This window comes from Leucoraja erinacea, chromosome 3 (genome assembly GCF_028641065.1).
Source record: "Leucoraja erinacea ecotype New England chromosome 3, Leri_hhj_1, whole genome shotgun sequence".
NCBI classification, from domain to species: Eukaryota; Metazoa; Chordata; class Chondrichthyes; order Rajiformes; family Rajidae; genus Leucoraja; species Leucoraja erinaceus.
Window position 1 is genome coordinate 92,543,601 of NC_073379.1, and position 121,896 is coordinate 92,665,496.

At 41.4% G+C, this 121,896-nt stretch overlaps 1 protein-coding gene across 8 annotated transcripts; it reads right to left on the reverse strand.

The window, feature by feature from the left end:
- Positions 1 to 31,173: 31,173 nt before the first annotated feature.
- Positions 31,174 to 121,661, reverse strand: ythdc2 (YTH domain containing 2). 8 transcript variants are annotated; one of them, XM_055633191.1, is made up of 33 exons: positions 121,552 to 121,661; positions 119,028 to 119,134; positions 114,272 to 114,435; positions 110,729 to 110,819; positions 110,099 to 110,295; positions 107,311 to 107,513; positions 96,411 to 96,577; positions 96,234 to 96,336; positions 93,581 to 93,737; positions 91,362 to 91,469; positions 90,996 to 91,150; positions 90,421 to 90,556; positions 88,217 to 88,343; positions 87,331 to 87,396; positions 86,745 to 86,923; positions 82,875 to 82,971; positions 77,642 to 77,729; positions 77,332 to 77,412; positions 77,162 to 77,244; positions 75,552 to 75,657; positions 75,122 to 75,241; positions 74,769 to 75,041; positions 73,791 to 73,917; positions 70,902 to 71,107; positions 69,858 to 70,053; positions 66,545 to 66,654; positions 61,411 to 61,709; positions 57,923 to 58,085; positions 50,851 to 51,054; positions 46,685 to 46,867; positions 40,797 to 40,883; positions 40,399 to 40,503; positions 31,174 to 33,593 (listed from the first exon to the last, which is right to left on the reverse strand). In XM_055633191.1, exons 3-33 carry the CDS (start codon positions 114,426 to 114,428, stop codon positions 33,588 to 33,590), a joined length of 4,380 nt encoding a protein of 1,459 aa, XP_055489166.1. In that variant the 5' UTR covers positions 114,429 to 114,435; positions 119,028 to 119,134; positions 121,552 to 121,661; the 3' UTR covers positions 31,174 to 33,587. The 8 variants fall into 8 exon arrangements, with proteins under 8 accessions (XP_055489166.1, XP_055489165.1, XP_055489161.1 ...); XM_055633190.1 differs by having other exon boundaries at positions 66,545 to 66,651; positions 69,846 to 70,053; XM_055633186.1 differs by having other exon boundaries at positions 69,846 to 70,053.
- Between the last annotated feature and the right edge of the window lie 235 nt (positions 121,662 to 121,896).

Consider the following 121,896-nt stretch of genomic DNA (forward strand, 5'->3'; position numbering starts at 1 on the left):
AACATGGTACCAAAAACTGAACACACTTCTCTGAATGACATCTCACCAATGTCTTTACAACTGCAATATGACCGCCCAACCTCTATACTCAATGTTCTGACTGATGTAAACAATGTACCTGCACTCCTAGATCACTCTGCGCTACAACACTCCCCAGAGCCCTACCATTCACTGTGTAGGTTCTGCCCATATTATTGTTCCCAAAATGCAACACCTGTGTATTAAATTCCATCAACTATTCTTCAGCCCACCTATCCAACCAATCAAGATCCCGCTGCTAATTTTGACCACCATCTTCACCATCTACAATACCATCCACTTTCGTATCATCTGAAAACCAGCTAACCATGCCATGTACATTCTCACCCTAATCATACAGCCTTGAGGTGATACCATGCTGATTGTTATCGAGGATGACATATTTCCACCAATACTGACAAACTGTGGTCTGTGGATGAGGAAGTCGAGGATCCAATTGCAGAGGGATGTGCATCACCCTCTGCTTCTTTCCATGAAACCAATTTTCTATCCATTGAGCTATCTCTCTTTGTATCCCATGAGGTCTAACATTCCAGAGTAGCCTACCATGCAGAACCTTGTCATCTGCCTCACTAACATCCATATATACAATGTCCATAGCTCTGCCTTCAACTTTTTGTCACATTCTCAACACAGATTTGTGAGACAGGACCTCCCACATACAAAACAATGTTGACTATCCCTAATCAGCCCTTTTTCATCTAAGTGCATGTATATCCTATCCCTCCAACTACTAGAGTTATTTTCCAACCACAGATGTTAAGCTTACTGGTCTTTTCCCTGCAGCCCTTCTTGAATAGAAGCACAACATTTGCCTCACTCCAGTCATCCGGCATCTCGCATGTAATGAACGTCGACCCATAAATCTCAGTTAGCTCCTGCGATTTCCTCTCTAGCTTCCTACAGCGTCCTCAGGTACATGTGATCAAGCCCAGGGGATGTTTCTATCTTCATACATGTCAGGACCTTCAGAACCTCCTTGACCACAATACTGACTGCTCTCGACACTTCCAATGACAACCTCAAGATCCCCTGTCCGCCTGCCTTTCTCCTCATAAAAACAGAAATACTCATTTTCGGACCTTGCCCATCTCCAGTGGCTCCACACAGAGTTGACCGCTTTGATTCCCGAGGGGGTTCCACTCTCTCTCTCTGGTTGCCTTTTATGTGCTTATAAAATCTCTTGGAAATACCCTTTATGCTTTCTGCCAGAACGATCTCCTGCACCATTTTTGCTCCAGCTTTCTTTTTTATCGTGCTCCTTACTTCCCAAAACTCTTACAAGCTTCCTTACATTTGCCTGCCTTGCCCTTCACGCTAACAGGGACGTGCATATCCTGAGTCAGCACACCACAGCACAGAACATTCAATATAGCCAAATATAACGGCATGAATTACTGAAAGATTCTAATGAAGTTGTACAACTAAAACACAAAATGCTTGAAAGTCTCAGCAGAGACCTTCTGTTGAAAGTTAATATTCAAGGTCAATGCTATTTCCTCAGAATTGAAGTTTAACATTATTTCGCTCTTCACAGATGCTAGTTCACCCACTGAGAATTTTCAAACATTTTCTGGACTTTCTGCATCTGCCGTTTTTATTTTTATTACATCGGAAAGTTTCCAGACTGGAGAAAGGTGAATAGTGGCAGTCTCCAGGGATCAGTGTTGGCACCAATGCCTTTTTTATTCTATATTAATGGGGATGCAAACCACAATTTCTCAATTTGCAGATGACAAAATCTTGGCATTATCATGAACTCTAAAGTGAACAGTGATAAACTACAGCCTGATATAAACAGGCTGGTGGAAATGGCAGACAGAGGGCAGATGACGTCTAAAGTAGAGAAACTGTAAGGTAACGCTTTTTGATATGAAGAATTAGAATACAGAATCATAGATGTGGTTCTGAGAGCCGAAAGAACAAAGAGGCGATGAAACTTGAGTGGCCAATTCACGGGAAGTGGCTGGGCAGACGGAGAAAGTCTTGTGTACAAGACATGCACAATTTTGTTTTTATCAATGGAAGCGTAGAATAGAAATGCAGAAGGTCATGCCGAACATCTCACATACTGGTGCAACTTCATCTGGAGCATTGCATCCCTTCTGGTCAAGATACAAGATACAAGATAAATTTAATTGTCACGTGTGCCAGTTGGCACAGTGAAATGAATTCCCATACAGCCATACAATAAAAATAAACAGGACTCAACACACTATAGAATTTAACACAAAACATCCCCACACAGCAGAACCAAAGTTTCCCACTGTGTGGGAAGGCACCAAAGTCAGTCTCTGCGTTATAGAAAGGATGTGGAGGAATTAGTGAGGATGCAGAAAAAAATGAAGTGATGCCTCCAATGAAGGATTTCACTAACAAGGGTAGATTATAGAGGTTGAGACTATTTCATTCAGAGAAGTTTCAAGGAAACATTTCGTAACAGTTTACAAATTGACTGGATTGGATACAGATTGGATTGTGGGTGTTTCTTTCTGTTAGTGGAGAGGTCAAGGTTGAGGACTAGATATCACAGGTACAAAATAAAGCAAAAGGGGAATAAAGATAACACAAGGAAAAACAATTTTAAGTAATGTACGTATGGACTGGAAAGCATTGTCTGCAGATTAGATCTGTACACGCAACACTAAACACAAACCTATGGGGCAGGAGCTGGGGGGAAGGAACTAATATCTATCTATCATATAACTATTAAAAGTCTGATCTTGGATGTGGATGTTTGATCGCGTGTGTGTTTGTTCATGTGTGTGTGTGTTTGTTTGTGTATAATCACTTCTTCTCAAAAATGTTCAGGCTTTATTTCTCGACATTACTGAAAATGTTTAAAAAATACTTTGAATTTAAAATGTTTTTTACTTTAAAATAATTCCTCACCGCTTCCAACAAACTTTCATACAAAGTGGCAAGACAGGAAACTCTGGCAGGAACACTCTGAACTTTTCAGCTCAATGGCATCTCACAGCAAGTGCACCCGGCATTTGCAACAATGTTGCATTCATAGCTCCGGGCAGGACAGGAGTGGGTGGGTCAATTGGTTTGCAATTGGGGATTGAGATTTTAGTTTCAACTCCAGTGCTAGGGGAACCTCACATGTTATGATCTTTGCTGAGGAGTGCTCGATTCTTACCTTCGGGTTGAGTTGGAGAACAACGCCTCCCATGGGGGCTATGGGTAGTGGACGGGTGCGTTCGGAGAGCATACCCAATGGGTCTGCACTTGGTCTAGTATACTATTAAAAGTCTTGTCTTGTTTCTGTGTGTGTGTGTGATTGAGAAGGTATCTACGCCAAAACGGTACATGGTAGCACTAACGTTTTTGAACTACCTTACTCACCTTGCTCTCGTGGTCATTCCTATGAAGTTTTGTTCAGATTTATCTTATATTTCACAAGTTATTCATCATTTTTTAAGTTTTTAAATTCACGTTTAAGAAGAATTTAACAGCTAGATCCTTGCTGGCCCAGCTTGCAACAAAGTTGCATCCTAAGTTGCAATCTGGGAACACTCAGTCCTTCAACCAAGTTTTTACTAGAACAGGAGGGGGAGGGGGTAATTGCTATTGAGATCCAAATCCTTGCTGGCCCAGCTTGCAACAAAGTTGTAATCGAGCAACAGTCAGTCCTTCCAGAAAGTTTTTAGCTCAACAGGAGAGTGATGGGGCAATTGTTTTTTTTTCAAAGTTCTCGAAGCAAGAGAGGGGGGAAACACTGCTAGGGATATACCCTGCGCAGTTGGGGCCGTTCTACACAGAACGGGTGAGTGGCGGAATATCGTGTTGGGGAATGGGTTGCGTTGGGGAACCAGGCCTTCCATGTGACAGGGGCCCAATTGGTCTGGTTACCATTAAAAATGACCTGGAAATACTCAACAGGTCAGGCTGCATCTGTGGAAAGACAAACAGAATTAGCAGTACAGGTCGAGATTCATTCTCTGATGAGTGGCCTTCAGCCTAAAGCCCCTGTCCCACTGTACAAGGTAATTCACGAGTTCTCCTGAGTTCTCCCCTGATCCGAACTCAGAGAATGTCCATAGTGGGTCTGTAGGAGTTTGTGGATGTCTCGTAGTGGCTCGTACGAGTAAAAAGTAAAACATTTTTCATCACGAGTATTTTTTTACTCGTGGACATTTTTTACATGGATGAAAAAAAGTTTACCGGTTTCCCGAGTACCTACCATATAACCATATAACCATATAACAATTACAGCATGGAAACAGGCCATCTCGACCCTTCTAGTCTGTGCCGAATACATATTCTCCCCTAGTCCCATATACCTGCGCTCAGACCATAACCTTCCATTCCCTTCCCGTCCATATAACTATCTAATTTATTTTTAAATGATAAAAACGAACCTGCCAACACCACCTTCACTGGAAGCTCATTCCACACAGCCACCACTCTCTGAGTAAAGAAGTTCCCCCTCATGTTACCCCTAAACTTCAGTCCCTTAATTCTCAAGTCATGTCCCCTTGCTTGAATCTTCCCTACTCTCAGTGGGAAAAGCTTTTCCACGTCAACTCTGTCTATCCCTCTCATAATTTTTAAAACTTCTGCGCTCCAAAGAATAAAGCCCTAACTGGTTCAACCTTTCTCTGTAACTTTGCTGAAACCCAGGCAACATTCTCTTACATCCCAACTTCTATACTCAATGCTCTGATGTATAAAGGCCAGCACACCAAAAGTTTTCTTTACCACCCTATCTACATCAGTATAGAAGCTGGGATGTAATGTTAAAATTGTACAAGGCATTGGTGAGACCAAATCTGGAGTATGGTGTACAATTTTGGTCGCCCAATTATAGGAAGGATGTCAACAAAATAGAGAGAGTACAGAGGAGATTTACTAGAATGTTGCCTGGGTTTCAACAACTAAGTTACAGAGAAAGGTTGAATAAGTTAGGTCTTTATTCTCTGGAGCACAGAAGGTTAAGGGGGGACTTGATAGAGGTCTTTAAAATGATGAGAGGGATAGACAGAGTTGATGTGGACAAGCTTTTCCCTTTGAGAATAGGGAAGATTCAAACAAGAGGACATGACTTCAGAATTAAGGGACAGATGTTTAGGGGTAATATGAGGGGGAATTTCTTTACGCAGAGAGTGGTAGCGGTGTGGAATGAGCTTCCAGTGGAAGTGGTGTCGGCAGGTTCATTGGTATCATTTAAAAATAAATTGGATAGGCATATGGATGAGAAGCGAATGGAGGGTTATGGTATGAGTGCAGGCAGGTGGGACTAAGGGGAAAAAAAGTTGTTCGGCACGGACTTGTAGGGCCGAGATGGCCTGTTTCCGTGCTGTAATTGTTATATGGTTATATGGTTACATGAGATTCCACTTTCAGGGAACTGTGCAGTTATTCACAGATCCCTCTGTTCACCTACATTCTTCAATTCCCTACCATTTACCATGTACGTCCTATTTTGATTTGTCCTGCCAAGATGTAGCACCTCACACTTATCAGCATTAAACTCCATCTGCCATCTTTCAGCCCACTCTTCCAACTGGCATAAATCTCTCTGTATACTTTGAAACTCTACTTCATTACAACCCCACCTATCTTAGTATCATCTACATACTTACTGATCCAATTTACCACACTATCATCCAGATCATTGATGTACATGACAAACAACAGTGGACCCAACACAGTTCCCTGTGGCACCCCACTCGTCACTGGCCTCCAACCTGACAAACAGCCATCCACCATTACTCTCTGGCATCTCCCATTCAGCCACTGTTGAATCCATCTTGCTACTCCACCATTAATACCCAACAATTGAACCTTCTTAACCAACCTTCCATGAGGTACCATTAGCATTACGAGCTGCTACGAGACATCCACGAACTCCAACAGACCTGCTACGGACATTCTCCAAGTTCGAATCAGGGGAAAACTCGGGAGAACTCATGAATTACCTAGTACAGTGGGACAGGGGCTTAAAGCATTGATTCTGTTTATCTTCCCACAGATGCAGCCGAACCTGCAGAATATTTCCAGCATTTTCTGTTTTTATTTTTGTAGATTGAGTGCATGTGAACCAATCACACACAAGCCAGCACCACTAACTCCACCCCTTCACAACACCCATACTAACGCCCCACCCCGGCACTTGGGTTCGAGCAGCTAGGGTGTACTGATGACCAGTTATCCTAGTGCTGCTAAGTGATTATTAAAGACATGTTTAAACCATGCAATGACTTTGGCTCTTGTTTACATGGTGTCAGAAGTGGTCTGACCCTTATTTTCTGTATAACGGTTTTTATTGTTATCATTGTGGGGAGTTATGTCTTACTTTACGATGGCCTCCTCTTGTCAAAAGCCTGACCCTCTTGTCTTTGATGTGGATATCAGCGAACACTGGGCTACGTTTGAACTCGACTACCAGCACTACATGAACATTGCACACCAAAATGAACCAGGTGCTGTCAAGGCTTCTCTCCTGCTCAACCTTGCGGGTCCAGCTGCCCTTCGTCGGTTAAGAACATTACGCTATGCTCCAGCGGTCCGCGATGCTAACAGTCAGGTAATAACCCCAACAGAATCTCTTGATGCCCCCAATGTCCTGCTACGTAAACTGAGCCAGATCAGTGACCTGCCCTCAAACCACATTTTAGATAGGGCAAGGTTCCTCTCTCATCGTCAGCTCCCTGGCGAAGGGGCAGACTCGTTTATTTCTGATTTGATATGTTTAGCCCAACGTGGTCGGTTTGAACTAATTCCTATTGATCACCTAACTGATCAGCTAACGAGGGACATATTAGTGAATGGCATGAGCGATTTAAAGCTCAGATCAGAGCTTCTGAGACGGGCAGATTTGACGCTTGATGAAGCTGTGCACGCATGCATAACTGCTGAATTCATCAACCCCATAGAAGGCTCGCATGAAACAAAAACCATCAATGAGATGGGCTTCACTTAGCAGCGAACAAACACAGATAACAGGCGATTTACGACCCAAGCTAGTCAGGCGGTTCGCAGCGGTCCGCAGCAGAGATGTCCTAACTGCAATTACTTACACAACAATCAGCCTGCCCCACCCTCGGGAAAACATGCAATTACTGCAAAAAGTTGAACCACTTTGCTTCAGTGTAGGGGGACGAATTCAAGCTCCAAGTCTAATCTCAATTTTTTTGCGACTAGACAGCATCAATGTTACTCCCAACAATTACCAGCTCACAGCTGTTCCAGCCCACAGCCCAATTAATTCTCAAGATGATTCTGTTTACCCAATTTACTCTCTGCAGCAGTTAGCCACGAAGAATCCAGAACTGACCGTGATGTCAACAATGTGGTCTTTGGCGCAAAATTAGATACGGGGTCCAAAGTAAACGCAATGTCAATCAATCTTTTCAACAAGATTAGAACTAACGAGCCTCTTATCAAGGACAGGTCCACTTTACATGCTTTCGGAGGGGAGGTATTGGTTCCTCTGGGCAAAACCAACTTGAGATGCGTATTGAACAGATCCACGAGGGTTTTAACCTTCTATATCCTGAACTTTGACAGCCATCCTGCTTGGTAATCGCGCCTGTCAAGAGCTGGGGCTGATTTCCTTTGACAAAACCGTCCATAAGCGACAAATTTCGTTTGACCCGCTGAGTGAATTCCCTGATCTCTTCGACAACAACCTAGGCAGGTTGCCCGTGACTTACAGGATTACTACTGACCCCGATGTGACGCCCGTCATCCGAGCCCCACACCGATTGTCATTTGCCATGACTGACAGGGTTCACTCTATGCTGAAGGGCATGACCTCCATGGGCGTAATTGAAGCAGTCAGCGACCCCACTGACTGGGTCTCGACCATGATTGTCACATTCAAGAAGGGAAAGAACGAAATCCGTCTGTGCATCAACCCGAACGACCTGAATACTGCCATTAAGCGCCCACACCATCCCATGGAGACCGTGGAGGATGTTGTGGCAAAGGTCGGAATGGCCACCCTATTTTCTGTTCTCGATGTTAACAACTCTTTCTGGCAGATACCGCTGGACAAGAAGTCATCACGCCTCACTACATTTGCCACCCCATTCATAGAAACATAGAAATTAGGTGCAGGAGTAGGCCATTCAGCCCTTCGAGCCTGCACCGCCATTCAATATGATCATGGCGGATCATCCAACTCAGTATCCCGTACCTGCCTTCTCTCCATACCCTCTGATCCCCTTAGCCACAAGGGCCACATCTAACTCCCTCTTAAATATAGCCAATGAACTGGCCTCGACTACCCTCTGCGGCAGAGAGTTCCAGAGACTCACCACTCTCTGTGTGAAAAAAGTTCTTCTCATCTCGGTTTTAAAGGATTTCCCCCTTATCCTTAAGCTGTGACCCCTTGTCCTGGACTTCCCCAACATCGTGAAATCAAAGTCTATCCAGTCTTTCTTCATAAGACAGTCATGACATCCCAGGAATCAGTCTGGTGAACCTTCTCTGCACTCCCTCTATGGCAATAATGTCCTTCCTCAGATTTGGAGACCAAAATTGTACGCAATACTCCAGGTGTGGTCTCACCAAGACCCTGTACAACTGCAGTAGAACCTCCCTGCTCCTATACTCAAATCCTTTTGCCATGAAAGCTAACATACCATTTGCTTTCTTCACTGCCTGCTGCATCTGCATGCCTACTTTCAATGACTGGTGTACCATGACACCCAGGTCTCGCTGCATCTCCCCTTTTCTTATATAAGATATAAAATCCGGAGAATGGCGTTTGGAATCAACTCTGCCAGTGAAGTCTTCCAGAGAGCCATGGAGCATCTATTCGAGGGCCTGCCTTGTGCCATTATTGTCGATGATATCCTCGTATATGGCAAAGATGCAGCGGAACACGATCGCAATCTCAGGCTCATCTTGGAGCGCGCTCGCTCGCAAGATCAACCTCGAGCTCAATCCTGACAAGTGTAAGTTCCGGGTTCCAGCGGTTCCCTACGTTGGCCACATCTTTACTCCTGATGGCCTTAAACCTGATCTGAAGAAAGCTGCTGCCATCACAGAGATGCCTGCCCCCACAGATGTAAAGGGCCTGCAACGTTTTCTGGGCATGGTAAACTATCTCGGAAACTATCCCTGCTGGAGGGAGCTCGCATCTCCAAGTCGGACATCTACTTCGATCTCCTGAATCTTAGAAACATTGCCAGGGACGGTACCCTGGGATCGCCGGCACAGCGCCTGATGTCAAGATTGACGAGGTCTCCGGTCCCCACCGCACAACAGCAGCTGGTTCCTCGTGCGTTGGAGTCTGCCACTATCCAGAAACATCTCCAAGAGAGGCAGAGCATCCAGAAACGATCATACGACAGTTCCAGCAGACCACTCAAGCCTCTACAGCCGGGCCAGGTCATCCGTCTACGAACTTCGACTGGACATTCCCGTCTGGGCACTGTTGTCAGCCCGACTAACGAGCCACGATCCTACATGGTGGACTGTGAGGGAGCGGTTTACCGGAGAAGTTGACAGCACCTGCTTGCTGTGAGGGAGCCCCGCCCACCGCCTGCTGGTCCTTGTGCTCCACCCCCCCTCCTCCCTCGGTCTCCACTAACCACGGGGTCTCACCTACCGCATGTCTTCCTTTTCGGTCCCCGCAAACCTCTCCCGCGCCATTCTCACCTCCTGGATCTCAGTCCCATCTTTCTGGAGAGGGAGGGGAGGGTTGGTTCGTGTTAGCAGACCACCAGACAGATATGGCGGGTATGTTTAACTCCATGGCATGGGTGCCCCTTCCACACTTAATCCCAAGGGGGAAGGATGTAGATTGAGTGCATGTGAACCAATGTGAACCAATCACACACAAGCCAGCACCACTAACTCCACCCCTTCACAACACCCATACTAACACTCTTTCTAACGTCCCACCCCGGCACTTGGGTTCGAGCAGCTAGGGTGTACTGATGCCCAGTTATCCTAGTGCTGCTAAGTGATTATTAAAGACGTGTTTAAACCACACAATGACTTTGGCTCTTGTTTACAATTTTAGTTTTCCAGCACCTGCAATTTATTTTTGATTTTGTACTTGATGACGCAAGTAAGTGGCTCTGTTACAGAGTCGATATGGTCATGAATGGGCATGATCATATTGAATGGCAGTGCTGGCTCAAAGGGCCGAATGGTCTACTCCTGCACCTATTGTCTATGTTTTTATGTTTCCAGTGGCTGGTCCATTGTCCCCAAACATTACAAATGAGGAAGGTTTGGTAGAAGTCCTTTCCAATTCTTAAGGACAGAAGAGGAAAATCCACTTAGCAGATTTTAATTAGGATTTTAATTAGATTTTAATTTGAAGAAGGGTTTCGGCCCGAAACTTTGCCTATTTCCTTCGTTCCATAGATTTTAATTAACGTTTCCTCTTTATCCAGAGATTGGATTTTATATTTTATAACCTTTGATCGATTCAAGTGACAAGGGCATACAGTGGCTAGAAAAAGTATTCATACCCCTTGAACTTTTCCACATTTAGTCACGTTACAACCATAAACGTAAATGTATTTTATTGGGATTTTATGTGATAGACCAACACAAAGTGGTGCATAATTGTGAAGTGGAAGGAAAATGATACATGGTTTTCAAATTTTTTTACAAATAAAAAACTGAAAAGTGTGGCGTGCAAAAGTATTCAGCCCCCCTGAGTCAATACTTTTTATTTTTAATTTTATTTTTATTAGCAGTACAGTAAATCATATTAATACATCGCATATATCTTATTACATTATGTTGTACCACTTCATTTTTTGAGCTTTAAAAAAGATAGAAATAAAAGAAGTAAGGAAAGTAAGCAAGAATCGTGAAGGTGCAGGAAAGTGTCAAAAACTTCAATTTTGTTCTCATCTGAGCAGAGCACCTTCCTCCACATGTTTGCTGTGTCCCCCACATGGCTTGTGGCAAACTGCAAACGGGACTTTTTATGGCTTTTTTTTCAACAATGGCTTTCTTCTTGCCACTCTTCCATAAAGGCCCAATTTGTGGAGTGCATGACTAATAGTTGTCCTGTGGACAGATTCTCCCACCTGAGCTGTGGGTCTCTGCAGCTCCTCCAGAGTTACCATGGGCCTCTTGGCTGCTTCTCTGATCAATGCTCTCCTTGCCCGGCCTGTCAGTTTAGGTGGACGGCCATGTCTTGGTAGGTTTGTAGTTGTGCCATACTCTTTCCATTTTCGGACGATGGATTGAACAGTGCTCCGTGAGATGTTCAAAGCTTGGGATATTTTTTTATAACCTAACCCTGCTTTAAACTTCTCCACAACTTTATCCCTGAACTGTCTGGTGTGCTCCTTGGGCTTCATGATGCTGTTTGTTCACTAATGTTCTCTAACAAACCTCTGAGGCCTTCACAGAACAGCTGTATTTATACTGAGATTAGATTACACACAAGTGGACTCTATTTACTAATTAGGTGACTTCTGAAGGCAATTGGTTGCACTGGATTTTATTTAGGGGTATCAGAGTAAAGGGGGCTGAATACTTTTGCACGCCAAACTTTTCATTTTTTTATGTGTAAAGAAATTTGAAAACCATGTATCATTTTCCTTCCACTTCACAATTATGCGCCACTTTGTGTTGGTCTATCACATAAAATCTCAATAAAATACATTTACGTTTGTGGTTGTAACGTGACAAAATGTGGAAAAGTTCAAGGGGTATGAATAGCTTTGCAAGCCACTGTATATCAAGAATGATATGTTGGATTACAAATTTTAAGAAATAAATGTGTTTTATTTATGTGAGAATTAATTAACATTATGAGCGCACACTATGCCTATGCTGTCACAAATTAGTTGTAAACTTAAATACATATCTACCACCCCCACCCCCCTAAATCATAGAAAAGCAAATATCTAGGTCGCATTGGCATGAAAAATAACTTTCTTTTATTGTCAATGCGGAAAATTGCTGGTTATTGAAAAGACTAAAATTGCATTATTATTACAGACAATTCAAGTCTTACAAATCTGAATGAATACCAAAGACAAGTTAATTTAGACTGCTAAGCCATTCTCAGCATCAAGATCACAAATGTTTGGTTTGGTTGGAATGTTAATACTTCACAAATCACAGACCACAAGACATAGCAGAATTAGGCCATTCAGCCCGTCTCAAATCTTGATGCACCCCTTTTGTGACTCGCCCATTCCCATGTTCAGCACCTGGAAGGAGAGAGCTGTTGCATGCAGAGGTAAGTGTTGTGGACCAGGCTAAGCCACAGTGTGTTCCTGCAAACCTCTCCCCATCCTGCACGTTTACTTCCCTATGAACAGACCCCCCCTTGCCTTACAACAATCACTGCTCAACTCTTCTTCACCATCATCAGCTCCTCCAAAACAGTCACCCCAAAGTGAGTGGAAGTACACGTCCTCCTCCAGATTGTACAGGAACGTGTGCTGCCTGAGAAGGGGCTGAACCGGTTTGTCAAGCCTGCTTCTAGTTTTAAAAAGTGACCGTCTTTGAAGTGAAACTCGTAGCAGAGTAGACCCACACACTGACAACTATCATTTCCCACTTGGATATCCAGTCTCAGGAAATGACTGAAACACTGAACATCATTAGCATTATTTTACCAAGTTGGCATCCAATGTTTTTATTTAAAGAGTTTGTGGTTTAATAAATGGATGAGTGAATCAAAAGCAAAACTGTTTTTTACATCATCGTTCCCGCTTTTGCTGAGTGGCCATTTGCTCCAGTTTGGATTTGATGGATTTGGTTACTCAGGGGATTTAGAGCCCTCTTGAGAAATGCACACTGCATCATTATTTCTTTGAAAAGAAAAAGTAACTCTTAAGTAATGCTTGGCACTGAGCAAGACAGCACAAAGATGGAATTAATACCATTAGAGCCTCTTAGGAAATTAGAATAGTAGCTTGAAAAGACTGATCGGACTTTCACGGGCATATTCCTTATTCATTCATTGGTTTGTTTTGGATGGTAATAATTCAATCTTTGGTTTGTTTGTGTTGATTAATGTTAAGGCTTTATTCTGGCATAATCTTGATGCTGACATTTGTGTTTTCACCATTTTTAATTAAAATATCCATTTGGCTTGAACTCAAATGCAGTCAAGGCTGAAATGTGGTATTTAGATAAATGGACCCAGAAATTACATTCATCATTTAGGTATCATGTTAAAGCTGTTTAAGATAATATTATTAGCACGATAAGCAATAGGGACATCCTTCTGCAGGTAACATTCCTTATTGGCCTCTGGAAATGTCTCTGGTTAGAGACTTATCTTGGCCAAATCAAGGATGGGATTCCCAGCAGATCTCCTCAGCACAGTGATTGGCACTGGTGTCACCTAGCTCTAAGGATTCAAGTTCAATCCTGAATTTGAGTACTATTTGTGCAGAATTTACACTCCCTTCTTGTAATGTGTTCATCAGCAACGGGTTAAAGCCTGACCCACTGAAGACTGTAGCCATCAACATGCTGCCAATCCCAACCGACGTCACCAGTTTACAACGATTTCTAGGCATGGTCAACTACTTGGGCAAATTTATCCCAAGCCTCAGTTAACTTTTCGCTCCCCTAGTTTTCGCATTAGTGACTTTAAAATTACAGCTCACCAGTGCACCAACACTGGCATATTTCAATCTTAATCTGCCTGTCACTACCACCTGCGATGCATCCCAGTATGGGCTAGGTGCAGCATGCCTACAAACTTCCTTCAACGGCAACGTGATGCCCATTTCTTACGCATCGCGTACCCTGACTGATACGGAACAACGCCACGCTCGGATAGAGAAGGAATTACTGGCCGTGGTTTTCGCCTGTTTAAAGACTTCATTTTTGCCAAACACTTCACGGTCGAAACAGATCACCAGCCACTAGTCACCATCCTGAGCAAGCCTGTCCATGCAGCCCCAGCTCAACCAGCGAATGATGATGCAGCTACAACGGTTTGACTTTCGCATTGTCTACAAAAAAGGTAACGACATGTACATCACAGACACACTATCCAGAGCCCCGCGCACCACCAGCGAGCAACACCCATTCGAACAGGACGAATTCTCTGTCCTGAATGTCTCGTTCGTGCCCACTGACCGCCTGCGCCGCCTTGCTGAACACATAAAACCTCTCAGCTACTGACCTCCATCATTAAAGGCAGGTGGCCAAACAAAGTCAAATACCCCATTTGAAATACAACCCTATTTCCTAGAACATGATGAGCTAGTACTACAGGATGGAGTCATTGTCAAGGGTCACAAGACGGTCATTCCTACAACCTTGCAAAACGAGTACTATGAGGAACTCCACGGTGGTCACCCTGGCGTGGAGGCAACATTACAACGAGCAAAGGAAATGATATACTGGCCTGGAATGACCAAGTACATTTGGGAGAAAACAGAATTGTGCACCATCTGTAACAGTCAATCACCGCATCAGCAAAAGCAGCCTCTTCTATCTCAGCCAGCTCCCTCCCTACCATGGTCATCAGCGGCTGCCGATATTTTTGAATGACACGGGAAACACTATCTCGTGTTAGTGGACTCATACTCTAACTGGTTTGAAATTGACTTTCTACCAACAATCACTTCAGAAATTGTAGTCCAAAAGCCCAAGATACACTTTTCTGTGCATGGAATACCAGCTCATCTCCAGACTGATAACTGAACTCAATTCACCAACCAAAAGTTCAAAGACTTTGTAAAGCGGTGGAACTTCCAACATGACACCAGCAGCCCGGAATACCCACAGTCCAATGGACTTGCCGAGCGTACTGTTCGAAGCACAAAACAACTCATGGAGCACTCCCACTATAGCCAAATCTGACGTCTACATAGACCTGCTGAACCTGCGAAACATTGCAAGAGATAACATTCTAGGCTCTCCAGCCCAGCGCCTGATGTCCCGTCAAATGCGACCTCCTCTGTCTGTCTCTCAGAAACATCTACAACCAAAGGTCTGCCCCCCTGCCGTGATACAAAAGCGCATACAGTTTAATCGAGACGCGCAGAAACGATGTTACGACAAGACCAGCAAACCACTTAAGCCACTTATACAAAGCCAAGTGGTCTGACTGCAGACAGACAAAGGACAAACCAAACTGGGACACATTCACGTTCCTACCTGGTCGAAGTCGATGGTATCATCTATAGGTGCAAACGTGAACACCTCCTTACTGTGAAGGAACGGCCACCTGCGTTCCAGGGCCCTGATGCCCCGCTGCTTAGGTTTAAACCGACCACTGGTCCAGCCATCCTAACATCAGCTGCCACCAGTCCCATCCACTCCCCGCGTTGGTCTGTCCCTGTGTCCCCTGTTGTAACCGGCTCCCCGGTGTCCCCGCGACAGTCCACCCCAAGTTCCCCTGCGGTGTCTCCACACAGACCGCTGGACATACTAAACCCAGCCCTCAACATTTTGGAGGAAAGGGTTGATGAGGCAGCTCCATACCGTACGAGGACCAGGCGAGTTAGCAAGTCACCATTAGATTATTGCGATTATGTTTAAACCCGTTATTATTTACTCGTTATAGCTTGAAATGCCTTAATTGCTTTTTCATTTATACAAGAAGAGATGTAGATTGGCTATTGCACAGTATTGGGGGTTCAGTATTGATGTGGATAGAGAACTGGCTGGCAAACTGGAAGCAAAGAGTAGGAGTAAACGGGTCCTTTTCAGAATGGCAGGCAGTGACTACTGGGGTACCGCAAAGCTCAGTGCTGGGACCCCAGCTATTTACAATATATATTAATGATTTGGATGAGGGAATTGAATCCAACATCTCCCAAGTTTGTGGATGACACGAAGCTGGGGGGCAGTGTTAGCTGTGAGGAAGATGCTAGGAGGCGGCAAGGTGACTTGGATAGGCTGGGTGAGTGGGAAAATGCATGGCAGATGCAGTATAATGTGGATAAATGTGAGGTTATCCACTTTTGTGGCAAGAACAGGAAAGTAGACTATTATCTGAATGGTGGCTGATTAGGAAAAGGGGAGATGCAACGAGATCTGGGTGTCATGGTACACCAGTCATTGAAAGTAGGCATGCAGGTGCAGCAGGCAGCGAAGAAAGCGAATGGTATGTTAGCATTTATAGCAAAAGGGTTTGAGTATAGGAGCAGGGAGGTTCTACTGCAGTTGTACAGGGCCTTGGTGAGACCACACCAGGAGTATTGTGTATAGTTTTGGTCTCCTAATCTGAGGAAAGACATTCTTGCCATAGAGGGAGTACAGAGAAGGTTCACCAGACTGATTCCTGGGATGTCAGGACTTTCATATGAAGAAAGACTGGATAGACTCGGCTTGTACTCGCTGGAATTTAGAAAATTGAGGGGGGATCTTTTAGAAACTTACAAAATTCTTAAGGGGTTGGACAGGCTAGATACAGGAAGATTGTCCCCAATGTTGGGGAAGTCCAGAACAAGGGGTTACAGTTTAAGGATAAGGGGGAAGTCTTTTAGGACCGAGATGAGAATAACATTTTTCACACACAGAGAGTGGTGAATCTGTGTAATTCTCTGCCACAGAAGGTAGTTGAGGCCAGTTCATTGGCCATATTTAAGAGGGAGTTAGATGTGGCCCTTGTGGCTAAAGGGATAGAGGGGTATGGAGAGAAGGCAGGTACGGGATACAGAGTTGGATGATCAGCCATGATCATATTGAATGGCGGTGCAGGCTCGAAGGGCCGAATGGCCTACTCCTGCACCTATTTTCTATGTTAGCCAATTAGTAATTATAACTCCACCTAATTATAACATTTATAGTGTAAGAACTCGCCCACTGCCTGCCAGTAGCTGCGGTAGTGAGAACGTGTAATGTACTGTTTAGATAATGATGACCTGAACAATAAAGATGCTTGTGCTTCAACCTGTGTGAGACTAAGCTATTTACAGCCACTGACAGGTTTTTAATAGTGCTGGCTCTTCTGCTGTTGTCCAATTTAAATGGGCTCACCCCACAAAAGATTATGACTTTGACCTCCACTTTCACAAACACAATCCCTCTCCCACTAGTCACATCATCCTCCACAATGACCACACATCCCTCTCCAGGTAATGATCATTCAACACACACCTCCCTCCAATCTAACAACCATCCCCCACCTCAGATTTACTTTTGACCACTGCCCCTTGCACATTGTAACCATTCCACCCACCGACTCAGATAAGTAACTCTTCACCTCAAATAGTGATAGCTGGCCCAATTGCCAATAGCTGACCCTCTCGGCCCATTACCGCTCCTCTAATCCATGTCCGACCCACTCTTACTGCCTGTCCCGGGCCACCTACAGATCCAGACCCAGACCTGGACTTTGCCACAGCCCTAGCCTAGTACCTTCACCTGACAATTCTTGTGCATTCTTCACTTGTGCAAGGACAGTTAATAGAGCCCAAAGCTTCCAATTGTGGACGCCCTTCTGAGCAATAGTACTTTCATTAATAGTGAATGTTCATTAGAGCTACCATCAATGGCGATGTATAATGAATAATGTATATTTGGCAAGTGAATTGCTTTGGTTTACTCTAATTATTTTCAGTGTTGGAAGGACCTCTACTGTATGGGTAGTACTGTAGTTTATATCATCCAAGGACATTGTTTAGTTGTAACCCATAGAACCAAATCACACTTGGATAGACAATAGACAATAGGTGCATGGCTGATCATCCCCAATTGTAAATATGCGCCCCTAGACTTACCCCCCTAGTCTAGTCCAGTAAAAACACTGACTCAAGCACTGGACCAACATCTTTATTTTTAGAATGAACGTATACGATACCTAAACCACCGCGGGTTTGATTCTTGCCTCTGCCTGGCCAAGCCCTTCGGCCTTGTGCAAGCAAACACTGTCCAAAAGGTCACACATCCCAAGCGCCCTTCCAGAAGATCGACACCAATCTAAAATGGGGCTACCTTTTGTAGATCCACAAACCTTGAGGGGCTGAACTACATAGGGGTGGTCCCCTTACAATCTAATCAAACATAGATCAATTACATCAATACATTATTGACAGTTCCCCAATCCAATTACGGAGAGTCAAAAACAATGTTTCTTACAGAAGCTTCTGGAAGGAAGCTAGTCAACTGAATAATTGAAGGCCTTCTGAGCCTCATGGAAAAACCAATGGCCTGATGTTTGGTGTTGGGATCATAGTACTGAGTGAGTATGAGGATGTGGATGAGACTACATGATGTTTGCCCTCTGCAAGAACAAAGACAGTTCTCCAGGTTGCAAAGGCACCCCCTCTGCTGGCAGCTTTGATGATCAGCATGCAGCAAGTTCAGAGTTGGGTGGGTTAGAACGAGCAAGGACTGGGAAAAATTAAAGTGGTCAACAGCTAAACAACCCTTCGGTTGATAGCGATCAATCATTGGAGAGAGAATAAAAGGCTGAGGATGGTCCTGGTGGATCAGCAACTCTGGAGGAAGGAGAACGATCTGGGTCTAGGGTAAAGACTCCTGGTCAAAAATGTGGCTTGGATATAAAGGTGGTAGAAGAAGAGTTCAACATGTCAGGCTTAGAGTTGATTAAGGTTACGTCTGCCCTCTTCCGCATTGAAAATGAACACAAAATAATTTATGTACATCCTAAGGTGCAGATGGAATTTAATTTAACACATCACTAAAAGGCTAACCCTCCGATTTCAGTCCTGCATTGATTATATCATCAAATCTTCAGCATGAGGCATAAATCCACAAGTCTGACTCAGGAACAAAGCAATTACCCCTGATCTAAGTGGAACATGAGTAATTTCATTGCAATAGTTACCTCAGCTAAGATTATTCAGCTCAGTGCATTGCCAGCCAATGAGAAAAATAAGCATTGATCTCACAGTGACATCCTGTGAAAGAAGTGAGCAATTGCAGGAGTCACTGGGGCACAGAGAAGCACTTGATCGGGGGAAAATCAGATCAGAATGTTTTGCATTTCAATTATATTTCTGAAATATATAACTTGCAAAGGGTTGCCTTTTAATGTAATAACTCATTTAAGAAGTTACAGTTAGTTTAGTAGAATCAAAGAACTGCAGATGCTGGTTTATACCAAAGATAGACACAAAATGCTGGAGTTATTCAGCGGGTCAGGCAGCATCTCTGGAGTAAAAGGATGGGTGACGTTTGTGCCAAGACCATTCTTCAATAGAAGGACCCCGACCCCAAATGTCACCCATCCTTTTTAACCATTTTTCTCCAGAGATGCTCCCTGATCTGTGATGTTACTCCAGCACTTTGAGCCTAACTCTTGTAAGAATCTTGGAAAAGTGTTATGTGAAAAACAAACTCAACTAAAACCAAAGAAAATGCATTTTCCAGTGTTTGTACAGTTGCCTCCCCACAAAATATACTTTATTCATAAAATGTAAAGTAATCTGAGTCAAGACTTCCTCTACAATCACCGTATCATCAATTCAATACATTCCGTTAGAATATGTCAACGCCATATTCATTTCCTCTTTAAACATTGCCTCTGTGAGGTGTTTGAGAAGCTATTGCGATTCAGTACAGCCCCTCAGTATTCAGGGGCAGCAGGATCCGAGATTCTGGTGTTTTCCCACAGTCCTTGCAGTGGCTCTGCCTGTTCTATCATGAAGTCACTCTTCCCAAAAGGCTCCTTTACATCTATATATTACTAAAAATCTCACCTTGTTTGTTGTGTCTGTCTGTCTTTCTGTCTGTCTGTCTGTGTGATCCTGAAATTAGGTCAAAACGGTACACGATAGCGCTACAATATTTGGACCACCTTACTCACCATTATCCTGTTGTGTGTTTTCATCATTTTGTTCAGATTAATGGTATATTTTACAAGTTATTCACATTTTAAACTTTACAAAACCCCACTTTGAGAAAATTCACTTGCATTTGCACTGACAGTTAGCTGCTTATGATGTCGCAATGGGATACCGAATCTCATTTATATAAAAGATTGCTCTTTTCAAAAAAAAAGTTACAATGTTAACAAAGACAGGACTCCCAATGCAATGAGAGATTTGTTACATTGTTGTAAGGAGAGGGGAGGAGTGGGGGAGGGGAAGAGGAGAGGGCGAGGATTGTTGTTTAGTGTTATTTAAACTGTGTTTTGTGGGGGAGTGGGATAGCGGGTAGGTGAGGAGTGGGGGAGCAGGGAGATAGAGGGAGAGGAGGGTGGTAGGGAGGGGAGAGGGGTTATGGAGGGAGAGAGGGACTGAGGGTAGGGGAAAGGAGGGAGGAGGAGGTGAGGAAGTGGGGGAGGGGAGGAGAAGAGGGGAAAGACGAGGAAGAGTGAAGAAGAGGGGGAGGGAGTGTTGGGAATGAGGGGAAATGAGCCGTGCGTGCGCAGTTGGGGCTGTGGGTGAGTGATGGAATATTGCTTTGGGGAACGGGTTGCATTGGGGGAACGGGTGAATGGTGGAATATTGCGTTGGGGAACGAGGCCCAACGGGTCCCGCTTGGTCTAGTAGTCTCACTGCACAGAGCAAGATCTGAAATAGCCTTTTTCTCGGGATGCTTCCTCAATGTTTTTTTTAAATCAAAATCTTTTTTATTTAGTTTTCAGGACATAACAAAGTGCAGAGTTGTCCATTTGTTACAGACAGCGTGTACAAAAATAATAAATAAAAACAATTTATGCCAACATATAACAAGACAATAATAAAAGAAAAATGTAATACCAAAAATAATCCCTCCCCAGTTACTGCCAGTGAGCATATGCAAATATCAGCCTGTCACAGTAATAATCCACAATAAATGAATAGGTAGACTGTTAAGCTGTTAAACTGTGCTCGATGATCAAGCATTTATAAAGTCTGGAATGCATTTGAAAAAGGTCCCCACGCTTTCTGAAAGGTCCCCTCGCTTCCTCAATGTATTGATCTGGAAATCCGCCTTGTACAGATTCCATGAATTATTCCTCCATTTTCTTACTGCTGATTTGACTTGCTTGGTCTGAGTGGATATTAAAGACCTCCAGATTTGCAGGACTAACTCCCTTATTTCCTGAGTTGTGCTGTGCCCAATATTGCAACTATTTGGTGGCCTATAAATCATTCCTGCCATGGTTTTCTGCCTTTAGCTATTCCTTAGCTCCATCCAAATTGATTCAAATACTGGCATAATTAAGTGAGAATTGCTTTAAATAAATATCTGCTGCCTCTTTAATTATGAGAATATTTAAGATCTATGACAAAAGAGAAATGGACTACACATGGCCTATTCAGAGTAAAATGACAACACATTGAACTCAGAAAGAGAGGTACTTTGACAGTACAAAACAAAAATGCTGGAGTCAGGCAGCATTTGTGGGGAAAGAATAACCATATATTAACCATATAAACAATTACAGCACGGAAACAGGCCATCTCGACCCTTCTAGTCCGTGCCGAACACATTCCTCCCCTAGTCCCATTATTCGCTCAGACCATAACCCTCCATTCCCTTCCCATCCATTTAACTATCCAATTTATTTTTAAATGATCAAAACGAATCTACCTCCACCACCTACACTGGAAGCTCACTCCACACAGCTTCCACTCTCTGAGTAAAGAAGTTCCCCTTCATGTTACCCCTAAACTTCAGTCCCTTATTTCTCATGTCATGTCCCCTTGTTTGAATCTTCCCTACTCTCAGTGGGAAAAGCTTTTCCACATCAACTCTGTCTATCCCTCTCATCATTTAAAAACCTCTATCAAGTCCCCCTTAACCTTCTCCGCTCCAAACAATAAAGCCCTAACTTGTTCATTTCTCTGTAACTTAGTTGCTGAAACCCAGGCAACATTCTAGTAAATCTCCTCTGTACCTCTCTATTTTGTTGACATCCTTCCTATAATTAGGCGACCAAAATTGTACACCATACTCCAGAATTGGCCTCACCAATGCCTTGTACAATTTTAACATTACATTCCCAACTTCTATACTCAATGCTCTGATTTATAAAGGCCAGCACACCAAAAGCTTTCTTTACCACCCTATCTACATGAGATTCCACTTTCAGGGAACTGTGCACAGTTATTCCCAGATCCCTCTGTTCACCTACATTCTTCAATTCCCTACCATTTACCATGTACGTCCTATTTTGATTTGTCCTGCCAAGATGTAGCACCTCACACTTATCATCATTAAACTCCATCTGCCATCTTTCAGCCCACTCTTCCAACTGGCATAAATCTCTCTGTAGACTTTGAAACTCTACTTCATTACCCGCAACCCCACCTATCTTAGTATCATCTGCATACTTACTAATCCAATTTACCACACCATCATCCAGATCATTGATGTACATGACAAACAACAGTGGACCCAACACAGATCCCTGTGGCACCCCACTCGTCACTGGCCTCCAACCTGACAAACAACCATCCACCATTACTGTTCTGGCATCTCCCATTCAGCCACTGTTGAATCCATCTTGCTACTCCACCATTAATACCCAACCATTGAACCTTCTTAACCGACCTTCCACGAGGAACCTTGTCAAAGGCCTTACTGAAGTCCATATACACAACATCCACTGCTTTACCCTCATCAATTTCCCAAGTAACATCTTCAAAAAATTCAAGAAGATTAGTTAAACATGACCTTCCAGGCACAAATCCATGTTGACTGTTCCTAATCAGACCCTGTTTATCCAGATGCTTATATATATTATCTCTAAGTATTCTTTCCATTAATTTGCCCACCACTGATGTCAAACTAACAGGTCTATAATTGCTAGGTTTACTCTTAGACCCCTTTTTAAACAATGGAACAACATGCGCAGTACGCCAATCCTCCGGCACTATTCCCGTTTCTAAGGACATTTGAAATATTTCTGCCATAGCTCCTGCTATTTCTACACTAACTTCCCTCAATGTCCTAGGGAATATCCTGTCCGGACCTGGAGACTTATCCACTTTTATATTTCTCAAAAGTGTCAGTACTTCCTCTTCTTTGATCCTCATAGTTCCCATAGCTACTCTGTTTCCCTTACCTCACATAATTCAATATCCTTCTCCTTGGTGAATACCGAAGAAAAGAAACTGTTGATGGTTGATGTTTTGGGTTGGGACCCTTCTTTACACCATTATTACAATTCAGACTATTTCTACACTGCTTTGTTTTTGCTGCTTTACACACTTAACCACATTAAAAAACTGCAACCATGTAAAACAAACCTCACTGAACATGGTAACATGAATACACCTCACTAACAGATTTTCTTTTGGTGATGGTCCTGCAGAGGAGTGCAGACTAAGCATGGGATCATGAGAGAATATGCAGCTCACTGTAAGAGCGAGAGAGGGGTCACAATAGTTAATGACTGATATTTCAGCAAAACCATCATCAAGGATTCCTACTGACTAGGCTATGCCCTCTTCTTGCTCCTAGCATTTGACAGGTGATACAGAAGTCCCACACTTCCAGGTTCAGGAACAGCTACTTTCCTACAACGATCAGGCTCTTGAACTGAGCTACAAAATCCTAATCCTACATCAGCAATGGAACACTATGGACCATCTTTTGCACTACTATGGTTTGTTCTTTAATTCTGCACTGTTGCGGCCATCTTGTTGTTTTTGCACTTTTGCTTTTTCTTTGTACTATTATGTACAATTTATGTATAAGATGTTTTTGTGTGCTGTCCATGTGCCTGTGGTGCTGCTGCAAGTATGATTATCTTTGCACTTGTACCTGCTTTTACTTGATTTGACACAAGGATGTTCTGATGCCAGGTCAAGGATGCCACTGGATGGTTACACAATATCCTGAAGGTGATGCGTGACCACAACTTTTGGTGAATATCTTGGAGCTGGCCAGGTTATTTGACAGATAATGGAAAACTTAACTGCAAACTTTATAGCTTCAGGAACATTTGTATTACCTGACATATATGTTGTAGGAAACTGGAAGATAATCAAATTAGTTTGATGGAACGGAAATGAAGCTTGAAAAGATACGCATAGAAAAAAAATAGGTGCAGGAGTAGGGCATTCTGCTCTTTGAGCCAGCACCATGATCAGTACCCTGTTCCTGCTTTCTCCCCATAACCCTTGATTCCTTTAGCCCTAAGAGCTATATCTAACTCTCTCTTGAAAACATCCAGTGAATTGGCCTCCACTGCCTTCTGCGGCAGAGAATTCCACAGATTCACAACTCTCTGGGTGATTTGTTTTCCTCTTCTCAGTCCTAAATGGCCTATCGCTTATTCTCAAACTGTGTTCCCTGGACTCCCCCAACATCCGGAACATTTTTCCCGCATCTAGCCTGTCCAATCCCTTAAGAATTTTAGATGTTTCTATGAGTTCCCCTCTCATCCTTTCTAAAATCCAGTGAATATAAGCCCAGTCGACCCATTCTTCCATATGTCAGTCCCCCGCCATCCTTGGAATTAACCTGGCGAACCTACGCTGCACTCACTCAATAGCAAGAATGTCCTTCCTCAAATTAAGAGACCAAAACTGCACAAAATACTCCAGGTGTGGTCTCACCAGGGCCCTGTTCAACTGCAGTAGGACCTCCTTGCTCCTATACTCAAATCGTCTCGCAATGAAGACCAACATGCCATTTGTCCAAGATCCAATGTTCAGGCAGCAGCACTACCGTTTGCTTGGCTATTAGTGGAAATGCATGATGTTTAGAGTCAATCAGGGAAAATGGGCCTAAACCCTCACAGAGGATCAAGCACTCATTTACAGTAATCCAACATAATTCTGAAGGGCCCAGACCTGAAAGGTCACCTGTCCATGTACTCCAGACTGTGTCTTTTTTTGTAAAACAGCATCTGCAGTTCTTTGTGTCTCCAGACAAGCAAAAATTCAATAAATTAATGACCAAAATACTGGTGCAACAAAATCCCAAATCCTCAGTGCGACCAAGCACAGTCCATGGAAGTTCGTAGTTAAGGTTAGTGTTGTGTCATATTCAAGACTCTGGTGGTTGCTCGGAAGAACTCTTCCTGAACCTGGTGGTCGCGAATTTCAGACTTCTTCTGTATCTTCTTCCTGATGGAATAGTGAAATGAGAGTGTGGCCAGTGTGCCGTAGGTATTTGAAGTCAATCAACTGGGCAGAATGTATGTACAATGACGTACAGGTTTGTAAACTAATTGGCTTGATATAATTGTAAATTGTTCCATGTGTGTGAGTGTGTGTGTGTGTGTGTCTGTGTGAGAGATAGTATTAGCGTGCGGGTATCGTTGGTCGGCACGGACTCAGTGGGCCGAATGGCCTATTTCCGTGCTGTATCTAAATTAAACTAAATATATACAGCAAACACAAGGAAATTTCTGGAATGACAGCAAAGTATCAAGCACATGTGAAATAAATGCTAAGGCCAGAATGTTGTAATTATGGGAGGAGACCAATGTTCCATTGGAGTGAATTTCGTACTGCGTATATAACATGAAAAAAGATTGATCATTTTGTAAACATGTGCTGGAGAAATGAATTATCTGTACATAAGCAGACCAGGTACAACTGCTGTTGAATGATGTATCCGCGCTGTATCCCTAAACTAAACTAAACTAAATGAATGGATTACACTCAGAAATTACATTAAAGTTCAAAGAGCTACTGCAGTCCAAACTGGTACATATGGTGTCAGCCAAACATGTAGATGGGGAACTATTTAAATCAGCGATCATCTTTGATGTTGGAGCCCAGATTCTTGTACAGAAACAAGTTTGATTATTGTACAAATACATGTTGAACTAAAACTCAAGGTTAATAATGGGGTCAAGTCAAGGTAACTGAATGATTGAAGTATTAGTTTTACAGTTTTGACTTGTACTTAGACTATTTAATAAATATATTACATGTGTGTCAGGATACAAAGCAAGGGAAATGTGATATGTTGTGAGGGCACTGAAGCGCTAAAATAACCTTGTGTTGTAATCCTATTGGTATTAACATCCGCAATGGGTGAGTGTACTAACATAAAATTAGACCCCCACAAAGCATATTACAGTATAGAAATGTGAGTTTTTGCTCAGTTCGAATAAATCAAACAGTTCCATTACAATAATTATGAAAAGCAATTACTTCCTTCACTTCCATTGTTTAAAATGGTCATTGCTGACACTGGTGTAACTTGAAGATAATTTATCAACTTTCCATTCAATCCTGGATGTTGTCCAAGTTTAGCTGCATATAGACATAAACTGATTCATTTCCTGAGAAAGTAAAATAAATTGGACAATAAATCTGCACTTCTGGTCAAATTTCAGCCATGATCCTCTCTTCGATCCGCTCCTGAATATCGTTGCACATATGGGAAGAATTCTGAAAATGATATCCTGCAATGTTGGGCCTCCGTCAATTATAACCATTTTCCTTTGTGCAAGATCTGAATCTAACCAGTGGAGAGTTTTATTTTCAATTTCTATTAACTTCACATTTACTTGGTCTCCTTGATGCCAAGAGCAAGTTATCACCTCATTTCTAGAATTCAGCTCCATTGTTGAAGTCTGCATCAATGTATCAGAGGTCCACAGCAGTGATGGAAATGGGTTTTAGGAACTAGGAACTAGGGGTATTCTCAGGTCCGTGAGGCTGAGGTTGGGAAAAAAGGGTGGGATTTTTTTAAGTGCAGTCATACGCATGTAAGAGTACAAGAATGCATAACTTGTTTATTGTGTATTTATAATATAGTTTATTGTGTATTATATGTCATAGCTGTTTTCTTGCATCTCTCTCTCTCTCTCTCTGTGTTGGCTGCAGCCATCGTCTGCTTCGATGAGGGAAGCAGGTCGGTGATTGATCAAAAGGCCCCTTGGAGACTGTCTGATTGACCGCTGAGTGACCAGCGGAATTATGTGATTGGACACAATGCCCTTGGAGACGGCGGCTGTTTGGACCGGAGGAGACCGATTTATTGATTGGACGGGAATTTTAAGGGATGCTGGTCGCAACCCCCTTAGAGACATTGGTTGATTGGCCGCCAAATAAACGGGCACAAAAAATTGAAAATAGGAAAACAATAAAATCGGAATTAAGATTTAAATCGGAAGAAAATTATGCCTGGTCTGCAGGAAAGATACTAGTATCCGCTCTTGTATCTTTGATCTGCAGTTACTTCCTATTGAAGAAGAACCCTGGACCGAAACAACTCCTAATCTATTCCCTCCACAGATGCAGCCTAGACGGTGAGTTCCTCCAGCACTCTGTATTTTTTATTTAACTCTTGAAATTGAAGTTAGACATAAAGCTGGAGTAACTCATCGGGACAGGCAGTGACTCTGGAGAGAAGACCCTTCTTCAGACTGAACTGAACTCTCGTCGGTGAGAGTACTTGTGATTGTCTGCAGAAGGGTCTCGACCACTCCCCAGAGCTGACACCCCCGTCCCCCCTGAGCCCCCCCCCCCCCCCCCCCCCCCCCTCATGTACACCCTTCAACTCCAGAGCCAACCAAAAAAACAAGTGAGGAAGTGGCTTGGGCTACCGAGATGCCTCAGCAGCATAGAGCTCATTGGGAATGGAGCCCTCTCACTGCCAATCTCAAGCCTGGTGGAGGAATACAAATGTGAAAAAAGTGAGGCTGGACATGACACTAACAGAATCCCGGGACACAGTAGTAAGAGGTGTCGCTCCAACCCTAGCAACAGGGAAGAAATGGACTCCAGCAGCAATGGTACTGGACGCAAAATCCGCCCTCCGACACCGGGACATAGTGGGCCATGTCCAACAAGGCCGAGGGGGCTTTGGCCTGGGAGCAATGAAACCTACCTGACAAAAGGCTACTCCAGCTGAATGTCGGCACCCGGTGGTGGAGGAGGTGCGCCACCAGGAAGTAGCAGCCAGGTGTGCCAAAGCCATATCCCAAGCAAACAAGGCCGCTGGATGAGGTGGGATGGCGTTGAGAGGAGGAAGGTCACACGGAGTGAGCTGTGGACTATGGAGTCAAATAAGTTGAGCTTCATTATCAGAGCCACATATGACGTCCTTCCCTCTCCCACAAACCTAAATCTTTGGCTGGGAGAGGATCCAGCCTGCCCCCTATGTGCAGTTCCAGCAAACCTCAAGCACATCCTGGTCGGTTGCAAGACCAGCCTAACACAAGGCAGATACACCTGGCGACACAACCAGGTACTGAGGTGTTTGGCAGCTGAACTCGAGTGCAAGAGTTACCACCAACGCCATGCCTATCAATGCCCAGATAACATTCAATTCAATATTTATTCCATGTCATTTGAACCTCAGTGAGGCTCAAACGAAACTGCCGCAAATATCATCCTTCATCCGGGAAGGAGAGAAACAGAGGACTAACCCCTCGCCTCTCAACTCATACCCACTGAACGCAGCCAGGGACTGGGAAATGCGTGTTGACCTAGGCCAGAGGCTTTCGTTCCCAGTTGAAATCGCAGTTACCAACCTGCGACCAGACCTCGTTCTCTGGTCTAACTCCTGTCGGCGTGTTTTCATCATTGAGCTGACGGTCCCCTGGGAGGAGGCTGTGGACGAGGCTTATGAAAGAAAAAGGCTTCAATATTCAAACCTTGCAGCAGAGGCAGAGGAGAGAGGTTGGAGTGTAAGGATGTGTCCAGTGGAGGTGGGGTGCAGGGGCTTTGTAGCCAGTTCCACTGTAAGGCTCCTGAGGGAAGTAGGAGTCAGAGCACAGGCACAAAGGAGGGCAATAAAAAAACTTGCCAATGCCGCCGAAAGGAGCAGTCACTGGCTGTGGCTGAAGAGAAAATATGCTGTCTGGGCTGCCACGTGACCATCTAGAGGCTAACAATAAGACACACACCCAGGTCTGATCACCCTGCGGTGGGCCTGCCTCGACTGAGGGTGTCTTGTGATAAAAGGCCGAAACACCCTGTGACGTTGAGGTACACAACTGAAGATGTGTCTGATTGGTAGCAAAATCACCTAGTGGTCATCCCCAAATATATCAAATGTCAATTGTAGTGAAAAACCTTAGGGATTGTAACATCCAGTCCTACTAAACAATCTGATCTATAGATCAGAAGACATTCCTTCATCTTAGTCTAAAATGGACACCCTTGTTTGAGAATGTTCCCCATTTCTAGATTTCCTCACCAGAGGAAAGATATGTCAAGAATCTACTCTGCAAGCACCAACAGCATTTTACATACTTCAATATAATTCATCTAAACTCCAGAGAACGTACAGATGGTTTGAGTTGTGGATTCCTTTGGTACTAATCGCTGGACTCCTATGGTTAACCCATGAACAGCAGAGGTTGCTAAATGATATTACATTAATGCTGAAGCTTTCTCAGTGTTGTTCCTCCTGGAGATATTTTCCTTTGCCTGACGGAAGAGCTGAGAAAACACTGAATCACACACTCGGATAGCTATATTTACAGCTTATCAGATAATATAGGTAGTTTCTGTTATAAATATGTACTGACAAAATTGGAGGGAAGTAATATTTCATAGTAAAGGGGTACATGTAAACACAATATTATTTATATAACCAATTAATAAAGTTTATATACAGTGCCCTCCATAATGTTTGGGACAAAGACCCATCATTTATTTATTTGCCTCTGTACTCAACAAGTTTAGATTTGTAAATGAAAAAATCACATGTGGTTAAAGTGCACATTGTTAGATTTTAATAAAGGCCATTTTTATACATTTTCGTTTCACTGTGTAGAAATTACAGCAGTGTTTATACACAGTCCCCCTCCCCCATTTCAGGGCACCATAATGCTTGGGACACAGCAATGTCATGTAAATGAAAGTAGTCATGTTTAGTATTTTGTTGCATATACTTTGCATGCAATGATTGCTTGAAGTCTGCGATTCATGGACATCACCAATTGCTGGGTGTCTTCTCTGGTGATGCTCTCAGGTCTGTATTGCAGCCATCTTTAGCCTATGCTTGTTTTGGGAGCTAATTCTGTTCAGTTTTCTCTTCAGCATATAAAAGGCATGCTCAATTGGGTTCAGATCAGATGATTGACTTGGCCACTCAAGAATTGACCATATTTTACCTTTGTTGCTTTGGCAGTATGTTTAGGATCATTGGCTTGATGTGGAATGACCCGCCGGCCAATGTGTTTTGAGGCATTTGTTTGAACTTGAGCAGATAGGATGTGTATATACACTTCAGAATTCATTATATTACTACCATCAGCAGTTATATCATCAATGAAGATAAATGAGCCAGTACCTTCAGCAGCCATACATGCCCAGGCCATAACACCCCCTCCACTGTGTTTCACAGATGAGGTGGTATGCTTTGGATCTTGGGCAGTTCCTTCTCTCCTCCATACTTTGCTCTTGCCATCACTCTGATATGTCAATCTGCGTCTCATCTATCCACAAGACATTTTTCCAGAACTGTGGTTGCTCTTTTAAGTACTTCTTGGCAAACTGTAACCTGGCCATCCTATTTTTGTGGCTAACCAGTGGTTTGCATCTTGCAGTGTAGCCTCTGTATTTCTGTTCATGAAGTCTTCTGCGAACAGTGGTCATTGACAAATCCACACCTGACTCCCAAAGAGTGTTTCGGACAGGTATTTGGGGATTTTTCTTTATTATAGAGAGAATTCCTCTGTCATCAGCTGTGGAGGCCTTCCTTGGCCTGCCAGTCCCTTTGTGATTAGTAAGTTCACCAGTGCTTCTTAATGATGTTCCAAACAGTTGATTTTGGTAAGCCTAAGGTTTGACATGTCTCAGTTTTATTCTTGTTTCTCAGACTCATAATGGCTTCTTTGATTTTCATTGGCACAACTTTGTTCTCATGTTGATAAACAGCAATAAAAGTTTCCAAATGTGATGGAAAGACAGGAGGAAAGACTAGGTGCTGAGAGCTCTCTGATACCTGCATTAAGGAGGCAATTAAACACACATAAGCAATTACAAACACCTGTAAAGCCATGTGTCCCAAACATTATGGTGCCCTGAAATGGAGGGACTATGTATAAACACTGCTGTAATTTCTACATGGTGAAACCAAAATGCATAAAAATGGCCTTTAATAAAATCTGACAATGTGCACTTTAACCACATGTAATTTTTTCTATTACAAATCTCAAATTGTGGAGTACAGAGGCTAATAAATAAATGATGGGTCTTTGTCCCAAACATTATGGACAGCACTGTACGTGCAAATAGGTGGATGGGATTTAGTTGTAAATAAACAAATGAACATACAAATGTTTCAAAGGAAATCTTTCCAAAAGGAATCCTCCATTTGGAAGTGATTGTTCAAAGAAAGCTGTTTGTACTCCAATGTAAACTCCATTCACCAATGAGACCAGACATTACACAATAACATAGAAACAAATTAGTTTATTTGAATTATATTCCTTCATTTAAAAAATCCATTGTCAAATTTCAGAAATAACTGCACACTGCAGCAATATGTACAATTTTCTGTTCGAACAAGGCCTCTACTTATTTTCCACATCTGCCATCACAAGAGTTATAATGCATACTACACAACTAAGTTTTTGAGCATAAATTGTCTACAATGTTTCAATTAGCACATTCAATGACAAGTGGGAACGGAACGTTGCTTTAATTTTGTTTATATATCATCATTTGACGATTGCAAGATTTTTTTCTGTACTTATCACAAGCTATTTTGTCATACAGACAAGGCTGACAGCTGACTAAATGGAAGAGCATTTTGCTGGATAATGCAACAACAGTATGTTCATTAAATGTAACTGTTACATCAAGAGAGTCTGACTAAGTTTAAGTGTGCTTCATGCTACAATAAACAGTTCCATTTCCCCACACCACTCATAGTTTAGTTGTGAAGTTTTATCTGTTTTTTTAATTAGATTAAAACTGCTTGATCTCAGCATCGCTCTCATTACCTCACAAAAAGAGATGACAGTTGTTCTTTTTGTCATTCAATATATTCATCTGTTTCAATATTATACAATGTCTTCTTATGCTTCTATGGTTTCTGCATAAGCTGAAGATTTAACCATTTGAGGTATCTGAGACCTGAGAATAGATCCATGTTAAAATGTTACCTTTTTCCCCCATGTGAATGGATGCACTTCCATTCAACAGCAGCTAATGAAGAATCTACTGTTACATTTCCTGATGCTAAATTACATTTTACAAACATATGATGAAATATTTCGACAAATCAGTTCATGCTTTCTGCATTACGTAAAAGTTTTAGCACGAAGAGTCAAATGTTCATTTTAATCCTGAATTATGTTTATACAAATGCTGAATAATAAAATACTACAACAAAGTTTACTTTTTTTCCTGAAGGGTTAGCTGTTCAGTCAAGGACACATAGACTTCGGCCTGCAAAAGGGCAATTTTAAGTCGGTCACTTCTGGTGATTATAATGGAATGACACAAGATCATAAAATTAGTCTATTATGAGGAATATTTCAAAGAAATTGACGCATCCACTTGTCACAAAATGCTCATTAATGTCATATGAAAAATCATACCATTCATTTCCCACCAAAAATGTAGACTGCATTGTACGCATCTTAATAAATAGATCACTGGTTTGTATTTAAATTTTGATTTCAAGCCTCAAAGTGCTGAATAGTTCACATCTACCAGACGTATTTGTGAACATGGTTTAAAATTAAGCCAACAACTCAAACTAAATTACATTATGGTCAACGATAAACATCAGACAACATAATAGATTAACATTACAATTTTGACACTTTCTTGCAAGTTTACCAAAGCTTTTAAGACAATCAATACACTGAAGAGCAAGCTACTTTCTGCACAAACAGATTTCAAAGCGTAAAGTTCTATTTAATGGTTTTCAATTTGGCTACCATCTTAACTAACAATCTTCTTATATATCTTAGTAACTAAAACTTTACATCCAATTTTTAACTGGACCCTTGGCTTATGGTAATGCAGAAACGCTAACCTTTAATCCTGGCACAATATTTTGAAATTATATTGTTGGTAATATAACTTTCAATATTTCCGAACAGGAAGAATCCTCCACTGTTTCAATCCCTGTGCATCATGTTTCACCAGATGAAGCAATATTTTTTTATAAATATATTCTCTCTGGTACCAATTATATTTGATAAATTCAGTTGTAATAAAGTTAATGTGTGACTAGGTAGGTGGTGATTGTGTTGCAATGTGGTAAAATGCAACATAAAAGACTATTTAAATTCGACAAAAGGTTTAATTTAAATATAGCTTACATAGGTATATTTTCCAGATAGATTGAACTGAAACTTAAACATGAAGCCAAAAACTTAACTAAGATGAAACCAAATCTCAGCCATTAGCTCCACTGAGTTACTTTCGAAAGGAAACATTACAACCAATTTGAGCCAGCAACACAAATACTTAGGTAAGGAAAGGATCCCAATGAATATTTGCTTAAAGCAGTCTAAGAGTATTTCACATATAATCCTGTGGAAATAATTTCTTCACAGTTTAGAAAGCCACATAACACAGTGGAACAAGATGTAACTGCTTTTCTTAATTTTTACAGATCAGACAAATATTAAACCCAACATTTTCTTTCCATCTCTCTCTCATGCCTCACCAATCCTTTGTCTGTTTTTAAAACATAACCTGTTCTCACAGAACTTCACCATGTTTTCAAAATTTTATTCGGAGGAATAGGAGTTTGTTTCCAGTACATCTTCAGTGATGAAAAGTCAAATGTGTCAGAAAATGCAGTTTCCAGAGTTGCTGTAAAATGAACTGCAGAGAATCGAAGAATCTCTAGCACTGAAATATGAGAAAAGGACATTAGTAATTTCTATTCAAGTCAAGTCAAGTCAAGTCAAGTTTATTTGTCACATACACATACGAGATGTGCAGTGAAATGAAAGTGGCAATGCTCGCGGACTTTTGTGCAAAAGACAAACAACAAAACAACCAAACAAATTATAAACACAATCATAACACACATATTCTTTTACATAATAAATAGCGGAAGGGAAAACGTTCTGTAGAGTTAGTCCCTGGTGAGATAGGCGTTTACAGTCCGAATTGCCTCTGGGAAGAAACTCCTTCTCAACCTCTCTGTTCTCACCGCATGGCAACGGAGGCGTTTGCCTGACCGTAGCAGCTGGAACAGTCCGTTGCAGGGGTGGAAGGGGTCTCCCATGATTTTGTTTGCTCTGGAGTTGCACCTCCTGTTGCCAATTCACATTGCCAAGGATAATCCAATTACATTCTTATGCAACGGTACGAAGGTAAGCTAGCCAACAATATAAAGCAGGATAGTAAAAGCTTCTTTAGGTATGTGAAGAGGAAAAAATTAGTTAAGACCAAAGTTGGACCCTTGAAGACCGAAAACGGTGAATTTATTATGGGGGACAAGGAAATGGCAGATGAGTTGAACAGGTACTTTGTCTTCACTAAGGAGGACACAATCTTCCTGATATAGTAGTGGCCAGAGGATCTGGGGTGACGGAGGAACTGAAGGAAATCCACATTAGGCAGGAAATGGTGTTGGATAGACTGATGGGACTGAAGGCTGATAAATCCCCAGGGCCTGATGGTCTGCATTCCAGGGTACTTAAGGAAGTGGCTCTAGAAATCATGAATGCATTGGTGAGAATTTTCCAATGTTCTATAGATTCAGGATCAGTTCCTGTAGATTGGAGGGTAGCTAATGTTATCCCACTTTTTAAGAAAGGCGGCAGAGAGAAAACAGGGAATTATAGACCAGTTAGCCGAGCATCGGTGGTGGGGAAGATGCTGGAGTCACTTATAAAAGATGAGAACCGAATATTTGGATAGCAGTAACAGGATCAGTCCGAGTCATTTATGAAGGGGAAATCATTCTCGACTAATCTTCTGGAATTTTTTGAAGATGTAACTAGGAAAATAGACAAGGGAGAGCCATTGGATGTAGTGTACCTGGACTTTCAGAAAGCATTTGATAAGGTCCCACATAGGAGATTTTGGGCAAAATTAGGGCACATGGTATTGGGGGTAGAGTGCTGACATGGATAGAAATTTGGTCGGCAGACAGGAAACAAAGAGTAGGGATTAACGGGTCCCTTTCAGAATGGCAGGCAGTGACTAGTGGGGTGCCGCAAGGCTCGATGCTGGGACCACAGCTATTTACAATATACATCAATGATTTGGATGAAGGGATTCAAAGTAACATTAGCAAATTTGCAGATGGCACAAAGCTGGGTGGCAGTGTGAACTGTGAGGAGGATGCTATGAGAATGCAGGGTAAATGTGAGGTTATCCACTTTGGTAGCAAAAACAGGAAGGCAGATAGACTGGGAAACACATTCTGTAAATGGGCTGGATGGTTTAGGAGTTTGTAAAATGTGTGCAGGATAGTTTTTTGCAGCAATACATAGAGGTACCTACTAGAGAAGGGGCGGTGCTGGACCTCCTGTTAGGAAATGAGACAGATCAGGTGGCAGAGGTATGCGTTGGGGAACAGTTCGGGGTCCAGTGATCACAATACCATTAGTTTCAATATAATTATGGAGAGGGTCAGAACTGGACCTAGGGTTGAGATTTTTGATTGGAGAAAGGCTAACTTTGAGGAGATGCGAAAGGATTTAAAAGTGATGAATTGGGACATTTTGTGTTATGGGAAAGATGTGGAAGAGAAATGAAGGACATTTAAAGTTGAAATTTTAAGAGTACAGAATCTTTATGTCCCTGTTCGGTTGAAAGGAAATAGTAAAAATTGGAAAGAGCCATGGTTTTCAAGGGAAATTAGACACGGTTCGGAAAAAGAGAGATCTACAATAATTATAGGCAGCATGGAGAAAATGAGGTGCTTGAGGATTATAAAGAATGTAAAAATAATCTTAAGAAAGAAATTAGAAAAGCTAAAAGAAGATATGAAGTTGCTTTGGCAAGTAAGGTGAAAGTAAATCCAAAGGGTTTCTACAGCTATATTAATAGCAAAAGGATAACAAGGGATAAAATTGGTCCATTAGAGAGTCAGAGTGGACAGCTATCTGCAGAACCAAAAGAGATGGGGGAGATATTGAACAATTTCTTTTCTTCGGTATTCACCAAGGAAAAGGATATTGAATTATGTGAGGTAAGGGAAACAAGTAGAGTAGCTATGGAAACTATGAGATTCAAAGAAGAGGAAGTACTGACACTTTTGAAAAATATACAAGTGGATATGTCTCCAGGTACGGACAGGATATTCCCTAGGACATTGAGGGAAGTTAGTGTAGAAATAGCAGGGGCTATGACAGAAATATTTCAAATGTCATTAGAAACGGGAATAGTGCCGGAGGATTGGCGTACTGCGCATGTTGTTCCATTGTTTAAAAAGGGTTCTAAGAGTAAACCTAGCAATTATAGACCTGTTAGTTTGACGTCAGTGGTGGGCAAATTAATGGAAAGGATACTTAGAGATAATATATATAAGCATCTGGATAAACAGGGTCTGATTCGGAACAGTCAACATGGATTTGTGCCTGGATGGTCATGTTTGACTAATCTTCTTGAATTTTTTGAAGAGGTTACTCAGGAAATTGATGAGGGTAAAGCAGTGGATGTTGTATATATGGACTTCAGTAAGGCCTTTGACAAGGTTCCTCATGGAAGGTTGGTTAAGAAGGTTCAATTGTTGGGTATTAATGGTGGAGTAGCAAAATGGGAGATGCCAGAGAGTAATAGTGGATGGCTGTTTGTCAGGTTGGAGGCCAGTGACTAGTGGGGTGCCACAGGGATCTGTGTTGGGTCCACTGTTGTTTGTCATGTACATCAATGATCTGGATGATGGTGTGGTAAATTGGATTAGTAAGTATGCAGATGATACTAAGATGGGTGGTGTTGTGGATAATGAAGTAGATTTTCAAAGTCTACAGAGAGATTTAGGCCAGTTGGAAGAGTGGGCTGAAAGATGGCAGATGGAGTTTAATGCTGATAAGTGTGAGGTGCTACATCTTGGCAGGACAAATCAAAATAGGACGTACATGTTAAATGGTAGCGAATTGAGGAATGCAGTTGAACAGAGGGATCTAGGAATAACTGTGCACAGTTCCCTGAAGGTGGAATCTCATGTAGATAGGGTGGTAAAGAAAGCTTTTGGTGTGCTGGCCTTTATAAATCAGAGCATTGAGTATAGAAGTTGGGATGTAATGTTAAAATTGTACAAGGCATTGGTGAGGCCAATTCTGGAGTATGGTGAACAATTTTGGTCGCCTAATTATAGGAAGGATGTTAACAAAATAGAGAGAGTACAGAGGAGATTTACTAGAATGTTGCCTGGGTTTCAGCAACTAAGTTACAGAGAAAGGTTGAACAAGTTAGGTCTTTATTCTTTGGAGCGCAGAAGGTTAAGGGGGGACTTGGAGGTCTTTAAAATGATGAGAGGGATAGACAGAGTTGACGTGGATAAGCTTTTCCCACTGAGAGTAGGGAAGATTCAAACACGAGGACATGACTTGAGAATTAAGGGACATAAGTTTAGGGGTAACATGAGGGGAACCTCTTTACTCAGAGAGTGGTAGCTGTGTGGAATGAGCTTCCAGTGAAGGTGGTGGAGGCAGGTTCGATTTTATCATTTAAAAATAAATTGGATAGTTATATGGACGGGAAAGGAATGGAGGGTTATGGTCTGAGTGCAGGTAGATGGGACTAGGGGAGAATACGTGTTCGGCGGGAGAATACGGGAGAATACATATATGGTTATATTATATGGTTATCTAAGTGGCGTCAAGTTGGGAAAAGGGGAAGTACAACAGGATCTGGGGGTTCTGGTACATCAGCCTATGAAAGTAATTTTTTGAGGAAGTGACAAGTAAAATGAATGAAGGGGAGCCAGTGGATGTAGTGTATCTAGTCTTTCAGAAAGACTTTGATAAGGTCCCGCATGGGAGACTGGTGACTAAAATTAGAGGACATGGTATTGGGGGTAGGGTGTTGACATGGATAGAAAAATGGTTGGCAGGAAGCAAAGAGTAGGAGTGAACGGTCTTTTTCCGAATGGCAAGCATTGGCGAGTGGAGTGCCGCAAGGCTCGGCATTGGGGTGGCAACTGTTTACCATATATATTAATGATTTGGAAGAGGGAATTAGGAGCAACGCTAGCAAGTTTGTGGATGACATAAAGTTGGGTGGCAGTGTGAACTGTGAAGAGGATGTTAGGAGGTTGCAGGGTGACCTGGACAGGTTGAGTGAGTGGTCAGATGCGTGGCAGATGCAGTATAATATAGATAAATGTGAGGTTATCCACTTTGATGGCAAAAACAAGGGGGCAGATTATTATCTCAATGGGAGACAAAATTGCTGGAGAAACTCAGCGGGTGCGGCAGCATCTATGGAGCGAAGGAAATAGGCAACGTTTAGGGCCGAAACCCTTCTTCAGGTGGGGTTAGGTTAGGTAAGGGGGAGGTGCAGCGAGATCTGGGTGTCCTTGTACACCAGTCACTGAAAGATGGCGTGCAGGTTTCAGCAGGTACAGCAGGCAGTGAAGAAAGCTAATGGAATGTTGGCCTTCATAACAAGAGGATTTCAGTATAGGAGTAAAGAGGTTCTTCTGCAGTTGGAAAGGGCTCTGGTAATACCACATCTGGAGTATTGTGTACAGTTTTGGTCCTAAATTGAGGAAAGACATCCTTGTGATTGAGACAGTGCAGTGTAGGTTCACGAGATTGATCCCTGGCATGGCGGGACTGTCAATTGAGGAAAGATTGAAAAGACTAGGCTTGTATTCACTGGAGTTTAGAAGGATGAGGGGCGATCTTATAGAAACATATAAAATTATATAAGGACTGGACAAGCTAGATGCAAGAAAAATTTTCCCAATGTCAGGCGAGTCCAGAACCAGGGGCCACAGTCTAGAATAAAGGGGAGGCCATTTAAGACTGAGGTGAGAAAAAACATTTTCACCCAGAGAGTTGTGAATCTGTGGAATTCCCTGGCACAGACTGCAGTGGAGGCCAAATCGCTGGATGGATTTAAGAGAGAGTTAAGAAGTCTATGGGCTAGAGAAATCAAGGGATATGGGGAGAAGGTAGGCACGGGTTATTGATTGGGGCCGATCAGCCATGATCACAATGAATGGCGGTGCTGGCTCGAAGGGCCTAATGACCTACTCCTGCAATTTTCTATGTTTCTATTTGAGATATTTGATTTCCCACACAGTCATGCTGACTATCCCTACTCAGTCCATGCCTTTCTAAATGCTGGCAGTTCCTGTCCCTCAATATCACCTCCAACAACTCTCCCACCACTGAAGTCAGGCACATTGGCCTGCAGTTCCCTGTCCTTGCTACCCTTCTTACATAACGGTACAACATCCGCCACTCTCCAGTCTTCCAGAACTTTACCTGGGGCTAAAGATGATGCAAACATCTCTGCACCAATCTCTGCATAGATTTGTTAAAAAATAGCGTAGTCAGGGGATATGGGGAGAAGGCAGGAATGGGGTACTGATTGGGGATGATCAGCCATGATCACATTGAATGGCGGTGCTGGCTCGAAGGGCCAGAATGGCCTACTCCTGCACCTATTGTCTATTTAAACAAATGCAATGAAACATTGAAAATGTGCATATTCAGTTGAAGACAACAAAACATTTGAAGGATAGACTTAATATTGAAATATAATCTATTTTGAATACCATATTAATAAGTGTCATATTTAGGCCAATTAACAATGATCTAGGACTAAAGAAATAAATTGGTTTAATAGTGTCATAACATGTCTGAAACTAATGTTCACAGTGATAATTCTGGTTTAAAAATCTTAAGGAAAATGTAATTAATCTGAAATTAAGTCAGTAGAATCAAAAATTAGTCCTAGCATCAAGACCAAGGTGCTGATTGTAAAACTATTGATGTTCAACAGCAGTTTTATTCTGGATATCTAGCCAATTGCAATATTTCTAAAACTGGGAAAAAAATGCTTTGACCAGTAAGATAATAAATACCAGAAAATGTTATGAATAAATCACAACAAATCAATCAAACTAGGCAGATTAACAAAGAGTCAGAGCTAGACTTCTTGCACCGATGAAAACTAAAAAAACAGTACCTTTTGGAATGATGGGGGGGGGAAACGTGCTTGATTTACAAATATATTGAAGTATGCTGCATTTTACCAGCAACCATCAGCCACCTAAGTAATACAAAATCTGCTTTATCTAGATACTAATACATGGTAATATAGTACCTGTAGTGTATGTGCTCCAAAATTCTATAATGTTTTAAGACATTGGTACAGTATTATTTTGCTAAATCTTGTCTTCCAAATAAAGCTGGAGAAAATGTGTATGATGTGAATACAATAGAACTATAACCCCATTCACAATGTTTCTATTACTTCACCAGCAAAGTCTGACGTTTTTAATGAATATAATATGATTAGATCACAATATGTAACATTTTACTGACTCCAGGATTATATTTGCATCAACATTTAAATGGGTTGGGAACATATTATATTGCTAAACTGTGTAATGTGTGTAGTAATCTTTGTTAGTGCGTATTAGAACCGTAATGCTATTGATTGAAAAATCAAGCATCGTCATAAAATTCATCATCTATTCCAGGAAATTTAGAAATTAACTTTTAGTCAGCAGAATTACCTCTCCAAAGATGCCAAGTCTGCTATCTGTCTGTGGTAGTTTTCCTCCTACGGGAATGCGTTCCCAAAGCTGCAGCAATTGTTCTCCAACCTGTGGCTCTAACTCCTGCATAGGACAAAAACAAAAAAAAGTCCAGCCTTATGATGTCTTGAAACTAACCACCCATCTTAAATAAACTGATGCATCTAAAAAGAAGCATATTTAGTGAAAGGTACAAACATCACTTGAATGTGACCTACTGACTACTTATCTACCTCACCCATTGTATACCTACCCTGTTCCTACCATCCCAACCTGCTTCCCATTCAAACTTCAGTCATACACTAACAGCGTACAAATGTGGTGAGAAACAGTAAACTGATCATGAGATTGATCTGAGCATTCAAACTTGGCCTCACATGAATGGTTTGGTCATTGATTAAACTGTGGAAATTTCTCTGGAGCGCTCCAAGGCCTTGAAGACAGTTCTGTGCTGACTCCCTCCACTAAGGAAAGAAAGACAAATGACAGAAAAGTAAAAAATCAAGATCTCCACAGTTCACAAAAAATTGGGCTAAATTCTGCGATTAGGTACTGCTCAATTACTTTGAAGATCTAGCAGTATTTGTAGAGCAGACTTCCCTTTCGCCAACATCAGTTGCATCATGATCATAAAGGGCCTGTCCCACTTAGGCGATTTTTAGGCGACTGCCGGTGACAGTCACAGTCGTAGCGGGACGCTAAAAAACCGGCTTCTCTGGATCCACCTTCCGACAATGTCGACGACAAGCTACCACCTAGCCGACGTCAAGCTACGACAAGCTACGTCAACAGGCGACACAATTCCTCTCGACTTGGGACGTCCACCAACGACCACACCTACGACAACCTTTGGCCACACAGGCGACAACTTACGACAACCAAAGTCAACTTGCGTCCACCTGGAACAAGATATGACAAGCTAGGACCCTGTCGGCAACAACTGAAGACAATTCAGTCGCTGGTTCCTGTCGCCGGTTGATGTAGGTAGTCGCCAATGGAATTCACTGAAGTCAGCACCTGGCGAAACCTACATCACCTGGCGACAACCTACGACAGCACCTACGACAGGAGAAGACAGGCAACATCAAGCCCACCGTCGTCAAAAGGTTTTGAACATTTCAAAATCCAGCGGCGACAAGAAAAAAGTTACGACACTTGATGAGACAACTCACGGCAATACAGGCGTCACCCCGCGACCATGTGGCGACAGCCTATTTTCCGGCTGTCGCCGAAAAAATCGCGTAAATGGGACAGGTCCTTAAGTGTCCTATCCAGCAACTATGTTCCAAGTTGGCTGAAGACCAATTACATTGAAATTTTACACCAGGAAGTGAAAGGCAAATTTTAGAAAATATTTACGAGCACAAAATGAAGGCTGCACTGTGCACACACTAAAGCTGAAAAAAACATTAAAAAAATTATTTAAATTAACATATTTTACGGAGGGGAATGGAATCCACATTCTTTTTTTACAAAATGGCCTAAGATTTTGCCCAGTAAAAATTGATTTATCATTAAACTTTCACTAATACATCATGCAAGTATATTAAATATTTTTATACATAATAGCCACTCTGATAAATATTTTGTGCATTTAAATGTCATCTATTTATTATATCGGATAAGGTTGCTATAGTGGCATTGGCAATTTGATTACTAAATCTACTTTTCGCCTTAAGGAAGAGCAGGAACAAACTGGAATAAATATGAAAATATCAATACTGCATTTCATTAGGACTTTGGAATCACAAAGATTGTCTTAACAAAACATTTTGCATAAAATGCATCTCTTTTGAGAATCCTGGAATGGGTGTACAAGGTTATTGATAAGTTTAATAAGCATTAACATTTGCCAATCACAATTAAAACATATCGATTTGAAGAAAACCATCCATGAACCAATTTCAAACACAACTTTTCATGAGTAAGACAGTAAAATAAATGAATAACAAAATCAGTCAAGCACCAAAGGGGGCTCTAAACATTATTGTTAAAGTAGCATCAGTAAAGACATAGCACTCGTAAATTACATAATCAATGACACAAATCAAAGTAACCAAGTTGTAATTGCCAATAGAAGTAGGCCCTTCAGCCCATTTAAAGCTATCCCAACTGACTGTAAAAAACATCTGGAGGAACTCAGCAGGTCAGGCAGCATTTGTGGAGCTATATGAACATTAATATTTCAGACTGAAGGAGGGTCCCAATGGTCAAATAAGTAATTTCCATTTGTTAACACAGAAAGGCAACTGTTGTGTATCCAAAGTTAGGAACTAAGTAGTCCAGCATTAGAAAATGGTTTGGATGGCACAATATTATTAATACAGGAGAAGATCTAGGTATGCAAAAAATGATTGTGCTTTGATAGACCATGATGCAGAATTAGAATCAATTTAGATTGGGCTCAAAGCAGCTCAGGGCAGGAAACAGTGGTAGGGGTTACTTATAAACCACCATATAGTAGTGGTAATATTGGTGTGTCATTTTTTTAACAATGAAGAAGTGTTCAAGAATAATCTTATTGTCAATAATTTTTTCGAGCAGAGCAACCATTTTAGTGAATCTGACAGAGTTTGAAAGTGACATAGATCAATGGAAAATATGGACAAATTTAAATAAAATAAAATAAATTAGAAAAGAATTAAAGGAGAGTTGGCTGTGGTTGATTGGAAGAATACATTGAAAGACATGATAATGGACTTAATGGGCTTAATAATTTAAAGATATCTGAGTAGGTTGCAAAAACAAAATATTTTAACATCGAAACATAGATGCAGGAGTATGCTATTTGGCTCTTGAGGCCACCACCACCATTCAATATGATTATGGCTGATCATCTAAAATCAGTACCCCGTTCCTGCTTTTTCCCCATATCCCTCGATTCTTTAGCCCTAATAGCTAAATCTAACTCTTGAAAACATCCAGTGACTTGGCCTCCACTGCCTTCTGTGGCAGATAATTCCAGATTCACAACTCTCTGGGTGAAGAAGTTTTTCCTCATCTCAGTCCTAAATGGCCTACCCCTTATTCTTAAACTGTGACCCCTGCATTTTGGACTGCATCAACATTGTCCAATTTTCCTGCATCTAGCCTGTCCAATACTTTATATATATATATATATATATGTTTCTATAAGATAACCTCTCATCCTTCTAAATTCCAGTGAATACAAGCCCAGTCGACCCATTCTTTCATGGCAGGACTGTCATATAGGGAAGATTGAAAAGACTAGGCTTGTATTCACTGGAGTTTAGAAGGATGAGGGGCGATCTTATAGAAACATGTAAAATTATAAAAGGGCTGGACAAGCTAGATGCAGGAAAAATGAATATGCCCAGTCGACCCATTCTTTCATAATATGGCAGTTCCGCCATCCCAGTAGTTAAACTGGTGAACCTACGCTGCACTCCCTCAATAACAAGAATGTCCTTCCTCAAATTATGATACCAAAATTGCACACAATACTCCAGGTGCGGTCTCACCAGGCCCTGTACAACTGCAGTAGGACCTCCTTGCTCCTAAACTCAAAGCCTCTCGCAATGAAGGCCAACATATCATTAGCTTTCTTCAGTGCCTGCTGTACCTGCATTCTTACTTTCAATGACTGTTGTACAAGTACACAAGGTCTCGTTGCACCTCCCCAGAGAGTTGTGAATTTGTGGAATTCCCTGCCACAGAGGGCAGTGGAGACCAATCAATGGATGGATTTAAGAGAGAGTTAGATAGAGCTCTAGGGGCTAGTGGGATCAAGGAATATGGGGCGAAGGCAGGCACGGGTTATTAATTGGGGACGATCAGTCATGATCACAATGAATGGCGGTGCTGGCTCGAAGGGCCGAATGGCCTCCTCCTGCACCTATTTTCTATGTTTCCTATGTTCCATAGCATTTGATTTTCCAAAATGCATTGCGTCATACTTGTCTGAATTAAACTCCACCTGTCATTTCTCCATCCAAACCTCCAATGAACCACCAGGTGGCGCCAGCAATGGCTGCCTCGCCAACAGTCTGTCTGTCCCATCCTTCTTTGTTGTTCGAATGGTATGTGTTAATTGTATGTTTTTAGTGTTCTTTAGCTTGTTTTATGTGGGGGGTGGGGGAGATATGTGATTTTTTTTCCCGTATCGTATTTCTGTTCGCACTAACATCGAGGAGTTGGACGCCTTTGTTGGAGACCGACTTCGGGAGCTCCAACCGCGGGAGCCTGCGGACTTACCATCGTGGAGCTCGCGATCTCTGGTTAGAAACCGACTTTGGGAGCTCCAAGCCGCAGGAGCTTCGATCGCACTGACGCAGGGTGGTTCGAGTGCCCCGACCGCGGGAGAATAAGGAGGAAGAAGATTGGACTTTATTGCCTTCCATCACAGTGAGTAATGTGGGGAATCCGCTGTGGTGGATGTTAAAGTTAACTTTTATGTAGTCGTGGGTTTTGTTGCTTTTTTTAGTATGGCTGTATGGTAATTTGCATATCCCTGTACCTTAATTGGTACACAATAAAAGACCTTTGAAACCTTTGAACTTGTCTATATCTTGCTGTATTGTTTGTCAAACTTTTTTCAGTTATTTTGGAATTGCTCCTATGCATTTGAGAGTAGCAAAATGTGACACCCTTATTTAAGAAAGCAGAAAAAGGGAAAACAGGAAATCACCAATCTTTTAGCTTAATGGCAGTTGCAGGAAAATTGCTGGACACTATAATGAAAGAATTGATAACAGAACATCTTGAGTAATAGGGTTAAGTGGAGACATGTTAAATTTATGGAAAAAAAAAAAATATTTCATCTGTTGCAGTTTCTTGAGGATGTGAGAAAACAGTGGATATAGTGTGTTTGTTGATAGCTAGCATAAGAGCAGATGGAATTGTTGGCAATATACTGATGCGGATTGAATATTGGTGTTGGACAGAAAGCAGAGGAGAATAAACAATCATCCTCAGGATAGCTGATTATGACAAGTGAAGCACAAGGGTCAATGCTTGGGTCCCAGTTTTTTTATAATCTACGTCAACTAGAAACATGCTAGGTACTAAATTTGGAGGTATTGTAAATACAGAGGAGGATGTTAAAAGGCTTCAAGAAGATATGGACAAGCTCAGTGAGTGGGCAAAAAAACATGGCAGATGAAACGGGTTGAAAGAGGTTTTCCATTTCAGCGAAAGTAACAAGACAAGTAGAGTATTTGTTAAATTGTAATAGATTAGGTAGTGTTGATATTCAAAGGGTATGCTTGACACAAATCACTAAAGCCATCGTGCAAGTGTAGCAAATGACCGAGAAGGCAAATGCCGTTTTAGTCTTTATTACTAGAGCATTTGAATATTGTAGTAAGGGTGCCTTACTATAAAGTGTATTATGCCTTGGGAAGATCGCTCTTGGAATATTATGTATAGTTTTAGTCTCCTTACCCAGTAAAAGTATATATATGCCACATGCCAATGCATCAAAGATTGGTTTCAAATTGGCTTCTATTGTTATAGTGTTGAAAGAAAGATTTGCTGCAGTCAGTAATCTCTCCACAGTACCAGAAATTATGCCGTGGGATTTATTATGAAAGGAATACTTCTGCGATACGAATTTGATCCACTCTTGATCCATAAAAGATCAGTTCAAAGAAAAATTGAGACATCAAATAGCACCTATTCAAGAAATCCGACTAAAATGCAAGGTTAAATGCGACAAATAGTTGCATATTCTTAAGTAGTGTTCCCGATGTTGGGGAAGTCCAGAACAAGGGGTCACAGTTTAAGGATAAGGGGGAAATCTTTTAGGACCGAGATGAGGAAAACATTTTTCACACAGGTGAATCTCTGGAATTCTCTGCCACAGAAGGTAGTTGAGGCCAGTTCATTGGCTATATTTAAGAGGGGGTTAGATGTGGCCCTTGTGGCTAAAGGGATCAGGGGTATGGAGAGAAGGCAGGTACAGGATACTGAGTTGGATGATCAGCCATGATCATATTGAATCGCGGTGCAGGCTCGAAGGGCCGAATGGCCTACTCCTGCACCTATTTTCTATGTTTTTATGTAGTGCTCCCAGGTTTAGGTGAATTCAGTTCCATAAGTTGACGTCACATCAAAAATGGTCACGCATTAACCTGTTTCACAAGAATGCAATCTTACATCTTACTACAGCGAAAATATGCAAAGTAAAACATTTGTCTTTGAGAATAAAATATTGATCTAAACATACAAATGGATACATTTAATTTTGTATGTGCTTTCCTGAAAGAAATCACGTACCAAACATATGCTTAATATTAAATCATACCTGTCCATCTCTGCTTATTTGTACTTTCTTATTATCATTCCATGGGTTGAGGAGATGGTGGGCATATTGGAAAGGAAGGCTTTCCTTTCTTATCCATTCAACTCGGAAGACTCCTCCTAATCCGGCCGAACCCCATTCCTGGCTTCTTTCCCTCCCTATCTCAGAGATCATTCTGGCAAATCCCTAAAGAAAGCAAAGTAATTTTTAATTGTGAACAAATTGATTTTTAAAAGATTTTAGATGATCGGTCCCATTCTTCAAGTGAAACCCGGCAGCAGCTGTCCCGGAGAGGAAGTGAAGGTCAGCAGCATCGGCAGTTGTGGCCCCGGGGAGGCAGTGAAGGTTGGCGGCACCGGCAGCTTCGGTGGTCTGGGCCTGGGATTGGCTGGGAAGGTGGTAAATAGTACAACAACACAGACATTACAGATAATTACGGATTTGATGTAAATTTGCAAAAAAGAACGTTAGATTCAAGCGAGGTGGATATCTTTACCAAGTTGCAGAAATTAACAAACAATTGGCCTTCTGTTTTAACAAAACGGCATGGGACAAAAAAAAAAGAATCCCGCAGCTGAAGAAGTCGACGACATAAGAAAGTCGCTATACTTTCTGACGGAGGAGGTTTCTACTATCAAACTACAGCAGAAAAGTATTTTGGATTTCGTGGAAGGGGTCATGGCCCTGAGGCTACAAAACGCCGAGAAGGAATAAATGATGGTCTTTCTGGAGAACCGGGTGGCTAATTTGGAGCTGTACACACGGATGAACATCATCATAGTCACTGGGCTGGAGACTAAACCACGGTCATACGCCCGGGCTGTGACAACGAGGTGGGGAACTCAGCGAGTTGGTCTCAAACTCTGTGGAGCAATAGGTGACTGCTTTCCTCCAGTTTAAAGGAATTGATGTGGGCAATAACAACATCAAGGCATGTCACCCTCTCCCTCGGAAAAACAAGAGTGACAAACCGGCCATAATAATAAGGTTTGCGAACAGAAAGCATAAAACCGCACTGCTAAGGCAAGGGAAAAAACTGAAGGATCAGATGTCTACTTGATTGAACATCTGACAAAAAGGAATGTGGACATTGCCAGAAAGGGATGTTTCCTGAGAACGCAGAGGAAGATTCAATCTACATGGACGGCGAACTGCAAAGTCTTCAAAAAGTTGAACGGAACATCTGAAGAGGCTAAAGTGCTGGTCATCAGAGGCATGAAGGAATTGGACAAATACCAGTGAGACCAAAAGAACACAACAAGGTAATGGAAAAACGAGGGACTAAATAAATACACTACATATGACCATGATAAGTTCTGAAATAAGTTATTTATCTCCATCGGGAGATAATGATGAACCACAAACAACAAGGATGACAGAATATGATAAACTGAGTTTGAAAATGTTTGAATATACCGAATTAAAAGAAGAAATTACTAATCGTATGGGCAAAAAAAGTATACAGTGGGAGAATTTATAGATCTAAAAAAACATTTGATACCATTGATCATAATATATTACTTGATAAATTGGAAATCAGGTTGAATTGGTTGAGAAGCAATTTAAGTAACAGGCAACAGTTTGTGGAGATAGGTGAGCATAAATCAACATGCTTGGATATGACTTGTGGAGTACCTCCGGGGTCAGTATTAGGGCCAAAATTGTTCATTCTGTTTACAAATTATATATGTAGAGTATCAAAAATATTGAAATTCTATGACAGTAACTACGGACGATACTAATACCATATAACCATATAATCATATAACAATTACAGCACGGAAACAGGCCATCTCGACCCTTCTAGTCCGTGCCGAACACATAATCTCCCCCTAGTCCCATATACCTGCGCTCAGACCATAACCCTCCATTCCCTTCCCATCCATATAACTATCCAATTTATTTTTAAATGATAAAAACGAACCTGCCTCCACCACCTTCACTGGAAGCTCATTCCACACAGCTACCACTCTCTGAGTAAAGAAGTTCCCCCTCATGTTACCCCTAAACTTCAGTCCCTTAATTCTCAAGTCATGTCCCCTTGTTTGAATCTTCCCTACTCTCAGTGGGAAAAGCTTTTCCACGTCAACTCTGTCTATCCCTCTCATCATTTTAAAAACCTCTATCAAGTCCCCCCTTAACCTTCTGCGCTCCAAAGAATAAAACCCTAACTTGTTCAACCTTTCTCTGTAACTTAGTTATTAATATATATTAATTAGTTATTAATATATATTTTGCTCTGGGGAGAATTGACAGCAGCTTTTGGAGATCATATCAGAAATGAGAAAATTTAAAAGGTGGTTTGACATAAACAAATGATCATTAAATTTGAACAAAACAAGAGATTATGTTGTTTGGAAATTGTAAATTAAACACTCAGGTACAAGTGAGGGTAGATGGTGTTGATATAGAAAGAGTATATGAAGATAAATTTCGAGGTGTGATATTAAACCACTAAATCTGCTGGAAACTTCATATAAAGCATGTGCGAGCAAAGCTGGCAAGGTGCATTGCATTCCTGGGAAGAACAAGGCACATTATGAATCACAAAGCGCAGTACATTGTTTATTGTTCACTTGTACTGTCATATCTAAATTACTGTGTGGAGGTATGGGGTAACACTTACAAAAGCACCCTACATCCATTATGCATACTGCAAAAAAGGGCCATAAGGATAGTTAATAATGTAGGATTTCATGGACACACCAACTCTCTGTTTTTAAAGTCAAATGCCTTGAAGTTTATGGATCTAGTAGAATTTAATAAGCACAAATAATGTATAAAGCAAGAAATAATTTACTACCAGGTAACATACACAAAAATGTTCTATAACAGGGAGGGTGGTTCTAATTTGAGAGGAAAGTTTAATTTAAAGACATTTTTTGTTCGTACAACTACGAAGAGTATTTCAATCTGTGGAGTGAAATTGTGGAATGATTTGGATGTGGAACTCATGCAAAGCACAAACATTTCTCAGTTTAAGAAGTGCAAAAAAATGATTTTCCAGAGGTATAAGAATGAGGAAGGGCTGTGATGATGGTTAAGTTTTAGTTTATTAACACTGTGATATTCGCATTGTACATAGAATTTGGAAAATTGTTTAACTGTATATATGTATGTTTGCCTGCATGCATTTGTGTATATATGTATGTATGAATGTGGCTTATGTATGGAGATATGTATGTATGTGTGTGTATATATATGTATGTATGTGTGTATGTGTGTGTATATATATGAGATAAAGTTTGTGAATTCAATTGTGAATTCAATTGATTTAATTTGTGATGTTTATGGGAAATTATTCAATGAGTTGTGTATAGGTTTACTGCTCATTTAATTTTATTGTAATTTTGCTTTGTTTTTAACTTGTTTTACATGTTCAAAAAAATATATATACTAAAATATATACTACTAAGTGGTATCAGATGTGGTATCAAGTGGAGCCAAATGTTAGGAAGTTAGCAGAAATGAAATATTATGTGGCTAAATATTGCACCATTTAATCTATGAATGAACTGAGTGGCATTTTACAGTGATAAGGCAAATTATATATTGTATTGAAAATTTAACAATCAATCAATGTATCAGATAGTTAACAATTTATTTATTTATTAAATTAAGTGACTAAAGATAAGTTATTGAAAAGAGGTTTTTTAGCAGAGCGCAGAAGATAATTGGGACACAGCTACCAGCCTTGGAGGGCATCTACAATACACGGTGCCTCAGGAAGGCCATCAGCATTCATAAAGACTCCTCACACCCTTGCAATAGTCTGTTTGGACTTCTACCATCCGGCAGACGTTACAAGGCCTTCTACGCCCGCACCTCCAGACTTAGGAACAGCTTCATCCCCAGAGCTATAACTGAGTGCCCCTCCCCCCCCATGAACTGTCTCCCTCGGATGGTCACGTCGCACATCGACCAGGCACAGACCTATTTGCACTTTATACGGCTTTAACTGTTTTTCTTAAAATCTTGTTTCTCTGGGTGTCTAAATTTTTAGCTAATTAAGCTATTACATCGGATGGAAGCTGCATATCAAACCTCGTTGTACCTCTGTGCAATGACAATAAAATATATTATTATTATTATTATTAATCATACGAGCAATTCATAACAGTTTCACTAGCAACTTAATGGAACTGGATAAAGTATTTCTGAAAACATACCTGAAAATGTCCTGATCCTTGCACAGAAAACACCAGATACACAATGCTGCTTTCCCAAAATGCACGGTTTAGTTTTCGTTCATTGCTGGGTGTGGTGGACCAAATTCCCTTTTGTTGAGAAATCTCAAGATTACGTAGGTTGCTGCTTTTCAAAATGAAAAATCGAACTGGTACATTTGGTCTTGGTGATGGAGATTTAGAGCCCTAAGGAAAAATTATATCATTTTGTTAATATTTAAACTACTTCCAGCCAGTACAAAACTCTAGCCGAGTTGTTGGTCAAAGAAAACTACTCTCTGATGGGTAGCTGTGAAAGATCCAAATCACACTTTATTTCCCTCAATATTACCGAACCACTGCAGCATTATAACACGAAAAATAAAAAATGCCAATGTACATGGAAATATGCTCCCAAACCTCAAGAATTTCATATTTTCCAGTTAGTAATTAGTTTTACCCAATTAGACAGTCTGTCAGCAGATGGTTTGCAATGCGAATAGTTTCGTGAGATTTACACTTAAATTGTGCGGCTTCTTCTGTGAGCATATTAAATATGCAGAAGATTCGCCATAAAGACCATAAATTGCAAAGAAAGCTATGTCATTTTGGAATATGAAAATAATTTAATGTGAATGTGCATGTTGTAATTCATAAATGAATCAATGAAAAAAAAAAATATCTCAATTTAAAAAATTCATTACCTCTTCATAATTGGAAAGAGCCCTAGTTTTCAAGGGAAATTGGACATCTTGTTCGGAAAAAGAGGGAAATCTACAATAATTATAGGCAGCATGAAGTAAATGAGGTGCTTGAGGAGTATAAGGAATGTAAAAAGAATCTTAAGAAAGAAATTAGAAAAGCTAAAAGAAGACATGAGGTTGCTTTGGCAAGTAAGGTGAAAGTAAATCCAAAGGGTTTCTACAGCTATATTAATAGCAAAAGGGTAACAAGGGATAAAATTGGTCCATTGGAGAGACAGAGTGGACAGCTATCTGCAGAGCCAAAAGAGATGTGGGAGATATTGAACAATTTTCTTTTCTTCGGTATTCACCAAGGAGAAGGATATTGAATTATGTGAGGTAACGGGAACTAGTAGAGTAGCTATGGATACTATGAGTTTCAAAGTAAAAGAAGTACTGACACTTTTGAAAAATATAAAAGAGGATAAGTCTCCAGGTCCTGACAGGATATTCCCTAGGACATTGAGGGAAGTTAGTGTAGAAATAGCCGGGGCTATGACAGAAATATTTCAAACGTCATTAGAAACGGGAATAGTCCCTGAGGATTGGAGTACCGCGCATGTTGTTCAATTGTTTAAAAAGGGTTCTAAGAGTAAACCTAGCAATTATAGGCCTGTTAGTTTGACTTCAGTGGTGGGCAAATTAATGGAAAAGATACTTAGAGATAATATATATAAGCATCTGGTTAAACAGGGTCTGATTAGGAACAGTCAACATGGATTTATGCCTGGAAGGTCATGTTTGACTAATCTTCTTGAATTTTTTGAAGAGGTTACTAGGGAAATTGATGAGGGTAAAGCAGTGGATGTTGTCTATATGGACTTTAGTAAGGCCTTTGACAAGGTTCCTCATGGAAGGTTGGTTAAGAAGGTTCAACTGTTGGGTATAAATGCAGGAGTAGCAAGATGGATTCAACAGTGGCTGAATGGGAGAAGCCAGAGGGTAATGGTGGATGGTTGTTTGTCGGGTTGGAGGCAGGTGACTAGTGAGGTGCCTCAGGGATCGGTGTTGGGTCCTTTGTTGTTTGTCATGTACATCAATGATCTGGATGAAGGTGTGGTAAATTGGATTAGTAAGTATGCAGATGATACCAAGATAGGGGGTGTTGTGGATAATGAAGAGGATTTCCAAAGTCTACAGTGATTTAGGCCATTTGGAAGAATGGGCTGAAAGATGGCAGATGGAGTTTAATGCTGATAAATGTGAGGTGCTACACCTTGGCAGGACAAATCAAAATAGAGCGTACATGGTAAATGGTAGGGAATTGAAGAATACAGTTGAACAGAGGGATCTGGGAATAACCGTGCATAGTTCCTTGAAGGTGGAATATCATATAGATAGGGTGGTAAAGAAAGCTTTTGGTATGCTAGGCTTTATAAATCAGAGCATTGAGTATAGAAGGTGGGATGTAATGTTAAAATTGTACAAGGCATTGGTGAGACCGAATCTGGAGTATGGTGTACAACTTTGGTCGCCCAATTATAGGAAGGATGTCAACAAAATAGAGAGAGTACAGAGGAGATTTACTAGAATGTTGCCTGGGTTTAAACAACTAAGTTACAGAGATAGGTTGAATAAGTTAGGTCTTTATACTCTGGAGCGCAGAAGGTTAAGGGGGGACTTGATAGAGGTCTTTAAAATGATGAGAGGGATAGACAGAGTTGATGTGGATCAGCTTTTCCCTTTGAGAATAGGGAAGATTCAAACAAGAGGACATGACTTCAGAATTAAGGGACAGAAGTTTAGGGGTAACTCAGAGAGTGGTAGCAGTGTGGAATGAGCTTCCAGTGGAAGTGGTGGAGGCAGGTTCGTTGGTATCATTTAAAAATAAATTGGATAGGCATATGGATGAGAAGGGATGGAGGGTTATGGTATGAGTGCAGGCAGGTGGGACTAAGGGAAAAAAGTTGTTCGGCACGGACTTGTAGGGCCGAGTTGGCCTGTTTCCGTGCTGTAATTGTTATATGGTTATATTTGCCTAATATTATAAAATACTATCGCCACAATAAGTACAATATTACTCTTTAATGATATGGCAACGTATATAAAGCAATGATGGATCCTGTCTTCTTGCATCATTGCCCAAATAAACTGAGAAGACTGAAAACTAATTGTCTTTGGAAATCACAGATATGAATATTGATTCTTGGATTCAATTTCAATGCTCTTAAAGTTAGGAATTGGATTTAGTTAGAAATTATGTGTTTTTTGGAAAAATATAGACGTCTAATTTTGAATATTTTTTTTGTTTGAGCCAGGGCCTGGAACTGAATGGTCTCGGGCACTGGAGAGCAGGTTATTAGCAAGGCCAATGCAGATCGGGAACAGGATTATTAGCGGATCATTATCTTTGTTTGTTGTGAACAGGACATAATTGGGCAATTAACCACATTGTGCAGGAAAGAACTGCAGATGTTGGTTTAAATCAAAGGTAGACACAAAATGCAGGAGCATTTCTAGAGAAGGAATAGGTTGAGACCCTTATTTAGACTGATGTCAGGGGAATGGGCGGGACAGAGATGGAATGGAGTCGGAGACAGTACCTCTTCATTGGGTGGTGCAGTTTGCAAGATGCACAGAATAAGCTTCCCTGCCATGTCTCAATGCCAACACCTCAAAAGGTTGGTAGACACTGACATCCTGATGCAACTATTCCCATCTGGAACTGGTAGCTATTATTTATCACTGGTGGCGAAACTATCACAGCTTCAATTTCCTTGCCCTTGGATTATTCATGTTATACATTTGCAACTTTATTCTTTGAGATATCTGCAAGATTTCACTGTTAGGCATCTACAACAATATGAATAAAGCAATAATAGCAAACAAGCTATGTAGACGAGACCTTCAGAATGATCAGACAGCTAAATATGTTTTTTTATAACAGCTGCATAAGTATATCTGGTTAGCCAAGATCTACTGCTATTATTTGCAAATTACTTTGGACATATCTAATTCTGTTTTTTTTGCACTAATATCTTGTTTTGCACCTTTATTTATTTTCACTGTCTTGTAGAATTTATGCTATATTTAAGAGGGAGTTAGATGTGGCCCTTGTGGCTAAAGGGATCAGGGGGTATGGAGATACTGAGTTGGATGATCAGCCATGATCATATTGAATGGCGGTGCAGGCTCGAAGGGCCGAATGGCCTACTCCTGCACCTATTTTCTATGTTCAGTATTTTTGTTTGAATCTACATGCCTGTGATGCTGCTGCAACAAAGTTGTCACTGTACCTGTATCTCACTGTACTTGTGCATATGATAACACACTTAACGTGATTTGAAACATACTAATCACCTTGTCAATCATGAATGTTCTCTCTATCAACCCGCAGTTGCAGGGGGCTGCCAACATTGGTTGAGAGTTGAGAGTGAGAAATTCCGAGGGAACCTAGCGACTGAGGGGGGGGAAGGGATGGGAGGGGGGTGTCCCCCCCCTCCTACGGTAGGGAGCTTTTGCATTTTTCAGCTTGAAATTGTGCAATCTGGTGCTTACTGTAGCAAGTCTTTTAACTTACACTTGGATGCAATAGACAATAGGTGCAGGAGTAGGCCATTCGGCCCTTCAAGCCAGCACCACCGTTCAATGTGAACATGATTGATCATCCACAATTCGTATCCCATTCCTGCCATCTCCCCATATCCCCTGACTCGGCTATCTTCAAGAGCCTTATCTAGCTCTCTCTTGAACGTATCCAAACCGGCCTCCAACCGCTCTGAGGCAGAGAATTCCACAAACTCACAACTCACTGTGTGAAAATGTGTTTCCTCATCTCCGTTCTAAATGGCTTACCCCTTATTCTTAATCTGTGGCCCCTCATCTCCTTCTAAATCCCAGAGTACACAAACCCAGCCGCTCCATTCTCTCGGCATTTGACAGTCCTGCCATCCCGGGAATTAACCTTGTGAACCTACGCTGCACTCCCTCAATAGCAAGAATGTCCTTCCTCAAATTTGGAGACCAAAATTGCACACAATACTCCAGGTGTGGTCTCACTAGGGCTATGTACAACTGCAGAAGGACCTCTTTGCTCTTATGCTCAACTCCTCTTGTAATGAAGGGCAACATGCCATTCGCTTTCTTCACTGCCTGCTGTACCTGCCTGCTTACTTTCATTGACCGATTAATGAGGACCCCCAGATCCTGTTGCCTCCCCTTTTCCCAACTTCTCACAATTTAGATAATAAACTTCCTTCCTGTTTTTGCTACCAAAGTGGATAACTTCACATTTATCCACATTAAATTGCATCTGCCATGCATCTGCCCAATCACCCAACCTGTCCAAGTCACCCTGCATTCTCGTAGCATCCTCCTCACAGTTCACACTGCCACCCACCTTTGTGTCATCTGCAAATGTGCTAATGTTACGTAATCCCTTCATCTAAATCATTAATAGATAATAATCATGCATTGATAATGTAACAATTATGCTTTAAATTGGGTTAGGTATGAATAAGGTTAGGCTAAATTACATTCCTAATTGCATTCCACAGTAGAGCCAGGCTCTAATCAACAGGTGCAGCACATGAATGACCTTAGTATATTCATGTATGGAAATCAGATTATAATTCATGTCGTTATGCATATATAGAGAAAAAACATAGAAACAAGGCAACAATAGTCAGACTTCCATCACTGTTCTGCACAAATAAATTAATCAACCTTACCCTTTGACTATAGAAACAAGACAAAAATAATGTCACATATTCAACCAAGTATATGGTTCAATGAAATTAAGATATATATGTAAAATTGTTTTACCACCGATCCCCATTGAAGCTAAATGTTTTAAAGTTCCATCATTAATATGTGACCAACTTAGTACAAGGTTTACTAATCTGTGAAATTTGGTCTGAATGGACTCTGGGTTCTCACTGAGTATATGATAAAAGTCTATAAAGGGATGGCAATTGTGAATTGGTTAAGAAACAGTGTGATAGGTACAGGTTTAGAGGAATGTGTGCCAAATGCAGGCAGGTGGAACTAGTGTAGATGGGACATGTTGGCCAGTGTGGGCTAGTTGGGCTGAAGGACCTGTTTCCGCTATAAAACTATTTGACATACAAGACGCTGGAGTCAATTGTAAAAGATGAAAGGCCGCACATTTGGATAGCAGAGACAGGATCGGTCCAAGTCAGCATGGATTTACGAAGGGGAAATCATGCTTGACTAATCCTCTGGATTTTTTGAAGATGTAACTAGGAAAATGGACTGGGGTTGTTTCAGTGTTGGCCCGCTGCACCCACCTGACGGAATGCTATGATGGCAGTAATATATTGATATATTGCAGAGAAGAAGGTGCCGGAGATAGCAAAGATGGATCTGGGATATTCCAGCAAGACCTTGCACCGCGTGCCACACAAGAAGGTGACCCTATTTTTCCAGCAAGATATGTTTCTTGGACTAACCTGGTAATCGCCTGGCCTGAGTCTATAGAATGTAGAATAGTACAGCACAAGACAGGCTCTTCAGCCCACAATGTCTACGCCAAACATGATGCCAAAGCCTTCACATATCTACCAACAGATAACCCATATCCCTCCATCCTCTGCATAACCATATATTCATCCAAATGTTTTTAAGGCTCCTTGGATTCAAGAAGAGTGGCAACAACAATAAATGAAGAGATAGCCCCTTAAATTATGGAGCCCCTTAAATAAGTGGTAAGTTAGTCCAATAACAAGAACTGTGAAGCAATCTACATGTGGTTTGCCTTATACCTCTAAACACCACAATTACCAGCATTTATATTTCTTGACAAAGGTTTGTTTCAAAAATACTTCAGAGGCTGTGATACACGTCTGAATGTCCCAAGGATTCAAACTATATAAATCAATCATTTAATACTCTGATAGTGCCACAGGCCATACTAAACTTGCAACTTCTCAAATAGAGCAAAATTCATTTGTTTTCATGATGGTTAATTGCAGCAACAAATAATGATTTTTCTTTCATTATCGATTCATATACATCAAAGATAAATGAAACAATTTATTTTACTGTATATCTCATATGCCATGTTTAGAATTATTTCAGCTGTCATTAAAAAAATGGTCACATCTTAAGTCTTGAAGTTTGACTGAGTAATTACTGAATATTTCAATGGAATTTCAATTTAAGGCTATATAAAGAAATCAAAGGGAGCGTTATGCAATGGGATAAAACCTGAGGCCATGTTGATTTTTAAAAAATCACTAATTTGGAAGAACAAATTTATAAGAAATTATTAAATTGTAAAGGAAGTAGAAAACGTTTAAATTGGGTTTGTAGGAGACATGTCAAATCGAAGGATTATGCAATGGAAAGGTACATTTCTAAAACATACTTACCTTGCCTGAAGGTGGTGGAGATGGACTGGCACAGGGACTGGGATAGTTACTGCTGTCTGTCGATTTAACTGATGACTGATCTGATCGGTCATCAGAACTTCTCTTTGGATGAAGAAAGCCCCTCTCCTTATATCTTTGCTGCTGCTGTGGCTTCAACTGAACCCTATAACAATTAAATTTCTGATTTATATCTTTTGTTTTAATTAAATAAATCAATATCAAGTTTTTAAATGTTTAAACCATACTTTAATAGGTATAGAGCAATGACAGTGTAATGGGAATTAGGACAGCTGTTTCTGACATCCAATACAGCTGGACTGCTCCAGTGATCACATTTTGTTTGACAAAATCCTAATTCCATCATCTCTGAAAATTTAATCGATTCCTTTTTGTATTAAGGGATAACTGTCCAGTATATTGGGAGGTCATGTTGCAATTGTTTTAGACGTTGGTGAGACCGCATATAGAGTATTGTGTTCAGTTCTGGGCACCATGTTATAGGAACGATGTTGTCATGCTGGAAAGGGTACAGAGAAGATTTCCATAGATGTTGCCATGACAAAAGAGTCTGAGCTAAAGGGAGAGGTTGAGTAGGCTGGGTCTCTATTCCCTGGAGTGCAGGAGGATGAGGGGTGATCTTATAGAGGTGTATACATTCATAAGAGGAATAGATTGGGTAGATGCACAGAGTTGCTTGCCCAGAGTAGGTGAATCTAGGACCAGAGGACATAAGTTCAAGGTTAAGGGGAAAAAATTTAGCAGGAATCTGAGGGGTAACTTTTTCACACAAAGGATGGTGGGCGTATGGAACAAGCTGCCAGAGGAGTTAGTTGAGGCTGGAACTATCCCGACATTTAAGAGGCAGTTAGACATGTACATTGATAGGCCAAGTTTGGAAGGAATTAGACCAAACACAGGCAGGTGGGACTAGAGTAGCTGGGACATGTTGGCCGATGTGGGCAAGTTGGGCCGAAGGGCCTGTTTCCACACTGTATCACTCTATAACTCTATATTACCACCAATTGACATTGACACAGCAACATAGTGAATTGTGTTTTATTAATATAAATATAAAGAACAATACATACAATACACTACACCTTTAGAAATTGGAGAATTAATATGTTGTACATTCATTTTTGATGAAGAAATTGCACGATAATGGCCTGAATCCTCAGGAATTGTGGTTTATATCAACAATTTGGATGATAATGTATGGCATGAATAGTAAGTTTGCAGATGACACTATAGTGGGTAGTATCGTAGATAGCAAAGATGGTTATCAAAAATTCCAGTAGGATCTTGATCAGTCGGACATGTGGGCTGAGGAATGGTTAATGGAGTTTCATGCAGATAAGTACGAGGTTGCATTTTGGGAAGTTAAACCAAGGCAGGACCATCGCAGTGAATAGCAAGGCCCTGGGAAAAATTGTTGAACAGAAGGCTCTAGGGGTACAGGTACATAGTTCCCTGAAAGTGGCATCACGGGTAGATAGGGTCAAGAAGGCTTTTGGTACATTGGTTTTCGTCAATCAGGGAATTGAGTACAGAAGTAGGGATGTTATGTAACAGTTGTACAAGACATTGGTGAGACTGCATTTGGTGCATTGTGTTCGTTTTTCGTCACTCACGTCGCAGCGGCCTCTGCAGTCCGTCTGTCTTTTTGTTATTTTTTGTCCCGTTTGAATGTAGTTTTTATTTATTTTTTTGTGTATGTGTGTGTGTATGTGTGTGTGTGTGTGTGTGTGGGGGGGGGGGAAAACTTTTAAAATCTAGCCCCTGCACGGAGAGCCCGATTGGGTCTCCATTGTCGTTGGGGCCTAGCACCGTGGAGCGGTCTCCAGCAGGAACGACCTAGGGCTCCAGTCGCGGAGCCTGCGGACCTACTCACCATCATGGAGCTGGCCGACTCCGGAGCGGGTGGAGCTGTGGTGGCGCGCTGCTGCGACCCGACCCCGGAGATTCGGAGGCTTACCGCAGGTCTGGTAGACAGTAACACCGGGAGCCCGCGGGTCCCTGCTGGGAGACCGCTTTTCGGGGCTTCCGCAACGGCGACTTCTCCCGCCCGAGTCGCGGGGTCGAGGAGTACCTGGAGTGGGGCCTGACATTGCCTGGCGCGGCTTCAACGGCTGCGGGACTTTGCTAGTGCCCGCCGGGGGCTCCAACAACAAGACCCGGAGCGCGGCCTTGCATCGCCCGGCGCGGCGTTCATGGCCGCGGGACAATTACCATCGCCCGCCGGGGGCTTTGACTCTGACATCGGGAGGGGAATGGGGAGTGCAGGGGAGAGGTAAGTGTTTTTTGCCTTCCATCACAGCGAGGAGGAGATGTGCTGTGATGGATGTTTGTGCAAATTGTGTTGTGTCTTGGATCTTTTTTTCTTGTGTGTATGACTGTAGAAACAACATTTCATTTGAGCCTCTATGAGGTTCAAGTGACAAATAAATTGTATTGTGTAAAGAATGCAGAGATTTACGATGATGTTGGTAGGATTAGCGGGCCAGAGCTAAAGGGAGAGGTTGGGCAGGCTAGGACTTTATTCCTTGGAGTGCAGGAAGATGAGGGGTGATCTTATAGAGGTGTATAAGATCATGATAGAAATAGATAGAGTAAATGCACAGTCCTTTACCCAGAGTTGGGGAATATAAAATCAAGAGCCATTGTTTTAAGGTGAGAGGGAAAAGATTTAATAGGAACCCGAATAGGGTATATGAATTGCCAGAGGAGGTAGATAAGGCAGGTATTATAACAAATTTTACATACATTTGGTCAAGTACATGGATAGGAAAGGTTTAGAGGGATATGGGCTAAACACAGGCAGGTGGGACTCGTGTATATAGAGCATCTTGGTCGGCATGTGTAAGTTGTGTCAAAGGTCCTGTTTCCATGCTGTAAGAATATTTTTTGACAGAGGTCTTGAAAAGGGTATCAAGCAAAAATGGGAGGGCAAAAGGTTGGAGTCAGATCAACTATGATCATGTTCAATGGCAAAGCAGGTTGTTGGGGCCTTCTCTTAGTTCTTACTTTGTGTTGGCCTTTGGTTTTGCCACTTATTACACTGTTTTGTTTCAAAGCTGATTAAAAATGCAGGAAAATACAGTTTTCATTGATGTCATCAGTTCATAAAGTGATGAAATTTACCATGTATATTTACAATCTTACCAATCGTAAAAGATGTATTTGAAAATTGACAGAATGCTTGTGAAGAATAATGTACAAATCATCTAATTACTATTTTAAAAGGTTCAACATCCTGCATACAATAGGTGAATTACTTTCATTCTGACAACTGTTGCACTATTTAGTTTATTAGATGGGTTTAGGTGCATATCTGATTAGTGAATATTTACTCATTTATTAAGGTGAATCAGTTGGCTGCAGACAAAATGTGAACAGTGTGCAGTTTTGATTCAGTACATTTAAGATTTGATATATTTTTAAAAATCTATTGTTGCTTATTTTATTGTACAGTATTGTTGACATACTACCTTTCTCTAAATTCCACACTGGAAGAATCGTCAGAAAACTCTGCTTCTGCTGAGCTCTTCCTACTGTTTGACCTCCAAGACGAGGAGACTGGAAGCTCTTCTGAAGACATTGGCCTTGGTCTTTGTCCAATCCCTGATGGTTGTTGTAGTCCCGCTGCTTGCTCTTCACTGCTAAGGACTCCAATGATTGCCCTGATAGTTGCTTCATCTACCTGAGTCCAAGGTTTTGATGGAGCTCGCATTCGCCTCAGGAACAGACTATGCCATTTCTGTCGTAACTGCAGGATAAGACTAGCTGCCTACAAGCAAAATTAAATGTAACACCCATTAGGAAAGAAAGAAAAACAGTAAAAGTTAATGCATTTTTATTTTGCTAGCTATTTATTTAGTCCACAAATCATCTCAAAGGACTGTACAACTAAAGGATTACTTATGAAATTTTAGAAATGTATTGTTTTTGTGGTAAATTGACCATCACTGGCAAAGCCATTTATTATCCTCGATAGTGTACCAGAACGGTGCCTCTAAATGAGTGAGACTCTACCATTAAGAATGGGATAAACACAAAAAACTGGAGTAACTCAGTGGGACAGGCAGCATCTCTGGAGAGAAGGAATGGGTGACGTTTTGGGTTGAGACCCTTCTTCAAACTAGTTAGGGAAAAGGGAAACAAAAGATATAGACAAACCTGGAGAGATGGAATGGGTGACGTTTCAGGTCGAGACCCTTCTTCAGACTAGTCAGCTGGAGAGAAGGAATGGTTGACAATGGAATAATTCCTTCCTACACATTAAGAATGGGATCTGGGGCAGAGTTTGAGGGGATTCACATAATAATAAAATTATGTGCAACACAGATTTATTGTAGTTATTTACAATTAGTCTTTAAAAGCTTTCATCAATTAGCTTTATGTTTTTGTACATGTTAATTTAAAAAGTGCATAATTACTAGTTCACTATAATCGATTGGGTTTAAAATGAAATTTCAATGAAAGTGTACTGTAATAGCATTCCTGTGCCAAGAATCTCTCATTGTCTCTTTATCTTGTTAACCTCTGAAAAATGGTATGAGGATGATACTTAGATGACAAGTATATATATATATGTCATAATATTTGCAGTCACCAACACTGGTTCACAATATTGTCTTGTCTGAAACCTATCCATTATGTCTTGGCTCAGACTGAAATATTACAGATTACTTCAAAATAATACTTTTTTGCATAATTAATATGGTATTGCCCAGCCTCGTGTAGCAATTCCCTTCTAAATGGACAGCCAGACATCACATTATAAACCACTCCCACCATTTACTCCATCTATACTATATGTTGTTTAAAGAAAGCAGCCAACACAATCATGGACCACTCACACTCTTCCTTCTCCTGTCAGAATGAAGGTACAAAAGCTCAAAAGCACCAACCACCACTCAAGAACAGCCTCTTTCCCGTGAATGGACCACTCATATGGCAGGTTCGTTTTTATCATTTAAAAATAAATTGGATAGTTATATGGATGGGAAGGGAATGGAGGGTTATGGTCTGAGCGCAGGTATATGGGACTAGGGGAGATTATGTGTTCGGCACGGACTAGAAGGGTCGAGATGGCCTGTTTCCGTGCTGTAATTGTTATATGGTTATATGGTTTATGCTAAGGCTGTATTTCCAGCTCCTCAACCTACCTTGTTGTGACCCTTGCATTTTTATTTTATCGGCATGTTCTCTGTAGCTGTAACACTATATTCTGTTCTCCGTTTCCTTTTTGCACTATGATATGATTACACTCATGCGTGGAATGATCAACCTGGATAGCAATAAAGTTTTGCACAGTATCGCGGGACACTTGACGATAATAAACCACTACCAATAAAAGAAAATCTATTCGGCTGTTGAGAGCAGCAGGAAAACCCGAAATAAATGATCATTTGAGTTTCTCCCCTATCCCTCTCCTTATGGTTCCTTCCTAATATATAGTGTAATTCCATTTCAATTTTAATCTTATCACATTTCATGGAGATTTAGCACTTAGGAATGTGTGCACATTTTATGTAGTTGGATGTAAAATAATGAAGGCGTTGGTTTGCCTTTGCTTTATCTCACTGAATCAAAATCACAAATTGGATTTTAGGTTTAGTACCATGCTTGATTAATGCTGATGTCAAGACATGCATCTGAAGAACTTTAAAAAAAAAAGTCTTATTTAAATTACATACATAAATTGCATTGTCTTCCTATTCACTATTAGCTCTGATGGTACAGTTTTATTTGTCAGATGTTTCTAAGACGAGTTTTTATTCATTTGAAATGATCACATCCTTTGGCATTGGCGTTGGTTTATTTTTGTCACATCCACCGAGAAACAGTGAAAAACGTAGGTTTGTGTGCTATTTAGTCAAATCATACTATACACGAATACAATCAAGCCATACGCAAGTACTACAGCTAGCGCAAAGAGAAAAATACCATGGTGCTGAATTTAGCGTTATACAGCGTTATACCATTACAATTACAGAAAAGGCACAATGGTTCAATCTCAGTGCAAAAGCAGCAAGAATCAAATCCATGGTCCATGATCTCTCTACCATAAGCCCTTTGAAATGTATGTATACATAGTCACACCAATATACTGCACAGTGTGCTTCTACTGCCACAAATTGTAAACAGTTGAGACAGCAGCACCAATCCATGTTTACATTTTGCTAACCAGAAAAGATCTATTTACGCCTACTCTCTGTTTCCTGTTAATCAGCCCGTCTTCTACACCATGAACATCTATCTTCCTCCAATAACCTGGATATTCTGATGCTGCACCTTATCAAAAGTAATCTTATTAGAAATATTACCCCTGAGCAAAGTCATCACGGTTTTGTGAAAATAAATCAGGTTTGAGTGTTCTTTAAAGATGGATGTAGGATAAATAGTACAGGTATCAGAGGTTGTGGGGAGAAGGCAGGAGAATGGCGTTAGGAGGGAGAGATAGATCAGCAATGACCCAATGGTGGTGTAGCCTTGATGGCCTAATTCTACTCCTATCACTTAGGTTTTTCTGATAAACATGTCAGGCCATGAAGATATTTGATAAGGTGCAGCATCAGAATATCCAGGTTATTGGAGGAAGACAGACACTAGCAGCTGTTGTGGCAAGTTGACTTTCCTCAGTGATGCTAGGAAGTAAAGTCGTTGTTGTGCCTTCTTTACCAGGGAGTTTGTGTTAGTTGACTACCTGACACCATTTCCAGGCACCATCATGTTTGGGACACAGCAATGTAATGTAAATTAAAGTAGCCATGTTTAGTATTTTGTTGCATATCCTTTGCATGCAATGACTGCTTGAAGTCTGCAATTCATGGACATCAGCAGTTGCTGGGTGTCTTCTCTGGTGATGCTCCACCAGGCCTGTGTTGCAGCCATCTTTAGCTTATGTTTGTTTTGGGGGCTAGTCCCCTTCAGTTTTCTCTTCAGCATATAAAAGGTATGCTCAATTGGGTTCAGATCGGGTGATTGACTTGGCCATTCAAGAATTTACCATTTTTTAGCTTGAAAAACTCCTTTGTTGCATCAGCATTATGTTTGGGATCAGATCGGGCTGATTGACTGAACTGCTGGCCATTTTGAAGAATTTTTGAACATGAGCTGATAGCTTTGAAAAACTCGTTTGTTGCATTAGCAGTATGTTTGGGATCATTCTCTTGCTGTAGAATGAACTGCTGGCCAATGAGTTTTGAGGCATTTGTTTGAACTTGAGCTGATAGGATGTGTCTATACACTTCAGAATTCATTATGCTACTACGATCAGCAGTTGTATCATCAATTAAGATAAGTGAGCCAGTACCTTCAGCAGCCATACATGCCCTGGTCATAACACCCCCACCACGTTTCACAGATGAGGTGGTATGCTTTGGATCTTGAGCAGTTCCTTCTCTCCTCCATATTTTCCACTTGCCATCACTCTGATATAAGTTAATTTTCGTCTCATCTGTCCAGAAGACCTTTTTCTAAAACTGTGGTTGCTCTTTCAAGTATTTCTTGGCAAACTGTTATCCGGCCATCCTATTTTTGCGGCTAACCAGTGGTTTGCATCTTACAATGTAGCCTCTGTAGATCTGTTCATGAAGTCTTCTGCGGACAGTGATCATTGACAAATCCACACCTGACTTCTGAAGAGTGTTTCTGATCTGTCGGACAGATGTTTGGGGGGTTTACTTTATTATGGAGAGAATTCTTATCATCAGCTGTGGAGGTGTTCCTTGGCCTGCCAGTCGCTTTGCGATTAGTAAGCTCACAAGTACTCTCTTTCTTCTTAACGATGTTCCAAACAGTTGATTTTGGTAAGCCTAAGGTTTGGCTGATGTCGCTAATAATTTTATTCTTGTTTCTCAGTCTCATAATAGCTTCTTTGGCACAACTTTGGTCCCCATGTTGATAAACAGCAATAAAAGTTTCCAAAGGTGACGGAAAGACTGGAGGAAAGACTAGGTGCTGAGAGCTCTCTTATACCTGCATTAAGGAGGCAATTAAACACACCTGAGCAATTACAAACACCTGTGAAGCCATGTGTCCCAAACATTATGGTGCCCTGAAATGAGGGGAGTATGTATAAACACAGCTGTAATTTCTACATGGTGAAACCAAAATGTATAAAAATACCTTTTAGTAAAATCTGACAACGTGCTCTTTAACCACTTGTGATTTTTCTATTACAAATCCCAAATTGTGGAGTACAGAGAAATAAATAAATGATGGGTCTATCCCAAACATTATGGAGGGCACTGTATCTCAGTAGCCACTTCTTTTAAGGCTATAAAACGAAGTCCAAAAAGGCCCTGAGACGTATCAGTCTTCAGCTCCAACAAGTTGCTCAGTATCATTGACTTTTAATCTGCAAGCTTGACCTCTCCGACACCCGGTTGGTTTTTTACAGTAAAATTAACTGACGTCTTAGCATTTTAGTTTCTAAAATTCTGAGCACATTGGGTTTTTATATTGCACATTTAGTTATATAAAAAGTTAAATCAGATTAATATCTTGAAAGGCGATGTTACTCTGGTAGTACATGCTCCAACATCAAGTTGGCATGTTTGCATGCCAATCAAACAACAGGTAAAATCAACAAAAAGATATTCAGAAATTACTTACTTCTGGATCTATTCTAAAGTTCAGCCACTCCTCCAGCTTCAAAGTTGCCATCTTGGAAGTGGATTTGTCCTCCATTTCACTGTCACTGCTGTCATTGGCAATGCCATCTACTGCATATGAAATTGGTAGAAAAGTTTTGATTGGGCTTTTGTAAAAAATTGCTGTGTGAATTAAGCTTACACAATTCAAATTTAAGATGAAGAGATGTCAGTCAAATGGCAATTTTGATTCAGTGAACGCACCATGGTGCGTTCATGCTATGAGCACAAATCTAAAATGACAATTACTTGGATTTTCAGAAGGCCGACTAGGATTATCGGAAGGTATTTGATATAGTGCCGCACGTGAGGTTGCTGAACAAGATGAAAGCCCATGGTATTGGAGGGAAGATACTATCGTAGAGCTGATCGTGGACTTTAGGAGGGCACATCATCCGAGAACATACACACCATTGAGGATAAATGGGGATCCTGTGGATAGGGTGAGCTGTTTTAAATATCTGGGAGTCCACATCTCTGAGGATATGACATGGACATCACACGCCGCAGCACTCGTAAGTAAGGGAAGGCAGCGCCTTTACCACCTGAAGCAATTGAGGAAATTCAGAGTGTCTCCGAGGATCCTCCAGTCCTTCTACGCAGCGGCTGTGGAAAACATCTTGTCCGGTAATATTACCATCTGGTTTGGGAATTGCTCTGCCCAGGACAAGAAGGCTCTGCAGAGAGTAGTGCGTTCGGCCGAACACACTATGGGAACTTCACTCGCCCCCCTGCAGGAACTATATCAGGAGGTGCAACTCCAGAGCCAATAAAATCATGGGAGACCCCTTCCACCCCTGCAACGGACTGTTCCAGCTGCTACGGTCAGGCAAACGCCTCCGTTGCCATACTGTGAGAACGGAGAGGTTGAGAAGGAGTTTCTTCCCAGAGGCCATTCGGACTGTAAATCTCACCAGGGACTAACTTTACTGAACGTTTTTCCTTCCAATATTTAATATGTAAAAGAATATGTGTGTTTATGAGTGTGTTTATGGTTTGTTTGTCTTTTTGCACAAAGTCCGTGAGCATTGCCACTTTTCATTTCACTGCACATCTCGTATGTGTACGTGACAAATAAACTTGACTTGACTTGACTAGCATGGTTTGTAGGTTTGCTGAATGGCAGAAGGTAACGAGTGGGAATAAAGGGGGCATTTTCTGGTTGGCTGCTGGTGACTAGTGGTGTTCTGTTGGGGTCAGTGTTGGGTCTGTTACTTTTCATGTTGTATATTAATAATTTGGATGACGGAATTGATAACTTTGTGGCCAAGTTTGCAGATTATATGAAGATAGGTGGAGGAGCGAGTAATGTAGAGGAAGCAGGGAGTCCACAGAAGGACTTGGACAGGTTAGGAGAATGGGCAAAGTAGTGGCAGAGTATACAGCATAGCAAAGTGTGTGGCCATGCACTCTGGTAATAGGAATAAAGGCATATTTTCAAAATTGAGAGAGGATCAAGAAATCAAAGGTGCAGGATTCCCAAAAGGTTAATTTGTAAGTTGAATTGGTAGTGAGGAAGGCAAATGCAATGTTAGCATTCATTTCGAGAGGACTAGAATATAAATGCAGGAATGTCATGCTGCGGATTTATAAGGCCTAATAAGATTTAATATTTGAGTAACGTCCCATATCTGAGGAGGGATATGTGGGTGTTATAGATAAGGTTTACGAGAATGATCCCAGGGATGATTGGGTTCACATTTGATGAGCATTTGACGGCTCTGGGCCTGTATTCGTTGGTGTTTTGAAGGATGAGGTCGGAATCTCATGGAATAATGTATTATGAAAGGCCTGGATAGAGTGGATGTGGAGAGGATGTTTCCACAATGGGAGAGTCCAGGTCTGGAGGGCACAGCCTCAAAATAAAAGGGCATACCGTTAGAAAGCTGATGAGGAATTCCATTAGCCGGAGGGTGGTGAATCTGTGGAGGCAATGTCTTTGAGTATATTTAAAGTGGAGAATGACATGTTTTTGATTAGTAAGGGTGTCAAAGGTCATGGGGAGAAGGCAGGAAAATATGATTAAGAGAGAAAGATAAAAAGGCAGAGTAGACTCTATGGGTCACATAACCCAATTCTACTCCTATGACGTGAATTTATATCTGAATATATCACATATTTCCAGATAACAATGATGTGCTACTTGGATGCGAGCATGCAAATGTTGACCCAAAACAATGCCTGGCTGAATTCTTCCATCATCTGTTTTGTTTCAGATGATCCAGATTGGCATCACATCGCAGAAGCATGAAACACCACTCTTATGACACCACAGCTAGGTAGTGATTTCTCACAATAGCGAGAACCAACCCAATGTCTTAATCCACTTTATTCTTAAAATTATGAAACTTAAAAGTTAGAATCAACAGAATATTTACTCAATCCCATTAAAACATTTCCATGTTAGCAGAATCTCAGAAAGATGAGCAATACACTACACATCATCTCTATATTATCACATAAGCAGAAGTCCATGGTTAATCATTTAATGATTTTTTAATTGAATTATGGAAAGAAAGAAAGACTTATTCAATGATTTAAACTTGCAACCAAAATGTCATAGTGTACATTTGTAACTAATTTGTCAAGCAATAATCTACACTAAATGTCTCCCCTACATTGATTATAACCTGAATCTGATTGAAGAGTTACAATACTGAAACACATTTTCCTCTTTAAGCTATTACATTATACTGAAGCTTGCTGAAGCTGCACAGTATACTGAATAATATACCCTTTAAATTACAAAGTAGATTTGTATTTTTGATTCCTTCCAGTACATTCCTACTTTTAGCTGTGCAAGCTTTTAATACCACCCCACTGGGAAGACCTGAAGGAAATCTCAAGGTATTTATAGATGAGGGAAAACAAGCAGCTAATATTAATTTATCTAACCACATATTCATTAGGTACTTCAACACCATTGAGTAATCTTATTGCTTCTTTATCCACTTTACATGAATAATGTGTACTTACCGCTTAATCAATTTTATCCATCATTGATCTCCTTACATGCAAACTAAATTCAATTCATTTGCAACCTGTGCTGCTTTCTTGACTTCAATTACTCTTAGTTTGGAAGCAGAGAAGTTTAATGAAGGAAATAAATCATTTGTTTGTAATTTTCTTATCTACAAAACATATTGCATAGGGCTCATAAAACTGATTTCAAATTCTCCAAATTATGTTAGGAGTTTTTAAAAAAAAACGTAGAGATTATATTTTCTATACCGAAAATGTATTAAAAAGTAATTTTGACTCACTGTATGTGTTACCTCGAGGGGACGATGGCTCTTGTAATGCACTGCTTGATAGTCTAGCTGGACCACCAAATAAGGCCACAGAGATTGGAGTCACAGCAGAACAGCACCGTATATTAGCAATTCTGTGTGCTCTCATCATTTCATCATAAATAAGCCAGTCAGTGGGCAGTGCTTGAACAGCCACAGCTTGTCCATTTGTTGGTGGAATCTGGTGCAAAATTAAGTTTGCTATTAGAATCATAGATTTGTTATAGCACAAAATGAAGAATGATAGTCATGCTGTTACTCTAATCAACACTTCTACCACTGTCCAGGTTCCTCTAATATAGCCCTGTAACAGTTTCACCTTCTGATATTTATGCAATTCCAAATTAAAATCCAGTCTACTTTGAGAAGAAAAAAAAAATAAATAAATACTGCATATATTTGGATACAGTGGTCAAATCACAATGTTATTTAGTAACTATAGTGTCAGAGTCACAAAGCCATTCCCCTGCCCTTTGCCCCAATTCATGCCGACCTTCCAAGATAATCCCATTTCGCAGGCCTGGTCCATTTACCTCTAAAAGCTTTCTTATCCATGTACTTGTGCAAAGGTCTGTTAAATGTTTTTTTATAGAGACTGCCTCAACTACTTCATCTGGCATATTACATATAACCATTGCCCTCTGTGTGAAAAAGTTGCCCCTCAGGAACTTATTAAAATCTTCCCCTTTTATCTTAAACCTATGTCCACTAGTTCTTGATTCCCCTGCTCTTGGAAAAAGACTGTTTCCACCCCATCTATTCCCCTCATGATTTTATACTTCTCTACAAGATCACCTCTCAACTCCTGAGAACTGAACTTATAGAGGTGTATAAATCCTAGTCTGTCCAACCTCTTCCTATAGCTCAGGCTCCATTTGCCATTGCTCAGCCCACTTGCCCAACTGATCAAAATCCCATTGTAATTCTTGATAACTATCTTCACTGTTTGCGATACCAGAGTTTTAAAATAAAATCCCAGTTTTAATAGATGTTGAAAATAGTCACATGGCAAAAAAGCACAAGGCCCACCTTCTTGTATTGTGGTTGGCTAAGAACTGAGGTCGGGTGAAATCTGACTTTTTTCTCTTTAGATCCAGTCAACATTAAATTCTCTCGATCAACGTGAATGAGATTTGGGTACATCCCTGCAACTAATGCAGCTTTCACCACAGCCCAATTCTCCGAGTTTGTGTTCACATCTCGAATGTCACCGCCACCTCGTGCCCTTACAAAACCTTGAGAAGAATATTAAAATGGTTAAATGATAACAATGGGAATAGATAACAATCAAGTCAAACTGGAATGCAATATTTACAATTGAGATGATACACTAAAATTACAGAGAACTGGGCAATGTTCACTTGAAACCATTAAGGATGAATAGCCTTAAGGATGTATTGAATCTGTTTGTGTAAGAGAACTGCAGATGTTGGTTGAAACTGAAGATGGACACAAAAATTTGGAGTAACTCAGCGGGTCAGACAGCATCTCTGGAGAAAAAGAATAAGTGATGTTTCGAGTAGACCCTTCTTCAGACTGAGTCAGGGGAAAGGGAAAATAATTAAGTTTGTTATAGACCGTGATAGGGAGATATAGAATAAATGAATGAAAGATATGCAAAAAAAGTAACGATGGTAAAGGAAACCAGCCATTGTTAGCTGAGTGCTAGGTGAAAACGAGTTACAATGAGACTCAACAAGACGACTTTGAACCTGGTACAACCCATGAGTTTTCTACATTTACACCAGACACAGCTTAAAGGGATTTGTGTTAGACAGGTTGACGCAATTGTGAAGGCTTATATAGGGGAACAATTATAGTAGGGATTAAGGTTAAGTTTAAGTCCTTTAGTTTTTTTTATTTATTTGAAAGCTGATGACATTTATTTTCACAATAATCCATCTCCTGACAGAAACTACAAAGGTTCATCAAACCAGTTAGTGAAACATGATATAATCATCTTCAAACTGCCACTGAAAAATCTCCATTTGTACAAGGTGTGGCTAAGAATTGAATGATGACCATTCGGCACAGCAGTTATGTGCCCAAGTTTTGAACATTCACATTCACCAAAACGTTCAGGGATCTGTGGTATTGTCAAATTACTACAACTGTGAAGGCATTTAGCGAGAAGATAATACAAGGAATTAAAGCAAAGTTTTACTTCTGTAGTTTTCACATTTTTGTTCTATGCCCTTCTCTCCCCATATTCCTTTCTGTGATTGTTTATGAATTATGCACTTGCAGAGATTCAGGTCAATATTGAAATTAATGTCCATTGAGCCAAATAGTAAGTATATTGTCAAGTGTGATGGATAAAAGATGAAAAGTGTAATATTTAAAGGAGCCCTGAGGTTTATTTTACGTAAATAAAAACATTTTTAAATGTTATTTAAACTGAATATTCACATTATCAGGCACTGTACATTGAACATAATTTGCAGAAATTATTTTGTATATTGAACACAAAATAAAACATACAGTAATTCGATTTTTATATCCATTTTTGGTCAATGTAACTTCAAGTGGTATAGTTGAAATTGTATTGACATTTGATACATTTGGGATGCGATGGGGAAGGAATGGTAAAAATTGTTAGCAGCTGTGGGGGTGAGGAGAAGGAATTTATGAGAGTTTTAAGGACTTCTTGAAAGTCCGGCATCATTACATCTCCCAACAATGAATTTAATTACATGTACAACGACAATGGAAAGTAACAACGATGAGCTGGCCTACAGGGAGGAGGTCCAGCACTTAGCAGCATGGTGCGCTGACAACAACCTGGCCCTTAACTCCAATTAGACCAAGGAGCTAATTGTAGACTTCAGGAAGTCCAGAGGCGGCACGCACACCCCCATCCACATTAACGGGACGGAGGTGCAACGTGTTTCTAGCTTCAGGTTCCTGGGAGTCAACATCTCCGATGACCTCTCTTGGACCCACAATACCTCTACTCTGATCAAGAAGGCTCATCAGCGTCTCTTCTTCCTGAGGAGACTGAAAAAGGTCCATCTGTCTCCTCAGATCCTGGTGAACTTCTACCGCTGCACCATCGAGAGCATCCTTACCAACTGCATCACAGTATGGTATGGCAACTGCTCTGTCTCCGACCGGAAGGCATTGCAGAGGGTGGTGAAAATTGCCCAACGCATCACCCGTTCCTCGCTCCCCTCCATTGAGTCTGTCCAAAGCAAGCGCTGTCTGCGGAGGGCGCTCAGCATCGCCAAGGACTGCTCTCACCCCAACCATGGGCTGTTTACCCTCCTACCATCCGGGAGGTGCTACAGGTCTCTCCGTTGCTGAACCAGCAGGTCGAGGAACAGCTTCTTTCCGGCGGCTGTCACTCTACTCAACAACGTACCTCGGTGACTGCCAATCACCACCCCCCCCCCCCGGACACTTATTATTATTTATTCAAATCGTTTGCTATGTCGCTCTTCCAGGGAGCTGCTAAATGCATTTTGGTGTCCCTGTACTGTACACTGACAATGACAATTAAAATTTAATCTGAATCTAAAGGCAGAAAGAATTCAAATGTTACTTTGGTTTTGCAGCTTTTAAAGAAAATCTGTATCGTCTGAAGTAGATACTTATAGAAAATAAAAATGTTTTCTATGGAATTTCTATAAATATGAAAACAGATTTTACATTTAAGACATGTATGTATCTATTTATTTCAACTGGATGTTTTCGAGAAAATTATTTTTTAGATCATGGGAACATATCATGGGAATAGAAGTGGTGTAAGTGAACAACCATCAGAATACAAAGAAGAAGAAAAAACAGCTATGAGATGCAAAGGTGATCAACAGATAGTTTGTTTTTCAGCTATTAACATATGCTCTTTGTTCAGCTGGTGGCAGACCACAGGTTAATACATTTGAGCATGCTTTAATCTCCCCGCTACAATGGACTTACCTGAAGCTCTGAGCTGTCCCAACAATTGTGTCCTCATGCCAATAATGATTTCCATCGTAGCTTGAGAAAGGAAATTCTTTTCACAGAATGCTCTCTCCCATCCATCACTGCGAGCCTTTTGCCAAGCCTAGCAAAAAAAATTGAATTGAAAATGAATAACGAAGCACACAAATCAAATTATTTAACATCTTTAACGTTTAATTTATTTATTTATTTCTCAATTCAGCAACAATTTTTGATGGATTTTCTGAGTATCACGGCAGGAAAGACAAATATTTGAAGCTAATAGTGTGATTAATTCACAATGGGAACAGTTGCAAGCAAAAAACAAATTCACTCATTCGTATTGTTATCACATTCGGTATAATATTAACCTAAGAAATGTTCCTTACAGAAATTGAAGGAAATGTTTCTTCTGGAATTGTACATAAAAGATACAATGGTGCTTTGATGTTGTTGGATCTAATCCAAAGGCTAAAATTAATATTCAAATTAATGTCAATTGCAGGACAATTATAGTCAAAGAGAGTTATACAGCACAGGAACAGGACCTTTGGTCCAAGTTGTCCATGCCAACTAAGATGATTGATAATTATTATTTTTTAAATGGCAATAAAAACAAAAGCTGGGCACAGAATTATGAGTGTTCCAAACCCAAGAGATTTGTTTGGATTCTTTAGGAACAGAAACATGCCTTCCTTTCTCAGTCTGAATTGTATTTCAGTTCTATATTGATATGACTTAACTTCAACTTCCATTTGAAATGACCCAGTAACCCTATCAGTGCACAAATCAAGCAGCTTGCCAATATTGCCCATGCGTCAAGAATGAACGAAAATTCAGACTCTGAATGCAACTTAGTAAAATAAATAAATAGATATTGTCGGCATATTTTAAAGCAGGCATCATTAAAAGATTTTGAACTCCAGATTGCAATTCCAAGATAAAAGTATCACAGAATAAATTGGAAAAGCTCACCTGGAAAGCTCTTAAAAGAGCCATGTGATCACTAAATGTTCCTGCAGCAAAGCGCTTTCTACACAACATGGAAGCGCGCTTTTGTGAAGGTTGCATTGGCAGGACAAATGGATCTCGATAAGCCAAAGTACAGGCAATAGTGAGAATAGGATCAAGGCACTTTAACACTACAGCACAAAGAACCATTTTTCCAAGATGGGGTTCCACAGGAAGATCTGCCAAGTGGTAACCAAGCTCTGTCAGATCTTCCCAGCTGTCCATGGCATCTATAGTCTAGAATGAAAAGTGGTACATCAATGTGTTTCTACTGTGTTTTGTAATATTTTATTTTCATTATGATAGATATTTCATACCTTGAGCATTTGAACAGCATTTCTAACTATAAGTGATGGTGGGGGTTCTGGTGCTTTTGCAAGGAAGTCGGCAATGGGGCAATTAATTGGAGCTAACAGTTTGGTATGTAAACAAAGTTCCTATGGAAAAACAAAATGAAAATTAATTAAATTACACAACCATGATTTAGAATGATCAGCTTTATTATGTCCTTTAACAGATAGTAATCTTTCCTGAGTCATAATAACACTTTTAATGTGTACACAAACTCAATGAATAGAAAATACATTATTCAATGCACATCTACTCCTAATTGAATTATTCTGACAGAAGGATATTTTTTTTAATTTCACAAATAACCATGGTACACATTCACAAATAACCATGGTACAATAATTAAACTAATGCATTAGAATAAAGTATTCAAGAATTAATAAATCAAATTCATACCTGCAGTGGCATTCGTAGCAATTCGGGAATCTGAAACTCTAGAAGATTTTGAAACCGCAGTCTACTATATAGGTGAAAACAAATTCCTGGTCGACAACGACCTGCCCTACAAAAATGCACAGGGATATCATATTGTTAAATGAAAATATAATCCAGGAAAATTTAGAAGAATTTAACATTCCACAAAATGGCATAGTTCAAAAAATATATAAAAAACAAAATTATTCAGAGTAATTCGGATAGTACCCTGGCTTATGGAAAGATCGTTCAGAAGCTTGATAAGAGAGGGTAAGAAGCCATTCCTGAGATTGGTAGCATGCACGTTCATGTTTCTGTACCTTCTGCTGGAGAATCAGGGAGAAGAAGGATTGACGGGAGTAGGATAAGTCTTTGATAGGTTAGCTGCTTTACTGAGGCAGTATGAAGTGTAGATTGAGTAAATAGTGATATGTCTGGTCTATGTGATGGGCTGGGCTACATCAACAACTCTCTGATGTGTGTTGCGGTCTCGGGCGGAGCTGTTCCCAAACCAACCCGACAGTATGCTTTCTCTGGTGCTACAGATTCTACAATCTACAGAAGATGTCAGTCATTGGAGACATGCCAAATTTCCTCAGTCTCTTCAGGAAGTAGAAGCACCGGTGTGCTTGATTGGCTGTCTTTTCAATGTGGTTGGCCCACAATAGATTGTTGGCAATATTTATGCCAAGGAACTTGAAGGTCTGAACCATTTCCACTTCGGCATCATTGATTCTGATTGGGGGGTGGGTACTCCAACATTGGGGGAGAAATTGTCTTGACACCATGTTACTAAGTTCTCTATCCCCTTGGTGTATTCTGTGTCGTCATTGTTTGTGATCCCACCAACCACAGCGGCGTCATCTGCAAACTTGTTGATGGAGTTCGAGCTCAGATTAACCGCACAGACGTGAGTGTATGTGGAGTAATAGTAGGGGATTGAAAACATCCTTGCGGGGCAATGATATTGAGAATTATTGTGGAGGATGCGTGTCACCTAACCTCACTGATTGTGGTCTGTGTCAGAAAGTTTAGGATCTAGTGGCAGAAAGGGGTGCTGAAGACAAGGTCATTAAGGAGCTGAAAATGGCTATATTAAGGATCGTTTCCAGAGGAAGCTCATTTGATGACAACCAACCTCCCTTATGTCAGCTGTAATGTCTTCCACTGATCAGTTTCCTTTCTGATGCTCAAATTTCAGTTTTGCAAGAGCTCCTTATTTCAGTATTCATTCAAATGCAGCCTTAAAATATCAATATATTGCCTCTTTTCCAATATTCTGTTGTTATATCCATATCTGGTTTAAGGTTACAATAACGTTTAGGTATGAGTGTCTTTGGCAGAACAAAAATTAAGAATTAATAAATTATTGGCGAGTAGGTTTTGTTTTGATGGCATTCCTTCCAAACACAACACATGAATGGGAGAAAATCAAAAGGGCGTTAACAGGCTGATCTTCAACCTGTCCTATTTTTTTAGGGCAACTGGTCACATTGCTGTGTAAATACTAATGTGTGGCTATTAAGCATGGTTTTTTTTTAAACTTTATCAGAAATTTATTTTAAATCAAAAAAACGGAGTGATCATTATACCTTCCCTTTCTTTGGACAGCACTCGCCTTAGAAATCCACACCATTTTTAGCATTGTGACAGAGTTCAGTGCATCAAATGATTTCTGGAACAAAAGTGAAATTGAAACAATGAAGTGCTGCTGAGTTCTTCACACTATTGAAGACATTGACTTATGTTGACTAAAGCTTACCTCTTTTACTTTCCCAGAATCAATGACAAATACCACATCATTGACAGTGATGCTTGTCTCTGCAATATTTGTGGAAAGAATCTGAAATAAAACAGATCAAATATCCGCAAGTGAAGGCAGTTGAGATATTAAATTACAATGATACAATTTATTTGTTGTCATTTGAACCTCATTGAGGTTCAAACGAAATTTGGTTTCTGCAGTCATACAAACAAGTAGAAGAACCAAGACACAACACAATTTACACAAACATCCATCACAGTGAATCTCCTCCTCACAGTTACTTTGTTTCAAATAACTTTGAACTTACTATTTTACGAATTCCAGTAGGTAGGTTTTTTAACACCTTCTTTTGGTCAGATGTCTGCATGTTAGAATGAAGCATGAAAACCTGTAATCTAAGACGATAGGTTTACTGTATAACTTAGATCTTTATTTGCATTATGTTCTTCACTAGGAGGACATTTTCACATCAGACCATTAGAACATGATTCAAGAATACATATTTTACTGTTGCACATTTGTAAAAACAAGTACTGTAGTTTGAGGTACATAATTACGTTTATTGTGCTTTTAAAGGGCTAACAGTTTAAAATTTCAAAGCATCAGCCTGATACTGAGAGACTGTGCTTCAGGAAGTAGAGTCAAAAGAACAGCACTGACAGTGCCACTGCCCAGCAAATAATTTGCAATTGGCTCATTCCAGGCTGTAAAAATCAAAAAATGTTTTCCAGGAGATCTGCAACTGTTTGCATCATATTGTTGCATTTGAGGAATCACAGACACTGTTCATTCCCTGAAAATTAAAACTCATTGTCTACCTCAGCAGAATGTACCAGACACATACACATGCACCTCTCCCAGCCACACAGACTGTGCAGGGTGCATCTGACCATATTCACACTGTAGTACTGGTACTGTACCTGAACTCAACAAAGTATCGTAACTTAAAAGATTAGCACTCCATATAATTCACAAATATTGTGCCACCATATCCAGCTTCATAACAGTAATTGCAATCACCAAGTTTCCATTTTGGATCAATACCAGATCAAAGGGTGGCAAGTAAGAAAAAACAGGCACAAAACAAGCACCAGGGTGCTGGAACCTAAAACTACAGGGCATGGGCTTAAGGTAAAAGATTTATAGGGTCCTGAGGAAAAATCTGTCCACACAGATGGAATGGGAATATGGAACAGTCTGCCAGAGAAAGTGGTGGAGATGAGCATAATTAAGTTTAAAATACATTTGGACAGGTTCATGATTATGAATAGTAAGCAAATGAGACTAGTTCAGGATGGCACCTTGGTTGGCATAGACTATTTCATCCAAAGGGCCTGTTTCCAAAATTCACAACTCTATTGCTCTAATGTGAATGTAACAGAAACAATGCTCCCAAATGTAAATTGCATATGAATTATACAAGGCCCTGGTGAAGCCGCACTGAAATATAAGCAAAAATATGCACAATACACAAAGTGTCATGATGCACAGCACAGTAGACTGATTCCTGAGACTGGGGAAATTGTTCCTAAATAAATTAAGCACACTGAACTTAGAATACATAATGAGAGGTACATTGTAGTATAAATCATCTGACATTCCTCTGATCTTTACTTTTGAGATTTCACTGCAGCAGCTGGACCAAACAGCCATGACCCAAAGCCAAATCTTTTAAGATCAAAGTTGTAAGACCTCATGCTGGAAGGCCATTTGTGACTTCCACTACTAAAAGTCAGCAGTTTTAAATAGACCATGCGTCAGTGAGGCATGAAGACTTCAATGAAGCATGCTTCAAAGGCATGTAAAGGTCTTTATATTCCACAGTGTAATAATGGTCCCTTGGATGGTGCAGCACTCCCAACTCTACATTGGACGTACACAAAAATGCTGGAGAAACTCAGCGGGTGCAGCAGCATCTATGGAGCGAAGGATTAGGTAACGTTTCGGGGCAAAACCTTTCTTCACACATTGGACGACAGATTACTGGAATGCCAAACCACGCTCATACCCCTTTTGCACACCGGTAACAAGAACCATGATAGCAGTGAGAGCTGGCACTGCAGTTTGAGGCACTATTGCAATACTGACATATATAGTGGTTGCTTTTGAAGAAGGGACACGGCCCACGGGTTGCTGTGCAAAGATTGACAGGGAAAGGTGGGAATATGATGGACTGGATAGTGTTTGAAGCTGGCAGTACAGGAAATGTTTGGAGATGCATTCACTAGCATTGACCATATGTAATGAACCTCTTTGCAACACTATATCTAGATATTTAGAGCTGCACTCCTAGCAATTACCTATACCAGTGGCTTCAAGTGAAAATGTTGCTGTAAATTATTATTCTGCTCTTGTATTGTATTGTATTGTATTCAAATTTTATTGTCATTGTCTCAATTAGAGACAACAAAATTAATTTCCCTTTAGTCAGTATCATAAAAATAAATAAATAATAAATATTAAAACATATTAAAAAAATAAAATAGAATTTTTTTAAAAGCACAAACACAGAAAGTCCACGACGCAACATAACACAGTGGCACCAAGGTGAGGAAGGCACCATTGTCCTTGTCACCATTGTCTCTCTTGCTTTACTTCAGCATGACAGCACAATAAGATCTCCAATAGGTGCATTGTATGCTAAATGTCAAATTTCATTTGCAAGGGCTATTTTACACATGTAGCTTTTTATAATGTACTCAAAAATAATATATTAAAATGTTTCTAAAAAAATCATTAAGAATATTATTGAGAATTTGGGGCAGCCCTGTGGCACAGCGCCAGAGACCCGGGTTAGATCCCAACTACGAGCGCTGTCTGTACTGAGTTTGCACGTTCTCCCTATGATCACGTGGGTTTTCTCCAGATGCTCTGGTTTCCACCCACATTCCAAAGACATGCAGGTTTGTATGTTAGCTGGCTTCTGTAAATTGTCCCTAGTGTCTGGGATAGATTGTTGGTTAGCGCAGATTCGGTGGGCTGAATGGCCTGTATCCACACTGTATCTTTAAACTCCAGTGTAAACTCCAAACTCCCTTGAAGGTTGCGTATGTTGCATTTGTCACGTATATGAGTAATGACTCATGATACCATAAACACTGCTGTTATTCAATTCTCAGCAGATATATGAATGTGAGACAAATGGAAGAAAGCCCAATATGCCAGAGGGTGGCAGCAGAAACAGTACAATTAGTTTCACCTTTTCATAGCCCAGAAAAAGAATTGGATTTCTGCTCAAAATCATCACCAACAGCTTTACCTTCGGAAGAAGTAAAGGATTGAGAATATCTATATATATATCACATAAAGGATTCTATGTTACGTATATGGTTCCAGTACACTGATTAGTGTCTATGTACCAAGTTAAATTTCGATACAATATGTATATATGAACACAATTTGGCAGTACAGGTGCACAACCTTTTATCCGACGATCCAAATAACGAAAACCTCCGAATAGCGACATTTTTTCGGTCCTTGAAGAAAGGTCCTTGAAAACGATCACCGAGGGCGGCCCGCAGAGGTGACAGCGGAACCTCTGGTCGGTCCTTGAAGAAAGGGGAACTAAATCCCCATTCATAAAAGAGAAGATGAGGGTATATTGCGCGGGAGGGTTAATAATTGACAATATGCTGCTACCTGCCAGCTAGACTCACGATACACAGTGTATCGTGAGTCTTGCGTGGGAACTTTTTAACAGCGTGCAGGCAGCAGTAGATTGTCGCTTCCTTCAGTTTCACCCCACCTACACCCCATCCCGGCCATGTGTGTGACCCCTTCCCTCCCCTCTCCAGCTCCCCGCTCATTGCACCGGCGCGGGGGCTTTGTACTGTCTTCACGTCGCGATGCTAGCAGCACAGTGCCAGCCACCGGAGACGTCAGGACCAACAGAACACCGACCCCCAGGCCCACTGCAAGCACGGAGATCCCAGATCAGCAACTCCAGCCCAGCCCCGTTCCAACTCCAGAAGAACACGCTCCCCGTATGGGCAGAAGCTGATGGTGTGCAAGAATAACGTCTTGTTCTTGGGGTGGCGCAGCTCGGGCTGTGGGCGAACTGCCACTTGTCGCCGTAGCGGCCCATCGGGAAGCGGATTCCTCTGGAGTTGGAGGGGGGTATTGTGCTGTTTGATCGCCCCCTACTATTCCAGGGACAGGGAGACAGGACGTTCACCGAGGGCGGCCCGCAGGGTGACAGCGGAACCTCCGGTCGGTCCTGGAAGAAAGGGGAACTAAATCCCCATCCATAAAAGAGAAGGTGAGGGTATATTGCGCGGGAGGGTTAATAATTGACAATCTGCTGCTGCCTGCCCGCTAAGTTAAAAAGTTCCCACGGTAGACACGATACACAGTGTAGGCAGCAGCAGATTGTCGCTCCCTTCAGTTTCATCCCACCTACACCCCTCTGCTCCCCGGCCATGTGTGTGACCCCTTCCCTCCCCTCTCCAGCTCCCCGCTCATTGCACCGGCGCGGGGGCTTTGCACTGTCTTCAAGTCGGCGATGGCTGCCAGCAGGTCAGTGCAGTCACCGGAGACGTCAGGACCAATTGGACGTCGACCACCAGGCCCACCGCAAGCACGGAGAACCCAGAGACCCACAGCCAACAGCAGCCCAGCCCAGCCCCGCTCCAACTACAGAGGAACCTGGGTTGCGGATGACGGGGCGCAGCTTGGGGCGTCGTTGGGGCCCATCGGGGAGCGGGTTCCTGTTGGTCCTGACGTCTCCGGCCACCTGCTATCCTCCGGGAACTGTACCGCCCTTGCAGGAGAGTGGGGTTGTTTGCAGTTGCAGAGGGAGGGGGCAAGGGCGGTACAGTTCCCAGTCTCAGCTCCAGTCCAGGGGGGTGGCCGGAGACGTCAGGACCAACGGGACAGCGACTCCCAGGCCCACTGCAAGCACGGAGATCCCAGAGACCCACAGCCAGCAGCAACTCCAGCCCAGCCCCGCTCCAACTCCAGAGGAACACGTAGGGGCAGAAGCTGATGGTGTGCAAGGTGTTCTTGGGGTGGCGCAGCTCGGGCTGTGGGCAAACTGCCACTTGTCGCCGTAGCGGCCCATCGGGGAGCGGATTCCTCTGGAGTTGGAGGGGGAGGGGGGTATTGTGCTGTTTGATCGCCCCCTGCTATCCCAGGGACAGGGAGACACAGCGGCTTTTTAGACTGGTGGGCAATCACTTCCAAAGTTCTGCCCACACAGTCAGTACACCTCTCCTACACTGCATTTCATACAAACATTTATTCTGCAAGAAAAAACTACATTGAAGACTCAAACTCACAACCGAGTAACTGCCTGGATCAAGGCGCAAACTCGCGACCTTGTGGATATGAGCCGAACACTCTACCACTGAGCCAGCCATTAAAGTCTACGCTAAAAAAATTCCATTGCCAAGACCGACAAATTCTGAATTACGAAAAGTGTCTGGTCCCAAGGCTTTCGGATAAAAGGTTGTGCACCTGTACATGGAAAATAATTAAACTTTACAGAACTACTTAATTTTCAATTTCAGAAATTCTAAGCAATAAATGTATTGATAACTTACTTGTGAGAATTATCTGCAAATCTTTTATCATCATACAAAATGCGATCTCTGAGTCCTACAATTTCATCATATCCTGGTAAAAAGATTAAAACGGCACCTGGAAATAAATCAACAAAATAAATTCCACTATTAATGGTAATTTCTAGTGAATGGGATATGATATCACTAAACCCAATTAAATGATGCATATAAGACACATTCCTGTAACTACAATGCATAGGCTTTATTGCTATCTCCGTCAGGATTTGTTCTTGATTCTGACTAATCACCAATCCTAAATCACTCACAATTATACCTGAGGCCTTAAAGCTGATGGATGATCTACGGTTATCTATTCTTCCAGCCACATTTAAAAGTCATATAAAAATACAAACGCCAATTCCAGAATCCTAAAAAAGAGCTGTTGTTTTATTCATTACTTGTAATGAAATCATAAGCTGCATTGTGATTTAATTAAGTCAACAATTTCTCCATCTTATTATAGCATGTAGAGACAAATATGTATAACATTTGTGAAAATACATTCAAAGTGAATATAGCAGCATTGTGATTAAGTTGCTGGACAAGCAAATCAGAGGTCTGAACACATTTTCAACCACATGCTGTAATGATAGCCCAGTGCAAATGCCAAAACTGTAGCTAGAGAATGTATTTATTTAATGAACTGGAGTATCTGGAAATAACAATCAATCATCATTTATAGGAACAAATAGACTATCACAATGTCATAAAAATCTATCTGCCTCACTGATATAGCTTAGGGAAATAATCATGGTATTCTTTAAACAGCCGATATGCAACCCCACAGCAGAATTCCTTCTGAAATGACATAGAAAGTTCAAGAGCAATTAAATGAGCAATTAGGTAGGCTTTTAGCTGCATAATGTCCTATACATGAAAGCTGGCAATTAATTTTTTATAAATTGAATAAATCAGAAGTTTAAATATATAATCTATAACTAGCAAAAGTGACCATAAAGATTCTAGATTGTTTTTTTAACCCATCTGGGTAACAATTATACTTCCGGAAAGGAAGTCTACCAGCCTTAACCAGTATGGCCTGCATGGCTCCAGATCCGTCAATGTCTTAATGTCTCCTCACTTCGGAGTGATTAGGGAGAGCAATAGCTGAGCTGCCAGTTTTGTCAGAGCATTTCAGTATTCTAGTACCTGAAAATCAGTGTTTTGCTGAGGAAATCAGTATTTTTACGCGGTGCCATTTTGCTGATTTTTATTTTATTTTTTAGGTGCAGTCATACCCATGTAAGAGTACAGGAATGCATAACTTTGCTACCAATTGACGTCTTCTACGCACTTTACTTGACAGTGCATTCATTGCCATCTCTTTGTATACTGCTGTTTGAATGGCTGCTTCCTGCCTTTAGCACTAGATGATGATGTAGAAGCCATTTTCGGAATCTCCCTCTCCCTCCCTCGCTCCCTCCTTCCTCTCTCTCGCTTCTTCCTCTCTCTCCCTCGCTCCCTCCATACTATGAGAATGCAGGGTGACTTGGACAGGTTGGGGGAGTGGGCGGATGCATGGCAGATGACGTTTAATGTGGAGAAATGTGAGGTTATCCACTGGTAGCAAAAACAGGAAGGCAGATTACTATCTAAATGGCGTCAAGTTGGGTAAAGGGGAAGTACAGCGGGATCTGGGGGTCTTTGATCATCAGTCTATGAAAGTAAGCATGCAGGTACAGCAGGCAGTGAAGAAAGCGAATGGCATGTTGGCCTTTATAACAAGAGGAGTCAAGTATAGGAGCAAAGAGGTCCTTCTGCAATTGTACAGAGCCCTAGTGAGAGCACATCTGGAGTATTGTGTGCAATTTTGGTACCCTAGTTTGAGGAAGGACATTCTTGCTATTGGGGGAGTGCAGCGTAGGTTTACAAGATGGCAGGACTGTCATATGCTGAGAGATTGGAGCAGCTGGGCTTGTACACTCTGGAGTTTAGAAGGATGAGAGACAATCTTATTGAAACATATAAGATTGTTAAGGGTTTGGACACACTGGAGGCAGGAAACATGTTCCCGATGTTGGGGGAGTCCAGAACCAGGAGCCAAAGTTTAAGAATAAGGGGTAAGCCATTTAGAGCGGAGACGAGGAAACACTTTTTCTCACAGAGAGTTGTGAGTCTGTGGAATTCTCTGCCTCAGAGGGCAGTGGAGGATGGTTCTCTGGATGCTTTCAAGAGAGAGCTAGATAGGGCTCTTAAAGATAGCAGAGTTAGGGGATATGGGGAAAAGGCTGGAACGGGGTACTGATTGGGAATGATCAGCCATGATCACATTCAATGGCGGTGCTGGCTCGAAGGGCCGAATGGCCTACTCCTGCACCTATTGTCTATTGTCCATACCTTTCTCCATCCCTCTCGCCCTCCCTCCCTCTCTCTCCCTCCCTCTCTCTCTCCCTCCTGTCTCCCCCTCCCCCTTTCTCTCCCTCCCACCCACCCTCCCTCTCTCTTCCTCTCCTTCATCCTTTTTTTCCCTCCGTCTATTATTCCCTTCCTCCCTCTCTCTCCCTCCCTCCCTCCCTCCTTTTCCCTCTCCTCTCCATTCCTCCACCCCTCCCTTTCTCTACCCCTCCCTCTCTCCCCCTTGAGCCCACTCATCATTTTGTAAAATCAAGGCCAATCCCAATGTAACTGCAATCCCACTAGTAACCTTTCACCACTGGGCTTAACCAGAATTCTACCACTGCCTGAAAAATAATCAAAGGCTCAACTACCACTGAGAAAGAGAATTCCAAAGACTCATTGTTATACGAGAATTTTCCTGAACAGTCTGTGACCCAGAGTGCTGTGGCCATAGCGCTGTGCTCAAAGCCCATAGCACCCGTAGCACTCCAGCTGGTAGTATTATTTTTAGAACCCCTAACGCTGTAGCCGACAGCTCTTCTTTTAAATTCACACACGTTAAACTAACAGCGCTGTTTAAACCTGGAGCGGGACAGGCAGCCCGGAGAGAAGGAATGGGTGATGTTTCTGGTCGAGACCCTTATTCAGCCTGAACTGAACTCCGTATTTAAAATCCGTATTTAACAACACAAAACCGTACATCCGTATTCTAATCGCATTTCCGTACAAAATACGGAAAATACGTATTACTTGGCAGCTCTGCAATAGGGGCGGCACGGAGACTCAGTGGTATAGTTGCTGCCTTACAGTGCCAGAGTTGTTGCCATACAGTGCCAGAGACCTGGGTTTAACCTCGACCACGAGTGATGTCTGCTTGAGGTTTGTACGTTCTCCCCATGACCTGCGGGGGTTTTCTCCGAAGTCTCTGGTTTCCTCCCACACTCCAAAGATGTACAGGTCTGTAGGTTAATTGGTTTGGTATACTTGTAAATTGTATAATTGTAAATTTGGTACTGTGTTGTCGCTGGTCGGTGCGGACTCAGTGGGCCGAAGGGTCTGTTTCCGTGCTGTATCTCTAAACTAAACTACACAACCACTGTTCTTAGTCTGGAAATTGTCTAAAGGACGACAATTCCCACCAATGTTTTCCGCAGCTGGAGGATTCTTAACTCCATTTAAATAGATTCAACTACATGTGCGTAGGAAATTATTTATGCCAACTTCCATGCATTTATGTCAGCAAGGTTTTGATCAAAAATGGATGAAGTAAACAAATATATTCCAAATTTAAAAGAATAAATGTAGCAATAACAAAATAAATCTAGTATAAAATTCAGGAGGAACACATCACCCAGGTAGATGTTCCCAGAACATCATATTTTAACGAGTAAAAATGCAGAACTCACTATTAGTAGTAGCTGTCCTGGGCAGAAAATTAAATTATGTTAAAACATTTATCATGATGAACAATCAGCTTAAAATTAAATCCAAGATGCTCAAATTATTTCTTACCATCATCAGAACTCTGAAAGATGTTGTAAAGAAGGTGCATGATTAGATCCAGATCAACTTTTTCATCATCAAAGCTGTGGTGGTAGACACTTAGAATTTCTTTATCTTCTTGACTTAGCTCTCCACAGTCTGATTGCACCAGGACACACTCATCAAGACTCCCCAATTCTATTGAAGAACTTGTATATGAAAAGAAAATAGCAAGATGCTCAATATTAGAAATCGGCACAAACTATGAAAGGGCAAATGTTCACCTGTTCCAACTTGAAACTCAGTTTAACTATGATTTCAGAATCAGAGGTACATAAAACATACAATAGCTTCTTTAAATATTAACAATAGGACTGAATAAAGAAAAGTGAAAAGGCATGAGAAAGCTTCATATAAGCGACAATTCACTCAGTTTCAACAGAAAATGCATGTTACAGCAAACAAATTTGAATCAAAAATCATCATCTTCATTATCGTAATGTGCTCACATCCCCAAAACGGAAATAAAGCAACATTAATACAATTTACCTTTATATGTTTTTACCTGTATTGTGATTAGTAGATTTAGAAAATAAAATAAAATGTCCGTCCTTACTTGAATGATTCCAGAAGATCTATAATCTCACTTTGACCAAATCGTTTAGCCCAATCCAAAGCCAACCTGAAAACATTAAAAATATTTTTTTTGAAATCCACAGAGCTACCATCATAATCCAAAATAAGTTTCTACTTCCCAGAATACCACCAGTAACAACAAATTAACCTGTTAAATTAGGTTAGTCAATCTGCCTGGGTGCCCTAAACCCAATCTCAAAGTCTCCTGATAATGTTTCTGCTGCTGAGCTAATGCTTTCAGTTCAATAGAATACAAAGTGCAGTATAATTATCTCCACTAGCCTGGAAAAATAGTGTGTAAGAAATTGCTCATGAATTCAGATTCAGATTCAGAAAACTTTATTGTCTGTCGTAACAAAAAATCTTCTTTGACGTGGCTCAACATACAGACAGGACAATGTACTGATAAGCAGGCATACAACACAGATTTCTGCGAGCACACACAGTGTGTATCGATCTTAAAAGCAAATATAAAGATTAAAAACTGTAAAAATAGACAAGATGAAAGTTGTGGATACGTGTAAAGTGACAATGCGTCAGGGTTAATTTGTCCATTGTTCATTTTTTATTTAAGCTGTTTATGGCAATGGGTATGAATGAGTTTTTGTGGATGTTTTTCTTGGATAGGGGGACTTTATATCGGCGGCCTGATGGCAGAAGTTGGAAAAACTTGTGCAGGGGGTGGGTGGGATCCTGTGTAATGAAATTGGCTTTCCTTTTAACTGCCTGGGTGTGGAGTACTGATAATTGAATTGGAGATGATTGAATTTTAAGTTGATTAACAGTGACAGTGTTTTGATAAATTAATTAAATAAAATACACATTTTAACTCAAAAGATCAATGTAAAGACAAACAAATTCCATACCAGCCATTTGAAGCCTTAACATTCGCATTTGCTCCCATGCTGAGTAGTTGTTCCACTTGACTTAGAAACCCCCGGCCTGCGGCTATCATTAATGGAGTAGCGCTGGTTTCACTATGCCTGTAGTCAACTGAAATTTGGAGAGTGATCACTATGTAATAATAAAGCACACACATACAAATGTTGTCTTTATGTCTAAAAGAAAAAGTAATGTGTCACTGCAGAAATGTGCCCATAACTGGTATTTGCTTCAGTTATCTGTATATGAACTCGTAGGAACACCTGTTCCCACCTCAATTTTTACATCCTCACAGGCAATGGCTGTTTAATTTAAAAAGCAAAGCAATTGTGAATGCAACTTTTATAAGTATAATTCCCAACAGGAACTAGTCTTAATTTTCCCAGAACAAAGACTCAAGGGCACTATAAATGCTACAATAAAAATGCTATGTTGCCCCACATTGTTGTCCATCATTACACATGCCTCAGCACCACCCCTCCTGATGTTTTTCCGGACTTTCCTGTCCCAGCCATCCCATGTAACGATCTCACTGCTGTCAACATCCAATGAATTGTTTTCAAAAGATATCAGAGAAATAAAAGATAAATAATATTAAACATAGAAAATAGGTGCAGGAGTAGGCCATTCGGCCCTTCGAGCCTGCACCGCCATTCAATATGATCATGGCTGATCATCCAACTCAGTATCCTGTACCTGCCTTCTCTCCATACCCCCTGATCCCATTAGCCACAAGGGCCACATCTAACTCCCTCTTAAATATAGCCAATGGACTGGCCTCAACTACCTTCTGTGGCAGAGAGTTCCAGAGATTCATCACTCTCTGTGTGAAAAATGTTTTTCTCATCTCGGTCCTAAAGGATTTCGCCTTTATCCTTAAACTGTGACCCCTTGTCCTGGACTTCCCCAACATCGGGAACAATCTTCCTGCATCTAGCCTGTCCAACCCCTTAAGGAAAGAAGCAATGTACCTAAAGATTCAGATTAGTTTATTATCTATTATAACCAGGGTGCGATGAATATATTCTTGTTCAAATAAAACATAAAATAAACAGTATAAGGTAATGGTATATACAATAAATACCACAACAAATGCAAGACAGCAGAAAGGTGCAAAGTTTGCAATGCAAACTGAAGTATTGCAAAAATACTTAAGTGCAACAAAGGAGTAATTAAATGCAGTAGTTTTGAGAGTAAGAATATGTGGCAGGATATTCGGGACAGAGATTGCAAAGGAGGTGACTGGTTCAGGAGGCTGATAGCTGTGGGGAAGAAACTGTCTTGTCTGGTCATCTGGGATTTCAAGCTTCTGGATCTTCTCCCAGAAGTTAAAAGAGAGAAAAGGGAAAGGTCAGGGTGGCGTGCAGCCTTGACAATACTCCCAGCCATTCCGATGCAGCGTGCTGTGAAGGTGGACTGGAAGGAAGGAAGGAAATGACGAACCTGAAATGGACTGGACAGTATTCACTACTCTCTGCAGTTCAGACGGTCAGGGTGGAGCAATTGCAATTCAACCTAAGATACACCCTATCAGAATACTTCCCATTGCTCATCTGTCAAAGTTTGAGAGTATTTTTGTGGACATGCTGAACCTACTTAGATACTTAAGCAAATCCACTGGTGTGCTTTCTACGCATCATTGTGAGGGAATCAGGTATGGATGTTGACGAATATCTACATTAATGAGAAAAGGATTGTGTTCAACTCCCTCACATTTTGCCTTCTTCCAGTCAGCCAATCTCCATTCAATGCTAGTACCTTGCTTCTAATACCATGGGCAATCTTGCTCAGCAGTCTCATGTACGGCACTTTATCAAAGACCTTCTGAAAATCCATGTAAACAACATCCACTAACTATCCTTTGTCATCCTGTATATCAAAATATTCAGTGCACTGCTAATGTTTGAATGCAAATGATTGCACATACATGATGCAGTTCCTGTTTCCATAGTGCATTAAATAATGTTTTGCAATGAACTGAATTAAATTTAGAAAAAGTAGAACAAAAAACACTGCAAATAAATTTATGATTAATATTAACATTTATAACATGTTTATAAACATTGAAATGTTAACACAGAGTACTATACCTCTTCCAGTCTACAACTTTCTACTAAGCACAGGAGACTCGCAAGATAGGTTGTTGGTGGCATATACTCAAAAAATATACCCCAAGAAGACAACTCACCACTAACGTTCTCACTTAAAATAAGATGAAACAATTGAGCGAAAGCATCAACATCTTTGTGTAGCCAAATGTCAGACAGACAGGCATCCATTTCCTTTATGAGCCAAGGCTCAAGAGAATTAAAATCTTTCTCATTCTATAAAATAAAGAAAATGGAGAGCAAATTGAAGCTTTTGTTATATACTTAGAAGAAAAAATCAAATTTTTTAAAAAAATCTGAAATTTTGTTCGCAAATTTCTAGTTTCGTTAATTTGTCATACATGCAAAATGTAAATGATCACGTGTAAATTTAAAGGTGGCAATAGTAAAGGTTTTGTTGATTCATAAATAATAGGTCAAAAAGCTACTTCTATACCACAAATCATTAGCTGAACTACACTCAAGTATGTGTTGCAGAATGTTTGATTTCAAATATATCATTTTAAGAAAGGAGATTATTCAGTCTTCTACAATTGCAAGGCAACCATTATTAGATGACCAAGAATGCCTTGTAACTAATAGCAATCAAATTGAACAATATAGCTGGAGGAAATGTAGAAAATAAAAATTAATCATTTAAAAATTAGCCAATTACCAACTGACTAAATACACTGTCTCCACCATCATCAAGCAAATCATTTTCTGCTGTCAGACTTGGGATAAATCTTTGTCTTTGATATTCTGATCTGCTGGTACCGCTGGTCTCCTTGGCTTTATACCATTCACTCAAGTTTGTTTGTTGCTTTTCCTCTGAGAAGATAAAATATAATTAAGTGAAAAATAATTATATATATTATTTTAAATGTAGATAATTTCATGCATTATACTAAATAAACCTATTACAATATGCTATTGTTGGGTTAAAATCTTACAAAACTGGACCAACTCATGGTTGCTGCCTTTACACAATTTTTTATTGGAATCAAGGAACAGAGAATGTGACATGAACAAATAAGGTTACCTTGCTGTTTCTCCTTTTTATATTTCAACATCTCTTTGTTTGTGTAGCCAGTAGTTCGCAAGATGTCCTCTAAAAAGAGTTCCTTTACTTCAAATGGTCTTCCTTGAACTTGGAAGAAAGGAACCAAAGATCAAAATCTATTCTTGAATCAGCCTTGCTCTTCTTTTGATAAAATATTTATACCCTGACTAAAAGTCTGGCAGTCCTATTTAATACTTAAAATTGGCATATCGCTAGCTGCTTTATAGCGCGTTCTGCTCAGAGTAGGTTTCTAATTTTAAGACGAGCCATAACAGCTTAAAGATCTCTGAAAATCATATCATCTGATTATCACTATTGCTGGATACTACTTGGTTACTACATTTCTCTCACAGTAACATTTCATGAAGTACTTCACTGGTAATAAGGTTAATGTTCTATGGAATGAAAGTGCTATAAAATTCAGATCCTTACATAAGATGCACATGAGAAGAGCACAGCATGATTTACCAAGATCAATGTTATACCTTCCCAAATATCAGATGGGTTATTTTTACTCACTTTAGAAATAGCAATCTATCTTTATTCCTAGGTGGTTGAATCATTGAAACATCATTGAAGCTCCCATGGCTTTGTTTAATGTGGCTTATTCCAACCTTGAAAAGCATTGCCCAACTCATTTTTGCAAGCATCTTTTTTGAGTACAGGGCCTGTCCCACTTACGTGTCCTAGGCACGCAAATTACGCAACCTCGTGGTCACGTTGAGCCGCGATGGTCCCGCGAAGGTCGCGCGCGACTTCATACGACCGCACAGCCGTCTGGAGCGCGTGACGTCATTTGAAGATGGACACAAAGCTGGAGTGACTCAGTGGAACCGGCAGCATGTCTGGAGAGAAGCAATGGGTGACTTTTCGTGTCGAGACTCTTCTTCAGTCTGAAAAGAAGGGTCTTGACCCGAAACATCACCCATTGCTTCTCTCCAGAGGTGCCACTGGTCCCGATGAGTTACTCCTGCATTTTGTGCCTATCTTCAATTTTCTTGGCCCCGCTCTGGGAGTAGAAGTGGGGGCGGATCCGGACCGCAACGGCCGTGAGCCCCATGCCGAGTTCGGCGATCGTTTGCCAGCTTCTGCTGCTGTTGAAGGTGAGACGTTACATCACGCCAGGGTCTTGGGCCTGTCCCACTTCGGCCGTCAGTTCCGCGGCAGGCTGTTTGCGTGCGAAGATTTAGTTCACTGCAAAGATTTTGGAGCCCCGCGGGATGTTGCGCACAACTATATACCCCTCCACACTTCTAAGTGGGACCAGCCCTGCGCGGCCATATGATGCCCATGCGCCTCAACGCGACCACGAGGTTGCGTAATTTGCGTGCCAAGGACACGCAAGTGGGACAGGCCCTTAAGAGCATACGATCTAGCAGAATTAGGCCAGTCAGCTCATCGCGTCTACTTTGCCATTCAATCATGACTGATCTATTTTTCTCTCTCAATCCCATTATCCTGCCTTATCCCCTTTAGTGTAATACTAATATTTCCGATTATCCTAAATCTCTGACCTTTTTTTAAAGTGGTAAACATTAATATTTTGCCAAACTATCTATAGTTTAAACAGTCTACTATTTCAATTAAATATAATTTAATCAAATCACAACAAAAATAAACATTAAATAATCCAATTTGTCAATACCTGAGCAATGCAAACAATAAATCTACATAGAAAATAGGTGCAGGAGTAGGCCATTCGGCCCTTCGAGCCTGCACCGCCATTCGATATGATCATGGCTGATCATCCAACTCAGTATCCCCATCCCTGCCTTCTCTCCATACCCCCTGATCCCTTTAGCCACAAGGGCCACACCTAACTCCCTTTTAAATATAGCCAATGAACTGGCCTCAACTACCTTCTGTGGCAGAGAATTCCACAGATTCACCACTCTCTGTGTGAAAAAATGACTTTCTCATCTCGGTCCTAAACGACTTCCCTCTTATCCTTAAACTGTGACCCCTAGTTCTGGACTTCCCCAACATCGGGAATAATCTTCCTGCATCTAGCCTGTCCAACCCCTTAAGAATTTTGTAAGTTTCAATAAGATCCCCCCTGAATCTTCTGAATTCCAGCGTGTCCAAGTCGAGTCTATCCAGTCTTTCTTCATATGAAAGTCCTGCCATCCCAGGAATCAGTCATAAAAGGGAATGTTAATTCATTACAGGATACAAAGTATACTCAAACCTTTACTTACTGTAAATTACAGGACAGCCAGCAAAGTATCTAACAAAGAGATTAACATCCAGAGCTGCACTAGAAAGAATGAGTCTTAGTGATGGATGTTTTTGCATCAGATCCCTCAGTTTAGTTAATAAAAAATCACTAAACCGATCTCGCTCATGCACTTCATCCTGTCATATTAAAAAAAAAGAGAGAAAAGGGATGAGTATGCATTCTTCAGTACAGTTGGTAAAATCCATTTTTTTAAATTCCCTTTCTTCAGTTAGCCACTTAATTGTTGCATACCATGTCACTTAATGTAATGTATTTACATCATGTGATGAATAGCCTTTTCTTGCAGGATTTATTTCAGCAATCTAATTAGTGCTGCTAATAAATAAGTGCCACTAAACTGAGGAGTACCAAATAATTTTAATGTCTTGTTCTACAACTCTTAATCTGACTCACAAGGAACCAGATCCAGTTACCTGAATTGTCACAACGTTTCTTGAACCACCATATCATGTATTTGAATTTACTATTTAAATGTGCTAATCTTCAATTTTTGAACTTGCATGTCAGTATTTCATTTACATTTCTCACCATTACTGATCAGGCTGAATTATGTTAAAAATATAAGAAAATATTAAATGGATTCCTGGGCCAGCTTACTTATATTTAGTCTCAAATCAGGCTTTTCTCGAGTAGATTAATACAGAAAGGCAAGTCTAGGTTTGCCTCAGGTTGCTGTGTATTAAGATAATGAATTACTTTAAAATTCATCGACCAAGTGACGAGAGAGGAAGCCCAGATTGATCCCAGTAAGGGGTATTGACAAATGGCCGATGCCTTTAATATGTAAAATACCTTGCACCAAATGTCCGATGCCTTTGAGGTATGAAGTGACGAGAGAGGAAGCCCAGATTGATCCTAGTAAGGGGTATTGACAAATGGCCGATGCCTTTAATATGCAAGATATCGTGTACCAAATGTCCGATGCCTTTGATATGTAAAGTCCTTGTACCATATGACAAGATGCCTTTGATGTGACGCATCCTGTAGTATCCTGTGTATTCTCTGTACCTCTGACCATGACTAATGTTTGTGGAATGTGCTAAGGTGACAAAAAAACACTATATAATACGATGTAATTCAGTTGTACAGAGAAGTGGACTGAGGACAGCCAAGTGAAAGTATTGCTCACTTGACTGGGGTCCTTGCCATTTCCATCGGCCGATGATGAGTAAAGTTTTGAACTGGTCTACCAAAAGTATTGTGAGTTGTCAGTTTATTAAGAAGTGAACCTGTTTGATTGTTATAAAAGTAACTTTTTCATTACCACAGCATTACTTCAGCAGAAATTAACGCAGGTCAACTTGAGGAATAGACTTTTTTTTAATGTATAAACTTGCTTTTTTTTCCTAAAATGTAAATACTGGTTCTGTTCTATTCTGTTCTGTTGCTTTTGCACAATCCGCAGGCATTGCCACTTTCATTTCACTGCACATCTTGTATGTGTATGTGACAAATAAACTTGACGACTTCATTTACTGTTTGTCCCCATAAAGTTAGTAGAAAGCTGCAAAATTGCAACTTCTGAAATATTTTTAGCTTCCTCAAAGAAACTATCAGGGTAGCTTTTACCTTATCTGAGCATTTATTTTAATGGAATGATAAGCAATATTATGTACGTAATGCTCTGGCGAGGGTGCAATAATAATTTCCTCTGAATAGTTCCAGGAAAGATTAATTTTATTACACTATAGACTAAAAATTCTGGATTTCAATTTTTAAAGCATTGAAAATTTCAAAGGAAATTTGATAGAGGTATATGGAGTGGTGATTGTTTTAAATAGGATAGATCAAGAGCATCCTTTCCCATTTGCGGAGAGATCAAGAATGAGAGGAGACAAATGTAAAGTTACTGCATAAATTCCATGAACTTAAATGCATCAGGTATTTATATTGTTTGAAAGCATGCTGAGTATAGATTGAATTGTGATGGGCAATGCAATTCATTATGTATTAGTATTAATTAGATCTCCCCAAGAAAATGACTAGACTGCTGTTAACCATTGTCAATATGGTGTAGTCCAAAACAGGCCTTTTAGCTCAGAACTGTCCAGAAGCATCCTCTGCAAGGGGACAATCTTCCTCCAGTCAAGTTGCAGCTACTGGGTGAGCATTGCAAATGATGTTGCACGACCTGCTGAGTTCCTCTAGCTCTCCATCTTTTGCAGCAGGTATACACTCAAAGAGGGTCAGGAAGGAGAACTGATCTCTGAACATTGTGACTAGGTGTAGGTTCCTGCTGAGAGACTATGTCCCATCCCTCCTTCACTTCCAGAAACTCTTTCAGCTTTGTGTGCCCTCAGCTAATTGCAGTCTTGTGTAAAATCATCATAGCATGCTGATTAGCAGCATGGGCTGACCACAATGTGTACTTCCAAAGGGCCTTAACTGCTCTCATACTAACATAGTCACCAGCAAGGCTTATGATGTGATTTATGTCGAATTAGGAAATCATTTAGAGAAGCAGAGAATCCATAAAGCATGAACCACACAATTGTACAGCCCTTCTTTACGATGTTGAAAAGCCTACATTTCCAGCATTTTCTCATTTCATTACTTAAATTTTTTCTCTTCAGTTAGGAAAAATATACAATGCATCATCCTGATAAACTTACTACTATCACGTGAGTGACAGCTGCCAAAGTGCCATCTCCAGCCATTAGTGTTCGAAGAAGAACTCCATTTGTGCAAAAAGTCAGCAGTGTCTTTGGGGAAACCCTGAAACAAAATAATTTTGCATTAGCAAATTTAAATGTAAGTTTTGGCTGTATGTAAAACAACTTATATTATACCTGCTTTCCAGTCTAATTTGGTAGCCAATTGTCTGCCCAATCTTCTCACCCCTCTCTGCAGCAACTCTTTCTGCCACAGCAATAGCCGCAAGTCGCCTGGGCTGAGTACAGAATATTCGGCATGGTATTCCATTCTTGTAGCAATCATCCAGAAGGAACTGGGGGATCTGAAAAATAAAAAATTAGTGCAGCCAAACTCAAGTTAGAATATAGACTCAGAACACATGAACAACTCTGCTACAAAACAAATATTTGGACATCTTTAGAAAATACCAATTCATGATAAAAATTAGTTAATAGTGGCAGAATTTATGTCTTTTATACAGTTTCAGAATCTTAGGGACAAGCAAGATTTAAAAACACTTTCAAATAAATCTTGCTTTTTTACATAAGGTTGAATAACTGAACTGACATTTCAATCTTTGCCTGGCATTTTATACCTTAATCTTAATTCACACACTTGGTATTTAAGTCTAGAAAACAAAGACTGATGGCAATTAGGTTATTATCACATTGAGATTCAATTTTAGACAAAAATGAGCCAGAATCTTTTAGTTTCCGGTCCCATCTTAGTTATGATGTTAACTCCGATTCTCTTTCCACAGATGCTGCTCAATATTTGTAACATTTGCCGTTTTAATTTCACAGTTGAAATGCCAGGCTCATACATTTATTCACAAGAAATACTTTTTCTTGTGGCTTAGCCATAAATAGACACATTGATTATCTAGCATACTCAACAGTTTACAAATCAAGAACATGTTAAAGCTTTGGTGGTGCAGATCCATTAAAGACACAACCTACTATTAAATAGCGAGAACAGAACACAGCTAACAATAGCTGACACTATATATAACTATTTGACATTAAGCTATAAAAGAAAGGTTTAAAAAAAAAGTTGTCTGTGCCAAAGATGATGCCAGATCAATTTACTCCCTTCCGCCTGTACACTCCCTACACATTCATGTGCCTGTCTAAAAGCCTCTTAAATGACACTCTCATATCTATTTCCACCTTCATGCTTGGCAACACAGCTCAACCACCCATCATTCACTGTATACAAAAAAAATCACCCTGCACATGTCCTTTAAACTTTCCCCCTCTCATCCTATAGCTGTGCCCACTAGTAGTTGATTCCACCCTGGGAAAAAGATTCTGACTGTCAGAATCAGAATCGTTTATTGTCATTTGAACATAAGTTCAAACGAAATTGCGTTTCTGCAGTCATCATCAAACAAAAAAACCAAAACACACAATTAACACATTTTCAAACAAAACATCCATCACAGTGAATCCCCAAACACCTCCTCACTGTGATGGAAGGCAAAGTCTTATCTCTTCCCTGTTCTCTGGGCCCATTCCTCTTCCGCAGTCAAGCAGCCAAACTGCTGCATCAAGCCAATCGAGGCTCCTGATGTTAGTGCAGGAGTAGGCCATTCGGCCCTTCGAGCCCGCACCGCCAATCAATATGATCATGGCTGATCATCCACAATCAGTACCCTGTTCCTGCCTTCTCCCCATATCCCCTGACTCGGCTATCTTTAAGAGCCCTATCAAGCTCTCTCTTGAAAGAGAACCGGCCTCCACTGCCCTCTGAGGCAGAGAATTCCACACTCACAACTCTCTGTGTGAAAATGTGTTTTCTCATCTCAGTTCTAAATGCCTTCCCCTTATTCTTAAACTGTGGCCCCTGGTTCTGGACTCCCCCAACATCGGGAACATGTTTCCTGCCTCTAGCGTGTCCAAACCCTTAATAATCTTATATTTCAATAACGTGGCCTCTCATCCTCCTAAATTCCAGAGTATACAAGCCCAGCCGCTCCATTCTCTCAGCATATGACAGTCCCGCCATCCCGGGAATTAACCTTATGAACCTACGCTGCACTCAAATTAGATGACCAAAACTACACACAATACTCAAGGTGTAATCTCACTAGGGCCCTGTACAACTGCAGAAGGACCTCTTTGCTCCTATACTCAACTCCTCTTGTTATGAAGGCCAACATGCCATTCGCTTTATTCACTGCCTGCTGTACCTGCATGCTTACTTTCATTGACTGATGAACAAGGACCCCCAGATCCCATTATACTTCCCCTTTTCCCAACTTGACACCATTTAGATAATAATCTGCCTTCCTGTTTTTGCTACCAAATTGGATAACCTCACATTTATCCACATTAAACTGCATCTGCCATGCATCTGCCCACTCACCCAACCTATACAAGTATTTTTTTTTTTTTTTTATTAGAAGCAATTGTACAAGAATAAAACAATCGGCATATCTATATTACTAAAACTCTGTTCTTGACCGCTTTTGGCGATCTGTGCTGCGATTTCCGAGAGAACGCGCCACCTACGGCCGTCATTTTTGGCCACCTCGCTCAGAGCCCCCATCGAGCCCCCATCTGCTGCATGTGTGCCGAGGATTTTTCCCGTCGATTAAATATGACCGAGATATTAATGTTTTTACAACATTCCCCATTCTCTCTACTGCCCCCGCTGGCAGCAGGGGGAGGAGGGGACTATAAAACCCGGAAGTGTCCTGCTTCAATCACTTTCTGCCGGACCACGAAGTGAAAGGGTCACGGCTCTCTGAGCTGCAGCTCTACTCCAAGGTGAGTCCCCTGCATATGCTTTTTCAGCCAATTGATATGTATGGTGTTCACCATTCACCATGGTCTGAAGTTATATTTCTTGGCATTTGGTTGGAAAGAGTTTGTAAATTTGTCTATCTATATTGTGTTTGAAATGTGTATTGAAAATAAAAAGCATTTGTATATTTATCTATCTATATTGTCTTTGAAATGTGTATTGAACATGAAATGCATTTGTATATTTGTCTATCTATATTGTGTTTGAATTGTGTATTGAACATGAAATGCATTTGTATATTTGTCTATCTGTATTGTGTTTGAAATGTGTATTGAAAATAAAAAGCATTTGTATATTTGTCTATCTATATTGTGTTTGAAATGTGTATTGAAAATAAAAAGCATTTGTTATTGTTATAAAGCGTTTGCAAATTTGTTTCTCTTGGGTTTTAAAATGGCTGCACCCGTTTTCAGGTGACTAAAGCATGATGTCTTTGAAATGTTCATGTAAATTGAAATGCATTTGTTGCAACGTTTTCAGGCAAGTAATGCACGAATAAAGCTTTATATTTGGACCAGAACTGTGTTTAAATTTAAAATTGGCGCTCATTTTGTGATTTTTGCGGTTGCAAGATGGCGGCGATTACGTCATTTACGGTCGGAGGCAAAATGGTGCTGCCCGCAGAGTGCACGAGGTGTTGAAAAATTCTACAGAACTGGTAAGTGTTTGTTTGTTGCAGCCACAGCTGCAATTGTTTCAGCAAAAGCTGCAATTGTGTGTGTGTGTGTGTGTGTGTGTGTGTGTGTGTGAATATATGTGTGTGTATGTGTGTGTGTGTGTGTGTGTGTGTGTGTATATGTATGTGTGTGTGTGTGTGTATGTGTGTGTGTGTGTGAATATATGTGTGTGTGTGTGTATATATGTGTGTGTGTGTGTATATGTGTGTGTGTGTGTGTGTGTGAATATATGTGAGTGTGTGAATGTGTGTGTGTGTGTGCTATATGTGAGTGTGAATGTGTGTGTGTGTGAATATGTGCGTGTGTATATGTGTGTGTATGTGTGAATATATGTGTGTGTGTGTGTGTGAATATACATGTGCATGTATATGTGTGTATGTGGAATATGTGTGTGTGAGAAATAATATAGTGTTTTGTAGTTCAGAGTAGTGTTTTGTAGTTCAGAGCTTATTTGTTATGTTTAGTAACGTGGTGGCTGTCAGGAAGAAGCTGTTCCTCAATGTATATGTTACAGTTTTCAGTTTACATAAGTTGGATGTGACGCCAGAAGTCGGGCATCAGTCAGTCCACAAGCCGTGAGTCAGTCAGTCCAAAAGCCATGAGTTAATCCCAAGGCAGTGAGTGAGTCCACAGCTCATGAGTAAATTGCTCACTGCCCCCTCTCCTCCACTGACATGCCACACCTCCGTCTGGCTATAGGATGCACCCCCTACTGAAGCCGCCCTCATCCCCTGCATGAGCCCCCGCCCCCCATTTCTCATCAGCTCACGAGAACCCCCACCTGAAGCTGTGCCTCTCCCTTGGCTGCACAATGTTTACCACCCCCACCCCACCCCACCCTGACAGCCCCCACCTCAAAAAAATGTTTTGCACAAATCTTCTGTGTTCATTAACAACTGAAATTGTCTTTAGGCTGCTTTTTCAACATCATGTCAGGAAATGTTAGAGGTCAAGGTGATGTGACTATTGCTGTAGTATCCTCTAGGATAGCAGCTACATTTCTGCCTGGTGGAAGAACTACACATTCTCGATTCAAGATACCCATCCAAGTGGCCGAGGATACATTGTGCAACATCGAGAAGAATTCTGAGACGGCACATTTCACGAGGCAAGTGAAAGTCATTGTTTGGGATGAATGTCCAATGATTAGGAGAGAATGCCTTGAAGTTGTGGACAGAACTCTTCCAGATGTCTTCATCAACACTAAGCATTTTGGTGCCCCCCTGCCAGTACAGGCCTCAGTGACTGAGCTGCCAGCCCTCAGTGACTGAGCGGCCAGCCCAAAAATCCATTCCGCCCACAAACTCCTTACTAGCCCTCTGGAAACCAGTACCTTTGGCCCAACATACTAGCTCAACAGAAATATGAAGGAAAATGTCAAAGGTTTCTTGAAGGATGGAACATCGCCCAAGAATGTTGTCATTAATAGCGTGCGTCGTTGAATGATGACTTCTGAGATATTCTCAGATTTTCCTTCTTAAAATTTGACCACTGACTTTCTCTATATTAAAATTGTCTCTTTTTATCAACAGGAAATAGTCATCAAGAGGAAGCGAGCAGCAGAACACAACAAGACTCAACAAGACACAACAAGTAAAAACTTAATAAATCTCATCTTTAAAATTTAAATTCTTCTTATTTTAAGAGTCATTCACATTTTAAACTTTAATAACACCTTTTTGCACTTTTAATGCCGTGTGTTCTTCATCACAATAGAATGTAATAGGCAGGAACGGCTGCTCTATGGGAAAGTCACTAAGAGTGCATGGGGGGGGAGGTTTGGAGATGCACTGAATGTGTGGGTGGGCGGGGAATGGCAAGGAGCAGAGTGGGGGGGGTGAAGGTAGGTGGGGTGACTGAGTGAACTGCCGGCGTACCAGGCGTGAGTCACTGCACTGCCAGTCCACGAGCCGTGAGTTGGTGAACTGCCTGCAAACCAGCTGTAAGTGACTGAACTGCCAGCCCAATAATCCATTCAGTCCACCCTCTTCCCCCTTCTCTCTTACAGTCTCACCTGTTTTGGGCAGAATTTCTGGCAGTTTCTCAGCCGCCAGCCTGCCAGGTCCGAGTGATTGTACTGCCAGGCCTCAGTGACTGAGCTGCCAGCCCTCAGTGACTGTGCTGCCAGCCCAAAAATCCATTTGGCCCACAAATTCCATACTAGCCCTCTGGAAATCAGTACATTCGGCCCCCAACACTCATACTAGCGCAACAAAAAGCCCCCCCCCCCCCCCCCACTGGCCAGCAATATTGGAATTGGTGGAGAGGTGGAATATTGTGTTGGGTGTCCAGCCCTCCCGTGTGATGCTGGGGCCCAACGGGTCCCACTTAGTCTAGTAAAATTATACAGTTAATGTACAGCTTCAACTTTAACCTTTTAACTTAATTATGGCCCATTATCAGGCCATAATTAAGGAAAACGTCAATTAAATAATGTTAGCTCAGACGGCTTCTGACATACCTAGAATGATCAGTTCAGTGTCGGGGTCCAATTTTATTTTAAATATTTTAGAATTTTTTTTTTAATTCCCCTCCAGAAATTATGTAACTTTATACAAGAGGCAAAAGAATGGGTTATAGTTGCTTCCTGAAGGAGTCAACGTGTCCAAGTCAACCTGCATGCTCATAGCATCCTCCTCACAGTTCACACTGCCACCCAGCTTTGTGTCGTCTGCAAATTTGCTAATGTTACTTATAATCCCTTCACCTAAATCATTAATATATATTGATAATGCACTGATAATGCAACATTTATGCTTTAAATTAGGTATGAATAAGGTTTGGCTAAATTACATTCACATGTTTAATCAATAATGTTTTATTATTAATGTTTAATGTCTTATGAATCATTCTTAACTGTCACTGTATGTCATGTTGTCATTTGTGGGCAAATTCCTTGTATGTGAAAATTAATTAATTCATCATTCATTCCTAATTACATTCCACTTTACTTTGAATCCCTTCATCTAAATCATTAATGTATATTGTAAATAGCTGCGGTCCCAGCACCGAGCCTTGCGGTACCCCACTAGTCCCTGCCTGCCATTCTGAAAGGGACCCGTTAATCCCTACTCTTTGGTTCCTGTCTGCCAACCAATTTTCTATCCATGTCAATACTTTACCCCCAATACCATGTGCCATAATTTTACCCATTAATCTCCGATGTGGAACCCTATCAAAGGCTTTCTGAAAGTCCAGGTACACTACACCCACTGGTGCTTCCTTGTCCATTTTCCTATTTACATCAAAAAATTCCAGAAGCATGATTTCCCCTTCGTAAATCCATGCTGACTTGGACCGATCCTGTTACTGCTATCCAAATGTGCCACTATTTAATCTTTTATGATTGACTCCAGCATCTTCCCCACCACCGATGTCAGGCTAACTGGTCTATAATTCCCTGTTTTCTCTCTCCCGCCTTTCTTAAAAAGTGGGATAACATTAGTTACCCTCCAATCCACAGGAACTGATCCTGAATCTATTGAACATTGGAAAATGATCACCAATGCGTCCACGATTTCTAGAGCCACTTCCTTAAGTACCCTGGGATGCAGACCATCAGGCCCTGGGGATTTATCAGCCTTCAATCCCATCGGTCTACCCAACACCATTTCCTGCCTAATGTAATTTTCCTTCAGCTCCTCCGTCACCCCAGACCTTCTGGCCACTAGTACATCAGGAAGGTAGACAAAAATACTGGAGGAACTCAGCGGGTGAGGCAGGATCTATGGAGTGAAGGAAATAGGCGACGTTTCGGGTTGATACCCTTCTTCAGACATCAGGTCTGTAGATAAGTCCCAATAGGGTATTTTTACCCTTACAATTCCTTATTCTATCCATACTGACTCTACATCTCCTGTTTCAATGTCACCCCTTGCAAGGGACTGAATTTAATTCCTCACCAACAGAGCTACCTCACCCCCTCTGCCCACCTGTCTGTCTTTTTGATAGGAGGTATACCCTTGAATATTCAGTTCTCAGCCCTGGCCCTCTTGGAGCCATGTCTCTGTAATTCCCACAACATCATACTTGCCAATTTCTAACTGAGCCTCAAGCTCGTCCACTTTATTTCTTATACTTTGTGCATTCATTTACAGTACTTTGACCTTGGTAAACAAAGGCAGGACAGTGAACAGTAGGATTCATGAGAGCATTGTAGAGCAGAGGAATCAAGGAGACATGGTTCCCTGAAAGTGGTGTCACAGGTCGCTAGGGTGGAGAAGAAGGCCTTTGTCAGCCATGCCTTCATTAGTCAGGGAATTAAGTAGAGAAGTTGGGATATAATGTCACAGTTGAATAATGCATTGGTGAGGCCACTCTTGGTGTGATGTGTTTACATTTGTCCCCCTGCTATAGGAAAGATTAAATTAAACTGGAAAGAGCGCAGAAATGATTTCCAAGAATGTTGCCAGGACTCACTGCCTGAACTAAGGAAGAGATCGCGAAGGCTAGGACTTGGAGAAGAGGCTGAGAGGTGATCTTATACAGATGTATAAAATCATGATGCGGTAGGGTTAATGCAGTCTTTTACCTGGGTAGGGGAATCAAAAATTAGCAGGAATAGGTTTAAGGTGAGAGGGGAAAGATGCAATTGGAACCCGAGGGGCAAATTATTCACACAGAGGAAGGTGGGTATATGGAATAACCATATAACCATATAACAATTATAGCACGGAAACAGGCCATCTCGGCCCTACAATTCCTTGCCGAACAACTTTTTTCTCTTAGTCCCACCTGCCTGCACTCATACCATAACCCTCCATTCCCTTCTCATCCATATGCCTATCCAATTTATTTTTAAATTATACCAACGAACCTGCCTCCACTGGAAGCTCATTCCACACCGCTACCACTCTCTGAGTAAAGAGAGTGAATTGTGAGTTGGAATGAGTTGTGTGAGGAACTAATTGAGGCAGGTTCAATAACAACATTTAGAAAATACTTGGACAGGTACATGGATAGGAAAGGTTTAGAGGCATATGGGAAAACGCAGGCAAATGGGACGCCTTGGTCGGTATAGATGAATTGAGCCGGAGGGCATGTTTCTGCACTGTATAACTCTATAACTCTTATTAAAGCTAATACCCTCCAATCCAGTCAATATTCAAATGAATCTCGACCAGAACTGTATTTGAAACAATATTTGAAATGTGGCCTAACTAAAATGTTGTAAAACTATAACATAACTTCCAGACTCTTACACTCAATGCCCCTAATGATGAAGGCAAGCATACGGTACACCTTCTTTATTACTCTCTCTACTTGTGCTGCTATGGACTTGTTCCCAAGATCCCTCTGCACATCAATGCAGTTAAGGGCCCTGTCTGCTTTTCTGTCTTAAAGTACACCACCTCACACTTAACTCTGTCTGCCATTTCTCTACCGTACTTGTAATTGATCTATATCCTACTATATCCTTTGATAGCCTCTTCACTGTCCACAACTCCACCAAATTTTGTGTTGTTTGTAATTTACCAACCAACCCATCTACATGTTCGTCCAAGTCATTCATTTATATCACAAACAACAGAATTCATAGCACTGATCCCTGCAGAACAACACTGGTCACAGACCAGCCAGAAGTCTATCCTCTGTCTACGATAGATACGCCACAATATCAAGTCACTATGGATCCCACACATCTTAATCACCTGGTTCAAACTACAGAGAGGGACCTTGTCGTATTCCTTACTGAAGTCCAGGGAGACAACATCCACTGCACTAATCACCTTCGTCGCCTCTTCATAAAATACATTCATTTGCAAGACATGACCTGTTCTTCACAAAACCATGTTGAATGCCTAAATTAGCCTATTCTCTTGCAAATAAGCATCTCTAGAGGCTTCCTTAAGGGCCTGTCCCACTTGGGCGACTTTTTCGGCAACAGCCTGAAAAGAGGTTGTCGCGGCGTGGTCGGGTCGTGACGCATGTAGTTACGCGTGATGTCGCCCCTGGATTTTGGAATGCTCAGACGACATCTGGGTGTCTTTTCATGTTGTGCGCCCTGTCACACGCAGACGTATGCTGTCCTGCGGGTGATAGCCGATGACGCTCCACACCTGCAACTTTGCTGTTTTATTTCTTATGATATAAACACGCAACTTGGCACAAGGCGAGAATGACTAGCGAGAGTAGTCCTCATTACTGTTGTAATCACATAGATCGACACGTGCAATTTATCGCAATTTAAAGAGACCCCCAATAACTAGTGAGGGGGTTTAAGCAGTCCACTAAGACGACCACAAGCTTTCTTGTTTAGATTGAAGCCGGAGGAGAATGCTCAGAAGCGGCGATCTCGGGGACTGGGCGCCGATTGCTTAAAGATTATTGGCCCTGGTATGTCCAAGGGAAATGTTACTGAATGTAGAGGGAGATGGGCGGAATTTACGAATGGAGGGAATTGAAAGCAGAACGATATCTGCAGCAGAGATCCAACTCGACTGGGAGAACGGGAGCGGAGCGTGGCGAGATAGAAACAGGATACTGCTGGGTCGAAACAGAGACATCGCAGAGAGTGACATACTTAAAAACCCCAGAGCACTATCTGTTCGAGCAGCGGGTAAACTGATGAAGCAGGTGTTCATTTCCAATGTGATTATTATACTTCTGTGTAGTGTGAAGGCGGGTGACGTGCTTGATGTGTCGGTGACACGGAGCGTCATACAACTTGATGGTTTTTAGGGCGACAGTCACTGACGTTCGCAGTCACTCAAATAATCGCAAAGTGGGCCAGGCCCTTTACACTGAAGTGAAGCTCACTGATCTATGGTTTGATAATCTCTATTTCCTTTCTTAAATAAAGGAAAACATTGGCTACTCAATTGTCCATGACCTCACCTATGGCTAGATAGGATACAAAGATCTTCATCATGGCCCCACCTATCTCTTGCCTCCCTCAACAACCCCGGGATATATTCAATCAGGCCTGGGGGCTTATCCATTTTAATGCCTTTTAAGACGGGTGTCTCAACTCCACCTTCTTTTTGATCTCAAACTGCCCTGGCATATTAACATACCCTACCTTGATCTTACGATCCTCCACATCCGTCACCACGGTAAATACATATGCAAAGTACATGTTCAGCACCTGCCTATGTCCTCAGAATCTATGCAAACATTTTCTTTTTTTCCTTGAGTGGTCTTACCTTCTCTCTAGCTATCCTCATTTTTAATATGTGTAAAAATTGCCTTGGGATTCTCTTTAATCCGACTGATCCTCCTAACCCTGCTCGAGTTACCTCCCGCTTGCTTGATTTTCCTATCTGATTTCATCTTCTAAACCTTACATTCATTTCACTTGACTTTTTGACCAATGTTAAACCTCGTTCATCATTCAGCTTTCCCTTACCTTGACACCCTTGATTCTGCTCACTACTGAAGCATAGCAGTCCTGAACTTTGATCAGTTGGTCTTTAAACAACCCTCATGTTAGATGTGGACTTACATAATAAGAGCTGCTCCCAATTTACTCTCGCTAGCTTCTGTTTAATAATGATGTAATGTGTCCTCTCCCAATTTAGTACTAAATGCTTTATTAAAAATATATTCTTAATAATTAAGGAGGCCATACCTGCGTAGTCTTTCCAGAGCCGGTTTCTCCAACTATTAAAATCACTCTGTTCTCTTTTATAATTTTCACTATATCATCTCGCTTGTCAAAAACAGGCAAAGAATGTCTAAAAGCATCCAATTCAGAATCTGCACGTTTCGGTGGAACTTGAGGAATGCCATTGTTGAGCCTACCACTGGTCTTATTCATTTCTCGGTTGTTTTCTGGAGGCAAAGGAAATGAAACCAACTGATGGATAACTTGAAAATCAATGCAAACGCTCAAAACAGTAGTGTTATACAAATATGACAGACCTTAGCTTTGCTTATTTTAGAGACACAGCGCGGAAACAGCCCATCTGGCCCACAGTCCATGCCGACCAGTAATCCCCGCACACTGACACTAGGGACAATTTAAAATTTTACCAAGTCAATTAGCCTACAAAATTGTACGTCTTTGGAGTTTGGGTATAAAGAAGGGTCTCAACCCGAAACGTCACCTACTCCTGTTTCTCCGGACTTGCAGCAAAGGAACATAAAATAAATGAACATGCTTGTTCTAGATTTGTACCAACGCAATAGAGATTAGTACTGTAAAACTCCAGAAATCCACTGTTAACCATTCACGAATCCTGATATTTCGACATCTATTTCATCAGGTAAGTTTTGCTGCACCCCCCAGCCACTCACATGGACCCCAGTTGCTAAGTTCCCTAACCACTCATCATAATCTGGTCCACTCTCCTTTCCAGAGTTAACAGAGCCCTTTTTCCCCAATCTCCCCTCACTCAGTAGAGCCCTGTGTTTTCTCCATCTCACTTAAAAATTAATAGGGAGTGCAGGAACCAGATTCCTGGTTCCAACACACGCTTTCCACTTGCCAGGCCCATGATTCCTGCACTCCTTTTAAGCTTAGGTAGACACAAAACAGCAACTCAGCGGGTCAAGCAGCATCTCTGGAGCGAAGGAATGGGTTGGAGAGAAGGAATGGGTGACTTTTCGGGTCGAGACCCTTTTCTCCAGAGATGCTGCCTGACCCGCTGAGTTACTCCAGCATTTTGTATCTACCTTCGATTTAAACCAGCATCTGCAGTTCTTACCTATTCCCTTTAAGCTTACCAGGTTCACTGGGAAATGTATTATATAACTGCGTAATCTATATACTGATAAAACTCTGATCTGATCTTGTTAATTCGCTTGTGAATCACATCTTCTCCATTGTGAATCACATCTTCTCCAAAACCCAACGCGCTAATGGTGAAAATTTTACATATTCCGGTAGAGATTTACCTCATGATGTCGAAAATCGCCTCATCTGAAAATTTGATTCATTATTTCCCGAGTATTTTTACTAAAATTGTTCACCAATCTGAGATCTTTTTAAAATCTAACGTGCTGAAGTGAGCTGGATGACGTCACAATGCTTCTGCTCCTCGCGGCAAGCTGCGCAGAATTTTCAACGCGCTGCCTGCTGGGTACTGTTTTCCAGGAGTGACGTCACCACCCTCCCCCTCCCTCCCCCCGGTTCTTCAAAAGACGCAGAAAGAACGAGAAAGTGGGCTCTGTTCTGCAGATCCCGATGGCTTCCGTGGTCACCCAAGGTCACCGGCGCTCATGAGCACTCACAAGCTTCCCGGCTTGCTTTTGAAAAACTTTCTCCTTGCAGCCTGCTGCGCTATGTTCCACTCGCAGCGAGTGAAGTCACCCTCCCTCCCGCTGCTAACCGCTCCTCCCCACTGCTAACCGCTCCTATCCTGCTCCTCCCCCCCCACTGCTACCCGCGCCCCCCCCCCCCCCCCTCCCTCCGCTGCTGCAACTCGGGTTTCCTGATAGAACCCGAGAGATGTCGACCCCTCCCTCCTCCCTCCCCCTACTTTCTCTCCCCCCTCCCCTCCACCCCCCCCTCCCCTGCATTCCCTCCCCTTTCCCCCTTCCTTCTCCCCCCTCCCCTACCCCCTGCTCTCTTCCCCTTCATCTCTCCTCTATCCCCTCTACTCTCTCTCCCTCCCCCCCCCCCCACCTCTCTCCCCCTCCTCTGTACGCCCTCCCCTCTCCCCCCCCCCCCCCCCTCCCCCCTTCCCCTCTCTCCCCCTCCTCTCTCTCCCACCTCCCCCACTCCCCTCCCCCCCACTCACCCCCCTCTCCTCTCTCCCCCCTCTCTCACCCCCTCCTCCTCCCCTGTGTGTGTGTGGGGTGGTTAGTGTGTGCATAATGCCGCAACCACCCCTCCCCCCATCCCCCGCAACTGCTGGTTGAGGGGACGGGTCCTCCTTGCGTAGTATCATAATAAAAGTGAATAAAAAATGTATTTGAGATCTTAACAGAATGAACATTCAATAGTGTGGAAAGTTTGCTAATCTGGCATCATCAATGTCCAAATTATGAAGGATTAACATGCAATTTCTTCTTCACGCTTTAAGAAGAGTTCAAATATTTACTGTTTATCACCAGAAGTGAAATCATTATGAAACAACAACATTTTACCCTTACAATTTCTTATCTAAAGATGGCATCAATTACAAAATACATAAGATTTGTTGCTAACTTCCAATGTTCAGTTCCGATTTTGCAATTAACAATATTTTTATCAACATCAGCAACCCAATTATTTTAAATAAATTATAATCTAGATAATTATATATTGTGGTCATCAATACATTTTGAGTAATAACAAAAATGCAAGCTGTGCAACCATCTCCTGGTTTTCAAATCTTCATAAATTAGCAAAACTAATTTCAAAATGTAATTATTAACTGAGAAACTTTTTTCCACACATATTTTCACCCTTCAAAACAGACAGTGGTACATACCTGCTTCAACAGTTAATACATTGCCACGTTCAGTTCTGGGTAAAAGATCTGTGCGTTCTTTATTTGTCACAGGAAACCTCTGAATTAGATTGCGTATGGCATGTTTCATGCTGTGAGTCAGTGAGCAGGTCATGACAGCCTGAGCTATCTCAGAACCATCTTTTTTCTTTATTGTAAGAAATCTATGTGCCCCTTTTCTGAAAGGGGAAAACAAAATGAAACAAATGTTTCTCAAAGACCTTTAAACAGAAAGTTATGATACTTACAATATACAATGTGGCTCTCATGAATTATACATTTATGAAAACGTGAAATAATATTTACATAACTTCAATAACTGTTTTAGTTATCACAGCTATGGTCCAAATAGTGGAAAAGAAAATATGTTTAGATAGCCTTGATCATATTTAAAATAAATATATAAATAAATACACAACTTTTTGCTGTACTTAGGTACATTCTAAAGACAATAAAGTATCATTGAATCATTGATAAAGTATCATTGAATTACATCTAGAATGTAATATATTTGTTCTAGATATTTATAAACCAGATTTTTAACAACTGTTTTATAGCCTTGGCATCCAAAAAAATTAATAGCATCAAACATGTGAAAATGTTCCATCTTACCCTTTGCTTTTAGAGATTAGGCCTAGGGACTGGGCAAGACGATGAATAAATGCTCTTTCTGTACTCGTTAAAGAGGATGGAAATTCCATTTCTAGAAAGAAAAAAATGATTAATTGTCGAGATATAACACAACTGAAATTTTACTAATTCTCACATTTTGAAATGTCTTTGGTGCACCACAGATAGATCCCACAGCATATCGCTAACCGGCGCCGCCCGCGGCCGGAAACCGCCAATCCTCCTGCAAATCATGGTAAAACAAATTACTCAATTATAGACAGAAGGGACTGCAGAAGCTAGAATCTTGCATAGAACACAAAAGTGCTGGAGTAATTCAGTGGGTCTGGCAGCAACTCTGGAGGACAGAGATTGAAGTAGAGTCCTGACCCAAAATATCGCCTATCCATGTCCTGACCCGCTGAATTACTCCAGCACTTTGAATTCCCCAATTATGTTCATCTGTTTATTCTAGTTATTACCAAAACAATAACTTTCAAAGTCTGTTGTTAATAAAACATAGGAAGCTGAATTAAGGCTCAATAAACTTCCTCTGTTCAGTTATTCCAATTATTTGTATTTTCTTCATTTGGTACACCTTTGTCTGCTGCCCTATTGCATTGCATTGGCAGCTAACTTGCTTGCTTGCCTGTAAACCTAATCCCACAACCACCATTGCCGTCCTATCCCTAGACGCATAGACATAGCGAGCACCCGGGGTCGAGATTGATCCGGGGTCTTTGGCGTTGTGTGGCAGCAGCTCTAACTACACCACAATGCCGTCCTTGAGACTGTTGTTCTTGATATTGACCATAACATGGTAGCCTATGTCAACTTGCAAAAGGCAAGTCACATGAGATAGCAACTAACACAAACAAGCATGGTGTTTTGTAATATGGATAAATTAACTGCAAAATCTTAAAATTGTATCAGACAGATCAAGCACCAGAAATGAGCAGATTGATCCTGAAAGGAGATAATTCAAAGGTAGATTAAAATGCTAGAGAAACTCGGCATCTATGGAGCGAAGGAAATAGGCAACGTTTCGGGCCTAAACCCTTCTGCAGACTGATGTGAGGGTGGGGGGAGGGTGGGGGGACTGATGTGAGGGTGGGGGGACCCTTCTGCAGACTGATGTGAGGGTGGGGGGGACGGAAAGAAGAAAGGAAGAGGTGGAGCTTTTGGGCTGTGGGAGAGCTGAGAAGGGGAGGAGAAAGCAAGAACTACCTAAAATTAGAGAAGTCAATGTTCATACCGCTGGGGTGCAAACTGCCCAAGCGAAATATGAGGTGCTGCTCCTCCAATTTACGGTGGTCCACACTCTGGCCATGGAGGCGGCCCAGGACACAACGGTCCAATTCGGAATGGGAGGGCAGTTGAAGTGCTGAAGTGCGAACCGAGCGGAGGTGGGCGATCTACACTTAGTCTCACCGATGTAGAGCAGCTGACATCTAGAGCAGCGGATGCAATAGATGAGGTTGGAGGAGGTGCAGGTGAACCTCTGCCACACCTGGAAAGACGGCTTGGGTCCTTGAATGGAGTCAAGGGGGGAGGTAAAGCAACAAGTGTAGCATTTCCTGCGGTTGCAAGGGAAAGTGCCCGGAGAGTGGGTGGTACGGGTGGGAAGGGACGAATTGGCCAGGGGGTTATGGAGGGAGCGGTCTTTGCGGAAAGCAGACAGGGGAGGAGATGGGAAGATGTGGCGAGTGGTGGGGTCACGTTGGAGGTGGCAAAAATAACGGAGGATTATTTTTTGTATGTGACGGCTGGTGGGGTGGAAGGTGAGGAGAAGGGGGACTCTGCCCTTGTCACGTGTGGGGGGGATGGGGAGTGAGAGTTGAGTCATGGGGTATAGATGAATATGAGATAATTCAAGACAGACATGATAAAGGAAGATATACATGACTAATGTTTAGCCATTATAACACATTATGGAAACAAACCAGCACAAATTAACAAACATTTTGAGGTTTATAAAAATATATATTTCATGAGACGTAAGCATTGCAATTGCCTCACACTATTGCCTCACAACTGAGTGGCTTGCTGGGCTATTTAGGTGAACTATATTGTATTGCTCTGGAATAGTTAAATAAAGCAGCTTTCCTTCTTCAAAGAACATTGATGAGTTGATCGTTTTACATGCTCTTGGTTTCAAAAACAACAATACTGAAAATATAGTTTAAATCTGATTTATTGAATAAAACAATTTAATTTCCTCCTTTTGAGTAGGTTTCTTTTGGGTTACAGATCGAGTCAAATAATGCAAACAACATGTCCAACTTTTGATAACAAGGAGCATTGATTCTCTTTTGTAACTTACATGTTTGTTGCAACTAATTTTCCCTAATTGAAGTCCCACAAACAGCCAGATAACATGTTAACTTGACTGAGGGATAAATACTGGTCAGAAAATAAGGAAAATAGTCTTACAGACTAGAAGCTGCACTAGACAATTCAACCTTTGGCACCTACCCCTCCATTCAATAAGATCATGGGTTATACATTTTTCTCACCTTTGAATCGTTGATTCCCTTAATATCTGTTATATTCATAAGAGCAGAATTAAACCATTCAGCCCATCAAGTCTACTCTGTCAATCAATATTGGCTGATCTATCTCTCCCTCTCAACCCCATTCTTCTGTCTTCTTCCCATAACCCAACACCCATTGACTCTGACATCGGGGGGGGGGGGGGGGGGGGAGGAGAGTGCAGTGGAGAGATAAGTTTATTTGGCCTACATTATGTAAAATGTAATTATGTTGTGTCTGGGGTCTATTTGTGTGTAATGTATGGCTGCAGAAACGGCATTTCGTTTGGACCTCCAGGGGTCCAAATGACAATTAAATTGACTCTGACTCTGACCCATTTGTTATGCAAATCTTGTGATGGGATCTTTATATCCTGCATGAGGACGGTGTCTTGCACAAGTAGTCTTAAGGGAGCACTGCACCACATCAAATCTTTATCATCTATATAACTTCCTCCAGTACTACTACTTGCATGAAGAATTTATTTAAATCTTAAATGGGTCTTAACCAATAATCATTTGACCCAACGGGAAGAGTACCACCAGTGAGCCAAGGACATTCTGGTAAACATAAAAAAAAAACACTGCAGTGCTCAAACGGGATAGTATTGTCCTATGCATTGACTCGCTCTTAACACAAATTGCCACCATTAGAACAGTGTAGCTCATTACTCCTTTCCATACATTATAGTATCTAAGAACGTCCTATATTCAAACCCCTGATTATAAAGTGCCACAGTCCTCAGTGAGGCAGATAGTGCAACAGTGCAATCAATAGATTGCATTAAAAGCTTTGGATACTAGCCTGGCAATTTAACCATCATCCTATGGTATAGGAGGAATTAATTCTTCCCTTCAATTATAGTCTCAATAGAATTTGGAATTCAAGTTTTTATGTTTTATTATTCAGTTGCTTTAGTCAGACAATACTATATTAAAATGAGTATCTAATAGCCATTTCATGCCATCACATTTTATAGAATTTTTCAGTAACAAATGCAGTTACTCCATCCACCTTTTTGATCGCTGTAACGGAATCTCTCTAGGGCAATATTTACTGCAATTTTTACTTCTTCATCAATCCGGATATCTTTAAATCCCTTAGCTTTAGAGGCAGTTTGGCTTGACTGGGCACTGCCAGGTCGTGGGGACACACTTGTAGGTCTTGACATGTTGAATCTGAAGAAACAAAAATTGCATGAAAAAGATTGTAAATCAATTCCAAACAATGAAATAACAAAATCTGAATTTTTAACATACAATTCCTATGTCAAACTAGATGACTAAGTTTCAGAGTTCAAAGTGAATGTAAATATTTCACAACATTTGTTTAACTGTGCTTCATGAATCTCCGTATCTTAGATCTGTGACTATTCACGTAATCTAACTCCCGATTAACAATCACACTGATTAAAAATTAACCAAAAAACCTCCTACTGGTGAGCACATTAGACATCAGCAGTACAAAATGCACAAATTCAGCGATAAACAAAAAAATCCAGGAACTGAAAATATGAAATAAATCTGGTTAATGACCTGTATAACGAGAATAGCAAGACCAAAAATACTCTCTATACCTCTAACAAAATGTAGCTTTCAACAATCATGAACTACACCATAAATAGCACCACAACCACAACAATAAGAAATAACAATGAAAGGATGAAGAGAGAAAAAAGAGAGGTAAAACAGAAAGAGAGAAACAGAATGAAGGGAAAAAGGGAACAAAAGTGGAAAAATAAATCAGAAACAGCTATGTGTGCATAAATAGTTGGAAATGACAGGGCAGATTGAGAAAGTGATTTAAAAATGTCTGTACGATTCCAGCTTTTATAATTGGAGACATACATTGGAAGAGTAAAAAAATCATGATGAACCTTTATCAAACACTATGTTTCAGCTACAACTACTGTGTCCAGGTCTAGGTGCCACACTTTAGGAAGAATTAAAGGGTTGTGGAGGCCAGTTCACTGGATATTTTCAAGAGTTGAATTTAGCTCTTAGGCCTAAAGGAATCAAGGGATATGGGGGAAAAAGCAGGAACGGGGTACTGATTTTAGATGATCAGCCATGATCATATTGAATGGTGGTGCTGGCTTGGAGGGTCGACTGGCCTACTCCTGCACCTATTTTTCTATGTTCTATGTTTCTATGATAGGGTGCAGAAGAGATTCCAAGGATCAGGGACTTCAGTAATATACATGGATGGGAAAACTGGGGTGATTCTCTTTGAATTGAATTGGAGGTTGTTACAGGGGATCTGAATGTTATTTAAAATCATGGTTAAAGGTGGATAAAAAGAAACTGTTCCTATTGATAGAAGGGTCAAGACCCAAAGGCTATAGGATGATGTTGATTAGTAAAAGAAAAACAAAACAATATTTATTTTAAGCAGCAAGTGTTAAGGGGCTGTCCCACTTGGGCGACCTAATTGGCGAGCTTAGAAGAGTTTGAAAAAATGTTGAAGACCTCCTTCGAATATGTAGAAGACCTCCTTCGACTATGTTGAAGACTAGCTTCGACTCACTTCGGGAAAATTGGACACTGAATGGTGGAGAGGGAAGACAACCTCCTTCGACATCCCTTCGACTATGCTGAAGACTTTCTACGACTACCTTCGACTACCTTTAATTACCTACGCCTAACATGCCGACCTACTACGACTAAATCTACGAGCAAAAAAAGTATCGATTTTTTCAACGGCGACTTTTTTTTACTCGCGGGCATTGTTCAAAATGTTGAAAAATACACCGCTATCTAGCTGAGGCCTCGAGTACACAGGAACTACTCTCGAGAGTTACAAAGACCTCCTACGACCACGTGTCGACCATGCTGTGAGTATGAGTCGAGGCAAACTCGCCAGAACTCGCAGATTAGGTCGTCCAAGTGGAAGAGCCCCTTCAGGGTGTGGACTGCCAAGGTAGGAATGGAGGGAGACTAAATTATAACATTCAAAAGATAGTTGGGCGAAAAAGGAATATGCTGGGCGAATGTGAGAAAGCAAAATAAGTGCTTTTTTACTCTTCCACTGTATGTCTCCAATTATACAGACATAGAATCGTACAGCAGCTCACTTTCCATGCGGTTCTACGACTGCCAATATAACAATATGTGTAAAATGATGAGGCTCTACTCATAACAAAAAGACAATTCTGTGGACCTGGCTACATGCACTTGAGATCAATGGGCATAGGCAAGTTCTTCAGTTAACCGTCATTTTAAGGAGCAGAAAATCCCAAACAGCTTTCAATAAATATCTTTAGTCCAGTAATTACAACCAAGGAGCTTTCAAAGGCCTATTTGGCTGTTTACCACACTAAATGACATCTCATAGAAACATAGAAATTAGGTGCAGGAGTAGGCCATTCGGCCCTTCGAGCCTGCACCGCCATTCAATATGATCATAGCTGATCATCCAACTCAGTATCCCGTACCTGCCTTCTCTCCATACCCTCTGATCCCTTTGCCACAAGGGCCACATCTAACTCCCTCTTAAATATAGCCAATGAACTGGCCTCAACTACCCTCTGTAGCAGAGAGTTCCAGAGATTCACCACTCTCTGTGTGCAAAAAGTTCTTCTCATCTCGGTTTTAAAGGATTTCCCTCTTATCCTTAAGCTGTGACCCCCATGTCCTGGACTTCCCCAACATCGGGAACAATCTTCCTGCATCTAGCCTGTCCAACCCCTTAAGAATTTTGTAAGTTTCTGTAAGATCCCCTCTCAATCTCCTAAATTCTAGAGAGTATAAACCAAGTCTATCCAGTCTTTCTTCATAAGACAGTCCTGACATCCCAGGAATCAGTCTGGTGAACCTTCTCTGCACTCCCTCTATGGCAATAATGTCATTCCTCAGATTTGGAGACCAAAGCTGTACGCAATACTCCAGGTGTGGTCTCACCAAGATCCTGTACAACTGCAGTAGAACCACCCTGCTCCTATACTCAAATCCTTTTGCTATTGTAACGGATGCTCAGCTCAGGCTTGGAGGGCTGGGGCACCTTTGAAAACGACCCTATGAAAACATCGGAAATAGGAGCTCAAATTATTCAATATGATCATGCCTGATGATATGCTTCAGGACTTTGTTTTCTCTTTCTCTTCCTTATGCCCCTGTCCCACTTAGGAAACCTGAACGAAAACCTCTGGAGACTTTGCGCCCCACCCAAGGTTTCCGTGCGGTTCCCGGAGGTTTTTGTCAGTTTCCCAACCTGCTTCCACTACCTACAACCTCCGGCAACCACCTGCAACCTCCGGGAACCGCACGGAAACCTTGGGTGGAGCGCAAAGTCTCCAGAGGTTTTTGTTCAGGTTTCCTAAGTGGGACAGGGGCGTTAGCATTTGGAAATATATCTACCCTCTTAAGATTATTGAATAGCAAAGCCTCTGTAGATTTCTTTGGTGGCTAATTCAACAGGTTTCCCATTTTTGGATTAAGAAATTTCTCCTAATCTTGATTCTAAATGGCAAAGCTGCGTCTGTGACCTTTGATTCCTGACTCACAGGTAGAATATTTTTAATGGCTGATATCTAGTCTGTCTATCCATGTTACAATTTTGTAGGTTCCTATGAAATCCCCCTCTCTCTTATACACCAGAGAATGTAGGCCTAACTGACCCAATCTCTCCTCAGACCCAACATTCCTATCATCCCAAGAATTTGTCCGAACGCACCACATCCACAAGATCTCCCCTTTCTATTCTAAAATCCAGTAGATTTGTTAAACATGATTTCTCTTTCGTACATCCATGTTGACTTTGCCGATACTGTTAATCTTTCCAGATATTCTGTCTTTACATTTCGTTTATAATAGACTTTTCCCCACTACTGATCTTAAGTTAACTGGTCTGAATGTCCCTGATAATTTTTTTTCTGTTTTGTTCAAAAAAGTGAGGTGCTATTTTCCATTTTTTAAATCTGCAGGAATAGAAACAAAAAAACCCTCTGAAATCAGAAAATGTCTTTTGGCATCCCCCTATCACCTCTCATGTTAAATCTATGCGCTCTACTAATTGACATTACCATCCTGGGAAAAAGTCCGACTATCTACCCCATCTATGCCTCTCACAGTTTTATATTCTTCTATCAGGTCACCCCTCAGCCTCCGATGCTAAAGAGAAAACAATTAATGTTTGTCCATCATCCCTGTGTAGCTAAAAATGCGTTTGTCCAACCTTTCCTTGTTTATGTTATGTTTGATCTTCACGAAGGGACTTCACACTACAGCATCCAGCCTAATTTATGCCTCAATGCATTAGTCTAAAACAAAAAGCAGCACATAAAAACTGCAGGAATTCTTTTTCTATAGTATTATTGCTAATTTGGTTTGACCAATGATATATCAGCTACAATTACAATTGTATCCTTTTTGCATGCATCGTAAATTTCCTATTTAATCCCTATTACCTTGTTGGTGGGCCTGCACTCATTTCCCCCAAATATTCTCTGCTCCTTGGTGTTTCTTAGCTCCAGTTGTTTAGATTTCACATCATAATTTCCCAAACTAATGTCCTTCTTCACCATTATACTGATTTCCTCCTGAACAAAAAATACTACCTGTCTGTTTGTTTGCAGGTCCATCCTAAATGCTGAATTTCTCTTGGTGTTCAAATCCTATCCTTGATTACCCTGCAACAATGTCTCCGAAAAATAAACAAAATCATGATCCTTCACATCTTTTTGCACTGTTATTTGATCTAGATCATTGCAAATGTACTGTGCATTACAGCACAATGTCTGCAGGCTTATCTTGTTGAAATTAGATCTACTAACCTTTTTTGAATAATGGCCCCTTAACTCTTGCTTCCTTTTTGTTTTTTAATTTTTCCTTGGTTCTTCCTTTTTTACCTTCCTACTCACATTTCTATCCCTCAGCCTTCCTGGAATACAGGAGAAAAAACACATCACACCCTTAAGAAATTCAGTCCTGGTTCTTCCCAGTTGCGAACGGACCAGTTGGCCCAGAACCCATCCCGGTCCTAGGAATCTGAATCTCTAATCACACGTACATCAGCTCTCTAACCACATGTTCATCTGATAGGTCTTGCTATTTCTACTCCTGCTAGGACACGAGTTGGGAGTAATCCCGACATTGCTATCTCTGAGGTCCTGTAAATTACTCCCTAATTTCCTATATTCAGCATGTAGCATCAGTGTTACCAATGCCTGCTGATTATTAGGAAGGTAACAGAAAACATGGTCCTGGGCAAGATTTGAGGAGTATCAAAATAACACGAGTGGACTTTTTTGAGGTTTAGAAAGGGAACACATTCTCCAAGGAACAAAACAGCTATGTGTACCACTGATAGGGCAAAGAAAGACCAGAGGCAGACCAGAGGAGGCAGTCATACCGCCATCCATATAACTGAGGTGGAGCGCGTCTCCAGCTATAAATTCCCCGGAGTACATATCTCGGAGGACTTGTCCTGGTCCCTCAACACCTCCAAGCTGATCAAAAAGGCACAGCAGCGCCTTTACTTCCTTAGGAGGCTCAAGAAAGCCCACCTGTCCCCCCAGATCCTGACCAACTTTTACCGCTGTACCATAGAGAGTATCCTGACCACCTGCTTCACGGTATGGTACAGCAGCTGCACTGCTGCGGACAGGAAGGCACTGCAACGGGTGGTGAAAACCGCGCAGCACATCATCGGTGCCCCGCTCCCTGCCATGGATGCCCTCCACCGAAAACGGTGTCTGAGACGGGCTGGGAAGATCATCAAGGACCCCTCACACCCCAACCATGGACTGTTTGCCCTCCTCCCATCAGGGAGGCGGTACAGGAGCCTCAGGTCACGTAGTAGTAGGATGAGGAAAAGCTTCTACAACAACACAATCACACTGCTGAACTCGGAGTCCCGACGATAGATTTCTCTGGTCCCTCCGTCCCCTTTGTTTAATCATTCTGTATTTCCTGATTATTCTGTATCTTCCCTCTTTCTATTTTTTTTGTTTTTTCTTTATGTACAACTACTACGGACTGACGCAAAACTGCATTTCGTTGTACTGATACTTGTATTTGTGCGATGACATTAAAGTTGAATTGAATTGAATTGAATTGAAAGTGAGGGATGCTTTATCAAAAGGTCATCTGACTGGAGATGTTATAGAGAGGGAAGAATTTTGAACAAGCAAACAGCAAAGTTAAAATAGTAATGGTGCTTTGCTTTAACAAAGTACATCTCAAATCACAGGAATACACAGCATAGAAACATATGCTTTAGTCCGCACCAATCATCAACTAGCAATTTATACAAATCCTACATTCATTATTTGTTTATTCTCCCTGCATTCTTATCAACTCCTCCTAGATTTTACCTCTCACCCAAGGGTATTTTACTGTACCCAATTAACACACTATCCCACAAGTGTTTTGGAGACAGAAAACTGGGTCGTCTTGGGGGAAACCAATGGAGATTCCTCCAGTTTCACCCCGTCTAGTCCGTGGCCGCTCTTTTCAACTGATGGCCAAGTTGAAGCCTGATCTTCTGGCAGTTTGTACACAAGACTCAGATCCAGACAACCGGGATCATCATAAGCCAGACCCGTCCTCCGTGTCTGGCCACATCTAACACCGGGTTAAAAAGAGCACACAGTGTGTTGTGCCCTCACCCCACAAGACCTGGCCGGAGGGAAGGAGGGAGAGAGGGCGGTCAGGAATCACCACCCCACTGGTAAATGAGATGGGAGGGAAGGAGGGAAGGAGGGAGGGAGGAAGGAGGAGAGAGAGGAAGGAGGGAGGGAAGGAGGGAGGGAAGGAGGGAAGGAGGGAGAGAGAGGGAAGGAGGGAAGGAGGGAAGGAGAGGGGGAGTGAGGGAGGGAGGGAGGGAGAGGAGAGGGAGGGAGGGAGGGAGGAGGAGGGAGGGAGGGAGGGAGGAAGGAAGGAAGGAAGGAAGGAAGGAAGGAAGGAAGGAAGGAAGGAAGGAAGGAAGAAGGAGGAAGGGGGAAGGAGGGAAGGGGGGGAAGGGGGGGAAGGGAGGGAAGGAAGGAGGGAGGGCGGTCAGGAACCACCATCCCACCGGTATATGAGGAGGGAGCGGGCGGGCGGGAGGGAGAACCATCGCCTCACGGGCCGCTCCTTCAGGAGCAGTTACACCAGCAGTGGGGCGACCCCAATGGCCGTGAAGGAGGCGAATGGATCGAGCGGTCGCCTATCAACATGGTGTCGTGTCTCGGTCCGGTCCGGTCGGGTCCGGTCAGGCTGGGTCCGGTCAGGCTGGGTCCGGTCCGGTCGGGTCCGGTCAGGCTGGGCCCGGCGACCGGTCGCTGCGGCCACTCGGCCCTCACCTGCTGCACTCACCCGGCAGCCGGCGCTCGCTCCCATCCACCTCCTGTAGCGTCTCACGTCACCGGCGCGCTCCGCTCCGCTCACAACGACGTCATCACCAAAGCAGATAGACCACGCCTACAAAATCCAATGGACTGACGTGAGGTGCGTTACGCACGTAACGTCACGTACGTCACGGGCCGCCATTTTGGGAATCAGACCCCGACCTCCGTTACGTTTCTCGCAGTTTAATCCACGTCAGTCCATTGGATTTTGCAGCAGTTTATCGTGGTCTATCTTCGCCGCCTATGATGGACCATTATCATATTTGTTTATAATAAATGAGGTGGGGTTTTTTCATTAAAAAGGGAAGTTGCG

Excerpts from the sequence above, each read along its gene's own strand:
- ythdc2 (XM_055633186.1), bottom strand. The coding sequence starts at position 114,428 with ATGTCAAGACCTACAAGTGTGTCCCCACGACCTGGCAGTGCCCAGTCA. Across the intron at positions 86,924-87,330 it reads GATCTTCTGGAATCATTCAA|TTCTTCAATAGAATTGGGGA; the intron begins GTAAGGACGGAC and ends TTCATATACAAG. Across the intron at positions 66,655-69,845 it reads CCCTCGAGGTAACACATACA|TAGATGGCATTGCCAATGAC; the intron begins GTGAGTCAAAAT and ends TTTCATATGCAG.